Genomic DNA, 144,179 nt, shown 5'->3' on the forward strand with positions numbered 1-144,179 from the left:
ATAATAAGGCACTCCTATACCGATTCCAATGCTCACATTTTATGCATCTCACTCTTCAAATCAAAGGGATGGCCCGGGCTGAATTTTTTTTAAAGATTAAAAAGATTAGAATTCACGGAGCAAAATGCCGAAAATTTCATTAAAATCGGATAACAAATAACAAAGTTATTGAATTTTAAAGTTTAGCAATATTTTGTGGAAAAACAGTCGTCATAAATATTCATTAGGTGGGCTGATGATGTCACATCCCCACTTGTTATTTTGCATTTTATCATATGAAATTAGGTTTATTCAAAGATTTTCCTCCAAGAATTAGAAAATTGGAATGAAAACTGATTTAGTGCATTAGATAGTTATTACTGCAACTTATTTCATTAAAGGGAGACATGTTATTCTCACAAGTATGAAAAAATGAAAAAAAATATGATTTTATGTAATAACATAAGAAAACGGAATATTTTCAGCCCGGACCATCCCTTTAAAACCTCAACTACTCCCTACAGCACCTGCATCTGCATTGCACCCACTTGATCAATGTACTAGAAACATAATTATGTACGCCTCCCTTTTACAAGGCCGCCATCATTATCCAGCCTATAATCACTCTCGATGGTCTTCCGCATTTAAATTATGATATCGTTAACAATATGATATGTTATTTATTTTCATTGATTTATTAGGAACACGGCCGGATTTGTCCCTACCTGGGATCCGCCATTAACCAATGTCGGATCTCCCCCTCCCACCCCCGGGGACTCAAATATATTGCCGTTTACTCGTTAATGGTATCAAAAACACCGATTTTTATTTAAAGGGGTGGTTTTGAAAGACTGGTCAATGGTCAATAACGGGGTCAAACGTATTCAGGGAATGTTTTTTCCCAATCTTTTTCTCCCGAGGCCTTTTCCTCCTCGTTGAAGTGTTCGGGTTCTTCCCAATGTTTCACCCTAGCTGCTTTACCCATGGATATAATTTTGTTTATTTAAGCTTAATTATTGTTTAGCAATTAAGTAGTCAAAACTTGTTTAGGGGTCATATTCTGGCGATAATTTGTTTAGGGGCCAAAATGTGTACATGAAGTCCGCGAATAAAACATCTAGGGGTTATTTTGCACACAGAGAAAAACTCGTTGAGGGGGTGTTTGGAAATAATCTAGTAAGGCAGTGTACATCAATACATTTGACTGCCCCCTCTCTTCCGGTTGGAACTCAAACTACCACCCCCCCCCCCCCAAGCACGACAGTGGTTTACAGTGTGATATTGGAGAAAGTGCATTCCAGGTACAAACGTTCATTTTTAGGGGGCTAGGAGTGGGAATCTATATTTCGGTGAGAATTGTAAAAAATTCATGCACAGGTAAATATTGTTTTTATTTCCGTGAAAGCCAGGGGTTCAGTCTCTTGCCGTGACCAACTAATCGAGATTCTTCGCCATATCTTGCGTATCGGAGATCCTGGCATTATCGTAGTACTTAGGTATGATAATTCGGATAGCTCGGTGGTGAGACGAGAATCTGCCATCCTATTTCATTCGCCCTTTGCCTATACATGAATAAAAAGAAAGATCATAATCAAGTTATATATTATGCAAATATATCAGGCTGTGAGAAATCGGTAAAAGAAGTGGCTACTCTGCTACAATATAACGTTGTATCCGGACTTTTCTCATTTTCTACGCGGGAAACTCTACAAAGCACCAATTCCTTTGAAAATGTAAGTGAACTCACAATGGAAACCTAAGAGGCCTTTGTCGAAAGTTGGTGAAAAGGGACAGAAGCGGAATCTCTTGACTCTGGACAACGACACGCTTTTTTTTCGTTCGGTGCAAATCTTCGGATGATCTTCTGCCCCAGTCTAGTCCACCAACTTTCGGCAAAAGCCTCTCAGCTCTCCATTGTGATTTTAATTAAATTTTCAAAAGAATCGTTGCGTTGTAGACAGTTTCCCCGTAATTAATGTGAAAAGTCACAAATGACGATCTTACAAATTAATGTAAATCAACTTCCTGCCTACTTTGGCAATTTACCCCCTTGGAAATAGCAAACACGGCAGGGCTTGCATGTACTTTACCTGTAAGTATTTAGAGTATGAGTCAAATTGGAAAGGCTATCGATCTTAGATCTTCTGTCTTGCAACTCTGACCGGAACTGCAACTCCAAACCGTTCTCGACCTGGTTATTGTAGTAAGCCTCAGTTGTGTCGCAGAACCTGTTAATCAGAATGTTAGGCCCTATTATTTTAAAGTTAACAATATTGTTCTTTTAAATAAAAATGTTGTTACTTTCTACTCCAGCTTCTGTGACGTTCTTTGAACTTAAAACTTTGACCCCCTTCAAAAGCCAATGTTGCACTAAATAATATGAGAGGTGAATGGTTATATTTCCTTTCTTTCATTATGTAAACCAACGAACGAAGAGGGCTGCACCACTGCCGTGTGTTGCTGCCCTCTACGTTCATTGATGTAAACTAAAATTACGTAGACGTCCAAGTAATAATGTCAAGAACTAAAAGTCTAGGTTAATAACTTTATCAATTTGTTATTTGCATTTGAAAAACTTGCTAGATTAAACATAAAATGACCAGTTAAAACGGACCTCACTGCAGAACATTTCTACAAAGGAACCACTTTATTAAAGCTTTTTACTTGAAGCCCGGACTTGAAGTTTTCGAGGATGTTCTTATGAATTTTCATTTGTGATGATGGTTGTAGACAAAAAATTTGTAATGAAAAACTTACCAAAAGTCTTAAAAAATAAGGCTGATCAGAAAATGTATTTGTCTCGTATTTGAAATCTTTTAGGGTTCTTTCGAAAAATGTTCTAGTGAAGAGCTTACGCTATTAAGAACCCAATAAGTCGTATTAAGAACAATATAGTTTTAACTGTTTAAAAGGGTTTATTGTAAAATCAAGAAAAGATTCAAAATGACTGTTTCGAACCCTTTTCTGCTTTTTATGAGCTTTAACAGGTTCCAAATGAGGGAAAAAGTAAGATAAAGAAAAAAATTGGGGGGGGGGGGTGGAATGTTTAAAATTGTAACGCCTCACCAATCTACTAATCTACTTAGGCAGTCACTGAGCCGTCAATCTTCTTTATTATATCTATATCTACGTAAAGTTGCAAGGAAACAAACATCTTCAATTTTAATGGAGATAATCTAAAGGCAGCGACAGGTTTCTTCGAGGTATGGGTGTCTTCTCCAATTGCAAATAATTGCTAACAAACCGCGACTCCTTATTACGACTTAAATTATGTCTTCTTAGAGTAGCTATAATTGAAAAAAAATACTCTAGTTGAGACATTGTCGAAGATGCTACCGGGTGTCCACGACATACAAGGGACTTAACCAAACCTCAACCGATGTGGCAGTAGCCGGGATGCACCCGCTACTGAGGTGTGATTTGTAACTGCGTTTTGTATCGTGCTTCATGCTGCCGTTTATCAACCATGCATACACCACTAGTCATTGCAGTATACACTTACTCTTCGATGGCTCTTCTGCAGGACTCTTTGATGCCAACAAGACAAGAACTGCCCTCTTTCTCAAATTTCTTCATTAGTTTGTCCTCGAATGCTCCCCACAGCCATTTTCGTACCCGAAGAAACCTGACGCCGGCACCCGCAGCCATTCGCTGCCTTTCTCTGAAAACACTTTGTTCCTGAACGTTAGCTAGGATAGAAAGAGCATGGTCCATTGAAAGAGTAAGATACGTTGTAGCAATAAACACAATAGGTATTTTCGCTCAGCGACGCAGAACGAATCCTTCAAATCCATTTAATGGGATGGTCTTGGCTGAAAATATTTATTTGAAAATAGAGTACAATTCACAGAGCAAAATGCTAGAAATTTCATCAAAATCGGATAACAAATAACGAAGTTATTGAATTTAAAGTTCATCAATATTTTGTGAAAACAGTTATATGCACATCATCATGAATATTCATTTAGTGGGCTGGTGATGCCATATCCCCACTTTCCTTTTTCTTATGTTATTTCATGAAATCATAATTGTTTCATTTTTCATACATGTGTAAATGAAATGTCTCCATTATGATTAAATAAGTTGCGGTAATATTACTAATGCTCTTACCCAAAATTAATCAGTTGTCAATCCAATTGTTTTATTTCTTGGTAGAAAAAATTATAGAAGAAACCTAATTTCATAAAATTAAAATGAAAAAGAACAAGTGGGGATATGACATCATCACCTAATGAATATTCACGAAGACATGCCTAGAACTGTTTTACCGGAATAATGCAAATTTTAAAAATCAATAACTTCGTTATTTGTTATCCAATTATGAATCAAATTTTCAGGGTTTCGCTTTGTGAATTTGCTTTATTTATTGAGATATAAATATCTCCAGCCTGGACCACCTCTTTGAAATGCAAGTCAAATCACAATGAGGTCATTGTCGAGGGTCGATGAATAGGAACAGCAGTTTAGTCCGACGATTCAGGGGAGAGTTCATCAACATTTTCATCATACAAGGTGTCAGATATAACAACTTTCCCTGATGTTGATTGACGTAGAGGCATTGTTCCTATGGTAATTGTCGAATAAAATGGGACTTGTCGAATAAAACGACCCACAAGTCGTTTCATGAAACGCTCTCTTTGCAAATATTTCGTTTGTCCAGAGGCGCGGACGAAACTGTTGTTTCGATTCACTCACCATCGACAAAGACTTCGTTGTCAGGAAGGGCATTTGACAATCATGACAATAGCGCTATGAATTAAAGCGCCTGCGTTGCTGTCGCGAAAACTTTCTAATATTGTCATTTGTGCTATATCAAAAATTATAATTAAATTACAATCAAAGATGCATTTCATCCGCAAACAAACATCCTCAGATCCTCTTAACATATTAGTCAGTTAAAATCATGTACTAGAAATGATTGAAAATTTCTACAAAGACACTTGCCCCTCGATGCAGTTTGTGGGAAATGAAATGAAACGGAAGATGCATTGACTGGGCAGTCAAAGTAGCCCATTATAATTATTTCAATATAATCTGCTCGGTGAAAATGTATGTACTCTGTTCTGATGTAGGAAAATGAATCGCAATTTCTTTCAAACTCATGTTGAGCACCTATTTTTCACTCCTTCAATTATAAAAGACAACCTCCAAGCCAATGTCCATTGAGACACTTCCCAATATGTGGTAAAGAATAGAGCGCCCATGAACTAAATCATTCGCATTTGATATTCCTTCAGTTTAAAGGTTTCTCTTTTTTCTGATTGAAAACGTGAAAAGATCATCTAATACTTCAGAGGAATCTTGATTTCTTACCTCTTGGTTTACTCGCGTATTTTTAATTCTTACCTGTTTGATGGTGTTTTCTTGATGTTCCAAGCAAACCAATTATTCCTCTATCAGTGATGCCTTTCAGGAGGAAATCAACGGCGGTTTCGTCTATTTTCTCGTTGCCGACTTTCTGGAAGATTTCTTCGTGGAGAGCTTTGACGTAGGCTCTTGGATGATCATGAGGAAACTCCCGGAAGCATTTTCTGTACTCGTCTGTTTACAAGAGAAAGGAGTGATCATAGCAAAGAAAATTCTATTTGTACGTGTGCTGAATTGATTATACACTTCAATCAATAAACTTCGGAAAGAACCTAGTACATTTGCAGGCTTATACGGTGCAATGCGTGAACAGTCATGCATTCTTTTGAAAAGTATGCTAACATGTCAAAACTCATTTTATATTATGGGATACAAAGCATGAGCAAGCTAAAACAAGCTTTTGTATTTTTCCAATTAGTTTATTGAAAAAATAACATTATAAGGTTTCTTACCTAAGAGATTTATGGAGTAATCTTCACAGGCATCTCTTGTTGCGCGATTAGTTCTCTTGGTAATCCTTTTGTACCAGTCCTGAATAATAGCCTGGAAAGGGTTTTATTATATATTATTTGTTTTATTTTCGAGATAGCTCAATCGGTAGAGTGGGGGATTCGTATTCCGGTGACCCGGGTTCGATTCCCACTTGGTGCGCTAGTGCCCTTTGGTAAGGCATTAATCCTCAGTACCAGGTCCTTCGGAGAGGACCTTAAGCCGTCGGTCCTCTGGTTGCTTGCTTTCTTGCTTTCTTAGCAGTCAGGTAGAAAAAAATCACCACCACTAAATTTCAACTATATGCAGAAAGTATCTAATGATAAAATTATTAATGATGTAATACAACAAATTAATCAATAACCCCCCCCCCCGACATATTTGACCTACTTATTGTAGGTAGACGCTTAAACATGTTAAATGTGGATTTATTTTGATTTTTTTTCTAATAATTTTTTTTTCAAAAAATAAAGTGCATTGCCAAAGATAAAACAGTCAGCAAAAACAAAATATTCCAAAAAATATATAAACAATGTACAAAAGGGACTCGTGTCTTTATCAGTGCCCTCGAGAAAATATAATGTGTTTACTTCCTCTTGGTTTGATAAAGATACAGGCCTGACAGTCATAAAACATGATTTGACGTCACTGTATGTCACCAGGACCTCGACATAGAGGAGCATAAGATCTTGCTTCCAGAATTGAACCTTATGTAACCTTATGTATGTCAAATGATTGTAGGCCTAATTGTTTTGCTCCAATTCCTCTCGAACAAAAATAAAGATCTAAACGTGGAATGGAATATACAAATATTATACCTCCCCGTGCTCATGGAGATAAGAGTCTAGAGCCTTCTTGTTTCTTTCGCTACCAAGTTTCTTTTCCATCCGATTATTGACATCATCCAAGCATTCCATTACCTAATAGAGAGTGATATAAAAATCATAATGTGTTCAATTTTGCCGTTAGGCCTACACTAAAAATAAAAGAAAATCATGATAGGAGATTCCATTGCTTTCCTCCCCACCACCCCTCCCCCTTGATCAATTGAGGTACAGGACATCCCCTCGATCGCTTCGCTCCCTCGCCGGAGTTTTTCAGTCTAACCCTTTGAAAAATTTCCATACGCGCCTTATACAAGGCCGTCACAAGTCATGTGAGACGTGATATTCGGTGCGCTTCATCGACTTTCACGTATGTAAATCTATCCAAAGTGTGTTGCAGATTCAACACGGAAATCATAAAACCATCAAGTATTATTTATACTATTATTATTATTATTTGTTTTGGCGTCACCTGTGCCTGGGAGGCGAAAAGCGAACTGAATCACTATGACCCACAGGTCTCTCCTCCCAATGTAACTGATTGGGGGAATGCAGGTGAACCACTACACCGGGGTTTCCCCCTACTGTTATACGAATAGTGGAGTGGGTTCTTAACGTGCAAAGGTGGTGACTCTCATTTACACGGGGCATCCATTTAACGTCCTATCCGAGGGACGGAGTGTTTTCCATTGTAACATAGCCTACATCTATGAAACATGGAAGAGACGTTTACAAACAACGCACTGGCTTCAGTCATCCGCCCGGGGTGCGCGTTTCCGTTTTACACCCTGGCGAAGGCATTATCCGGAAAAGTAGCAAAAAAGCGACTAGTGAAGAGTCTACGTCTTCGTTTGTTTATCAGCTGGGCGCGCGATCCAAAGTCCTCACCGAAGTTATCCGCAGAACATATACTTGCAAATGCAGCTGAGCTTATATACTTTCCAGGTTCAATACGAATGTATGCCTTGATCATTTGCCTTGCCGATTTGCTGATGTCTGTCTTTCTCTCTATCTTTCTATATATCTATCTCTCAAATTCTATCTCTATCTATCTATATGTAACTGCAGTATCTATCTAATAAACTTCTGTCTCTCTCATTCTTTATCTAACATCTATCTATCTCAAATTCTCTATCTCTATCTATCCATCCATCTGTCTGTCTTTCTCTATTTCTCTCTCTCTACCTACCTATGTAACTACAGTATCTATCTGTTAATCTGTCGCTCTTCTCTCTCATTCTTGATCTATCTGACATCTATCTATCTCTCAAATTCTCCAACTCTCTCTTTCTCTAGCCATCTGTCTGTCTTCCTTCTATCTTATTTATCTATCTATATGAAACTACAATATCGGTTTGATTTCTTCTCTGTTTCTCTCATTCTTTATCTATCTAACATCTATTTATCTCTCTATCTCTCTATCCATCTGTCTGTCTTTCTCTCATTCTCTCTATCTATATCTATTTATTTTTTTAACTAGAGTATCTATCTATCTGTTAATTTGTTGATATTATTTGTCTCTCTCCCTCTTTATCTATCTAACATCTATCTCTCATCTATCTATCTCTCAAATCCTCTATCTATCCATCTGTCTGTCTTTCTATATTTCTCTCTATCTATATATCTATCTATGTATCTATCTGCTAATTTCTCTCTGGCCTGTCTCTCTCATTCTTTATCTTTCTATCTATCTAACATCTATGTATCTGTCTCTCAAATTCTCTATCTCCATCTCTCCCTCTTTCTCTCTCTTTCTATCTATCTATCCAACTCTCTCCCTCTCTCTATTTCTATATATCTGTCTATCTTGTCTCTATCTATTTATCAGTCTAGTATCTATCTTTCGGCAGCTTCTAAGTGTATCAATCCATCGAATTTCAATTTGTCTTTCCATTATAAGTATCTGTCTATTTTGATTTTGTCTGTCATTCTATTTATTTTAATTTATTTTTAGAAAAAAAAAACTATCATAAACAACGCGACTGCAAAAGCATGTTCGGATTTCACTCATAGAGATGTATATTGATTTCACTCCTGACTGCCGCTCTCTCTGTACATGAAGTGCCGAGGAACTCTGTGCTCTGATCAGAATAACTGTGCAAATTGCATGCGGTGGTGGACTCGCCTGTGTCGCACGCTGCATGCATGCAACCAGCGACGTGTGTAGACTCTTCACTAGTCGCTTTTTGGCTACTTTTCCGGAAAATGCCTTCGCCAGGGTGTAAAACGGAAACGCGCGCCCGGGGTGGACTCGAACCCACGATCTTTGGTTGGACGGGCAGACGCGTACCGACTGATGCAACACCGCTCTCATGTGTAAATGGAAGTTTCTCATTGCCCTCGAAAGGTATATCCTACGAACGCGTTTAATTTTCGAATCATTATTATTTCTATGATTGACGATGGTGTGATGTCGGTTTTTAAATAACGGCTAGTAGCCCAGTCATTTTAGCCCAAATTTTGACCAAACTTGGAACAAATTGCAACAGAATTTTTTTATCACAATGCATTTCTGTAAGGTCCCTAGTACAACATACTAAAAGTCCCAAACTTTCCGAATAGGGGAAAGGCATCTAATTTGCATAAATCCAAGATGGCTGCCAAAATTAATTGATATGCCTTATCCTTAATATTTTTTGTACGGATAATGGAAAAATCTTGAAATGAAATACGCAATTCACTATGATTAAGATATCATAAATCGGTTGCAATCGTTTCCGGGACTGTCCGGTTCATATTTTTCGAAAAATGTGAGAAATTATGCCAAAATTTTCGTATTTTCGGTCAAAAAATTGCATGTGCATTGAAATATTTCTGTTTTAACATTAGCATCAACAACTAATGTAAAATATCAGCATTCGACAAGAACGGGGATATATCAACGAAAAAATTGATATGCTTCATATCAGTATTAATGTCTTAACTTGCTTAGATTAAGGGCAAATACATCCGAATGTATTATGCCATATTGCGATAAAGTGACACCAAAAACCAACCTCCGTGTCCAGTCACTCTTTTATATCGACAACAACGCGATCGCTTGGATGCCTTTGAAGATAGTACAGCATAGTCCCGCAATAGCTTGTCAAAGTTACCCCCTTATCCGTAGCTCAACTATTAAAAATATCGTGCTTTTTGGAGCCCCCAATGTGACAACGCGGTGTTTTGCTACAAAGAAAAAAACTTTTATTGTCTAGAAATCACTTGGAGGCAAAAGAGCAGGCTTTTCTCTTTGAATTACATATAAAGAAGTGATGGCACATCAAAGCCTACCCTTTCAGGGGTCTTCTTAAGTCACCAACCCCTCTTTGTATTTTGCTCATTTCTTGGAAAATTCGCACAATTTTTAGCTCCATTGAGGCAATAGGCGTTTCCCCTTCGCAGTAAACCGATTTAATTGTTTTGTAAGCACTTGGGGATGAAAAAGAGATTTTCTTCTGTCAGCTAAATTTAAAGAAGTGCTGGCACAGCAAAGTCTATCCCCTACGGGGTTCGCTAAAGTCAATCACCCCTTTTCCATATTTTGCCAATTTATGAAAAATTCTATAAATCCGGAGCCCTCATTGAGGCAAAAAGATGTTTCTGCTACAGTGTAAGCCACTTTTATTGTTTAAAACCACTTGGAAACAAAAGAGTATCCTTTTGTCTATGTGCTACGTATAAATAAGTGCTGGCACATCAAAGCGTACATCCTTTAAGGAGCTGCTGAAATCACCCCACCCCTTAAGCGTATTTTACCCATTTCTTGTAAAATTTTGGAGCCCCAATGAGGTAAAATGCGTTTCCCCCTGTGCAGTAGACTACTTTTATTCTTTGGAACCACTTGGAGATAACAAAATTAGATTTTCCTCCATCAGCTACATACAAAGAAGTGCTGGCACAGCAAACCCTCAGGGGTTTTCCGAAGTCAACAATCCCTTTTCCATATTTTGCCCATTTATGGAAAAATCTATAAATTCGGAGCCCTCATTGATGCAAAAATGTTATATATATATATATATATATATATATATATGTATATATAGCAAACCACTTTCATTGTTTCGTAACCACTTGGAGATTAAAAAAATCCTTTATATCAGCTACATATAGAGAAGTTCTGGCTCAGCAAAGCCTACCCCCTCAGGGGTTCCCTAAGTCTCCCCACCCTTTTTGCCTATTTTCCCCTCCTTATTTTATTTATAATTTATGGGGAAAATCTGCCAATTTGGAGCCCCTATTAAGGCAAAACGTTGTTTCTGCTCTATATCAAACTTCTTTCTTGTTTCGTAACCACTTGGAGTAACCACTTGGAGATAAAAAAGTTGATTTTCCTCTATCAACTACAATAAAGAAGTGCTGGCTCAGCAAAGCCTACCTCCCTTAGGGGTTCCCGAAGTCTCAAAAATGCAGTTTTTGACCCCCCCCCCCATTCGGGCAAAAGGCATTTGTGCTATATGGTTAAGTCACTTTTATTATTTGAAACTTAAAGATGAGTAGGTTTAGTCTATCAGCGCATCGACACTTCCCTCTTCAGGGACTCCAAATTGACATACATGTAATAAAATTGGCAAAATATGGCGCATCGACCCCTTCCCTCTTCTGGGGCTCCAAATTGACAGATTTTTCCCATATATTGGTAAAATACGGAAAAAGTGCTACTTTGGTATACAGTTAAATAGTAGTATAATAGGATGTGGCAGGTCTAATAGCTATACATCTTATTTTTCTCTTGAACTTTGAGATCGAGCAAGCAGAAAATGTCATTATTTTGGTGTACAATGTCACGTGACTAGCATATGATAGTTTCCGTGCCTAGACCCTTTCATGATAAACAATTAATACAGTCCAAACAGAATCGAATTTATGTATTTAATGTTAATAGTAACAATGTTCTTGTGGTATAAATCTTTGCTTACTGATATTTATGATACAGCGATAGTTTGAGGAAGTCAATGTTTGTAGTATATCGAGGCCGGAATTGATATGATTTGTAATCGGGTCTGAGTACATAGTATACACTGGCGTCGTCTGCTACGTAAACTTAATGAGCGAATATGACCAAAATTAACCACTATGTTTATGCAAATTAGAACACTTTCCCCTATTCGGATTTTCTGGGACTTTTAGTATGGTCTTCTATGGACCTCAAAAAAACGTTCTGCATTGGAATAAATTCTGTTGCAATTTGTTCCAAGTGAAAATTTAAAATGACTGGACTATAGTTATCGCCTTGCTACGTACGGGGCTTTCAGCATTTAGGGTACCACGGGAAATTGCGTCCATGGTGCTTGAATAATAGGCAACTTTCGCAAAGCTCTACAACGCGAGATTAGAGTCGGGTAACTCAAAAGTTGACGATTAATCATAGACTCGAATTTCTAGATTGATTATACATTACAGTCAATACAATCAAAAGTAGAAAACTGTTTTACAATCATTGCCAAGCTTTGTGTTACAGGCCCTATAGATCTTGCTTTTCGTGTGCAAAGCTCTTTCATACGATACCAGCATGCCATGCCATGTCATTTGCCTGCCGAAGTTCGCGGCGGGACTGTACCTGTATCATGCATGGCTATGACTCCAGCTGGCTGGAGACATGCGAAATGTAGATTATGACATGGATAAGAAAGTGGTTTTTCAAACAAATCGAGTACATATTGAGTACGTAAAAACTTACCGAATAAAGGTTTAGATATAGATCATTACAGTCCATCGAATCGATATTGCATTTAATGCGCATTATTTGTGGATCACTGGCAATTGATTCCATGATTCAGATCACCTCTCAGGCCGAATCATTTCCCATGTGTTGACATGTACACATCATGCAACAGGCCATAAACCGTCTAAATTTGCGGAGTTTTTTTCTTTTGCCTGCCTCTCCTACATAAACGATATGCCTCTAGCACACGATGTAATGGGCAGTATGTTTTACTTTTCCGCGGAAATGGGGGGTTTGCCGGGGGGGGGGGGTACACTTCCATTGATGAGTGGGTACCAGGCGCGACCATGGGGTTTCGAAAAGTACCCTAAACAAGGGAAGGTCTTTTCCAGATTATGAAAATGCATCTCTCAACGAGTTGTGACACCCTACAAGTAGTGGAAACATATCCCTTTTCAGTATTTTAATTATTGTTTCTCACACCCTCATAACGCTACATAGGCCTATACGTATACCCACTCTTTCCCTTTTTACGTATGGTCGCGCCTGGTATCCACCATTCAATGGAAGTGGGTCCCCCGGGCGGCCTCTCACGCTCTGGGAGGAAGCAAATTTGGATTTGGAAAGTCGTCCTAAATCAGATATATCGCTGTTACCATAGTAGCAACCAGAATTTTGCACACGAAACGCAAATTGAATGTTTCCGTTCCAGATGCGAAACGAAAAAAAAATCCCATGTCACACAATTTGCATTACAGGACGGAGTTTTACGACCATGACGACCGGCCCAAAAGTCTCTCCCAAAATGAACTACCGTTCTAAATAAGCGTACGCGTCCTCAAACGAAAGGTCGGGAATTATGAACAGCTACGCGAATTCAGTCAAGCCAGCAATTACAAGCAAACTTCAATGAAAGTGCCAAAGCATTGTTTACCTCACTGAGCATGCTGAGAGCACGTTGATTTGCTGTTTTTTCACGGAGCCATGACACTGCCATAGCCTTTTATGGATTTTACCCATACACTTAGGCGTCAACCTCTTCAAACACACCGCGCGCCGCCGTGAAAAGCCGCAAAAATGTGCCATTTCCCCCCTTTTTTCAACCACATATTTTGATCCGATTGGCTTAGTTCACCACCGGAAAAAGCATTAAAAACTTTAACTCTTCTTCGTGATGGTGATGTAAAATCACGTTTTTTTGTTGTGTCATCGCACCGTCATTTATTGTTCATTTTCCATCAATTTGGTCAAAATTTCTGTGGTAATAAACTTTTTGACTGAACGCTTCCGGCTAGATCTGGCGGTTTCTTGCCGGGAGTGGGTTATTTTTTACCACCGGAAAAAGATTCATCAAGTCATTCTGAACATTTTGATATATAAATGATTCTCATTGGTTGAAAAAACCCGCGTCAAAAGATTAAACCTGTCCAATTGGAGCCTCCGTCTGATTTGGGGAATTTTGCTACATTTGTGCATTTCATTTCTCCACGAGGGAGGGGAAGAGAAACCCGACACCGGGTATCAATGAGATTGAATGAGAAAAAGATGAAGAAGAGAGGCGACATTTGTACTTATCTTCAGTAAATAATCACGTAGGCAGAGAGCGATGAGACAGCTAATGAATTGCATCTCACATTCCTTGACAAGAAAATGACATGCAAGAAACAATGCCTGCTAAAAATAAACACTCTCAATAAATCGCCGTATGTGTCCCTCCCACCATGCCCACCTCCGTGTCACCCTTGCTCTAAATAGAACTGTCGCGACCCTAGCGTGATCCAATCAGATTCAACCGCACAGCTGAGCGACAATTGTACGCTTAGTCGGTTCTGTGTGTGCGCGCAGCTGACCCGGGCTGATTAAAAGCTTCAAATTAGTTGAAGGAAATCGGGGTCACAAATTCATATGGTGTGCATCTGGTCAGGCAGGTTACATTTTTCAGTGAAAATATCTGTCAGATCGCTATCACAGCGTCTCAATTTTTGCACAAGGAATTATTCGCAAGTGATCCGCGTTGACATTTCGAAAACTCACTAGTTGGAAATTTCTGCAAAATTATGTAAATCTTATTAGCGTACCTCATCATCAACTTCGGAGATGATCCTCTCCCTGTGCTCTCTCTTACTTTCCAAGAACTTTTCCTTCTGAACGTGCAATCTTGTAGTGGTTTGCTCAATGGATCCAATCTCATCTTGCAATTCGATTCTACGAAATACAAAATTGTTATATTTCCATTGCTATTTTGCATTGTCACCCAATGGTGCCAATGCCTTGTTCTTGTTCATTTTTCATATTCCACAATCTTCTTTTTATTCTGCCAAAATCCCATTCATTTTTTTTAACACTAAAGAGTTTGTTCTCCCTGCCCAGGCCACGTCCCTCATCAAAATTTACCAAAATCTGGCAGACATGGTCTCCCGCACCCTTTGTTGTGCACCTGACATTCAGTTTTCAAAATTCACTCATGCATGTCGATCCAGGCGCCATTTTGTAAATTTCACGTCCATTTGCATACCATTTTTAATCCTATCATATCTCCCTTATCTTGCATGCTTCAAACGTCTAACAAATTGCTTAGATTTTTTAAGAGTTGATTTATTTTATGAAAATATGACTTGCCGTTCAAAAGGCCATCTTCATGCCCTAAATTCAAATTTAAAATAGTCTTCCTTCAAAACTTCATATCTATTGAATTTCAAAGTCAGAAAATAGTAAAATAGCCATAACTTCCTTGTTTTCATTCATTTCGGTCTCGTATTTCTATCAAGTTTGATTATGGTATAATTCGTCAAAATTCAATAGTGCTTCACTCATCAGTGTCCATTATAGTCAAGTACTTTTAGAAATAGTGCCCTCTGTTTTGAAATGTTTATCTTTAAATAGATTGCCGTAACGTTATTTTTTCGTGTAATTAAAATCTCATATTTTCAGGGATTTTTTAAATGGGATCATTGCGCATAAGTAATCATCTGTTATGGATAGCACCCTCTACTATTTCGAAATTACTTATCTATATGTACATTGCTATAACTTTGTTGTTTCTGTTCATCAGTTAATTCAAACCTAAAGGTGAATGCTGGTTTTGGTAACAATATAAAAAATAAAAAATATATAAAAATCAAATATAAAAAAATATAAAAAAATATAAAAAAATCAATATAAAAAATCAAATCAAATCAAATCAAAATCAAAAAATAATTATAGATTGTCCCACGTGCGGTTATCTGTGTTGGTGATCTTCAGTCTGAACATTTTTCAGCGTAGATTTCAAGATTTCACAAAGTTCAGTTTATGTAAATGTACCAGATCTAGATCCTCGATGATATACCGACACTTAAGCCTTGTTTTAGAGACTTTCTCATGAAATCAGTATTTACTGCAACTACTGGAATTTCTCTTTAAAAATTGCTAATTGTATCGTATTCCAATATGAGCGCCCTCTAATGTTTCAATATTGCTTATCTCTACATAAATTACCATAGCTCTCTTGTTTCTGTTCATTCGCCTCTCATATCTTCAGGGATTTCTTACGGCATACAATAATTGCTTAAATATGAGTATAATTTTACGCATCAGTAATTATCTGTTATGTGGATAGCGCCCTCTAATGTTTCAAAATTGCTTATCTTTATAAAATACTCATAACGTACCTGTTTCTATTCATTCAAATCCCGTATTTTCAAGTACTGCTATATTGCTTATTTTTATTGATTGCGAAACCCCAAAATCAAGCGCATTAAATGTGCATATCGTTTGCATATGATTACAGTTCTAGGTTTTTTTCCCCATTATTTTCTTTCTTTGAATATAACCCCTTAATGACACTGGCCTTCTCTCCGTTTGCCATAATTTATTTCTCAATTTCTTATTAAGTTCTTCACATACAATGTAACTATCTACTTATGTGATTTTTACCTATAGATATATAAACAGACATAGAAAACAACCCGTTTTCAATATAATTGTCCCAATATCTGAACTTTACATTGTATTTTACTGAAAAAGTACACCGGAAAGGATTATTGTCTTTTCATAAAATTATGTTACGGTCACAAATACCTTTAAGAACACCGTACAAATGATTTCATACCATTATTACTGTGCATAAAAAGAAAATTGTTTGTACGGTGCTCGTAAAAGACCGTAGCATAAAAAGAAATGTAGGGCTCCGTCTAACAAACAGTTTCGATTCATCCGACGAATATGAATGGCCAGCAACTAAACGTCAACATCAAAAATGCAAAAGCGTATTCTACATTACTTGTTCTCTTGAAGATTCAGTGTGATATTTTTCGTTTACGGAGAGATTTTCTGGAGAAAAACATATGGTATGGATGGATACAGTTGAGATTGATTGGATCAATCGTAACTCTTTGTAAAATGGGGGCCTGTTCTAATATTACAGAGCATGCGATTTCTTTGAAGCTATGTAACAAACAAAAGGTTATACATTTTATTATTTTATATAGACAGAGACTATTATGTTTGTTCTTGCACTCATAGAGACTTCTTTTTCTCAGGTTGCATAACAGGAGTTGCGGAACAGTTTTGAAAGGGCGCACCATCCCCCTCAATAAAAAATAAATGAAATAAAATAATAAATGAATAAAAAAATCCTATAGCCATTAATCATTTTCGTATACGTTTATTGAAAAGTGGGGTAGGATTGGGCTGTTCCCGTTTCCTTTTGCATTTCCATGTTCATTCTTAAGTGAACTAATTTCACATAATTATGTACCTTTTTTCTTCGATCCACATTATCATAGTGTCGATGATTGATCGATTGAACTTCCTGATGATTTCCCTGCATGCATCGCGGTTGGTATCCAGTTTGTCTTTCTTTCCAGCAATAGATGCTCGCTCCTGTTATAAAAAATTGTTAAAGTTATTTCTCATATTCTATAAAAATTGCATTTGATGGTAGTTATATTACCGCTGTTGAATATTGTATAAATGTCAATTTTGTACAATTTTTAATTTAGATTTTCTTAAGTGCTATATACATACATACTTACAGTGAGTCCCTCATTTACGTAAATGATTATTAAGAACGGCAACAAAAATTAAAAAACTAAAATTTCTAAACATTTCAATAACTGCTTTTTAATATGGTACCTCAATCAAAAAAAATTATTGAGATCACAAGTCATGATACAACCTTCCAACATAAATTTGATAGAGCTTTCTTCAGCTTGCAACATTACTATGTAAAAAGAAAATTCTAAGTTCATTTAGGTAAACATTTATCGAATTCTAGTTTAGGAATGTTTTTTCTGTTGGATGATTAAAAGCCATGATCTATATATAGTTTTACACAATACGTATCAATCAAATCGAAGAAAATAGCAAAGTGCATAATTCCAAGGATAAGTTATTATTAACTGTAATTCCTATTGCTTCTTAATTTCAATGTCGTGTTCTCTCTTTCCTAAGTCATTCCAATTTATACCATTGATTCAAGCTATAACCCTGCGTGTACAAGTTTTGCTTCTGTGTAATTCAACAATTCCGCAATTCATTATACTATATTTTCGTTATCCAGCCATTTGATATATTGAATTGCTGTACATACATAATTAGTTCGATTATTATTTTTTTAACTATTAAATCATATATAATTATCTATTTCCTAATCATTTTGCAATGTAAAATACATTTGCGGCAATTTTGAAAATGAATTGAAGTGAAGTAGAATGAAATGAAATATAGACATTAAAAATATATAAAGCACATTTACAATGATTCTCCCGGGTAGGGTAAAAGACTTCTTACCTCTATCTTTTGCAAGAAGTCTTGAAACGATTTTGATCTTTCCTCTTGTCCTTTCGTGTACTTCACTGTTACAAACGAATAACAAGAGTGTCGCTTAAGCGAGTACCTATGCGCCGCCAGCCAATAACGCGGAAATGGAGTTATCGGTCAAGCTAGAAAAGTGGAAGATTCAACTTAGACCCTGTGACCTCAAAACCAATAGAATCCATGGGATCTATGCTATTCTCAAATTATATGAGCCTATAGCCAGGCTGACACTTTTGGCCACGATTTTGTCGTGTCAAGTCGTGCCATTTTGGGGCACGAACTGGGAGGCTCCCGCACTGTTTACGACTTGTTCGCGCATAGTTCACGACAAGTTCACGACGAGTTCACGAATAGTTCACGAATGCGTGCTCGTCAGTGTCCACATTGACACGAGCTGGCACGACGAGTTCACGCATAGCATACGCACTTCCCGCATTGGCACTTCGGACGGTGTCGTGCTGAACTATTCGTGAACACGACGTGAGCTGTTCGTGAACTATTCGTGACAGTCGTGGCATGGCGCGCACTGCCACGCACTGGCACGCATCGTTCTGACGAGTTCACGAACAATTTGCGCATATAGTTCACGGCCCGGTCGCTAAATTTTGTCGTGACCAAAATTTTGAACATTTCAAAATTCTCGTCCCGACATGGCACGCAGTCACGACGTGTCACGACGTGTTTAGCACACTTCACGCCAGTTCACGACAAGTTTGCGCACTGGCACGACTTGAGTCGTGCCAATGCGTGACACAAAATCGTGCTAGTGTCAGGCTGGCTTTAGTTACGTTAAACTGAAGTTATCGCGTTCACAAGGAAAGGTAAGCAGACGGACGGACGGACACCAAGCGTGATAGCCATATACCATAATACGTCCCGTAGGACGGGCGTATAAAAATCTTCTAAGCATATTGAAAAAATAGATATATATATTTATTAGATGGTCTGGCGATTCTTTATACAATTCACGATTAGTGGCTATAAAGTCAAACACATGGACGACTGTAGGAAACAGGGGATGATTCTAGACATCGGTAGATATGACACCGGGCTGGATCTAGTTAAGGTCTGCAGTTCGAATCCATCAGCCCAGCTGTACGACCTGGGGCCCGTTTCATAAAGAGCTACAACTGTTAAAACTTTGCCACTATGACAACTACCAAGGCAAAGTTACAACAGCTGTAGCTCGTTATGAAATTGGCCCCTGGTGGGTGTGTCATAAAGCTGTTCGTAAGTTGAGAGCGACTATAAGAACGATTGGTGATTCTTATGGTAAATGGTATACACCAAGATGTAATATCGGCGGTAGTTTGGTGCGTAAGAAAGGTTCACCAATCGTTCTTATAATTGCTAAGATCAGTTCTCTCAACTTAGGAACAGCTTTATGAAACAAACATGATAATTTGGCAAAGTCCAAATCTAGTATCCCCAAAACAGTAGATTTGGCAACGAAGGGATTGACAGCAAGAACATCATAATTATGGAAAGCACACGGAAGTCCTTACATGCATTCTAAATTGATGTTAGTTGAAACAATGCTAATTTGGATTTATTATAAATATATATAATTATATATATATAGAGAGAGAGAGAGAGCCAATATATATTTTTGTATTCGGTAGATATTCCACGTGTTGGAGTAATATTAAGAGAAACAAGGATGAAACTTCCATGCTTTAATCCAACAAAATTTATTGAAGTCCACAAATTTTCGGACGAGTACATACCGTCTTGATCAAGTGAATGACAAAAGTACCATTGTCATTCATTTGATAAAGACGGTATGTACTCGTTGAAAATTTGTGGACTTCAATCAATTTTGCTGGATTAAAGCAGGAAAGTGTCAACCTTGTTTTTCTCTCTCTCTCTCTCTCTCTCTCTCTCTCTATATATATATATATACACACACACACACCCTCACTCCCTACTTTTACTCCTACTTTTGGTAAAATGTACTTATACCTACTTTGTTCTCCCAAAGCTTCACCTAGTGCCTCGCTTCCAGATATAAAGAAACATCTTTCCCTCGATTCTTCCATCGTGGAGACAGTTCCGGTTGAACTCAGAAGATCGAACGCCGATTTCAAATGTTGATTTTTTACCTAGAAATATCAGAATAATGGATAAACACAGCACTTATTAAGCCCCACTTATCTATATTTAATCAAAATATTGTGTGACACGGGAAGATAAAGAGTTAAAAGAGAAAGGAATTGCAGATAATTTAGAATATGTGTATATGTGAAGGCGCATGGAAACCTGAAATTAGTCATCGATGTTTTACAAAAATTTAAAAAGAAATGAATTCTTTATCAATGAGAAAACAAGATAAAAACAAGGTTTTAAATAAGATCGTATAATTGCAACCAGTCGTTTTGTCGAACTAAGTAAATTTTCAAAGAATAAGACGGGTAAAATGATCATACTGCTTTCCTCCCTTCCCCCTCCCTAATTGTCTTCCCTTTTTATGCTTCTTAAAAAACAAGGTGGTTCATGAACCACTAGTCTTGCCTGACTTCGTGATCAGTAAAATATGCAATATGACCTTTTCATCCCTAGTTGACCTTTGACCCAATCATTTTCATGGGCACACATGCGGTATTAACTATTACCCAAGGATCGTTTGATTCAAGGATTGAGGAAGAAACAAAGAAATGAGAGTAAATTGATACAAAACATCAAAAAGGATAGACATTGCCGCGTATTATGCCGGTGACATTTTGACCCTTGATGACTTTTGACCCCATCATCCTCGCTAGCACACATATGGTATTACCAACGGCTCATATGTACCAAGCCTGAACATAATTGATGCGGAAATAAAGAAGCGATAGCAAATCAAATAAAATTTTAACGGGAAAAGTATAGGTCTCTGCTAAACTTCGCTCAGGTGAGACAAAAATCAGGCTGCTTTTGCTTCACTGCACCTGTAACTGCACTTCTCTTGTTTTAAGCTTATGTATAATGTAACACGCTTAATAGATACATGAAATGGTAAAAATATTACCAATTTTACGGAAATTTCTTTATGGATCAGAAAAGAAAAAGGGTGACTTAGGGGGGAAAATATCGTTTTGATGATGATTATGCAGGTGATGAAAGTGATTAATGATGTGATATTTATACTTCTGCTCATTATGATCACAATGATGACGTCAATGAACATTGGGATATTGTGTTGCTAATCATTTTCCGTTTGACATTCACTCGATTTCGTTATTTGTGGGCCTGATGAAAAGACCGATATGATCGAAAGCTTGCTTGTGTAATATTTATCTATTTGTTTATTTCGTTTTGTTTACCCAGAGTAACCCCGTCAGTAGACTAAGCACTGTCTTTAACGGGGGGGGGGGCTGTCAGCAAGTAAAAAATACATAATAAACACAATGAACAAATAAACACAGAAGAGAAATATATTCATAGAGACAAGCGACCTCCAGGGTATTAGAGAGAGAGAGGGGGGGGGTTCACTCTAAAAACAAATCAGTCAAAAATGATAAGTTCATAGGGTCAGCTGGGTGCGACTGTTATTCTAGTCATATTTGTCTATTTTCTAGTCATATTTTACTCTAACAGAGTTATTTCTGACTAGAATATATTTCACAAATGTGAATATCAGTGATTGCCATATCAGTTGCTCCCAGCTGACTACTGGTCAAGTCAATTTGACTGATTTGTTTTAAGAGTGTATGTGCGTGTGTTTGCAGGGATGTGTTAACGCATGTATACATACCCTTTCTTTTCTCTCTGGTTTATCGTTGGCTGCTAGATCCCACTGAGTGAAGCCAATGATGATGTCAGGATGTGGGAGACGTTCCTTCACTTTCAAGAAGTGTTCTTTCGTCTGGTATAAAATAATACAAAAAAATGCAAAGAGTAAATGTCTTTGACAGCAGTGTGTTCCTTGAAGACAATCAAGTCTACCCAACTTGTGAGGTTATTTGTCCATAAAATAACGATAACAAAATGTGAGAGCAAACATAATAAAAGTTTTGATCGACAAAGAGATGAAAAATTATATATCATTCTGATTTTTTTTTGCATCGTTGTGATTACTTCTTACTTGGTGTCTTAAAAATCGATTATAAGTTTGAATTTAGGCCTATGTCTTATACTGCTCATATCATTATATCAATTACTCTATGTGATTACAGGTAGACATAAACAGTACCTGCTATTGAACAAACCCAGCAGCTAAGGCCTTTGTACGGGGTACAATGTAAATAATTAGTGGCGGACCGTGACCCCGAGGAGACAAAGCATTAGGGGGGCACGGCATTGTTCACAAACAATGCAGTGCCCCCCCATGCTTTGTCTCCTCCGGGTCACGGTCCGCTACTGTAAATAATAATTTTTTTCTGTAATATCTAGCATTCCTAACTTACAAACACTCTTGAAATGTTGGGCAAAATACTGCCCACACATCAGTTATGCTAGGTTCACACCAACGCCGCTTTGATGGCGCTTTAAAGCGGCGTGCAAAGCGGCGGCAAAGCGTAACAAAGCTTAATTAAAGCGTAAAGACCGTAATAGAGCATGAGAAAGCTTTGAGCAATTCGGGACATTCGGCAAGAGCGCCAAATTTTTTTAAACAGTTTAAAAATTTGAGGCGATCTGTCACGGATTGAGAAAAGCGGGGAGAGCGTATTAAAGCTTATCAAACCGTCACAAAGCTTATCAGAGTCGTAGGAAAGCATAACAAAGTTTAAGAAAGCTTGGTTCCAAGCGGTGACCCCACTTTTGATACTTTGCCCATAGGCCCTACAGTTAAGGATTCGTTCAGCCTGATTTTACCACTTACAGACCATTGCAAGAAGTAATTATAACCCCAAAACCACTGAATGTGATTTTGATATTTTTGGATCAGCTACTAAATGAAGAGTTGGTCTTTTCAATGAAACAAAAAATAAAAAAAAACCCGACCAGAAGTGTACCGGGCATTTTTTTATGGGACACCCTGTATAAAACATAATAAAATGGAAAAGGCAATAGAATAAAAAAAATAAATGAATAGAAAAACTCCAAGTTTTCCACAAAGTTTTTTTTTCTATCTATTTTTTTATTATATTTAATTTTTTAATTCTATAATGTTTTATATTTTATTTCCTTTGTTTTATTTTCTCTTTTAATAAGGGTTATTTATCTCACATATAAAATTGATTTTCTTACTAATTTTTAAATTAGTAAGAAAATCAATTTGTAATTATTTGTAATAATCAATTTAACAAAAAAATGCGTATTTAAAAAATCTTCAATCGCACATGTCTAAATTTCGAATTCTGCAACTTGATTCCTTTAAATTTTCACTCCTCATTTACAATAGTAGTATTATCTGATTTTTCATTGGTAAAAAATCAATAGAGTCTGTATTCATAATTTTTAGAAGCAGATGAAATACATAACAACAATAACATCAATAATAATGATAATAATAACATATTCTCAAGAACACATAATACAACAATTATTTCAAACTTATATTAAAAATAAACATAGTCTGCACATAGGAGTATATTCTTATTTCCAGACACAAAAGTCTTTATCTTCATCATATGCTTCTGAAAATATCTGAGCCACGTCTTTCTTGACTCAATCAGGAAGTGCCACCCCAGCCATTCTTTGTCGCCAGTCAACAGCACCCACTGGAAAGTATTCTCAGAGATGATCTCTCTGATGTCTGGCATCCATTGGCGAGGTTTCCCCCTTACAGGTGGTTGCGGAACATCTTCCCAGTGAGGTCCACCTCTCCTGGCCCCTAGTGCGAAGCTGTGCTCTTCATCTTCGTGGTCCACCGCATTGGCTGCCAGCGCCACCCTCTTCCGCAGCAGGTTGTGGAGCACCACAGCAGTCTCCACCAACGCTGTGACGTTATCTACCTTCTGTTCCAGTATTCCCAACAGGCACCGGAACCTGTTGGTCATGATGCCAAATGCATTCTCCACCACTCTTTTCCCCCTTGAGATCCTGTAGTTGCAGATCCTCTGTTCATCTGTCTTCCCTCTTCTGCTGTATGGCTTCATCATGTAGCTCATCAGGGCAAAAGCATCGTCACCTAGGATGAAGTAGGGAATATCAAGCTGATTTTCTCAAGGGAGAGGGCATGATGGGGGCAGCCCTATGGACCCATCTTCTAGGCATTCGAAACGCGTGTCATTTACCTCACACCTCAATCCAGATGAACTTGTACTCTGCATCTACCAATGCCAGCAGTGGTATAGAGAAGAAGCCCTTATAGTTGTGGTAGAGACTGTCTGTGATTGCTGGATTCTTAATGGCTGTGTGCTTTCCATCCAAGGTACCAATTGCATGGGGGATATTCCATCTCTGTTCAAACTGCTGGGCAAGGGTGCTCCATGCTTCAGGGGTGGTAGGTATGTTGAAGACCTCATCTTTATACGCCTCTACAATGGCCCTGCACACTCCTGGAATCAACTCTGATATGGAGATACCACATCTGAAACCATATGCCAGTGATCTGTAGTTGTCCCCAGTGGCCAGATGTCTCAAGGTGATTGCTAGGCCAGCGGACAAAGGGTGCATTGCTTCTGGATGACTGGTGCAACTCTCGCAAGGATCTCATCGAATACCCCAGGGGTTACTCTGGTGAACATTGTGAAGGCAACAGGGTCCTCTAACCGCGGTTGTTTGTTAAAGAGGATAGTGTACTGGCCATACTGCTGTCTTCTTTCTTCAGTGAGCCATGGCCTGGTCCAGCAGCACCTGATGAATGGTCTTCTCCCTCCTGCTGGTAGTTCAATCTCCTCTTGTCTTTGCTGTTCTTTCTCTCTCCTCTGCCTCGAGGGCTATGAAGTAGTTATATAGCAGAGAGACAAAGATCATGTCTACATCATAAGATGGTTCAAAGTCTGGTAAATATTGAACTTCCATATCTTGTTCTTCTGCCAATGATGTAATGATTTCGTGTATCTGCTGCATCTTTATATACTCTGGATCAGTGGCGGGATGCAATCATAATCTCGAATTTTGTCATTTCGTAACAGAGCTTGACAGACCCTATCAATGCACAAGAGATCTTGATAATCGTATCAGAGCGTTATTTAAAGCGTGATAAGCCCATCAAAGCTTATCAAAGAGTAATAAAGCATATCAAAGCGTGATTTAAAGCGTGATAAATCCTCATCAATCGGCATCATAGCGTGAGAAGCCGTAGCGATTCGGGAAATAATTTGTCGCACAAGCGGGAACGAACTTCGTATCAGAGCGTATCAGAGCTTATCAGAGCATAACATATCTTATGAGATCGTGAGATTTTTTTAAAAGTAAAAAAAAATGACGCCGAATTGATCGCCGATTTAAAGCGCGGCATTCGCCGTTGGTGTGAACTTAGCATTAGTAAAAAGTGTATCCAACTCTGGGTAATTTTCAACCAATACTGCGTAGTGTTCACCCAAAGCACACATTATAGGGTTTAAAACTGCCCAGAATTGAAAAAAATGTTCTAACCAATAATTTGTTGGGTGGACGGTGGACTTATGTTGCCCAACAGTGAAGGTGTTGTAAGTTTAGAGTGACTGTTGAATCAATTCCTACTACACTGTTAGAAAATTTATCCTTAAACTAAAAGAAGTTCCTGCAGCAGAGTCTCGAGAACACCTGTAATCTTACCAGATTGCGTAATCTTACAGGAAATTGGAATTTGGTGTGTGTAATCTTACAAATTTCCTTAAATAAAACACTCTTTTCCCCTTTTTATAACAGACCTGTTCTGTTAAATTGCAGAAAAATTCCTGTTTCATGAATTTAAAGAATGATTCTGGTATTGCTTTTTGCAAAATCTTCTTTTATTTTTCTGTAAAATCAGGGTTTTTTAACAGTGTAGGCCAATAAGTATGAGTGTACCTACTAACACACAAGACGAAGGGTTATTTTTTCTTCTAAAAAAATGAATTGCTCATCCGAAAAGGTAGCCTGCACTACCCAGTGCGTTTCCCCCCTCTTATTTTTGACAGATTAGGGCGCCATCTTGTAGGAGTGGCAAAAAAACATCTCGCACTGTTAGTTTATTTTGATTGATTTCATCTTTTGATGGTCGTTGAGTGATAGACAAAGAACCAACGACAAGTCATCCTAACTAACATCAAATTAAGAAATAAATGAAATGAAATCAAGTATTCGAATTAAGACCTTACCTCAGCCGTTATTCCAGCGATGGTGCTGATAACGAGGACGTGCAAATCAGCATCTCCGCAGAAAGCTTTGACTTTATCGCCTATGTCTCTGCAAGTGCTGATACCAGGGCTAGTTTAAGCAAAATAAAATGGAAACAGATAATTATTTAAAGCATGGGTTATTGTAATGGCATGAGCAAAAGTCACTTTACCTTTCACGGAAAGGATACCACGGATTTTTTTATCTTATGAATATGTACATTCTTAATCCCAGGTAATTTCCCGAGTAAAGCGACATGCACAGTCACTTTGCAAGCAGCTGAGAGTCGCTATACAAAGATTATGATTTACTCCATAAGGACTGGATTATAGGCTTACTTTTGTGTTGGTAAGTGTCCGAATTTAGCTATGTTGCATATATAGAGTAATATGATCCCCGTCCCATCCCCTCCTACTCAGTCAAGATTTATACCGCTGGTACAATAAATGTCCATTGGAAGCGGGGTTTCTGGAGGAGCTGAAGCACCCACAAGATTTTTCTAGCACCCCTTGGAATGTGGTTGGTATTAAATAATGTAGAGGTTTGACCCAAATTAATTTTTATTTGGGAGTGACCCCCTTTCTTTTCCTTGTCAATTTTTTCTTTACAACCTAGCAACCCCTGGCACAGTCATTCCATTTCAATATTGTACAAAACTTACCAATCCAAAATCTGAAGAAAATGTCTCAGCAAACTGCATTTGTGGTCGTTTTTCGCCAAAAAAATCTCGATGTAACGAGAAATATCGAGGCTTGTCTCTGATGTTGCGTCAGACAAATCATGAAGTTGCTAAAAATTCGAATCCACATACAAAGGTTAAATCCACTCACCAAAATATATTAAATTCTGTAATACACATTTGATAAAGAAGAATTTAAAGTAACAAACTAATTATGATGATGATGATGAAAAAGAAGAAGAGAAAAAGAGCAAGAAAATGAGAAAGTAAAGAAAGGTTATGATAATAATAAGAAGAAGAAAAAGAAGAAGAAGAGGAAGAAGAAGAAGGAGCAGAAGAAGGAGGAGGAGGAGAAGAAGTAGAAGAAGAAGGAGAAAAAAAGAAGAAGGGAAGGAGAAGGAGAAGTAGAAGAAGAGGAAGATGAGAAAGAAAAAGGAGGAGGAGGAGATGAAGGAAACTGAGGTCTTCAGTCATTAGTGACAGAAGTGCACGAAATGGAGAAGCATGTGTTGCAGTAGGAGAATACTTGCATTTGTATATTGAATGATTAATTTAGAAAAGCGGAATTGGAATGAGGTAAAGATAAATGTCAAATGGGAAATTTACCAACCTGGATGTCGAGAGGATTGCTGAAGTTCTCCATAGTCGAGTTGGACCTTCCGCTTGTTGACTCTGAAGCAAACTGACTTCTCCGGATAATAAAATGTGAAGCGACGTCGGAATAGCTGGGCAGCCGACTGCGGCCATCAGGGGAGCGAGGGGCAACATATCCCTGATCATCCTCATCGTCGTCGTCATCGCGCACTTGCTCGATTTGGAGGAAACAATTGGTGGTATGTCCCATGCCACACGCTAAAAGCTCCTTACCCAAAATGGCGTTGACCAAAGTACTTTTGCCACTGCTTGTCCTAACGGATTAAGAAAAGAAAAAAATATTGAATACAGGGAACAAACTGATGGAAAGTATACTATCAAAGAAATTGAAAAGAAAACAACACATCTCAAATCAAATATAACAATAATTTGAATAAATATGTAGTGGAATAATAAAGACCCGGTCTCGGACCCGATGGAGACAAAACGTGTGCATAAAGGACACGCGGACGAGCAAATTTCGGAGGTGGCTCCATGTTTATTTTACTACATGTTTATCAAGTATTATCTGTTGATAAGCTGTACTCTTTCTAATGTAAACTAATAATGAGTATGCTGCTCTTTTCCTTCTCTTATTTATTTATGATGTTATATTTTAAATTACTTGTATTAATCATATGTGATTTGTTATACAAAATTATGAAAACCCAATAAAACCTTTTTTTAATGGATGGCTCCATCCGTTTTCATCCGCTCCAGAAATGGACGAAATTGGCGGAACAGAACACGGAAAAGAAAAGACGGATGAAATATGTACAGTATATAATGAGTGCATAATGGATGCATAACATTTTCCAATGGATGGTATTTTTCTTTTCTTTTTTATGTTTTGCATCCTCTTTGCATCCGTAAATGCACTGGGACCGGGCCTTAGACTATTAGAGCAATAAAACTGTTTTTCATCAATCCAACCAAATGGGTTCCATCTTCGTTTGAATATTTTTATCAGTGTATCAAGATTCGACGATATCCTTCATTTTCATAGGAAGGTAGGCATTGAAGGGGGGATGTTGCCTCCCCGGGCTATTTTGAATTTTAAAAAAATGCCGAGAGAAGACGCTAGATGCCGAATTCACAATCTAACGGATAAAATGTCATATTTAGATTCTGACGTTCCAAAAAATATTCTATGACTGCTTATGACTTTTTGTATTATTGGAATGTTGGTTGGTACTCCAGACCTCTTTGTATTATCAACCCTTTACCAAATAATTTAACATGCTTTATGAGGTCCTTTTAGTATGTAAGATACGTGTTGTTACTATGTTATAACGAACGTCAATAAACCACTGGCATAGTTGGCATTTTATAAAACAAATCATGTTGACTACTCAAAATGCATCCCGCAGTAGAAAATAATATCTAAGTAGACACCGACCCCCCCCCCCCCCGAAAAGAAAATAACAGCAGACAATTGACAATCTAATGCTACAAATTTTCGCATACAGTATTTACATTGAGTTACCTTAATCTAAATTATTGAAATGTAAGGGAGAGGGCGTTGCACACAAATTATCACCCCTGCACAAACTGTTGCCTCGCGAAAATTTGTGCGACACGTGTCGGCTCCAGTTTTTAAGCATTATTCCCGACCTTTCGTTTGAGGACGCGCACGCTTATTTACGACGGTAGTTGATTTTGGAAGAGACTTTTTGGGCCAGTCATCATGGTCCTAAAACTCGGTCCTGCAATGCAAATTGTGTGACATGAGATTTTTTTTTCGTTTCGCATCTGAGACGGAAACATTCAATATGCGTTTCGTGAGCAAAATTATGGTTGCTATGGTAACAGCGATATATCCGATTGATTGATATCCGATTGATCCCATTGATTAGTGGATACCAGGAGCGACCACGCGTAAAAGGGGACAGAGTGGGCAGGTACGTTACGTATAGGCCGATGTAACGTTATTAGGTTGTCAAAACGATGTTTAAAATGCTGAAAAAAGGGATATGTATCCAATACTTGTAGGGTTTCACAAACCAAACACTTGTTAACACTTGTTTCGCATCTGAGACGGAAACATTTACGTGGGTTTCGTGTGCAAAATTCTGGTTGCTACTATGGTAACAGCGATATTGAGGACGACTTTCCAAAGATACATTTGAGTCCTCCTAGAGCTCGAGAAGCCGCCTGGGGGCCCACTTCCATTGATTAGTGGATACCACGAGCGACCACGCTGCGCAGGTATGTTACGTATAGGCCTATGTAACGTTATAAGGGTGTCAAAACGATGTTTAAAATGCTGAAAAAAGGAATATATATCCAATACTTGTAGGTTTTCACAAACCAAACACTTGTTAAGAGATGCATTTTCATAATCTGGAAAAGAATTGCTTCCCTTGTTTAAGGTTCTTTTCGAAACCCCATGGTCGTGCCTGGTATCCACTCATCAATGGGAGTGGTACCCCCGGAATTCGAATCTAATCCCCCATTTACGGGTAAAGTAAAACATAATGCCCATTACGTCGTGTGCGAGAGGCATATCGTTTGTGTAGAAGGAGTAAACAAAAGAAACAAAAGGAAACGAGTTCAAACGTATTGCATATGCTGTGTATATATCAACGCATGCGAAATGTTCGGCTGGAGGGGTTGATCTGACCCATGAAATCAATTGCCAGTGATCCACAAATAATCCACATTAAATGTGATATCGATTCGATGGACTGTAATGATCTATATCTATGCCTTCATTCAGTAAGTTTTTTCCTCACTCAATATGTACTAGATTTTATTGAAAAACCACTTTCTTATCCATGTCATAATCTATACACAACAAAAAAGTAAGCCCCCCTAAATCAATTGCTTTAACTTTTGAACGAAATTATTTTGAGAAATGATATTTCGTAGGTAGTTTTCTACACTCGTTAAGCAACTACTGGCGAAAATAAGACTGATCGGTTGAGTCATGCATGAATAATTAAAGATTGAATTAAAAATGACAATTTTTGAAAATTACAAGAGTCGTTTTTCAGATTGTGCAAATACAAAGTTGGGCAAAAGTTGTTTTTAGGTGAATTTTATGGTGTTATTGCTGTATTACCATAATTTGGCCACCCCACACACATTTTTGATATCGTTTGTTCATGGTTGAGTGAGCACAGTATTGCAGGGGCCGCAGAAGCGGGGGGGGGGGCTGGGGCCCCCACTTTTTTCCAAAAGCATGTACAAAAATGTAGAATTGACCATACGATTGTGATTTTTTGCATGGTCAGCCCCCCACTTTTGGCTCAGCCCCTCCCCACACTTTGAAAACCGTTTCGCGGCCCCTGTATTGTGACGTATCATCATAGGAAGTAGTATCCTCTACAACTTGATAGGTCTTATTAAAATTTGAAAATGTTGGTGGCTACCCCGATTATAGGCCCCTCCCCCATTTGAAATTCTGGATTCACCCCTGATTTGTCCATAAATTAAACTGATCATGAGAAATTGTTAGGAAAAGAATACATTTATGCAGTATAAAGAGTATTCATTCCTAAGTTTTTGAATGTGCTCGCTCAACTATGAAAATGTTAAAAGTTCGGAAAGTGTGTGGTGATAGAAATGATGGATGATAAAAACAACAGCAATTAAAGTCACATCTGAAACCGAATTTGCCCTCAATATTCACCTTGTTACCCTTTAAAATGAGTCTGTGACATTAAAAATACCTATTTTCCCACTTTGATGCGTGCTCACTCATCCATGAATAAACAAATCGATTTCATTTTTGCACAGAATTCTGCCCATAGGTTGATAAACATTACTGCCAAATTGCATTGCTAAAGACAGCCTTGAAAAAAAGTTCCACCACATTTGATAAGGGGTTACTTTGATTCTTAAACATATGCACCCAAAATTTACTCAAGTCTATGAGAGAGGAAGTCAAAATTTTAACAAATATGAAATAAGGGTTTGTTTCATGGACGGTTTTTGTTACTTCTGCCAACAGTTATTTCATGAAACTTTGCACATTGCTTCAGAGTAACACTATCCAAAAGGCGCGCACACCAAAATAACAATTCAATGCTGCACAGAGTGGGGCCAAGGCCTTGAAATTTCTTCCCATTTGCATAATTTTGCATAATGCTCACTGATGCATTAAGCATCGGGATTTTCGTGAAAATCAAATCAGATGAACCATGCAAGGAGGCTTGTGACAGATATCCATAGTTACAAATTGCATTTTTTCCAATAACGTAAAAAAGAGCTAATCACATTCCACATGTTTATTCAAGCATGAATTTTTAAATAAACGCCTTTGATTCATCGAAGCATGTTAATTGCTCATGAACATAACGAAAAAAAATGATAGAAGATCAGTTTCAGTTACCAAAATGACACAATACTTGCCTATGATATTTGAAAATCGTATTTTGTGTTTTCAATAAATGTTCATTGAACCGTGAAACGATGAATATTGTTGAAAATACTCTTCCCAAAAATGAATATCATCATATTCGATCATTTTTATTGATAAAATGTGTAACAGATCCAATTATAGCAAATTTGGACTTGTATTTATTCAACCGTGAAATTTAGCCAAAAAAGTTGTATCGTCTTTTAGAAAGTACCTTTTACAAGCCTTCTGACTATTTTTTCATGAGAATGTGGAATCAGTTCCTACGAAATGGAATCAAAGTGCTCACTGAAGCATGACGTAAAATACGTCCATAGCATTTATTCAGAGGGTAGCTTATAAAATTACCTACACGCTCATGTAACAAAAAAAAACTCGCATTGGGTCGGAAATCGTTGATGTTTGTTCAAGGGGGAATTTCTTTTTTTGGTATGGTATGTAAGGATTTTGCGCACGAAAAGCAGATCTGTAGGGCCTGTAACCCCCTGTAACACAAAGGTACGTTTGATTCTATTGACTATAATGCACAATCAATCTTGAAAATGAAGTGTATAATTAAGCGTTAACTTTTGTGTAAGGGGACCCAAACACTAGCGTCCGTGAGGATTGCGAAAGGTCCAAATTGTGCCAATTTGTGTCGGCAAAGGAAACCTAGAACCACATATTGTCGCCCATTACATTAATTGTCTTCAACCACCATGGGTGTGAGTCATTGTTTGTGTGCGTTGTGTTAGAGGTGAGTGTTGTGTTGGTTTGTGTGTATGTGTGGGAGTGCGTGAGGGTTGAATATGTGAGTGTTATTATTATTGTATTATCTTTTTGGGTGGTTATATCCACTTGGTCAAGCAGTAACAGTTGGTCAAACTCTGATCGTCAAATACCATATGAGCTAAATCCATTTGGTGTATTGTACAGAACTGATAGATACATAGAAACATAGATGCATCTAATGTAGAGGTTTAATTATTGGTTGGTCTCATGTCCACTTGGTATAATTGCCGTATTGTCGAATAGCCAAATAGTCTAATAGCCTTATCGTCTAAATCCCACATGAATATTTCCAGTCGTTACAGGAATTGACCAAGTGGTGTTAGATCAATTAGGTATTAGACCAAGTAGAAACTAGACCAAATGAAAATTAGACAGAATGGTTAATAGGCCAAATGACAATTAGACCAGAAGTTAAACTGACTGTAGACGAAATGGAATTAGACCATGTATAGGATGAAGCTAAGCGGTCATAGTCAAATGGCAATTTACCTGGCGAAGCTAATATAGAGATGAGCAGTAGAGCCCGTGGAAAATTCCTTTTTTTATTTACTTGGTCTAACAACAGTTGGACTAATTTGTCTAATGAAACATGGGCTTATCCCGTTTGGTCTACTAATAATTTGGCCTAATTTCCAATTATCTAATATATACTTGGTAAAATTTTCATTTGGTCTAATATAATGACCAATTCGTCTAATAGCCAAATGGTCTAATTGCATTTTCATGTAATGGCCAAATGAGTCTAATACCAGTTTGTTACTGAAAGCTACCGAGGGGTCATATACGTCTCTGCGACGCAAAAAGGTATCTTATTCCCGATGAAAAAATAAATATTATAGACGTCACTGAGACCATGGAGACGGATTTGGTACTATTTTTAGACGATTTTTAGATTTCCGAGACTCGTGAAACGTCATGTGGGTTCAGGGGATGTCTCAACGACATCGTCTCAAGACCGTCTCAAAGGAGTCCCAAATCCGTCTCAAAGACGTCTTCGTGACGGAAAAAATAATCTGCGACGGGAAACGAAAAGTATCGTATTCATGACGGGGAAAAAGTATTGGACGCGTCTATGAGACGGATTTGGGACTATTTTGAGACGGTTTTGAGATTCCAGAAACTAATGAAACATCGTGGGGCCTCAAAAGACGTCTCTGTAACAAGTTTCAAAATCGTCTCAAAACCGTTTAAAAGTAGCCCAAATATGTTTCAACGTGAGATACCACCATCAATCTCTCTCAAAGTGTTGCTAATCAACACGCACCTTCACACACACCCTCACACCCAAATAAACATGCACAGTGTCTTATGAACTCTACATGGCCTATTTTTGTTGTGTATGTGTGTTTGTGTGTGTGTGTGTGTTCATGGGAGACAAGTAAGTTAAGTGTTAAATGAAATGGGGCGACAAATTTTCGCCTAAATTAGGTGACAATTTGTGCAGGGGTGACAATTTGTGTCGAGGGGTGAAAATTTGTGTCGTGGTGCAACAGCGCACAGTAGGTCAGGAGAGAGCAAAAGTGCGCCAAAACTTGTTTTTGGTCTTGAAACAAATTTAGTTTTTTCATGTTCTAAGCAAAGATAAGAACCTGTATGATGTCTCCATACAATATTTCTCCTCGAAATTAATTACTAGATGCCCATTTTATTCAATATTACCGGAAAATGACCCTTTACCCCTACCGCATGTGAAAATGACACGTTTTTAGATATTTCACTGTTTTAACAAAACGGATTGCTTAATTTATGTCTAATTCACGGTACTTTTTTGATGAATGATTGTTTTAAGTGATCAAAAGTTTTCAAGATAAAATGATAATCCCTTCAGAGGTAAATTTGGACGAAACCATTTGACAATGGGGGGGGGGGGTTCTAGCAATTTTTTTTTTCATGAGTATTTCTTTTACAAATTGCTGCCGATTGCTGCGCTGTAAATACCATTTTTTTGTTTTTTTTTGTTATAGTCCATGCTTTACAATGATACCAAATTTAGCTGCATATACGTGCATTTTCTGGAGATATAACCAATTTTCCAACCACATGTTCGCCGTATTTATCACCCGGGGGGGCCACTTCCATTCACGAGTGGATACCATGCGCGACCATGGGGTCTCGAAAAGCACCCTAAACACGTAATTTTCATATTCTTAAAATGCACCCCTTAACAAGTATTGGTGTGTGAAACCCATCCCTTAACAAGTATTGGAAACAAAACTCTTGGCAAATATTCCCTGAAATAAACCCCTAAACAAGTACAGGAATGTTTTATTGTTTATACGGGTCCTTTGGTCGTCGGCTTTATCCTATTTAGTTTAGTACGACCCAACCGTCTACACCTCGCGCAAATCGGACTCTAAACACGAAGTGTTGAGGCAAAAAGGACATCCTTTATAAAACATTTTAATTTTGTTTTATCATCCCCGCAAATTCGACCCTAAACACGTAATTTTCCTGGCGAAATAGATACCCTTTTTTCATTATTTTTGTGTTTTTGACACCCTTATCACGTTACGTACGTAACGTGCCCTATCGTGAAAAAGACATCCTTTTTACGTGTTTTTTTGGTCGCGCATGGTATCCACTCGTCAATGTAAGTGGCCCCCCCGGGATTTATCACAAAAATCGTTCCAAGTTTTTGTCTCATTATGCGCGTGCCGAACGTTGCGGGACCGTATAAGACCGTATCTCTGTGAAACTCACAGTCACGTGGTGGGAGAGAGAGAGAGGGGGGGGGGGGGGTGTCTGGCTCAAGTGCCTGGTTCTTTTGACTGGTATCTTCCTAAAATATTTTCGTTAAACATACGTAAAGACAAGCTTTCATTTCCACTTCCACTAACTATATAATAATACATGTAAAACAACTTCATTTTGATGTCAAACTGTTCCATCCCGTGTTGCATATCTGATATGCTGTCATTCTTAGAAGATTAATTCTTAAGGTAAGATTCCCGGGTAAGATTATTAATTTGTTTTGTTGTTCATAAACCAAGTCATACTGTATATCGCTATAACACACATGACTAGGGATGTGATTGGTCTCACTCAGTTTTCTGCCAAAATATGAAAATGTGTAAAGGACAGATACGTGGGATCTATACATGTATAAGTTGCATTATCATTATTAGTATTTATCCCCCCCCCCCCCCCAAAAAAAGAGAAAAAATGAAGGGTTTGTAACTTCACATACACGTATGAATTCGTTTATCGCTTGGCTCATTCTAAATTTGCTATAAATTATTGTTAAAATCAATCAAGAAGGAAGTGCATATTATCATTTCAAGGATTGTTTGGTTTATGACTCTTATTGACTTTATATGTATTCCACAGACTAATGGTAACAAGTGACATTGTGATTAGTAGCAAATTTTTAAGAGTACAACAAGCACAGCCTCTATCTCCTGATGTTCAAAGTATGCTAAAATCCTCTCACCAAAGACATAATGGTTGGTGAGATAGCAGAGAGAGACTCTGTTTCAGAATTAATTTTGTATACGCTGTTCTTGGTGAAATAGGTAGGCCTTGTACCGATTAACCTGCAGAGGACCCGGCCTCTATTATTTATCATTGGGATAATTATTTTAAAGATTTCACTGTCCACTTCTGGTATCAATCCATTTTAATTCATGTAGGTGTGGTTAATCATTGTATCCAGGGAATGAAAATACTCCTTTGCATTTTTTTACAATTTCACTTTGAATTTTACAATTTCGTTTGTTTTTGTTTGTTTGCCTGTTTATGTGTTTGCTGTTTGCTAATATGCTTCCTTATTGCTGAAATTTCTCTAAAACTAGTTTCTGAAAATTTGAAACTTATTGTAGAATTAGAAACATGTAATTTCTTCTCAAATGTTAACAGCCAATCAGAAAACAGTATTTTAACGACGTCATCAATATTTGAAAATACTTTTATTGAATTCAACGGGTGAAATTACCCCTACCCACCAAATTTAACCGTACAAATATGTGAATAAAGGGTTTTGGCGCACTTTGGGTTCATTCTGGCCCACTGTGCAGCGGCTATATTTTTATTTTTCATTATTGTATTTGAATTTGACTTTGTTGTAATGCTGATTGAAATCTAGACGAATTAACGTTATTCCCTGAATTGTAGTTATGTACCATCATGTTTTTTTCAATGTATTTACTTAAGATTATTTTGGATGTTCTGTTTGTTATTTCCTTATGTTATGTGTTTGTTAATATGTTGTAAAATATTTGTTTATAGGGCCACCTGGAAAACAGTGCGAGACTACTGACGGGGCTACCCTGTCTGTATAAATGAAATGAAATAAATGAATAATTTAAATAACAAATAAATAAGCATATAAATAAATTAACAGTCACACCAACGAGACCAACTCGAAACCGACCGATAACACGTCACTGAAAATATTAGGTAGGGATCAGTATCTTCAGTGTGACTGAGTATACGCCAATTCCATTTCCATCTACTTGTATATAGGGAAGAACGGAGGTTGCCAACTTACGGACCAAAGATGGTAACTTTCATCTTCTTTCTGAAGATACACGTTTTGAGGGACTCTATTTTTGCTTTCTCCATGTTAAGACAATCAGTGAAAGAGAGGATCATTCCGGGCTTCATACCTGAAACATTACAAACAAAAAAATCAAAAGCTGAAAACCACCATTAATCTAACATTAAGGGTCAAGTCCAACTCTAAAAAAATGTTGATTTGAATCAATAGAGAAAAATAAACATAACCCTAAAATTTTCATCGAAATCGGATGAAAAATAAAAAAGGCCGTGATATTTTGAAGTTTCGTTTATTTTTCACAAAACAGATATATACACATCTATGTGCCTTTTCACACGTGAATCTTGAATCGTCATTGTAATGATGATTGCAATTCGTATTTAGAATCATCGGACCTTTTACACGCTCACTCGCAAACTGTGATTTGAATTCGAATTCCTGAGCGAAGGCGGTATGTGTCCTTGGTGACTTGTCAATCAAAGCAATGCATCGCAAATACAAATTACGATAGTACATGACAATATCTACGGAAATGTTTGAAAGGTCACGTAAGCTCCGCCCCAAATATGCTTTGGAAGTCAAGCCTTTCACACGCTGTGAAAAAAAAGAGTAAATTTACGTTGGTCATTTTTTGTTGGGTAATATATACGTTGGTTATTGTTTTGTTGGGCATTATGTGCCCAATACTTAGGCAAATTTTTACTCTGCCGCTGCCAAAATACAGATGTCCAATTGTTGGGCTAGTAATTGCCCTGCTGAGTGGTAAATGTTGCGAAACTTTACGATCACGAGTTGCGCTTGCAGCATGCTACACACGGTCGATAAGATATGGAGGAGCTTCTAGATGACTGGGGGCTGGGGAGCCTCGCTGAATCTTTCATAGATGAGTTGCTTAAACGTTTTTTTAATTTTTTAATTTTGGACTTTACGTTAAGCAAAATTTGTAAGGAATTTGTCAGAATAGGCCTACATACATGACATATATCTGACGCTGTTTTGTTTTTGCTTCACTCACTTGAGATATGCACTTGCACTTGTATGCAGCGTTATTGTGCATGCAAAGCACTTTCGGATAAGGTCTCCGGATCGACACGGACCAGGTACACGAAGTGAGTGTAGGCCTTGCCCAGATGTTGGGTTAATAACTTTATTAAAAAGTTGGGCAAATTAATGTCCCCCAAAATGTAGTTCAAAATATTACCCAACAGTTGGGCACATTAATGCCCCAACAACGTTGGGTAAAATATTGCCCAGTAGTTGGTAGGGTTGACTATCGGCCCAACGTTGGGCAAAATATTGGGTAAAATATTGCCCAATTTTTTCACAGTGCACGTAAAATTCGTACCATAATTTGAGTGAAACTTATAGTGGAATTCACCTCCGGAGTACAATTTGAATTTGTGACTGTGATTAGCGTTCGTGATTCTAATCAAGTTCTAGTTTGGTTTCACACGTGCATAAAATTCGTCATTAGCCTTATTTTTCAGGGGAATTATCATTCACAATGCGATTTTTACCGTGTGGAAAGGGCGGTTAGTGACATGCAATGAGAGAGACAATGCCTCTCACCATTTCTTTCGTGTTTTGCATATGGACAAGGATGTGTGTATATGTATAACTCAATGTATATCTCAATATCACTATTAGGCCATATAAAATGAAGTTATAAAAGTAACGTAGATTCGTATCAGTGATAGGCCAATATGCCGTCAAGTGACCATAGCTGGCGACAAGGATACAAACCCAACTAAGGGTTATTGAGTGTAACTCTATTGTTACCAAGAGCGTGCATGATTGAGTATTCTTTACTATTTATTTGAATATAAAAATGATTACCATTAGGAGTAAACTAAAATATATCAAACGAACCTACCTAATTGTTCAAGTGTTGACATCATGTCCAACACGTTGGTAATTAGGCAGTTTATGACGTCATACGTGCGTTGTTGATTTTCTCTTTCCTCCATGAATGAGTTCGCAGTCGCTGCGTTGGCGGCCATTTTAAATTATTTCCGACAGGTTTCTGTTTTGATTCTTGATCTTGGTCAAATGAACATCTCACTGTAAGGGCAAGATTTTATGAGGTACAATGGATAAATATTTAAAGAAAATTTGAACTACAAATCGAAGAAATGAAAAGGGAGGTACAGGACAGTACAAACTAGACGTTTGCGGTGTGTCCAATCCATCTACCCCTTTTAAAATTAATAGAACTTGCCCCCAAAATGTGGGAATCTCGACAGTTTTCTTTATTGTTTTTTATTCTACATGTATATTGATTAATTGTTTTTGCATGCTTTGTTTGCTTGACACATTTTGGATGAGGCAAGCATTGACTTATTCTACCTCCACAGACAATGAGCGAGCATTTGTGTCAACAAGTTCAACCCTCTTAAACAAACAAATATATATATATAATATATATATATATATATATATATATATATATATATAATAAGAGGGGCGTGGATATATGTACCAATCGCTTTGATCATTGTGTGTGAACAGTAGAGTAGAATCAAGGATGAAGCAAAGTATACACTATGTTGTAAAGCTTTCGGCCCTGGCCTTCTTCAGTTTTTATTTGCTAAACAAAACAATAAAGCAAATCATAGAATAAGCAACAGAACAAACATAATGTAAATAATAGCAAATTGAATCAAAACCAAAACAAAAGAATAAGAGAAATCATATGGTAATACATGGAATAACAAAGGATGATACTCAACAGAAACAAAAAGTAAGGTGAAAAATACCTGACATGGATCATATCAAATTCTCCTGAATTAGGGTTGTGTTGTGTACCGTGCGTGTGTTATTTACAAAGTAAAACGTATTAAAGGCGAAGAGGGCGTACTCAGAAAAATGTATGTATTTGAGCAGAACTAATGAACAATACAAGTTGGAAAGGAGTGACTTTCCGTGGGACATATAGGATATAAGGTAAAAAAATATTACTCTCTATTCATATTCCGATGTATTTACAAAATTTACAAATGTATTTATATATATATATATATACATATAGACGTAAATGACTCAATCATTGATGCAAGACGTAGCTTCATGTATCTCTTTAATTGGGCTAGCTTTCGGCCAGAATTAGGGCCTTCATCAGGCCTATAATGCATTGAAACAAAGTGGAACAAAACTATACAAATAAAATCGTAATACCAACAAAGTAAATAATGTGTAATCAAGGGTACAGAACAGAATGATTACACTAGGATAACTAAATAGCAAAAATAACAACAGAAGGGGTTGAGTACAGAACAGAAGGATTACAATAAGATAACAAAAAAATAACAACAGAGGGGGTAATGGCTTAAACGAGACGGTGGAATATAATAGAAATGATTGGGAGGACAAGGTAACGAATTGTCATTTTACTTGAAACATTATCCTCCTTTTCACAGTATTACCTACACAAGATCTACCACTACCTCAGATGAACAGAATCCACAGTTAATCTCAATGCCGGTAAATACTTTGTCCTCCCAATCATTTCTATTGTAGACAGATAGACAGATTTTCGACACCATACCAATTATAATTTCCTTTGTCGGGTGAAGTTGGGTTTTGAACAATGACAAGCCGCCATGCCTCAGCTGGATCAAACCTATTGCTTTGATACAAACCCAACTTCACCCGACAAAGGAAATTATAATTGGTATGGTGTCGAAAATCTGTCTATCTGACGGACAATTGGATCAGGGTCGCCGACCCACTAACCCGTCTCTGTGGTCTAGTGGTTAAGGCACCGGCTTTCAAAGTTGGGGGGCCCGGGTTCGATAACCCGGGCGAGACATTTTTTCGGCATCACCAATTTTTCCAAAGGGTAGATAGCTCTGGGGAACCTTGATTTAAGCTACGCCTACCATTGTTCTCTTGAATTTTGAATACGTAAATGTGGTGTCACACCTTGGCGTTTTAGACAGCGTATGCCCGAGTATCATAATTTCTCTAAAACGTCGGCATACGCTGAACTTTGATTTTTTTTCAACTCTGGGCGTATACTTAGCGTATTCATAACGAGTTGGACGTATACATAACGTATTAGTAACTTATATCGAACGCTTCGTTAACTTATAAGTAACGTATTCCAACGAATGCTTAGCGTATTGCTGGCGTACACAACTTATGCCCTACGATAGCCTAACTTACGCATAGCGCGCGGCAGCGTATTGCTGACGAACACGTGTCGTAGCATATAAAAAGGCTGCCGCTCGACTATTCAAATCATAACCGCACGATATATCACCTATCAACACCACCGCCATGCCGAAGAAAACTCCTGTGAACCCCACCTTTATATACCAATTCCTATAAACATGATAAACGTTGTCAATACGCCATTATACGGTAGCTGTAAGTTATAAACACGTTCAGTAAGTTTTGTGGTCGTCCGGAGCACGTCTTCATACGTCAATATACGTTGGAGTTAAGTTACACATTCGTTCAAAGCACGTTACTCATAGGTTAGAAGTAAGTTTTAGGGTACGCTGGACATTATCTCGACGTACATCGACTTATGAGTAACTTACGAGTAACGTGTGTCAACGTGTATCAACGATCGCGTAACTTGCCTACAACTTATGGCCCGCGTATGCGGGACGGGACGTATGAGCCATACGCTGGCATACGGCGAGGTCGTCGAAAAATTTTGTGCAAGCACATAATTTTTCGACGACCTCGCCGTATGACGACGTATACCAGAGTGTTTTAGCGTACTCTTAACGTATGCAAAACTTACCCGTAACGTATTCGACGTACGCCAGCGTATTCGCCAAATTCCTCATACGTCGGGCATACGCTGTCTAAAACGCCAAGGTGTGACAGCGCCTTAAATAAGTTGTCAAATTTATTATCGACACCTCCGATATATATGCCTTTACAAGTGCGAGAAATGGATCATTAAAGGTCAAGTCCACCTCAGATAAATGTTGATTTGAATCAATAGAGAAAAGCACAATGCTGAAAATTTCATCGTGTATTTTGAGTTTTTGACAGACGTGTATCAATCAGGTATGATTATTTACGTCTGGGACCGACCTTTAACGTCACCATCCGAAAGACGTGATCAGGGCTCGAACCTCTGCATCAATTTGTAACTTCCCCACAGCTTGGATTACAGGCGCACGCCACAACGCCCAGTTGTCGGATGTAAAATAAGAAAGTAATGACATAAAGTTGTCGGATGTAAAATAAGAAAGTAATGACATTTCAAAGTTTCGCTTATTTTTAACAAAGTAGTTATATGAACGACACAGTTACATCCAAATAAGAGAGTCGATGATGTAACTCACTCACTCAATATGTCTTTTGTTTTTTATTGTCTGAAATTATACAATTTTTACGAATTAGAAGATTAGGACCTCCTTGCCTGAGGCACAAAATGTTAAAATGTTGGAATTCCACATGTTCAGGGAGGAATGAAACTTCATTTCGCATGACAATGACGAGAAAATAAAAATATTTCATATAATAAAATACAAAAGAAATAGTGGGTGATGTCATCAATTCCTCATTTGCATACCGACCGAGAAGTGCATATAACTGTTTTGTGAAAAGAAGCGAAACTTAAAATGCCATAACTTTCTTATTTTACATCCGATTTTGATGAAATTTTCAGTGTTATGCTTGTTGAATTTTTCTCTTTCAATTCAAATCAAGTTTTTGTTGGGGTGGACTTGTCCTTTAATAATATTGTATTTACTAAATTTGCATACACCTGTGAGTCCAATTTTGTAAAATATCTCAAATTTGAAATTTTTAGAAAGAAAGTTTTTTAAATGACTACTGAAAGATACTAGATTTTGTGATTTAAATGGCAAATGTACTCGATTTGAATTCGATATGAACTAAATATGGACATATTAATAGGTATATGCTTTTAAACCAGAATGACATAATGAAAACGTTATTCATATTATTATGAGCGAGGTAGAATTGTTGACCTAATCATAAAATATGGCCCCCAAAGGATATACAAATTCTACCCCGAATATGATTTTGATTAACAAGTTTCTAAAATACGAAGATGTAGAAACTTTTAGAATGTTGATACAATGCATGGCTATTATAGTGTGGTGATCAGATGGGTGGGACAATACAACACTTGTTTTTCTTGGGGGCGCTTGCTTGTGACTCTAGTAAGCAACAAGAAATACTGAATTAGCACTATTCATAGCATTCATTTCTGTTTTTATCTTCTCCTACCATGTCTCACTCAAAACTACTGTCCTTCCTTCAGGACGTGCTACAGAACCAACTGGTTCATTACGATGGTGAATGCGTCGTGGTCTAGTGATTCTGACTCTCGCCTTTGAAACAGAGGGTCGCGTGTTCGAATCGGAGCCATGGCGTATTTTCCTTCAGCGAAAAATTTATCCACACTGTGCTGCACTCGACCAAGGTGAGGTGAAAGAGTACCCGGCAGAAGTAATTCCTTGCATGCACTGAGAGCCGGTGATGGTAGCTCGTGCTAAAGCCGGGTAATAATAGCAGCTCTTTGTATCCTCTGGCAAAAAGCGCTTTAGAAATCCAGCTTATTATTATTATTATTATTATAAATATCATTTTTTTTCTTATTTAAATTGTACATTTTCTTAATAATATCCTAGACTTTCCATTATTTTTAAGTTCTCCTCTGAGACCTGTATAACTCACAAGCTATGCTTTCAACTAAGGCCCCTCCATTCTTCACTGGTTTCAATTATTATTGTGTATAAACTCCATTTTGTTTCAAGAAACATTTATTTTATTTCATGATATGTTATATGTCAACCAATATGGATGTTTGTATATATATATATATATATGTGTGTGTGTGTGTGTGTGTGTGCGTGTGTGTGTGGGTGGGTGCGAGAGGGTGCGTGTGTGTTGTGAATGATGGAAATAAATTGAACTGAATTAGACGCGACTCAACCAAACGTGACAGGTGTGCAGTCCACAAGAATTCGCTGTTATTGTTGATAACAAAGGGGTGATCCGAAAACATTCCGAAGAAAAATGCATTTCTGTATCATTTTTTTATTATTTGGTAAGCAAAAGTAGACTGGGATTCTGAAGGGGGTTCCCCTCATTGAAAGTGCAATTAGAAATATGTGACCTTAACCTGAATAAACATACTCTGGCAATAAAGTTGTCATAAATTATTCCAAATGGATTATTCCAAAGTATGCTCCTATTGTGTTGGATGCTTTGAATTCAGTTTTTATTCTCGAATACCTACATTAAATCAGATAAGGGAAATGTTTAAAGGACAAGTCCACCCAATCAAAAAGTTGATTAAGGTTAATCATGTCAATATTCTAATGCAATTGGCACCAGATGTATATAATGATGGCAACCCTTTCATGTTATCTCAAAATTAATCAAAACCTTCTTCATGCAAGAACAATTTATCAATATGATACTAACCCCCGGGATTGTATTGCACAGTCACAAACCTTTAAAGTCCACTCTAGGAAAAGTTAATTTGAATAAAAAGAGAAAAATCCAACAAGCATAACACTGAAAATTTCATCAAAATCAGATCTAAGATAAAAAAAAGTTATGATATTTTCAAGTTTTGCTTAATTTCACAAAACAGTTATATGCACATCCTGGTTGTTATGTAAATGAGGAGATTATGATGTCATCCTTTCACTATTTCTTTTGTATTTTATTATATAAAAATATGAAATTTTATAATTTTATCCCCATTGTTAAGTAAGCCAACGATTACTTCCTCCCTCAACATGTGGAATTAGCATTGTTTAATACTACATGATTATGTCAAGTTGTTCCTCATTGTCAAATCTATAAAAAAATGAAATATTGTATAATTCAAACAATAAAAAAACAAAAGGATAGTGAGTTAGGGACATCATCGACTCACTTAGTTGTGCATATCACTGTTTTGTGAAAAATAAGCGAAACTTTAAAATGTCATAACTTTCTTATTGTACATCCGATTTTGATGACATTTTCAGCACTATGGTAGTTTGATTTTCTCTATTTATTCAAGTCAGCATTTACCTGGGGTGGACTTGACCTTTAAAGGTTTGTGACTGTGCAATACAATCCCGGTGGTTAGTATCATAATTGTTCTTGCATGTATAAGGTTTTGATAACTCTAATGGTTTTAACCCTTATATTCAAATTTTCTATAAATTCTGAGATAACATGAAAGGGTTGCCATCATTATATACGTCTGGTGCCATTTTCATTAGAATAGTGACATGATTAACCCCATCTCAACTGGGGTATTTCAGAACAACATATACTGGGGGGGGGGTCAATTAGACCCCCTCACCTAAGATCTGATTGTGCGATCGTCGCGAAAATTTGCACGCGCCTATACCCTAATGTAAACTGCAAGAGTGTATAGTGACATTTTCACAAAATTAATTGCTGTTTTTTTTATTAATTATGCAAATAAGCATATGAAATTTGCTCTAATTTGGGGGGTTTTGTGTATGTTTTTGCATTTTACTCATTTTTCATAGCTAGCAGAATGGTAATTTTGGGTGAACATATATACATATTTTAATGATAAATAATAATAAATCCATCTAAGCCAACAAAAGTAAAAATAATCAATACAATTATGATTTTGGTTGAAAACCACAATTTGCATTGACTTTGTACACATAATGACGTTTTCAAGCAATTTTGGGACCGACATGCTCTTACAAAATATCGCGTAATTTTGGAACCGCGTACCCAAGCGTTGCAGTGTCTTACGAACTCCTCATGGACTATGTTTTGTTGTTTATGTGTGTTCATGGGAGACAAGTAAGTTAAGTGTTAAATGAAATGGGGCGACAAATTTTCGCCTAAATTAGGTGACAATTTGTGCAGGGGTGACAATTTGTGTGGAGGGGGTGAAAATTTGTGCCGTGGTGACAATTTGTGGTGCCACAGCGGGTAAATTTTTATTTTTCATTATTGTATTTGAATTTCAATTTGTTGTAATGCATTGAAATCTAGACGAATTAACGTTATTCCCTAAATTGTACTTATGTACCATCATGTTTTTTTCAATGTATTTACTTACGATTATTTTGGATGTTTGTTATTTCCTTATGTTATGTCTTTGTTATATTGTAAAATATTTGTTTATAGGGCCACCTGGAAAACAGTGAAAGATTACTGACGGAGCTACCCTGTCTCTATAAATACAATGAAATAAATGAACATCTCACTGTAAGGGCAAGTTTTTATGAGGTACAATCGATAAATATTTAAAGAAAATTTGAACTAAAAATCGACGAAATAAATAGGGAAGTACAGAACTGTACAAACTAGAGGTTTGCAGTGTGTCCAATCCATCTACCCCCTTTAAGAATAAAAAGAGCTTGCCCCCCAAAATAGGGGAATCTCGACAGTTTTCTGCTTTTTTTATTCTACATGTATATTGATGAATTGTTTTTGCATGCTTTGTTTGCTTGACACATTTTTGATGAGGCAAGCATTGACTTATTCTAACTCCACAGACAATGAGCTAGCATTTGTAAGAGGTGAAATGAATTCAGTATCAGATAGCAGAATAGACCAATAAACGAAAACTTAATTTTTTTTGTTATGCAATCATATTCACGATGTCTGCATATACACTAAAAGCCTGGATATTCGATACGCCTGATTATCGCATTTACATATTACAACATCTATCTGAAATGACAAAAAAAAAATGAAAAAAAATCTTGTGAATAATAAAAACATTGTTCATCAAATTTTGAAAATGACAAATTTGAAATATGAAACGTGTTCCGACTCCTCCCCCTCCCCCTATCCCGATCTATATGCATATAATCTCCTAATATAAACATTAACTAATTTGGTTCAATTTATTATTAAGCAATTTTGACCACAGTTAATAATACTTCAATGTAAAACATTAAGAAATAAGAAATAAATTCCCGCTAGATCCTTATTTACCTCCCCTTTATTAGGTTCAACATAACACAGATCAAAATTTACTCTCCTGAAAATAAGCGGTTCGTGTAGAATTCGAACCAAAGTCCCACGTTATAAGAGAAGTCATCATATCCTCTAAATCATGACACTTCCAAATAAATAAATAAATATATGAATAATAATATTAATAATAATATAGGGTATCTATATTGCGCACACATCCACCTTGTTAGGTGCTCAAGGCGCTCCTATATTACCCGGCTAAGCTAGGCGTTCATAGCGCACACAGCTTTTTAAGGAATAATTTCCTACCGGTAACCATTTACCTCATCTGGGTTGAGTGCAGCACATTGTGGATCAGTTTCTTGCTGAAGGAAATAACGCCAAATAACTATACCTTTTGTATGAATTTCAATTGTGCTCAAATGAAAGGAAGGTTATTTTGTGATAACAGTTACTACACCGGGTAACTGATCATTATTGAAATAATGACATTCAGAATACCACTTTTGATCCTACCAAGCCTGGAGATGCAGCCTGCGCGTATTTTTGGATTTCAAATTGTTTGTCTGACATTCAATCGTGGCTTGTTGATAATAAATTGAAATCAAATTCTACTTGTTCTAACCTATAAATCTCTGTCAACTACACTACCTTCTTACATTTCTTCATTATTTCAGCAACAAAATTCTACATACTCTCTTCGTTCTGCAGCTGCTCCTTCCTATGTCATTCCAAAATCCAGAAAACTGGCCGGTTTCAACTCCTTTCAATCTCTTACCCCCGTCTTTGGAACAAACTCCCTCCATCTCTTCGAAACCTCTCTTCTCTTGACCTCTTCAAAAACATCTCAAAACATACTTATTAACCATAAACATGATAAACCTTAACTTGTCCTATGCAATCAACAGCGCTTTGTATCCTATGGAAAAAGCGCTTTATAAATCCAATTATCATTATTAATAAAATTATTATAGATGTTTAATCCTGCAATATCTTACCTTTTTAAGCTCCTTCCTCTTTCTCGAGACTCACCCTAAATGATACAGATTTATTTGTTCGTATTGTTCCTCTTCCTATTTTAACAAACAATGGGGGATTTTACGCAAGCAACGAATGATCATGATGATTTCGCAAGACATGTACGAGGTAGTAAACAAATAGATTTGTCACGTTCATTGAAATTTCCAGCGACTTTTGCTCGCCCATTCAAGAAGATTCAAATTCTCTCCCCTTCTCTCCCTTCAATTGTGTCGCTCAAAATTTTAGGGATTTTCCAACAATGAAATCATAAATTCGAAGGGGAAATTTCACTTTGCCATTACCGTTTTTACCAAAATCTTTGTTGATTTTGTTCTTGTTTTTAGTTGCCTTTATTACATCCATTCAATGCAACTATATAGTACCAATGCATTTCTGGTAACGCATAGCAAATAAAATAGACGTAATTATTCCAACATTCTCATTTGCCTTAATGAAAGACATATGTTGAAATGTGACTTATTCATTATGAAGAATATATTTAGTTAAAATCAAATCGTTTCGTTGTATGAATCCACTGTCTATTTTCTGCAATGTCACCTAATGAATGAATAAATAAATCAAATAACTGAAATAAATGAACGTATGTTCAATAGAATGAATAAGGGGACCTTACTCCCCTCAACACCCAAACCCATAGAACAATCTACGAACAATGAAATAAACAGAACAAGCAAACAACATTCATATTGCGCTGTTTAAAGACGTTGACCAATCCATTTAGTTTCATCTAATGTACACCATGCAGATTGAGAAAACATTCTGTCACTCTTTGCCGAATCCACAAACTATGAGAGTCATGACCCTGGTTTCATAGAAAGCACTGTTTTTGAACTTCATTGTTCCGTTTTTATATAGACCTGTTATAATAATAACAAATGCACAATTTCTGTCAGAGGTCTACATTCAGTCAATCAAATCGAACGATTTCTGTAGCTTTATACTATTATTGCATTTTACTGCATTTCTAACTTTAAACTATTATGAAACGGGTAACTATGTCGATTTGTAATAGTAGACTTTGCCCCCTTGTAGAGCCCTATATATAGAAACAGTTTGATCATGATGGTCTAACCAAATCAGCCAAACGTCAGAATTGAGCAAATTGACGATTTTCTTTTCACTCAGATGTTCCTTACCCCTCACTCCCGTCCATTCAGAAATTTAGAAATTTATAAATTAATTATTGATTATTCATGCATAGCACGAAAAAGTGGAATTTATTCACCAAAGACGATGAAGGAGGCAATGACCCCACCTCTCCAATGTCAGACATTTTTTTTTGTTTTGAAGTAGTATTTATCAAAACATTCAGTTCAAAATCATACATACAATAGTAAATTAACAAAACATTGTTCACAAAGTCAAATAAACAATTATTCATAATACAAAAAAGAATTGTACAAAAAAAAATACAGAATATAACATTCGTGTCATCAGGAACAAAATAGTTATAACAAAATAATTCATAGTGACGCAATTGAACTGAATGAGTAAACAAAGTAAAGCCCTCCCATCCCAACTGCCCCTCCCCCCACATCCCATCCAAGCCCAGGAAGCGCGACCTGCTTCCCTCCCCTTAACCCTACCCTCCATTTCAGTCTAACTGTATGGTTGAACTTTCTTAGCCTCAGCATCCCTAGAAAATAAACTTGTCCCATTTTCTGAAATGGTTTGTTAATAGACCTCTCTGTTCAGCTAGTTTTCTTTCTTCAAGTCTATCTTCTTGTTTTTTTTCCTTAATATGGTTAAGGGTCGGTGGATCTTTTGTGTTTCTACTATTTTTTAAAATCATATACTTTATGAGGATTATTATGTGATTTAATAATTGAGCCTCTCCTTTAGTTGACCCTTCCACGCCTACGTGTACACCTTTTTTATCTATATTTGTAATGATAGGGAGTTGAAGCATGTTCCCACATTCTATCCATATAGTTTTTATTTTATCACATGAAAAGAATATATGATCATGTTTCTTCTTCTTTACTGCAGAATGAACATAAATCATCTGTTGTCATTTTAAATAAATATAAATATTTTTTTGTGTATAGTATATTGTGTAATATTTTAAATTGAAATTCTCTGAGTCTGCTGTTCAGAGTCGATTTTCGTGGTCTTAGAAAAATATCAGATATATCCTTTTTTGTTATATTATATTTTTTTTTTTCAGACATGATCTGTTATTATCGATATTGGTAATTGCATGCACATCCTTTTTTTGCAACAATATTGACTTGCCTAAAACAAAAATAAACTTAATGAATGCCTTAAATAACTCAGAAAATGTAGATCGGAAACAATGTTCGTTCAAATTCACTCCACATCATGCCCAATGATTTGGACCACGGAGGACAGATAAGTAAGGATGAAATTATTTCCACTGAGACTTTTAAAAGATAAGGAAATTATCTACATGAAAGCGATAAAATCTAACATGAATTTGGATGCATTCACTTTCGTTTGATATCGTACGCACAGAAGGATTCCCTCTTCTGCACGTTATCTATCGAAGGCATGTGCATCGGAAACCCTTGTCAACACGGAGTGAGCTGCATGGAAACAGGGTGTGAATCCTGCGAATGCATAATTATGTGCCCTACTGCACGGTACGTACGCCGGTGCACAATGTGGCGAAACAAGGTCATATCAAAATGAGCAAAGCTTTGGCCATACAAGATCTGTGGCCTGTAGCATAGACAGCCAAATACTCTCTTGCACTTATCCTCCATCCCTTAAGCATTCTGTAGGCTAGTACCCTCATCCACACATGGCAACTCTTGTTCTTTCTTTTAGTTCACTTAGGATAAAATCAACTCCAATAAAGTGTAGTAACTATAAATGATATAATGAGTAAATGATGTCTTAGTCTATGTCGATATTTATATGGTTATAGAAGAGATATTATTTTCAGATTGGTTAGATGAAACACCAAGTTTGAATCTGCAGGCACTTACAAAATGTTAAGTAATTTAAAAAACTGCGTACCCGGGGGTCACAATTTTGGTCTCAAAAGTTGCGCGAGACTTCAGTAAAAAGTCAGATTTAAAAATATTGTGCGGTGGATTTATCTCGAAATATTTCGAGGTGGGGCTGATTCAGCCCCCCCCCCGTCTTCTTAGGGTTAAAGAGGTAATGTAGCTTTGATTTTGACATGAGAGTGGTTTGTAGACTTCTTCATCCTGTCATCCATCTTCTCACTTCTAATCAAGTCTCTCTTCATTATACGTGGCTTTCTATTTTCTCGGTAATGGCCCCTTTATCAATGATGTAGAGTTTACCATGTTAAGGCGGATGGCTGCACGACTACTTTTTCTGCACAATGATGCATGTTGAAGTATTGTGTGTGTGTGCTAGCAGAAGATCACACTCTCAAAATTTAAACTGATATTGTTTTTTGCTATTACTTTCTACCGAAATCAGAATGAAGTCTTGATAGAGCGGAGTGTGTGGGAGATGGAAAGGTGTGTGAGCGTGTGTGTACGGTATGTATCAATGTTTTGGGGATATAAATTATTTCCATATTTTTACACTTCAGATAAATTTTATCCCCCACCCCTCTCTCTCGTTCTCTCTCCCTCTCTCTCAGTCACTCTCCCCTTCTGTCTCTATCACACACATACGCACTCTCTCTCGATCAATCCTTCTCCCCTTCTGTCTATCTTTTTCATCTCTACAACTCTATGGCAATAACCTCCCCTCTCTAATTTTCATCTTCTTACAATACTCATCCTCGTAAGCCCCGTTTCATAAAAGTTACAATCATATTGGTAACACTGCCACCCAACTACCATGGCAACAATGCTCATCAGCCAATCAAAATCAAGGACTCCATTAAAGATACCATTAGATGGCAAAGTCACCATAGTAGTAACGTTTATCAAACGGGGCCCTAGTATAGTTTCAAACGCTTTATCAATTCTATGTTGCAACAAGAAACATCTGTCCGATATTCACCAGGAGGTCTTTGCCTATCGAACTTCAACAAGAAGATAAACTTTTTGATCTACCTCTCCAATCCTTACCAAAATTGTATCTTTTGTGCCTTCAGCTAGAGCCGCTTCTAATTCGAGAAAAAACTACAACTACCAAGTGTCATAACACTAGAGTATTATTTTGCTGTTTATTTTACATACACAAACAATGTAACATCATATAAAATATATCGTTATAGCTTGGCTTACATAAATATATATAACTCAATTTACAAAATATATACAGTTCCTATACAAACACTTCAAAATACATCAAAAAGATGAACTTAGTTGATTTTGAATATGAAAAATAATGGCCTATCAATACAAAATACAACTCTCAGGTTAACCCCAAAATTTGCCTTTCTGCAAAGAACTAAGAAACTTAAGTTATTTGCTATTCTATAAGATTCACATTTCAAGGGGCGTTTTTCTATTTTTTTAATTTTCTTCTTTGTTCTTTGTTCTCTGTCTCTACCCCTCCTCAATGTTACGTTTGAACAATGTACAGCGGATCTTCTTCATCCAATGTAAAAATCCTACATTGTCATTAAACATACACAACATTAAGACTCACACACTTCACGATGCAATACTCTCTTGCATATTGGAGCAAAATTAAATGTTGACTAATAAGTTTCATAACCCCACGTACATGACAAAGTCATATTTTCGCTATTGGGGCAGACATTGCAAATTCAAAAATTATTCACCTCTTTGTATTTAACAGCCTACTCAATTGCGTGCTAGGAACGTCGCAAGCTTCAAGAATCGGCAGTGCAGCTGAAAAAAAAACTATGATTGTGATGACTGTTTAATATGACTAATTCACCAATATAAATATTGAATATGGATGGCTTTCATCTCCACAATAAGAATATTAGATTAAAAAAGAATATATGTGTGCGTTTATATATGACAATTTCTGATCAAAATTAGAATTGCTTTGCTAACCATTAGGTCGCAGCTGTTTTTCATTTTCATTTTTTTTTCTCTGTTGCCGTTTTGAATAAGAAAAAGAGTATCATTTCAATTGAGATAATAACAAACCCGTCCATTTCTGCCTATGGAAAGAATTGTAGAATACAATATCCAACATGGATATTTTCGTATACATTGCGTTGTCATGTTTTGTTATTGTTGTTGATTATTTTGTTATTGTTAAAATCATTGATATATTTTTTTTTGTTATATTGATTCAATAAAACACATTAAAAACAATGCAAGATACAAGATACAATACTTATAAACTGAAAAAGTCGACTACAAACTGCAATCCTGGTGCTTACAAAAAATCCTGAGAAATTTCACATGGATTGTTGAACGCTGTAGAGCAAGTGATGGACCTTTGGAGTCTCAGTCGATTCAGGTATTTCCTCAATAGCTTATATCAAATTACCTACTCGAGTGGTAACTATTTACACCCATTAACCTACTACAGAATTAAACACTGAAGAAACAGTGGTTTAGATTTAACACAACACTGCAAGGAGAATCAAATCGATTTTCACAGTCTGGTGTTGTTTAAATATATATTTGGTGTAGTACTGTAGTATCGCTTTGGTATGGTGTGGGTAAAGTCGATGTCGGACTAGATTTTACAGTGTATATTATTACTATATATTACATAGGTTATGTGGATTCGAATCACTAATAGATCAACACGCCATCACGTGACCATACTTGCGAGGATCGCATTTGTTATATTTTAGGTTTTGACGTCACCTCAGGGAATATACTGCGTTGTATTTTCAATTGCGGCGTTATTTTCACTAAGGTGACGTCACTCGCAGCATACAAGTTGCGTTTCAAGGTAGTTTATTTGATGTGCGCGCTAATATTAAGGACGTAAGGGTAAGGACGTGTTTTCTTTTTGCTCCAAGATTGACGTCATTTAATCATTAATCTTCGAAATCGTTAAAAAACTTGTGTATCAATGTTGAGATCTCGTTCTGAGGCTTCCGTTGGTGACACTGGTTTTTGGAGTTTTTAAAGGATTTAATCTTGAAAACACAGTTAATACCCATTTTTGAGGATTCTGTAAACGGACTGTGACCAAGAGAAGAGACAGTTGCATCCACATATCCTAGCAACGTAAAGCCAGGGTGCGTATCATACCAGCTCCATCTTCATCAGCGCATCAAATTGTGGATACAACGCAGACTGGTTGGCAACCGTTCCTGCTTGTAACTGTCTAGACGTCTTACACCTGTTGCACCTGTCGCGCACAACCACCCATCTTAACACTGACCTTATTGTGACGTCATAATGGCATCAGGAAATAGATTTGACGTGCTTGATGACGAAGTGGCTATGAAAGCACCGCCCCCAAATATAGAGGAGGCCGTCACCTATGCTGTAGCTGCCGCAACTAGTGGAAAGGAGAGGCCAAAGGGGAAATCTGATCTTTCTGATGGTGATATGCAAAATATAATCACGAAGGTTCTGATGGCCATACAACCGGTTATCATCCAGGCAGTGACTCAGGCTGTCAAGGTGGCTGTGACAACTGCGATAGAGCAGATGAGACCAACGCCGTTGCCATCTCACCCATCTCAACAAGTGAAGCTGGAAAATGATATCGATCGTCTAGAGCAATATGGTCGGCGGGAAAATGTACGAGTTTACGGCGTGCCGGAAACAGATGGAGAGAACACCACCGAGAAGGTAGTAGCTTTGGCGAGGAGGATCAATGTCAACATCACCGCAGACGACATCAGTGTGAGTCATCGTCTGCCCACATCAAAGCGGCGAGGACCCTCTACTCCCAGCAAGCAAGAACGACATAGGCCCATCATCGTGAAGTTTGTCAGACGGGAGCGGAAAGTTGAGCTAATGAGGAGTAAGCGACGCTTAAGAGAGAACGACCAACTCAGAGGGATCTACATCGAGGAAGACCTGACTGCCCAAAGAGCCAAGCTTTTCCACGCAATTCGAAGAGCAGAAAGCACCAAGAAAATCTGGACGATCGATGGCCGCATTCATTGCGTTGTTGCAAAGAATGGGAAGGAGGATAAATACATAGTGGAGACAGGTGATGATCTCTTCCGCCTTGGATGGACTGAAGATCAGTTAAAGAAATTCTCACTGTCAAAATAGGAATTAGCAGGTACCATTCTATCTGATGATTTGGATTTGGGTTTGAATAATAACTTCAAGATATTAGGGCTAAATGTATGTGGTCTAAAGAAAAAACTTGATCTTGGTATACTAGAGTGCTATATAAAAGATTTTGATTTTATATGTTTATCTGAAACTAGATCTCAATACATTGACCTGCCACTGATTGACTATACGATGATTTGTAAAGAGAATAATGACAAATCTTCCCCACGTCTTGGTGGACACCATGGCTTATGTATCATTTTCAAACAATGTTTGAGAAATTATGTTGAACAACTAGATGTAAATGTTTTCAAAAGTGATTCTGTCCTTTGGCTCAAAGTGAATAAAGGTGCTTATGGCTTTGCTTTTATAATTGGTGCGGTATATATGCCACATGAAAATTCTAAATACTACGATGATGATTTATTTGAAGATATTATATATGATTTAATGAAAATTAATGGTACCCTGGGGTTGCCAGTTTGTTTGATAGGAGATTTCAATGCAAGATCAGGATCACTAATAGATTATATTGAAGATGATGACTCTACCTTTTCTGTTAATGTCATTTTGTCGGCAGATAATGCAGACATGCCCTCAACTTGTTCTTATCCACCAAGATCTAACGAAGACAAGTTTGTAAATGCTAACGGTCGCAAACTGATTAATCTATGTCAAGCTACTGACATGCACATTGTAAATGGCCGCTTTGGGCAAGATTTTGGTAAGGGTGCATTAACCTGCGCCGACGCAAGCACAGTTGACTATTGTATTGTCTCTGCAAATTTCATTGATCATATTGAAGACTTTACTGTTGATAACTTTGAAAAATGTCTGTCAGATAAACACAGTCCAATATTTGTTTCCATGAAATATGTTAAGAAAAAAATATTTCCAGAAGAGAAGAGTCATTACACCAATAACGATAATGATTCTCACTTGAAAAAGAAATATTATAAATGGAATTCAGAATTAACTCACACATTTGCAAACTCCTTAGATGAAGATGAAATAAACAAAATATTAGAAATGATAGAGGTTACTAGAAATATGCCCCAAACTAGTATTCAATCTGTCAATGATATAGTAAATCAAATAAAACAAGTATATTTTAAGGCTGCAACTCTATGTGGTATGTCACGGCAGAAAAAAACTGGCACGACTGTTACCACTGCATCTCCGAAAATGAAGCCTTGGTTTGATAAAGAATGTAAGAACTTGAGAAAGAATTTCTTAACATTAAGAAATAGAATTAAAAAATGTAGAAATGAAAATATGAAAATGGAAATGGAATTAGTTTTGAATACCTTACGCAAACAATACAAAACAGTTTTGAAGAAGAAAAAGTCAAAATATGTTTCTGACCTTCAGGACAATTTGAGGAAAGTAAAAAATAATAACATTGGCGACCTTTGGAAATATCTTAGCAAGGCGAATTCCAAGCCCAAGAATCGTGCAAATGTATCAATTGATTCTTTCAAAGATTTTTTTGAATTACTGAATAAAGGAGACGATGTTAAAAACAGACGCACTATAGATGAGGAATCAACACCTAATGAAGCAAATTGTTTCAGCCTTGAACTAAATTATCCAATTTTGGAAGAGGAGATAGAAAATCAATTAAAGAAGCTTAAAAATAACAAATCATCCGGTGATGATTTAGTATTAAATGAAATGATAAAGTATAGCAGCAAACCTATGATGAAACTGCTCACAAAGCTGTTTAACTTAATACTGGATTGTGGCAAAGTTCCCACAGACTGGACAATAGGTATCCTTTGCCCAATATACAAAAAGAAGGGTTCAGTGAATGAACCAGATAACTATCGTCCAATTACATTGTTAAGTTGCTTAGGTAAACTGTTCACATCTATTTTGAATAACCGAATTTCTTTATATTTTGATATTTGCAACCTGATGGGTGAAGAACAGGCAGGATTTCGTGAGGATTATTGTACTCTAGATCATATATTTACTCTTTACAGTCTGATAGATATTTATCTATCTCAAAAGAAAAGAATTTATTGCGCATTCATTGATTATAAGAAAGCATTCGATTCTGTAAAAAGACATTTATTGTGGTCTAAAATACTTAAGTATAACATCAATGGCAAAATTCTCAAGGTGATCCAAAATATGTATGAAAACGCAAAATCTTATGTTATGAGCAATGGACAACGGTCTGAGTTCTTTGAATGTAATATAGGAGTAAGACAGGGAGATAATCTATCTCCATTATTATTTGCAATCTTTATCAATGATTTTGACAATACATTGAGAAAAAATTGCAATGGTGTTAATTTACTTACGAATGGCCTGAAAGAAAAACTCCTCGAGAGAAATATATGTGTATATCTTAAGTTATTTACCCTATTATACGCTGATGACACCATTGTATTAGCAGAATCTGAAAATGATCTCCAAGAAGCATTAAATGCTGTCTACAAATACTGTGAAGATTGGTCGTTGAATGTAAATATACAAAAAACAAAAATTGTCGTATTCTCTCGTGGTAAGATCCGCAATTTACCCATCATTACTTTCAATACTCAACAGCTAGAGGTTGTTGATGAGTATACATATCTTGGAACAGTTTTGAATTATAATAACCGCTTTTCGAAAGCTCGGAAAAAACAAATAAGTCAAGCACAAAAAGCATTGTTCAGTTTACGTTCCAAATCAATAAAGTTGAGTTTACCAGTTGATATTGAATTAGAATTGTTTGAAAAATTGGTACTTCCGATTTTGTTATATGGAAGTGAGTTGTGGGGTCTTGAAAGTAATCTTCAAGATGTTGAAATGTTTCAAAGTCGTTATTATAAACGTCTTCTTCATGTGAGTAAATTTACTGCAAATTGCATGACATATGGAGAGGTCGGTAAACACAGTATCAAGAAACTAATTGAGTGCAGAATGTTAAACTTTTGGATTAAAATAATCGAGAGCAAAACATCAAAATTGTCCCATACTGTTTACGATATTCTGAAAATAATGTTTGATCTGAATATATATCGAAACCCGTGGCTAGTAAAAATACAAAATACATTGGATAAATTAGGCTTATCTTACCTTTGGTTTGATAATCAGACAATAAATCCACGGTGGTTCAAAGCAACAATTAAAACACGATTGGACGATATATACTCTCAAAATTGGCATGCTGAAATGTTTTCTAATTCACTGTGCTTAAACTATCGCATTTTCAAAGAAAATTGCAGTTGTGAATTATCTCTTCTAAAATTGCCTTTCAAATACAGAATTACTTTAACAAGATTCCGGTGTGGAAACCACCGTCTGCCAATAACATCTGGTAGATTTGCAAATATCGAGCGATCACAGAGAATATGCACTATATGTAATACATCAAAGCTGGGTGATGAATTTCATTATTTGTTCGAGTGCCCTGCATTTCTTACAGCAAGAAAGAAATATATTGATGGTTCCTATACAAGCCGTCCAAATGCATTGAAAATGTTTAAGCTTTTCAATTCTTCCAAAATGTCAACATTAATAAATTTATCAAAATTTTGTAGCATTATAATGGATAAGTTTAATAAATTAAACAAATAAAATATTTATGTTAACATTTTCTATTTGAAAACACGTTCATGTATATATGTAAATAAACAATAATTAGGTAAAGGATAAATTAAATTTTAATTCTCTCTAATTTCTTAAAATAAATTTTTATCAATTTTTATGCCAAAGTCCAATATAATTATATATATAACCACGTTAAATACACATATCGGTGCCTTTGCATTGCAGTTCCAACTTTTTCAATTCTATAACACGCATTCATTCGTATTTATTTATTATCATTGTTAGTACTGTTTCTTTTAAAAATTATTGTTATTACAATCATTTGTCTTTTTGTTCTTTTCTTTTTTCTCTCTCTCTTCCCCTTTTGTTTTTCCTTCTTTTCCTATTTTGTCTCTCCTCCTTCTCTCACCAATTGATTTAGAGACACATCATTCCTTTTACTTTTACGTCTCTAAAGTAATTTCATGTAGTATTTATTCAATTACTCTGTAACATGTGATTGTATATATTTGTACATACTTTGTAAATATAATTGAAATGATTTTGAATATGTTATGTTCTGTATGATAATATCCCCAATACCCGAATTAGGGTGACATGGGTAAATAAATCATTGTCATTGTCATTGTCATCATTGTCATTGTCATTGTCATTGTCATTGTCATTGTCATTGTCATTGTCATGAAAAACGCGCTTGATGTATTTTCCCCAATATAAATATATTATGACGTAGATGGATCAGAGCTGTAGCAAGAATTTCGGGTTTGAGCCAGATGATGAATGTAATTTCTGATGGCGAATCCACATATACTATATAATATAACAGATATTGCCTGGTCTATCGTTTTAATAAATAACATTTCAACTCCCCTCCGAAGATATATTTTCCCCTCTGGATAATATTTTCCCTTGGGAAAAATATAAATCCGTCGGGGAGAGGAAATGTTATATTCAAACTCTAGGTAGGCAATATCTGTATAATATTACATGGCTACTTATGAAAATAGGATTAGTTATGAGCAAACAACCAATAGACGGAACTTGTTTAAGAGAGTCTTTAGAGGGGTGTTTTTACCATGACAATCATAAAGACACGAAGTCAACTGAAGGGCATGATGGAATCTAATAAAGAAATTGTACCTTATCAACTTCATTGACTACTTACATAGTATCCTTCAACTAAGTCATTTTTGTATGATTTGCTCTAAATAAAAACACTGATTCAGAGAAAAGGGGTATTTTCAGAGTTTTAACAAATTGTATCATTTCATGATAATGGGTTTTTTTCTTCAGAAAGTACTTATTTTAATTGATGCATGTGCTTTAAACAAGTAAATATACATTACTGCATATGATTTAGAGAGACTCATTTTAAGACATAGATTTCGATAGAATTTTGACATGAGGCTTATTATAAGCCTTGTGGACTTTTCAACAAAAGGAAACAACCCTGTTCTAAAAAAACATCCTTAGAGGATAAATAATTTAGCAATGCCATGATCTTTATAAAATCACACTTTATAAAATATTAAAAAAATAACCTTGTACTAAAGTGTGCAATACATTTCATATTTCGGACACCCCAAGTAAAAGCTACGAAGGGCAATTTGATTTGTAATCACATATCAGTAGAATAGTTTAGTTTGACAATGTCTATGATTACCATGGGGATAGAAAATACATCATCCGGATTGGCAGATTATAGAGTGTGAAATACCTACGAAATTGTGGCAGTAGCGAACGTAGGCCTCCAGTAGGCCTATTATAAAACGAGACGCGAGGACATCAAGTTGGTTTCGAATCTATAGCCTGGCAGATGAGTAACCATCGTTCCATCAGGAAGCCTCCGAACTTTTGACCATAATCTACAGCCATCAGGATATTGCATATTAACTTAGATCAGTCCAAGGGTCGATGCCATGGCGGTTGTAGTAGTGTTCATGACAGGGATAGGAATCAGTTCACAGCTTCCAGGAACGGCATGCTGCAGGAACCCCATCAAACCTGAACTAAGCATCATGGTGGCAGGGAGGGTCACCACCCAGGCGAAGAAGATCCCTGAGAACAAAGGCCAATCAACAGCCTTTCGCGTCCTCAGCCAGCCAACACCACAGACAGAACCAACCTGGCAATGGGTAGTTGAGATAGGGATTCCGAGGTTCGATGCTAGTAGTACCGTGGAAGCTGACCCGAGCTCGACACAGAAGCCACTGAAAGGAGAAAGGGTTGATTGATGTTTCTTGAATTCCAGGCGTTGGAAATACAGTACATTTTATTCTATTCAGTCTCTCCTAACAACAAACTTTTATTTTTTTAAACAATACTCGTTCCACACACTTTTCATTTCTTTAGGACAGTCACCCCTCATACATACACACCCTCATGCACCAAGCGCACCCTCAAACACACCAAATTACTCACACACACCACACATACATCAGTTCCTCTCAATCTCACACTCCCTCCCAAACTGTTTTAGAAACATATTGTACAATCAGAAAGACAAAATAAGAAAACATATGTCGAGACCTTTGTCCAACAATTTCAGTGACAATTTTTCCCATGATATACAAAGTTACTTTTCAAATATTTGCAATATTATATATGTTCATGACGTAGTTGTGTTTTGAAAACAGGGAATTATACACTTGGCATATAACAACCTGTAATCAACTTACTTTGACGGGGTCATTGGAGTGAGGTCTTCACCGATTGTCTTGATGACGCGACGGCCGAATAGGAATAGACCGAGTGAGATGCCTGCACCTCCGTAAAGAAGAATCCATACAGGGGTTATTGTCTCCTGGTCCACGGAACCGGTGGTAAAAATGGTCCAGATGCTGATCAGGGGTCCGATGGCGTTACTGAAGAATAAAAAAGCAATAGAAAACCAGGAATGCAGTCTCTTCTTTGCTAAGCAATAAAGGAGGAGTGAAAATACGCTGATTTGTGCAGGATTGAAAATAATGAAAGTGCGAGAAATTTGAATGTTTCAAATAGTTTAACAGCATTATGATTTGTCTGAAAGAGCATGATACGCCAGCAATTCCTTAGATATCAAAATGTAATCACAAATGTTTGATGAAAAACGAATCATAGTGAATAGTGGGGATATGCTAAAAAACAACTATAAAACTATCAAAATTCTGCAGGCCTTTACCTATTAATCCTCTGATGCATCAAAGAAGCTTCGAACTATTGTTCAGCCTAAGTTTGCACAACTAATTTTGTGGATGGTTATCGAGATATTCCCAGAATGGCAGTTCTATTCAGGGATAGTTATTGTCTGGGGTATACTTTTCAACTGCTCGTGGCATACCTGACATCGTTGCCTCCATGTGAGAAAGCGGCGAAGCAGGCTGATACAACCTGCAGCGGGGAGCAAATGGCGCGAACTTCAATCGAATCTTTGACTGATTCCCACTCTTTAGAGCCCTTCTTAACGAGCCATTTATCGGAACTATCCTCATCTTCAGAGTTGATGTCCATCTCAACTGTTTCCGATGTCTTGTAAGCAGGATTAGCTGTAAAACACGCAATGATGAAACACAAAATGAAAGTCTCATCGTTGATGAGAGTGACAATAATGATGAATAGAAATATGATGTTGAATAACAGTATTGATGATAACAAGGATTACAATATCTTTGACGCAAACGATAAATACACCAGTAATGATTGGTTTAATGGTATTTATTCCTACCATGATGTATACTTCTTATTTCAATTTGGTCAGAGCAAGAACTTTGGGAGGATAAGAATGGCGAACGTATGACTGCGAGTGGCGCAATTAACGTCCAGATGATATCGGGAGGGTTGGCATCACTATCAAAGTTTCTCTGATATAGTTTTCTGAGATCACTACCTAGACAAGGACTGCGACCAATGCTACCTCTTCTACTAGAACTACTACTACAAATTAAAACAATTATCCAAAGCTTACAAACTTGAATTTATAAGCAACACAAATTTCAATGGAAGTAAATATTCCTTCTTTGTCATCGAACAAAGCAAGAATTCGAGATGATTTATCAAAGGTTTGATAATGTATACTTCTAAATATTGTGTAATCGGATGATAGTATAGGCCTATGCCTTACCCATTCCATTGGTGAATTCAGCAGACAAGCCGTTTGCTATCGGATGTTCTGGGACCAAAATGGCGTCAGGGTCGTCAGGATTTTTCTTTTCTAACGAGGTGGCGTCACCATCACAGTTTCCATTTGGCAAACCTTGTATTTGGTAAGAAAGGACGTCATTTCTATTAGTACAGTAACTTTATCATTATTCTTAGTATTACGATTATTATTATCGTCATCAACATTAATATCAACATTAATATCATTATCGAAGGAAACTATGAAGGAAACGATGATGATGGTGATCAATATTACTATTATAATTATATAATCATCATCACTATTACTATTTTCTTTTATTATCATTACTAATGTGATTTTTAGATATTAATTATCAGTATCATTATCATCAGACCTTTTTTCAATTATCATTAGCAATCAAGATATTACTTGTTATCAATAAATTGATTTGGTTGTTCATAGTCTATACCACTGATAATACTACCATTAGTGCATCCAATAATATCCATATCCTTGATTAATCATTGCACAATTTTCAATAGTTTCGATTTTGTTCCTCAGTGATACCAGGTACTCATAATATTAATCAAAATGAGAAAACAGCTTCACCTTCTTTTAATTCAGTCTCTTGTTCTTGATCATTCTGGGACTGACCTTCCTCAGCTAATTCTAGTTTCTCCTGTTCCTTCATTTCTGAAATGAAATCGGATACAGTAATCGCATTTCGCTCATTTTATGAAAGTGTGAATGGAACATATAATTTTATTTGAGGTTAAAATTAATTGAAAGAATACTAATATAACCATTTTCAAAGATTACAAGCCTTTATTTTGGAGTAAGATGTGGGATGGCCTCTAGGATTCTCGCATGCGCGCACACTCATTTCACTCCCTGTGGAGCATTCCTGCACGAGTTTCAAGACTCAATTGCTAAGCATACTACATAGGCTTTCGCATCTTACCGGATACCCATTTTTTTAATGGGTATCCGGTTGAGTGATATTTAATACCTAGGTGGAGAGTGGCAAAGTGTGGATTGACGCCTTGCAAAATAGGCCATATTGGGATTTGAACACAAGACCCTCTGATCACAAGGAAAGAGTAAACACGACGCTTCCAAGATTGAATTTGTAATGACGTTTCCATGAACTTACTTGTAACTCTATTTTTAATCCAGGGTATGATAAAGAAGTAACCAAATCCAGCAATAACCAATCCGCCTCCAATTGAGATCACCATAACGATCCATAACTCATCGAATCCGAACACTGGAATGACAAAAAAATAGAATACATTTGCTACTCAGTGGGAGGAATAGATTCGGAACGATTTTAGGGAACGTGATTAAAGAAAAAGAAGTATATTAGCGCAGTAGAGAGCGAATTTCTAGATTTTTTTTGAAAGAGGTTGCCCTCCTTTAAAGCAAGTTACCCAGATATTAAATTGGATGAGAAGAAGCACGAAGTGGTATAAGTAGAAGCAGCTATATTTGTGCTGCTGCTGTTGTAGAAGAAAAAAAAGAAGAGAAGGAAGAATTAACAAGAAAAAACGGCAATATTTTGGCAAATTCTTACCAAACCAAAGAAAGTATTGTCACATAATAATACGTTTTAGTTTCAAGGCATTTTTTTAAAAAAAGGGGGGCTCATGGCCAAGTGGTATAAGTAGAAGCAGCTATATTTGTGCTGCTGCTGTTGTAGAAGAAAAAAAATAAGAGAAGGAAGAATTAACAAGAAAAAACGGCAATATTTTGGCAAATTCTTACCAAACCAAAGAAAGTATTCTGTCACATAATAATACGTTTTAGTTTCAAGGCATTTTTTTTAAAAAGGGGGCTCATGGCCAACATATTATGTGACCTCAATTGGACAAGCGAGCTTATATAGTTTTATTTATTCTGAATCTCCTTTGTATATCGTTCTTTTATTGGTATCAATCATCTGTTCAATACTTGAAAAATGATACTAGGCCGACCGTCCCTTGCCCCCTGTGGGATTACCTGGTAAATCGGTTCCATAAACTTACATAGTGATGATCCGTAGAATATGGAAAAGAAGTTGACAAAGATGAGAATAAAGTACCAGACTGGAACAGTGTAAATACCCCAGTCCAAAGGATTGTCCTGCAAAAAAATCAAATATTGATTACACAATCAATCAAAATATTCCAACCACTTAGGCAAAACGTATGCTCATGACATTCTATCATCATTACTGTTTTTTCTTCTTCTCAATTCTTTATCCATAAATGTGCCGGAAAAACCTAGGCACGTGGAGGAGGGGTATTTACAAAAAACAGCCAAAAAATTGCGATTTTATAATGGACTAGGAAACATTTTAGGCTTGTCGAATTTTCAAGGAGGTGGATGTCGATCCACTCTTCCTTCATGGCCTTCTGTTATCTATCAATGAGACAAAATTTTCCGACAAGAGACACCCCCCCCCCCACGCCGCTTACACGGTCTTGCTTTATTTCACCCCATTGTGGTAACTGCTAATAATTCGTACTTTTATGTGTTTTCGTATACAGAGAGTGATTGTTTTGATTAATCATATTTCAAAGAACTTTGGATTTTTAATATGATATCTTACCCTTTTCAAGACGGTGACATAGAGAAGGCCATAGATACAAGACGAAATGATACCAGAGAGAACGGGCGAGAGAAACCAGGAGATAACTGCAAGATAATTCACAAAGAAGCACAACCTTCAATTATTACTCGCTGCTAAGAGCTTTGGGGCGTTCCGTCGATCAAAAGAATTTGTTGCCGCCCTAAATTGCTGGAATTAACTTAACATCGACCAATTGGTGTCAGGAAATTCTGCTCATCCATTACTACAGCTGATCAGTAATTACCAACAGTTTAATAAATCGAATTGATTTTGGGAAAGACTTACCTCATCATTAAATTCTTGTCAGGATTACTTAATCTTAATCAAACATGATCGCATGTTTATTAATTATTGATCAGTGAGAAACAACACATGTTGGGCAATTTCTATTTTCCCAAAACTTCTAGTGACAAACACACTTTAGGCAATAAGCATGATGTGAATTGAATTGAATTGAATTGATGTGTATATAACCCAACGTTGACTAAGGATCGATTGGTTAAAACTTCGACCAACTATCTTTACTTTAATCATGCTAATCAAAGGACTAGGCTATCACTTCCATTCTCCCCTTTCCTTTCATTTTTGGAAATGAAACAAAAGTGAAAATGAAACTCCTTAGAAGTGCATGCCTACTTAAATGATAATGGCCGAATAAAATCATCATTTCAAATATCATCCCAAATAATCAACATGATCATGATTATTAGGATTGTTCAAGAATGTAAATGTCCTAAATATTGTGTAAGGACGTACTTGAGAATTATCTTCATAGCAAAGTCTCTGGGTCAACATCATTGACTGAAGCATGTCAATAACACAAAACATTTGTTTTCTTGATGGGGTTTAATCATACCAGTGACTCTATTCTGAACTTATTTGTTCATGCAAATGTGAACGTCACACAGTCCGACTCTACCACGCTATCGATACTTGATAGTGGAAAATAGTGCATGTCAGCAATTTGAAAGACTATTATCGGTGTGGTAATCTTCTGTTGGTGAGACTGGATTGCTTATTTGCTTGTATCAAAACGCTCTTCAGCTTTTTTTTACAAGACCGGCATCACGTCTTTTTGTATCACGTGCAATTATTGGTAGGCCTGAACTTACCAATTAGCCTTAATATGGTTATACCATGTAAGTTCGTCTACCTTACACATCTTTCCCACCCCTCCATGCCCTAAAATGATTGAGGGTCGCTCATGTTATCAAACATACCCAAACTACCATACCACAAAATATGATATTATTTCCCATCTGTATTGATGTAAATGACAAATGTCTAGATTTTATATTAGACTTGCTTTGATGAAATTTATCACCTTAAAGAATATTGAGAATAATGTTTACTTAGTAAGCCTTATTTTCATTTATCAAATTCAATGAAATCTTCATATATATTTATTTGAATAGTGATATCGAGAAGAATTCTATATCCATAAAGGACAAGTCCTTCCCAACACAAAGTTTATTTGAATAAGTAGAGAAAAAAAACCCAACAAAACAAGCATAACACTGAAAATTTCAAACAATAACAAACAAAAGAAATAGTGAGTGACGGACATCATCAACTGTCTCACTTGCATGTCATATATCACTGTTTTGTGAAAAAATCAGCGAAAGCTTTGAATGTCAAAACTTTCTTGTTTTACATCCGATTTCGATGAAATATTCAGCATTATGCTAGTTTGATTTGTCTCTCTTTAAACAAGTAAACATTTCCGGGGTGGACTTGACCTTTAAGCAATGGAAAAAAGTACACGCATAAAATATGAATATTTGCATGGAATTTCTCTTTGCAAGCTACGTGTCATGACTACCACAGAACATAAAATGGAAATCGCAAGATTTTTCACATAGGTTTCAAGCCCTTTTTAATGCTTTTACCCCCCCCCCCCCATCAAAAAAAGTTTTAAAATGATAATGCCACCCTTGACCTTTTCCTTTCAACCATAGTCCATAGTCCTTTTTTTGGGGGGGGCTTGTCATGTTAAACAATTAAGTTGTATTTCTTACATCATGCCATTTTGAAAATCCATATAGCTATTGATCCCGCGGATTTGAAGAAAAAAAATAGTTCAAGCACAATGCAGATGCTTTTTATCAGTCTGATTAAACAAAACTTTGTTGGGTATTGACCTACTATAGACTCGCTTCGGAAGATTAATTACTGATTAACAGCAAGTAAACTAATGGGTTGATGGGTACTCAAGTCAACTGATAAAGATAAAAACGATGATTTTAACTTGCATGACAATCACATGCAAGTCAGATGGAGGTCATATCACGATATCTTGAACCACTGAATATCAGAAAAGACTGCGTTTGTCACGTAGGCCAATGTTAAGTATTATGTCCTCATTGATATGATGCGTGGAAGTTGAGATATTCCTAAATCCAAAATATTATTCATATTTTCACGCATTATTTTGAGAGCAAAGTGCTGTAAAAATGAATTATAGCAAAACGTTGTATGAAGTTTTGTTTCAATCTTCCATTTTTCAGACCTTAGCTTACATTTTGACATCTTTTTAATGCATTTGTGCGTGTGTATGGGAGTGAGTGTGTGTGTGATGGTGGGTGTGGAAGGGGTGTGTGCCAGAGGATGGCGGTAAGTTAATTAGAGAACAACGCTTTGTGGAATGCTCATGGTTTTTGGCAAAATTGTCACAAGTTGCTGAAGAAGACACAAAAAGCAAGTAGGCATACTCTGTGTAGGTCGTGTCAAAGGATTATTTTAAAAGTTTTCCTGGAATTTACGTCTGACTTTATGCACTTTTTGGGGGTATTTCATAAAAGAGAAGTTTTCACTAAAGACAATCTTGTTGTTAAAATAAAAATAGCAGAAAGGATATTCAAAAATATTGGTGAAGGTTTGAAGAAAAGCCATTTAATATCAAGAAAGCTAAAATGGATTTATGACCTCATTATCGAGACGCTGCGCCATATTTTATATAATATGAAATGCAAAAAAAAATATATTTTCAATAGTTCCTGATTACTTATTTTGGTTTTCTTTTTCAGAAACGGATGTGAAATTACGATAAGTAGGAGAGCTTCTCCCACATGACGTCACAATCAAATGATTAATATTCTAAAATCTTTTTTTACACGTCGGCAATACTTTTTTTTATTATTTTTCTAATATATTTTTACGAATAACTTTTGTCAGGGTAAGATTTCCCTTTCGTGATGAAATTTACATTTCAATTCATATGAATTAATTTCATGAAAAATGTAAATAAAATTTTATTTTGAAATGAGTAAATACTAATTTGCAGGGAAATTAAGCAGAAAGACTTAACAAAATAAGCTCACACAACAGCCTCAAGATGCAGACATACGCTGCTCGCACCTAGGAAGTTTATAATGATTTTAAGCCATATGGCATAAGTCACAAGTAACTTACGTAAAATATTTACGAGTAGAATATTTATGAATAGAAAGGCAAAAACAAATTAGTGTCTTACCAATGACGACAACGACATTCCAGTTGACCCCAACTCCTCCGAAGACTACCATATGGAAGCCCAAAGAAGCGCCAACAATGCTGTGTGTCGCCGAAACGGGAACACTGAAAATGGTGGCAGTAAAGAGCCATATACAGGAGCCTGTCGTTGGAAGTAAATGTAGATGATATTATGATTATTTTATTTATTTATTTTATTTCATTTCCAGGTGCACATACTCATAACAATAGTCGAATTCATTACATTGAAAATACTCATCATACAACCCCAATACACAATATATCAAATAAAAAAAAACACTAAAAAAAAGAGGAAAAAACACCAGCTAATGCCTGGGGATTATCAAAAGAAATCAAGTTTCTGTTAAAAGACTCTCCTCATTAGCTGGTGCTAAAAAAGAACACTTACATTAAAATACAGTTCAACAAATAACAAATAAAAATGACATTTGAAGACATAATTGGGCTAATGCAGGTTTAGAAGGGAAAAGAAAGAAAGAAAGAAAAGGAGAGGAAGAAAAGGAGAAAACAAGAAGGAAAGAAAAAAAGCAAAAGCGGGATAAAAGTGAAAAAGGAGAAATGGTGAAAGCAAGGTAAGAAGGCAGAATTACTGATATGCATTTTTTTTTTATTGATGGCTAGAATGAGGGAATGCAATGTTTGAATTAAAAAAAAATGTTTAAAATGCCTTTTCGATTGGTGGCATGCTACATAGGAGCTCTCGAAGAGCATTGAGAATTAAGTTAATATTTGGTTTCAGGCACAGGTCTCTCTCAGTCCTAGGAATTGTTTCCCAGAAGCGGGCAAAACTGTGAAAGCAAGTATATTTTAGAGCATTGCATCGGGCAAATTCATGAGTAAAAAATAATGTATCTAGTTTCCTTTTCCTTGGGCTAGGTAGTATATGTTGTGGCATATTATACAAACAAAATAGGCATTTAATCATAAAAGAAGTTGACAAGTAAATCAATCTATTGTATAACGGTGAGATGTTCAAAATTGTCAGACGTTCTGTGTATGTCAGATTTTTTGCATCATTGTATGAAAAACAAAAACGAGTAAAACGTATTTGGACAGCTTCAAGGGCATTGGTGTGATTCTTTTGATGAGGGAGCCAAATAGTCCAGGATAGAAGAGGCATAACCTTGTTTTTTTTATATATACAATATTTTTTTATGGTTTCTTGTCAATTCGAGGGTGCTGATTACGAATCTGAATGATGCCACTCGTGTAACCTTGAGCATTTTCCGCAAATTGGCAAAATCCAATATGGCCGCCAAAATATGCAAATTACCCATGAAAATCATAAAATTGTCCGCACATTGGCTGTGAAATGCGTGAAATTGTGTGGCAGGAGTGAAATACAATCTTAAAAAATAATTTTTGACAAAAAAATATTTTCCTGATATTCAAAATGGCCGCCATAGGCCATTGTATACACTATCATGTACAATATGAATAGGGAAAACTAATTTTCACAAAAATGAGCACTAAACTGAAAAAAATCGCGATGTATGAACGAAGTAATATATGCAAATCACCATTACTAACGAGATATAGCATTTGTAATGTCATATATGGGAAAATTGCAGTATTTTGATATCTAAAATAGCCGCCACTGGCCCAAACAGTATTGCGTACAATGGCAATGGGGGCCAAAAAATTCTCAAGAGTGATCACTAAAATGCTTATTATGAAGATTAAACAGTTGGAATACTGACTATAAACATAATTATTTACGGAATATTATTACTGATATGCCATGTATGTGGTGAATGTTGTATTCTGATATTCAAAATGGCTGCCAAATACCCTAAAAGTATTATACAGAAATGAGAAATGGGAGAAAAGAAATCACAAGAGTGAGCGCTAAAATGCATATATATGTGATAAATTAATTGGATACTGTCTAAAAACTCATTTTCTCACGAAATATATCATTCAGGTTTTAAGTTTGTGTTAAATATTGTATTTCGACTTTCAAAATGGCCGCCATCGACATTAACCGTATTATGTACAATGCAAAGTGGGAAACCAATATTCACAGGAGTGAGCACCATAAATGCACGTAATAGTGATCTATGAGTAAAATATTGTCTGAAAGCATAATTTCTATTAAGATATATCATTTATTCTGCCAGTTAGGTGATAAATACGGTTATTTTTAAGTTAAAATGGCCGCTACAGTCCCTTACGGTATTATACACAATATGAATGGGAACAAATCATTTGAACAGAATTTGGCTTTGCTTGGTCAAATAGTGATGTATGAGTGGAACGTTGTCTGAAAACATTATTTATAATATCATATCTTATGTATTTAGGTGATAAATACTGTATTTCAACATTCAAAATGGCTGCCATATGCCCTTTTTGTGAACATGATTTGTCTCCACCCAAAATGTATATTATACGATAAGTGCCTATGGTGGCCATTTTCAATTTAAAAATGCAACATTTATCACCTTAATTACACAACATTATGATATATCTAGTTAGAAACCATGGTTTTAGACAATTATTCACCTTTAAATCACAATTCACAATTATATGCAATATTTAGAGTCGAGCAAACCAAATTTTGTCAAAATTATATGTCCCATGTTACAATGTACACAATACTTTTAGGACCCATGGCAGCCATTTTGGATTTCAAAGTACACCATTTATTACCTCCACCATGTCCACGACCCATATGTGATGTATTTAGTTAGAAATAATGTTTAAGACAATATCTTTACCCATACATCACAGTTATATGCATTTTATGATTCTCACTCTTGTGAAAATTGGGTTCCCTGTTCGCATGTTACATAATTTAGTTAGGGCTTGTAGAGGTTATTTTGAATGTATCACTTATATGAAAGAAGAAATGCGATGACTAAAAAAATGTTTTCAAACAACGTTTTACTCATACAACAGGATTATATGGATGTCATAGTCAAGCAAATCCAAATTCGTACAAAATTATATGTCCCAATTCACATTGTAGATAATACTGTTAGGGCCTATAGGGGCCATTTTGAATTTCATAATACAGTATTTATCTCATGCATGACAAAAGAAATGATATGTCTTGCTATAAAACATGTTGTCAGACAATATTTTACTCATAGATCACAATTACATGCATTTTATGTTTCTTACTCGTGTGAAAATTAGTTTCTCTATTTGCATTGTACATGATGAAGATAGGGGCTATGGCGGCCATTTTGAATTTCAAAATACAGCATTTACCACATAAATGGCATAATTACAACTATGTTTTTAGTCAGTATTCCACTCGTTTATCTTAATAATATGCATTTTAATGCTCAATCTTCTCATTTTTTGGCCCCGGCCATTGCCATTGTACATAATACTCTTTGGGCCAGTGGCGGCTATTTTAGATATCGAAATACAGCAATGTTCCCATATTTGACATAACAAGTAATATATCTCATTAGTAATGATGATTTGCATATATTACTTCGTTCATACATCGCGATTTTTGCAATTTAGTGCTCATTTTTGTGAAAATTAGTTTTCCCTATTCATATTGTACATGATAGTGTATACAATGGCCTATGGCGGCCATTTTGAATATCAGGAAGATAAATATTTTGTTAAAAATTATTTTTTAAGATTGTATTTCACTCCTGCCACACAATTTCATGCATTTCAAAGCCAATGTGCGGACAATTTTATGAATTTCATGAGTAATTTGCATATTTTGGCGGCCATATTGGATTTTGCCAATTTGCGGAAAATGCTCAAGGTTACACGAGTGGCATCATTCAGATTCGTAATCAGCACCCTTGAATTGACAAAAAACCATCAAAAAATATTGTATATAGAAAAAAACAAGGTTTGGTCAATTTTCTATGGGGCCTATCCTGGACTAAAACTGGGATACCGTACTCTATGATTGGCCGACATAGAGCACAGAATAGACGCTTGAGTACGTTTTGGTTTCTGGAGTTAACTATTTTATAGGAATCTGTGATCGTAACAAGCCTCTGTGATTCTACATGCGGAAGAAAAAACTGGACGTTCATCGTGAATATTTAAAGTTAATTACTTCTGTTTAATAAAGACATTGGGAAACGTTTATTTCACTTTAAAACAAACTGAGTTGCAAGGTCTCATTTCTTACCTGCGTGTTGCAAACACGATGCCATGAAAGGTTTGCGCCGTAATTCATTAATAAGTGCTTAAAAAATGCAAAATAAAGTGGCTAGACACACCATCTCACTTTTATGTAACAAACCATGTCACAGTTAGACTTCCCATGAGATAGATTAGATGATTTTTCAGTCACAGATATCTTGAGAGTGACTGCACGAACTTGGTTGACTTTTTATTTTGGGGTGTGGTCTTTTTTCATGCACATAAACAAATACATCATATATCAAAGTTTGCGATTAACAAAAAGACCAATGCAATGTTACCTATGAATTCAGAGGAACTTTCGAGATATAATCTTCACAAGCAATCTTTTTCATTTATTGGTGGTCACATGGATCTGTATATCGATAAGTGTCATTCGTATTTTAGAAGAAAACGTCATAATCAAGGGGAAATTCACCATGCCCTTCCCAATAAAATATGTGGGTTTTCCTCTTTCTTTCTACCTCAGTGTGGTTAAATTCTTATAGACCAATAGATATTAGATTCCGGGGCTAGATTCTGTAAATGTCTATCAGGCCCAATGATTAGGCTAGGGGTAGTTTAGTGAGCGACAGCAGCGATAGTGCTTTCACCATCTTTTCCTTGAATCTGCGAGATATTCTTTATCATGATCGACTAGCTCTGGACATTCTTACCTGCCAAAGCACATAGATTTCCAACTAGGAGAAGCTCGTCTCTTCCATTGTAGAGTAGAGGGTCAAATATTCCCTTTCGAATTGTATCCGACACCCTGTAGCCAAGCAGTATGGCGCCGGCGGTTTCAAAGATGGCCGCCACCACGCACGCCTGGTAGAGCGTCAGTACCTTGGCGCCGACAGAGGTACCGAAGGAATTGGCGACGTCGTTGGCACCGAGACCCATGGCGAGCACGAATGAGATGATGAAACCGATTATGACAATCCATAATACCGTTGGATCCCCAGCGTAATAGTTAGCCATGATGTTTGAAGTGATTTATCTGTGTAATTAATAAGACCAAGTTATAGTCGTGGTGACGGTGTTGTTTTAATGTTCCATCTCCTTATAAAAAAACCATATCGATCTTTACTTTCATACCATACAAAATGACTTCATCTTCGGTAAGGAACTCCAGAAGTAGTGGACTTCTTCAATCAAAATTCAGAATTTATATGATTGACAAGAAACGGTTAGAAGGCTGGAAAATAAAGTGTTTTGAGGGCTTCTCTAAAAGGAGCATAACTTTATTAAAACCAAGTAAATTTAATCACATGGCGTCAATCCCGTTTGCATTTTTCGTTTGGGATACCAAACCACCGCAACTTGCTTAAGCCACCATGCATAGTTAATATACTAGCTAGTGAGAATTTTTTTTATGTTGTTAGTTCTAACCATATTTTATCATTAGAAAGATGTATAATTGATCATTCACTCAAAAAACACTGAGGAAAATTTTACCCGATATTGGGTAGAAAGAGTAGATGCATGTTTGCCATGTTTGCTGGGTAATTTTTTACACCATATTAACATGATTAAGAAGATTCAAAGCAACATTGCGTAAAAATTTACAATATATTCGGTATCTTTTTACCCAACCAGCATCCAGGTTCCCATTTTACCCAATATCGGGTAAACCTTTTTTTCTTGGGAGGGGGTGTTATTCAAAATTTCTTGTTTTTCTTGCATCAACAATTGCTGTGGTAGATGTGTTATATTTTATCATGAAAATGAGTAAAATACATTAAATCTCTCATTGTATGGCCAATTTTGCGCTATCATTGATATAATGCTCTGATTTCTCTGTTTTCTTTCAACTAACTCAATCCAAGGTTTTCTCCTTAAATAAGATTTTAATTTTGACTACATCTTTTCTATAGGTCGCGGTTAACTATGGAAGCTTAAAAGTGCCACCGACATGTTGAGATAATTATATCGGGATGTCGACATCTTGATAGCAAAGGATAAGATGACGAGATCCCAGATCTCATCATGTCGACATCTTTAAGAAGAGATGATGAGATGACAAGATCCTGGATCTCATCATGTCAACATCTTTAAGAAGAGATGATGAGATGACAGGATCCCGGATCTCATCGTGTTGACATCTTTTAGAAGAGATGATGAGATGACAAGATCCCGGATCTCATCATGTCAACATCTTTTGGAAGAGATGATGAGATGACAAGATCCCGGATCTCATCATGTTGACATCTTTTAGAAGAGATGTTGAGATGACAAGATCCCGGATCTCATCATGTCAACATCTTTTGGAAGAGATGATGAGATGACAAGATCCCGGATCTCATCATGTTGACATCTTTTAGAAGAGATGTTGAGATGACAAGATCCCGGGATCTCGTCATGTCGTCATCTTTTAGTAGAGATGATGAGATGACAAGATCTCGGATCTCGTCATGTCGACATCTTTTAGAAGAAATGGTCAGATGACAAGATCTTCGATCCATGATCATGTCATCTAATCATCTCTTCTACAAGATGTCGACATGACGAGATCCGAGATCTTGTCATCTCATCATCTCTACTAAAAGATGACGACATGACGAGATCCCGGGATCTTGTCATCTCAACATCTCTTCTTAAAGATGTAGACATGACGAGATCCAAGATCTTGTCATCTCATCATCTCTTCTAAAAGATGTTGACATGATGAGTTCCGGGATCTTGTCATTTCATCATCTCTTCTAAAAGATGTTGACATGATGAGATCCGGGATCTTGTCATCTCATCATCTCTTCTAAAAGATGTTGACATGATGAGATCCGGGATCTTGTCATCTCATCATCTCTTCTACAAGATGTTGACATGATGAGATCCGGGATCTTGTCATCTCATCATCTCTTCTACAAGATGTCAACATGATGAGATCCGGGATCTTGTCATCTCATCATCTCTTCTACAAGATGTTGACATGATGAGATCCGGGATCTTGTCATCTCATCATCTCTTCTACAAGATGTCAACATGATGAGATCCGGAATCTTGTCATCTCATCATCTCTTCTACAAGATGTCAACATGATGAGATCCGGGATCTTGTCATCTCATCATCTCTTCTACAAGATGTCAACATGATGAGATAATTATCTCAACATCTCGGTGGCACTTTTAAGCTTCCAAAGGTCGCGGTTAACATATTATACATATTAATGTAAAAATTGAATCAATGTGATACACTTATGAAATCTTTGGTTAAAAAACTACCCCTTTGAAAATTATTCATCACTATTTTTTCAATGGAAATAGCAGAAATACTCAAAGTACCATTAATGTTGCTCTTTACATTGGGAAAGGTCAAAGGTCACTTGGTCACGACCTTTGAATATTTGAAGGACAAGTCTATCCCCAAGTTGATTTTAATAGAAAGAGAAAAATCCAGCAAGCATGCCACTGCAAAATTCATTAAAATCAGATGTTAAATCAGAAAGTTATGGCATTTTTCAATTTCGCTTAATTTTGCAATACAGATATATTCACATCCTAGTCGGTATGCAAATGAGGGGAATGATGACACCACTCATCCACTAATTTTTTTGCATTATCATGAAACTTTTTTTTGACGAAATACTATTTTGTTTTTGTTTATCTGCTTATATTCCTTGCATTGTATATTTTGTTTTGTATCATTTCGTACTTCTTGTTTTGAAAAAAATGCTGGCAATTGCCAATGACGTTCTATAATAAATTTAATTCAATTCAATTCATGAAATATTCAAATTTTCTCCCTGTTAAACTGTGAAACAAAGTTTTATTCCTCCCTGAACATGCTGAACATGTGGTATTAAAATTTAAATATTTTAGAATTGAAACAGTAAACAAAAAAAACCATCGTCGACTTGCTCATTTATATGTAAGGGAGTTATACATATAACCATTTGTGAAAAAATAGGCAAAAACATAAAACTTTTGATTTGTAACTTTCTTATTGTACCTTTAATGCATTTTTAAACGCGTATATCGCCTAGCGCTATAGCCATGCATGGTAGCTGTGAGGTCTGCCGTGGCCTTGGCAAGGCCTTGCGCGGGGCCACTCTTCAGATCCATCCTATTCCACTAGCGATACACGTAGATCAGGCCCTCGTCTCACAAAGAATTATGATTAATCTGATGTCATATTTTTCTGTAGGAAATTTTGAATATATCTTTTCAAACAAATAGAATCATAATGTAAAGAGAACAGTGAAAGTAGGTATATATACATCATAATATCTGGAAAATATTTTAAAGAAACATGTATTTTAGATGTTGATGTTGCTGGCTTTCCATAGTTTTGGTTGGTGGATCAATCGCAATTCTTTGTAAGATGGGCGCACAGCTTTCCAGTTAAATCTAGGAGGAGAATGCAAGAGAGATATAAGCTCTGTATAGCACTATAAATTCGAATTTGACAATATAGACGATAGGCTTATGCACACAATAAGAAAAGAAAATGCAACTCTACGCCTTTTATATGCAAGACTATATCCTTGAGCACCATGATCTACATTTGCACATTTTTAGGCTGGTCGCATTTAAAACAAATTGAAAAAGAAATTGTTATCAGTGCAACGAATGGACAATCAGTTGAAGTCTTCTACAAAGATCTTGAAAGATCAGAGTGCATTGCTTGGACTTGAACCTTGACCAATCCAGAGTCCAATGCCATAGGACTTAGCTATATACGGGCTCTCATGCTTCAAGACTTTAAAATATTAATGATGAAATGTGGCGACCTTGTCGAACGAAGACCTAAAAAGCGTTTCATCAGCTTTTGTCAGACATGATGTCAGAAGGTAAGTCTTAGGACTAATTTCATACATTAGAATAGATTTCACCAGTTTATTAAAAGAACAATATTAATGCAACGTAGTGTATTCAATTTAAAGTTGAAAGCCAAATTCTATTTTTTGCAAGTATTGGATCAAATGATATATATGGTCCTCATGATGTATGTTTCACTTAAACAAAATTGGAATGGTATAATTTAAGGGAGAAAAGAACATAGAGTTATAAATGAATAAAGATGTCACAGGAAGCAAAATGCACAATTTGAAGATTTCAGTGAATATAAGATAGGAATTAATTCATCAGAGCATCTGTAAATCTGTTTTCAACTAAAAATGAAAAAATAGCAGCAATAAAAGAATAAAGAATAAAAACAAATAAAGGAGCAACATAAGATATAAAATCATTTACCTTGAACAATAAAATCTGATAGGAATGAATGTGATATTTGGAGTGACGTTTCAGCAAAGAAAGTTGCCTCAATGTAAGCAGAACCCAAGACACCTGAATTTGTCAATATCATCTGCAGAAATGTCAAAATTTGGAGACACCTACTATATAAAAATACTTATCAACATTAAGTTCTTGTAGCGATTGTCAACTCTAAGAATAATCTTACTTGTGATGTAATCAGTTTCAAACAGGCATTCCATTTCGAGGCCATGGGTAAAAGGGTATTTTTTCTTGTTCATGTAAAGGGTCCTTCCAGTATACTAGCTGAATAATCATTAAGATTATACTGCCGTTCTCCCCCGTCTATCTTTTGGAACAGCCCATGTGTAATTAGTGATAGGGAGTTTAACCTCTTTTAGCGCACAATTCGAGATATGCGTTTCGTATTTTGGTTCACATGCATGGTTAGAATTTAAACAGACTTCAGATAGATTTATTTGCACCAGCCTCTGATCGACTGTATTGTTTTAAGACGTTAATGAGACTGACAATCACTAAACAGCTTTGCCAAAGTCTAATTTCCTTATCATCATGTGAACAAAACATATCCCCACGTGAAAAATAAGTAAGGTCCCTCGTAAAACCATCTCACACAACGGCGCGCCGCGGCGCTCTCAGCATGATACAGTCACACAACTGAAACCGATTTCAAACCCAACCTATGGTCTGACATTGAAAAGTGTATTTAACATTGTTTGGTCTAGTGTCGGTCTCGTTGGTGTGACGTAACCATTGAGCACAATGAACTGTCAAAGACTAATTGACGATCCAAGGTACAATAATTATCTCAAAATAGCGGCTCTTGAAATGCGATGTAGTTGACATCCAAGAAAGTAGCATACAGCATACCTGTTAGTAATAATCTACAAATAAATCACTTCAAAGTGATCTTTATCGCTTTTAGACAACTTTGTCGAATACTTAGAGGAACACTTTGAGATGTCAATCAAAACGTTTCATAACAAGTCAAGTTTTTCATGTTTACAGCGGCAAACCACCGCAGTCAAAATGAAGTTTAAACATTTATAATTAATATGAGATCATAAATTTAAATTAATGTTTTATTATCATATGGATATCCTATGAATGTACGCCTTATACCCTCGAATCGATATATACGCCAATCACACTCTTAATTGATAAGTGCAGAAGGGCTTTTTATTTTATCAGACCAGATAAATCTATAATTCATTTATTCATAATTAACTATTTATACTTACGTATTCATTTGTTAATATGTTTGGTCATTTATTGTGGTATCATTTATCGAAATGTTTTTTAAGGCCAAAGGGCTGTGTATAGCATGCATTCTTTGAGTCACCGTACAGTAAAAACAATGTTTAAAACTTGATACAACGCTTTTTACTATACGAACCTTACAGTAGTAGCTTAAACAATTTGAATAGGTTTTTGAAATATTAAACAAGAAAGTTTAATTTTGATATGGTCACGGCCGGTGATAACAATGTAACACTGGTCTGCGATATGTGAGTGTGTGTTGTGCGTGTCAGTGAGGGTGTGTATACATATATAGGTATACTGTTCATAAACTCATAAAATGAAATTGAATTGAATTAAAATGAGGAGCGACAACTTTTCTAAATGTTGCATTTACCACTTAAAATTGTTCAACCCAACACTTAAAATGTTGGGTTTTGTTTTACGTAAGGTTGGATATTTGGACATTTGGAAAAGGTTGTCTCTTTCTTAACCTTTTAAATGATGATTTGATATTTCATTTTTCAGAGTGTATGAGAAATCACATTTATGCCAGCTTTTGGTTTTGGCAGCTATTTCTTTAAAAAAGCGTTGTGAAATAGATTAGACCAGAGAACAATGGTAGACGTATCTTTAATTCAAAAGGGGTGTTAGCACTAGGGAACCTAGCTTGATTAACAATTAAAGCTACGTCTAGTATTGTTCTCTACTCCCATTTATTTCACTATATTTTCGGGGGTTTTGTAATAATCATATAAGGAGAATGCTATAACTATCAAACCTGACAATTCACTGTCTTCTAATGATATGTTTTAATGAAATATGAATGCAAACTACATCTATATAAATATATTGTGAAATAAACGATATATATATAATTTATTATCTATTTTTCTATTCAATAATTTCTAAGATTGATTCACTCATTTGATCATTTGATCATTCGTTCATTTGTTGAATCATTTATTGTCACTCCACAGTTAACTCGTAGTTCATTTAATCTCAAAATTTCAATTTGGTAATATAGATTGAATTGCTTATTCGTATTCCATGGGACTAATTTTAGGCTTTGCCATTTATAGACGGTGGGAGGTAATCAAACTTAATTTGGGAAACCTCTTGAAATCAACAAACAAGTTTAATCCCCTGTGCATCTGTCTAGTTTCCTAGTTTCATTAATTTTTTTCAGATTTTAAGTGATATATCAAAGGTTTAAAAATTACTGGGGTAACCCTTCCCCTCCCCCCAAATATATATATATATTTGTAAAGAAATTGATGAAGAGAATAATGGTATAGGCGTAGCTTAAATGAAGGTTCCCAAGAGCTATCTACCCTTTGGAAAAATTGGTGATGCCTAAAAAATGTCTCGAATCGAACCCAGGCCCCCATTTTTGAACGCCGGTGCCTTAACCACTAGACCACAGAGACGGGTTAGTGGTAAGGGCGAGCCCAATCCGATTGACAGTCAGATAGACAAATTTTCGACACTATACCAATTATAATTTCCTTTGTCGGGTGAAGGTGGGCTTAGAACAATGACAAACCGATTCGATTCCCGGCAGAGACATTTTTCGGCATCACCAATTTTTCCAAATGGTATAGATAGCTCTGGGGAACCTTGATTTAAGCTACGCCTACCATTGCTCTCTTCATTCATTTCTTTACAATATTTAAATAAAAAAAGAGTTGCCAAAAGCTGTTGTACATGTATAACTTTACACACACACACACACACACACACATATAAATATATATATACACACACACATATATATTCACTGCAAAAACTCGGGTGTTGATTTAACACCAGCCCGGAATCTATTTATGTCCACACCAGAGAAGTATTGAAGCAACACCAGTTTGGAATCAAATCGATGCTGTTTTAATACTGATTTACGTTGTATAAACACCTATCTGGTATTAGATCAAAACCCACCTGGTGTTGTTCAGCACTTCTCTGGTGTGGACATACATGTATATAGATTCCGGGCTGGTGTTAAATCAACACCGGAGTTTTTGCATTGTGTGTGTGTCGGCTTGGAGTCAGTGAAATAGAATAAACTCAAAATTTGAGATCAAGAATAAATGGAGAGGGCAGTGGCAAGATTAATAACAGTCTTCATCAAACTTTCGGGCACATGCCCTTCATCAGGATCCAAACCAATATAATATTAATATTGATCTCGCTACGACCCTCTCCATATACTCTTGATCTCAAATATATGAAGGAGATCTGTACACGTACACCACCAAGATTGATCACACTTACATATTATACAGGTATATATTCATTATATATCACAAAAAATAATTTCAGATGCTAGAAGTTTACATCAAAATATCCCATTATTTTTTGGACGAAATGTTACTACTCTATTGAAAAATCCATCAATTTTCATCGAAATTTACAAATTTATGACAAAGAAATTATACGGTGAAACTGAAAAGGATCGAATAAATTGTTTTATGCTACCACTCGCTGTAGTCTTCTTTTAAATCTTCATGATAATTGTGATTTATGTTGGCTTATAAAATGTGCATTAGTAATCATGCAATAAATGCAATATTTCAAGAGTTTTCAAGTCTTTAATATGTGCAGTGTTTTTAAGTTTATGTATTCAGGGAAGTATTGGTGTTTGTGAATTGAAAGAAAATATTTTAAATCAATAACGATGATTACAAACATAATGTTTGTATGTGTACATTTTCTCGGAGAAATCTTTTTCTTTCAATGTAGATTCAGTAAACATATTCATGGTCGTATCTCATTCTTTCTGAACTTAATGAAATCAAAATTTGAAAATACCATTTAAAAAATAATGTATTATAACGCTTAAACAGCTTAAATAAATGCTTAAATGGAGAGCAGTTGGATTGATTTTTTGTATAGTAATTCTCAATTATTGTGAGTTTTGTTGTTGGATTCAAGTGCGTCAATATAGTTTTTTTTTAATTGTTTAATTTCTTAATCTATATGATAACGATTTGAAACTAATTTCACCTTTTGATGCGTGCACGGGTGGCAATTATAGGACGGGTAGCTTTTCTCATGTTTATGAAGAAAACGACCTAATCGAGACGTCATTTTCGTCAATTTGATAAAAAGGGCCATTTGGCCTCTCTCGTGGATTTTTAAAAAATCTCTCTTCTTTCATTATTGTTCTTGTCCTTTTTTACTTGAAAATCAAAGAGAGAGCTATTGCCACATTGAGGCAACGCAGTGTAACACATTGTGTTCACAGTGTGTTTATATTGTAGACTATGAGAAGATGTGATTCACACTGTTCAAATGCTTAATAGTGTGAATATATTTTCACCTCGACACTGTGACTGTTAACTGTGTGTTAACATGGTCGACTATGTTAATAATTATGCGATTCACACTGGTAATAGGTTCAAATATGACAGTGATAAGGTGATTTGACACTGTGTGTCACATTGTGAACACACTGTGAACACACTGTGCAATGTACTCGTGGAACGAACTGTGGAATGCACTGTGGAATGCCCTCGTGGCCCTCGTGATCTCCCCCGTAGGGGTCCCTGTGTCAGATATTCCACTAAATTAAGAAAAAGCAATGATTGTTCAGTTCAGCCAAGGAAGTTCCTTGGTTCAGCTCAACTCAGTCTAAGTCTACTTCAATAACAAAATCATATAAAGCAGCAAAAAACAATCAAGGTGTAATCTGATAATGAAAATTGGAGACTAAAATGAAAGTTAAAAACTTGTTAAATATAGTCCATAAAACATTCAAAATATCCACATTGCTGTACATATTACATTACAATACGCACACACACGCACATATACACAACTACAACCTCAAACACATGATATATAAGTACTTAAATAAATAATAAAAAAGAGTTAAAGGTCAAGTCCACCCCAGAAAAATGTTGATTTGAATCAATAAAGAAAAATCAGACAAGCACAATGCTGAAAGTTTCATCAAAATCGGATGTAAAATAAGAAAGTTATGACATTTCAAAGTTTTGCTTATTTCCAACAAAATAGTTATATGAACGAGCCAGTTACATCCAAATGAGAAAGTCGATGATGTCACTCACTCACTATTTCTTTTGTTTTTTATTGCTTGAATTATACATTATTTCAATTTTTACGAATTTGACGATTAGGACCTCCTTGCCTGAAGCACAAAATGTTAAAATAATGGTATTCCATGTGTTCAGGGAGGAATGAAACTTCATTCCACATGACAATGACGATAAAATGAAAATATTTCATATTTCGTATAATAAATTACAAAAGAAATAGTGAGTGAGTGATGTCATCAATTCTCTCATTTGGATGTAACTGGCTCGTTCATGTAACTATTTTGTTGAAAATAAGCGAAACTTTAAAATGCCATAACTTTCTTATTTTACATCCGATTTTGATGAAATTTTCAGTGTTATGCTTGTTGAATTTTTCTCTTTTTATTCAAATCAAGTTTTTGTTGGGGTGGACTTGTCCTTTAAGTGGAATAACAGGAGACATAAGAGACCTTCTCTTCATTAAAACTTATAAGATGACATAACAAGTATGACTGCTTGAATTATTTCTTTGTTCCCATTATTTCCTTTATATTCCAGGATTATTCAAAATTTAATAAAAGAGGGGCTTTTCAGTATGTTCAAGCCCATTACTCACGCCCTGTCCCAGCTCTGACTTTGTCGTTAACATGTGATCAATCCGTTGCAGTCATGTGATAAGAGTATTGTCTGTATCACGTTTAATTGATATCAGCGAGCTCTAAACACATTGAGCCCGTTGCTCATGGAACAACGATCAAACGCATCTCCCCTAAATCAAACGCAACTGGACTTTCCACCAATCAGAAACAAGCATATGCAAGTCGCGTATGATTTAATCGCGACACTTTTTTGCAAAGGACTTTAAGAAAGTCAGTGACGCTCCAATTAAGGTACAGTCGTTTTATCTAAATGGTCTGTTGTTTCTGTTAAAAGATAATCCATTAAATCTACATTTCTTTTTTTTTGCAGAAACACTTGTAAAAAGTTTGTTAATAGTGATGGTCATCAGTTATCCATATCGACCCAGGTGATGTAAATGGGAACCGGCAGGAAGTTATTCCTCAAAAAGCTATGTGCACCTGAATAGGTAGCCTATCTTAGCCGGGAAATAATAACAGCAGGGCCCGCTGGGAGAACAGTTTTCGGAACTGAAGTGGCTATCCTGGGTAAATATACCTCTATTATTATTATTATTATTATCATTAATTCCACGTAGTCTCCTTTGGAATTCATAAATGTAGCTTATGGAAGGCGAAATGAATTTGTATAGTATTTTGGCTTCGACAACATTTACGAAGAGAAAAGAAACCTATAAATGAAAAATCACGACAGAATATGAAACACAAAAATCCCCTTTGTGTTTTCATTCATAAACCGGTTTTATTAATGCAAAAAAATATATATTGCGAAACTCTGAAATATCTTGAAAGACACGCAATATATTTTTGCAAGCTTTTGTACATATTGCTGCATCCGCTGCACTTCAATTTCAAAAGGCCTACTTTTCCAAAATTTCAAGTTTATTTCATGACGTTATTTTCATAATCGATTTCAATTGCTTTAATTTCAAACATCTCACCGTTCTCTGTCTTGGTAGGCTTATATGTCAATTTACACACCAAAGGCCAAAATCAATTGTTTTACCAATTATGCGGCACTATATAAACGATACACGATTGTGTAATGGCGCGTGTAATGATTTTACGATATTTCCGTGTAGTGTGTGTGGATGTATGTACATGTCAAAAAATGAGATATGCCCACTGTAAACTTTTTTTCTTGAATTATCCGGCACGGGCGTCGATTCATTTTTCAGATTACAAGAATCTATTAATGTCCACACCAGAGAAGTATTGAAGCAACACCAGTTTGGAATTAAATTGATGCTGTCTTAATACTGATTTACGTTGTAAATCAGTATCTTAATCATAAATAGAATAGGCAAATGACCTACCAATTTAAAGCTTAGAATCTCTTCTTTCATCTGATATTACTTAGGTTATTTCTTATTCACGCATGAGTGAGCAAAAACCATTTGAAGAAAGGATACCAAAAACTCATTTGGCGGGGGTTGTCTGGGTTTCAAAAAGAAAACCACATTTCTAAAAAGTTCAATATCTGCTCTTTAATTTGGAACCAAAATTACAAAAAATGGTCAAGAAATAAAAAGTTCTGTTCATATGAAATAAGGCTTGTATTTCCATAATTTCATGAGATAAACGTGTTTTCACCGGTTTCCCACAGAAGCTTTCGCATGGTGAACAAAAGAGTTAATGCATGGCTGATCGTCAACAAAACAGAGTGTCGAGAGAGTTTGAAAGCCATCATGGAGAACCTCTTCATTTAATGAAATTATTGAAATTCAAGCCTTATTTCAAATGACCAGAACTTTGTATTTCGTGACCATTTTCTGTAATTTAGATATCAAATTAAAGAAGAGATATTGAACTTTTCAAAAATGTGGTTTTCTTTTTGAAACCCAGATACCCCCCCGCCAAATGAGTTTTTAATATCCTTTCTTCAAATTGCATTTGCTCACTCATGCGTGAATGAGAAATAATCTAAGTAATATCAGATGAAAGAGGAGATTCTAAGCTTTAAATTGGTAGGTCATTCGTCTATTTTATTTATGATTAAGTAATGATAAATGATCGCTAAATCTCGGTTTCGTTTTTTCTGGGACGCACTGTATATAGATTCTGGGCTGGTGTTAAATAAACACCGGAGTTTTTGCAGTGTGTGTGTGTGTGTGTCGGCTTGGAGTCAGTCAAATAGAATTAACTCAAAATTTGAGATCAAGATTAAATGGAGAGGGCTGTGGCAAGATTAATACCAGTCTTCATCAAACTTTCGGGCACATGCCCTTCATCAGGATCCAAACCAATATAATATTAATATTGATCTTGCTACGACCCTCTCCATATACTATTGATCTCAAATATAAGATGAAGGAGATCCGTACACGTACACCACCAAGATTGATCACACTTACATATTATACAGGTATATATTCATTATATATCACAAAAAATAATTTCAGATGCTAGAAGTTTACATCAAAATATCTCATTATTTCTTAGACGAAATGTTACTACTCTTTATTGAAAAATCCATCAAATTCATCGAAATTTACAAATTTATTACAAAGAAAGTATACGGTGAAACTGAAAAGGATCTAATAAATTGTTTTATGCTACCACTCGCTGCAGTCTTCTTTTAAATCTTCACGATAATTGTGATTTATGTTGGCTTATAAAATGTGCATTAGTAATCATGTAATAAATGCAATATTTCAAGTCTTTAATATGTGCAGTGTTTTTAGGTTTATGTATTTTAGGGAAGTATTGGTGTTTGTGAATTGAAAGAAAATATTTTAAATCAATAACGATGATTACAACATAATGTATGTACATACACATTTTCTCGGAGAAATCTTTTTCTTTCAATGTAGATTCAGTAAACATGTTCATGGTCGTATCCAATTCTTTCTGAACTTAATGAAATCAAAATTTGAAAATAACATTAAAAAATAATGTACTTTAACGCTTAAAAAAACGACCTAATCGGGATGTCATTTTCGTCAATTTGATAAAAAATGGCCTTTTGGCCTCTCTCGTGGATATTTCTTTTTTTGAATCTCTCTTTCTTCATTATTGTTCTTGTCCTTTTTTTACTTGAAAATTAGGGCAATTGGCAATTGCCACATTGAGGCAACGCAGTGCACTGTAAAAAATGAAGTGCTAATATAGCACTTACAGTGCTTTAGGGACTGCACTACTAGTGCTGATTTTCTAGTTCAAATTAGAAATTAAAAACTAGAAAATCAACACTCGTAGTGCAGTCACTAGACAAGCACTCTAACTGCTTAATTAGCACTTCATTTTTTTACAGTGTGTAACACATTGTGTTCACAATGTGTTTATATTGTAGACTATGAGAAGATGTGATTCACACTGTTCAAATGCTTAATAGTGTGAATATATTTTCACCTCGACACTGTGACTGTTAGCTGTGTGTTCACATGGTCGACTATGTTAATAATTATGCGATTCACACTGGTAATAGGTTCAAATATGACAGTGATAAGGTGATTTGACACTGTGTGTCACATTGTGAACACACTGTGCAATGCACTCGTGGAACGCACTGTGGAATGCCCTCGTGGAACGCACTGTGGAATGCACTCGTGGAACGCACTGTGGGATACTACGATCTCCCCCGTAGGGGTCCCTGTGTCAGATATTCCACTAAATTAAGAAAAACCAACGATTGTTCAGTTCTGCTCAACTGAGTTTATTTCAATAATAAAATTCATATAAAGTAGCATGAAACAATTAAGGTGTAATCTGATAATGAAAATTGGAGACTAAAATGAAAGTTAAGAACTTTTAAATATAGTGCATAAAACATTTTAAAAATCCACATTGCTGTACGTGCTACATTACAATACAAATATGCACACACACGCACATATACACAACTATAACCTCAAACACAAGATATATAAGTACTTAAATAAATAATAATAAAGAGTTAAGTGGAATAAGGGGAGACATAAGAGACCTTCTCTTCATTAAAATTTATAAGATGACATTACAAGTATGACTGTTTAAATTATTTCTTTGTTCCCAGTATTTCCTTCATATTCCAGGATTATTCACAATTTGATAAAAGAGGGGCTTTTCAGTATGTTCGAGCCCATTACTCACGCCCTGTCCCACCTCCGACTTTGCCGTTATCATGTGATCATTCCGTTGCAGTCATGTGATAAGAGTATTGTCTGTATCACGTTTAATTGATATGACCGAGCCCTAAACACCTTGAGCCCGTTGCTCATGGAACAACGATCAAACGCATCTCCCCTAAATCAAACGCAACTGGACTTTCCACCAATCAGAAATAAGCATGCAACTCGCGTATGATTTAATCGCGACCCTTTTTTGCAAAGGACTTTAAGAAAGTCAATGGCGCTCCAAGGTACAGTCGTTTTATCTAAATGGTCTGTTGTTTCTGTTAAAAGATAATCCATTAAATCTAAATTTTTTTGCAGAAACACTTGTGAAAGGTTTATTAATAGTGATGGATCATCAGTCATCCATTTCATTATTTCCACGTAGTCTCCTTTGGAATTAATAAATGAAGCTTATGGAAGGCGAAATAAATTTGTATAGTTACGAAGAGAAAAGCGGGTTTATTAATGCAAAAAATATATATATTGCGAAACTCTGAAATATCTTGAAAGACACGCAATATATTTTTGCAAACTTTTGTACATATTGCTGCATCCGCCGCACTTCAATTTCAAATGGCCTACTTTCCCAAAATTTTATGTTGATTTCATGACGTTATTGTCATAATCGATTTCAATTGCTTTAATTTCAAACATCTCAACGTTCTCTGCCTTGGTAGGCTTAAGTCAATTTACACACCAAAGGCCAAAATAAATTGTTTTACCGATTGTACGGCACTATATAAACGATACACGATTGTGTAATAGCGCGTGTAATTATATTACGATATTTCCGTGTGGTGTGTATGTCAAAAAATGATTCATTTTTCAGATGGGGGAGGGGTGCAAAATTATCATGAATCAACTTTCCAAAGGCGCTCGAGCACACGTAAAAAACCGCTGAGAAACTCAATCATCAACACGGAAAAAAGAAAAGTGACTTTCAATATTGTGCCATTTTGCAACTTTTGAATTTTGACCTTGCCCCCACATTTCAAGTCACTGCACCTCCTTGCGAGCCATAATCATGTCATGTAGGGTATAATTTTAAAGAGAATTACATGTTCTATTCATTACTATTAATTACATTGATATTTACTAAAACCGAAGGGGGATTATCGATCAAAGTCAGATATCCAAACTTTTTTGAGGAGTTTATATGTATACATATATATATATATATATATATATGACTCATGAGAAAGAGACACATATCTCACCAACAAATTAATGCGAGCGCGAAGCGCGAGCTGAAATTTTTTATTGAAAACAGATAAAAGGTACCTGTTTAGGACTGTTTGTAATAACACATGAGGAGGTTACATATCTCACTACACACATAAAGCGAGTGCCGAGAGCGAGCTGAAATTTCTTTATATTCTGACCTGAAAGCTTGATATTCTAAGCATTTTTGGTACCAATGATTAAGATGGGTATCTAAAAGAACAATATATGCCAGCGCGAAAATTTTGATATTTCGATCTGAAAAAATTGACAGTTTAATGGACGTTTTTAATAAAGAACAAAATATATATCCCACAAAAGATTATTGCAAATTTGAAACGGGTGTTCTTTTGAGGTTTTGAACTGAAATTGGGACATTCTTACATCTATTTAATCATGATAAGTATGGGCTTTGCTAAAGAAATGATGCGAACTGATAATCATATAGTGTTCCAATCTGAAAAGTGGACATATTGAGCACGATTTTAAATAAAAACCGAGTTGTTTATTTCAATCTCGCTTGCCGATTTTGGTGTAACATTACAATCTTATTTTATTTTTGCACATCAAGAGTTATTGGGGGGCAAAACGATATGTTTGCCTCCCCCCAATATTTCCATTGTTGGGGCGATCGACCCCCCCCCCCCGGATCGACGCCTCTGTTATCCAGAGATATTTTTGCTTGGTAGGCACTTATGATGACAAAGTACGCCGAGGGGCGAAGAAATGTGCAACTCCTACGTCACTCTCAGCGGGACGGTTCCCCGGAGGGGGGACATTTAAATTGACGTGGATACCATGTGCGACCAAAAAACACGTAAAATTGATGTCTTTTTCAAGATAGGGCACGTAACGTAATAAGGGTGTCCAAAACTAAAAAATAATGAAAAATGGGTATCTATTTCACTAGGAAAGCTGTGTGTTTAGGGTCAAATTTGACAGTCAACACTACGTCACGTGTATCTGCGAGAGGTGTGGGAGATGGGGCCGTAGTAAACCCACTGAGTGTGCATATACCATAGAGAGTTGTAAAACGGTGTGTGTATATAAAACCACGTAGGAGTGTATTTAACAGAGAGTGAATTACAGTGTAAATGATAGTTGAAATATATGTAGAGGACAATGAGCTGAGACAAGTGTACAGTGAGGTTTTAAAAACAATCAATAGTATAGAGGAAATACAATTAGACTATAAGCAAAACGGCTGTTAGACCAACTGGCTATTAGACGAGATGGTAATTAGACGAAATAGTTATTGGGCCATGCGATAGTGGGGGGGGGGGGGAAAGGCAGCAGACTAAATGGCAATAAACCATTTAATCCATACAAAGAGTAATCCCGATTTCCAAATCACCTTATTCTCTTTATCGTGTCTGAAAATACTTTGTGAAAGCATATTTTATAACTTATCTGTAACTCGAGTCCTGAAGAAAATACCGCTGTGACATTATGCGTTGCGACATGTGACGTCATATGCGTTAGAAAAGTTACGACATTATGCGTTGACTGCGACATTTTGCGTTGGCCGTTCTTGGCATATATTAGCGAGTTTTCGATTTGCACGTCGACTAGTGGACGGCGACAAAATTGCGTCATAATAGTCTGCTTTGTGTTTACGGTATACAGAACCGCTGGAGTAAATCACCACGTGGCTTCAATCAATGGGCAAGGATTTGATTGCTCGTTTACTACATTTCGAACGAGCGTGATCTGAGTGAAATCCACGGTCGTCATGAAGTTGACGTGTCAGGAATGTCTTGCACATGCTCAGTGTCTTCCAATCATGTCCTCGACTGACTTTGCATACCATCAACACAAAGCAGACTATTATGACGTACTTTCGTCGCAGTCCACTGGTCGACGTGCAAATCGAAAACTCCCTAATGTCTCAATTTGCGCCATTATGCGTTGCGTTATCGGTTGTAACAGGGCCGACCGGGCTAAAATCTCGAGATTGAGCAAACTCGGGTTGGTATGTAGATTTCAAATTAGCAACTGGGTAAGTAAATTACGACAAGAGGTAACGACAACTTTCCCATAGGCCGTGTACTTAATTATCAGGGATTTGTGGTTTTCTCCTAAAGTACTTATTCCCCTGCGACAGTAATTCAAATATAACCCAGGTAGTATATTGCTTTATGTCCTCATGAAAGAAATATCTAATATGAAGTAAAACTTTTGAAATAATTACATTCTAGCCATTTTATTAATGGAGCACATGGGAGAGAAATCCTTGACCTACATCACTATGACATTACATATGTAGCTAATTTGAAGTCTCCATGGGTATAGTGATTACCGTTTTACAACTTTAAAAATTAATAACTATGGTATAGTTTGTCCGATATTTTTCAAACTTTCACCTGTCTACTGGTCTTATTTTTCTCTTTCCTCTAAAACAAGTTTTTATTTGGGTTGGATTCCCCTTTAAAGAGAAAAGAAATTTTCCCTGTTAAAAAGAAAAGAAATTTTCTGGTAAATTATTCGAAAGGTTTCTACTTCAGCCTATCTTTCCTCTCCAATTTTATATATACACTCATACACCCTCTCCTCTGATATATTTCTATAGATTCTGATAAATTCTGACAACTTTTTTGAAGAAATAAAACAGATTTGAAATAAAAATGATCCCATTAGAATGCCTTAAATAATAACTTATTTTATTTATTTCCGTTCAATAGAATAAACGTAATACATTCCAAGTAACAATACATGTTCAAAATAACACAGACATTTCAATGATATTAAAAACATAAATTAAACGGGAAATAATCTGACCAATACAGTGCAATGGCTATCCTCCCTTCATGCCCTTCGAGATTAATTAAAATCTTCTGTCTCCCACTTCTTTTCGCTTCTTGTAATATCATGAAACATCGGTTACACTTCGTAATTCCGAAGGTTCGTAATTCCGAAGGTTCTTTATTCCGAAGGTTCGTAATTCCGAAACACGTATTAAACTGCCTATACCTCGATGTTCGTTAATCCGAAAACGAAAAAGGGTTCGTTAATCCGAACATTTGTGGCGTTATTCCGACAGTTCGTTATTCCGAAGGTTCGATAATCCGAAAACGAAATAAGGTTCGTTGTTCCGAAGGTTCGATAATCCGAAAACGAAATAGGGTTCGTTGTTCCGAAGGTTCGTTAATCCGAAAACGAAATAAGGTTCGTTAATCCGAAAACGAAATAAGGTTCGTTAATCCGAAAACGAAATAAGGTTCGTTAATCCGAAAACAAAATAAGGTTCGTTAATCCGAAAACAAAATAAGGTTCGTTAATCCGAAAAATGAAAACCGGGAAAGCAGAGGCAGAGGCAAGGGGGGGTGGACACTTGCCGTTCAATTGTTATGAGGATGGGAAGGCAAGGGCGGCCAAACGAATTTTCGTTTGGGGGTAAAGCCAAAAAATGAAACTCATACGTCAAAATGGGCACTTTGGTGATATTTTCACCTTAAGATTATCAAAAAAAACTTTTTTGAAATGACTTCTTATTATGGCAAAATGTATATTTAGCCTTTATTTTTCGGGAGAGAGTATAATGAGCGAGCGGCTTGGTAAAAAAAAAAAATGTGAAGTTGTAAAACTCGTTTTGGGGATCAATTATTCTTTAAATGGCATTATTGCGAGGTGTTGCGAGCGTGAATCACAAGCTAAAACTTAAGGGTATTTCAATAAAAATGGAAATAAGTTTTTAAAAATCCGAGCAGATTTCTGCTGTCACTGAAAATATGTACATCTAACTAAAGAATTAACACGAGCGCAATACGCGACCTTAAACATACTGACCAGAAAAGGAATCTTAAAGAAAGAATTTAGTGACCTCTTTAGGATACATATTTCACCAATCGAATAACTGAGAGTGCGAAGCGCAAGCTATAAATTTGCAATATTCCAGCCTGAAAATTTTACTTTAAAAAAAGTATTTTATTTCGAAAACATGAAAAACAGCATATTTATTTTTGAAAAAAGATCTTTCCCATTTTTAGAAAAATATGCATTTCCCTGTTTTTTATTTCATTTTTGGGGTGCAAGTGCCCCCTGCCTCCCTCCCGGTGGATCCAACTTTTGTCAAATGGGGGGGAGCAATTTTTTTCGGCCATATTTTCCTCGATCGGCAGCTTAAAGTTGATTTTTGTTTGTTTTTTGAAAGGGTAGTCCTAACAGTCAATAATTAGCTTTATACTTATGAAATAAAGTAAATATGTAATAACATGATAAACCCTTTTTGAATAATGCGAGCACGAGCTATATTTTTTTAAAAAAATGATGGGCAATATGTTTGTGATCTTCAAAACGAGATGCCTATGTAACTAGATAATAACTGCGAGCAAGAAGCGCGAACAGAAATTTTAAATATAAGCTCTGACCTGATCTAAAGGGGACATTTTAAGAACTTTTTGCAGTTAGCCATGAAGACGATGCGTGTTTCAACCAGTGGCGGCGGAACGTATTTTCCTTTTGGGGGGGAGCCAAAAAAGGGGCCAATAGGGGCATTTTGGTGCAAACGGATATTTTCGCAATAAGATTATTATCTGTGTAAAGAGGTTGTGTGTTTTGTAGTAATTAAGTTGAGCAAAAAAAATTAAGTGATCTCTGATCTCTGATATTATTTACCCAGGGAAGCCACTTCAGTTCTGAAAACTGTTCTCCCAGCTATTATTATTATTATCCGTGTTTGTTACCAAAATGAATAATTTTCATTTTCGGAAATACGAACCTTATTCAATTTTCGGATTAACGAACCTTATTTCGTTTTCGGATTAACGTACCTTCGGAATTACGAACCTTATTTCGTTTTCGGATTAACGAACCTTCGGAATTACGAACCTTATTTCGTTTTCGGATTAACGAACCTTCGGAATTACGAACCTTATTTCGTTTTCGTATTGACGAACCTTCGGAATTACGAACCTTCGGAAATACGAACCTTCGGAAATACGAACCTTCGGAATAACCGAACCTTCGGAATTACGAAGCTTTGGAATTACGAATGTATGCGAAAATTTCGACCTAAAACTGGACATTCTAAATACTTTCTGTAATCATGAACAGGAGAGGTATATAACTATACAATGGATGCCAGAAAAAAACAAAATTTAGATTCCAGGCCTAAAACGGGACATTCTATGCTCTTTTCTAATCACGAACAGGATAAGTATATAACTCTACAATGGATGCAAGCGCGAAGCGCGAGTTGAAATAAAATTTAGATTTCAGACCTAAACACGGGACATTTTAAGCACTCTTCCTATTATGAGCAGGATTGGTATATAACTATACACTGTTAGAAAAAATAAAAGAAGTTCCTGCAGCAGAGTCTCGAGAACACCTGTAATCTTACCGAATTGCGTAATAATCATTCTGTAAATTCATAAAACAAGAATTTTTCTGCAATTTAACAGAACAGGTCTGTTTAAAAAGGGGAAAAGGGTGTTTTATTCAAGGAAATTTGTAAGATTCCATACATCAAATACCAATTTCCTGTAAGATTACGCAATTCGGTAAGATTACAGGTGTTCTCGAGACTCTGCTGCAGGAACTTCTTTTATTTTTTCTAACAGTGTACAATGGATGCGAGGGCGAAGCGAGAGAAGAAGCAAAATTCAGACCTAAAAACTGGATATTCTAAGCACTTTTCTAATCACGAACAGGATAGATATATAAATATATAATTAATGCGAGCGCGAAGCGCGAGTAGAAACAAAATTGAGACTTCAGACCAAAAAACGGGACACTCTATTCATGTTTTGTATATCAGGAAATGGATGGGTAATTGGGTATCTTCTTACATTAATAATGTAAGCGCGAAGCGTGGCACAATTTTGTTTATATTCTAATCTGATTCTACGTATAAAAAAAATCTGAATAAACATGCGTGGGCGTGTTTAAATTAAAACTAGAATAGGGCATTCTAAATATATTGTTTTATTATGAAAACCAATAATGCGAGCCCGACGCGCGAGCTTAAAATATATCATAGTCCGATCTGGAAAAGGTGTGATTTGAAGCACTTTGTACATGGTATAGAAAAATTCTGAATGGAGGTGGGTCCCCAAAACATCTTTCATTTTCATTACATTTCTGTGATTCACCATACCTGCCAGATTTCCAGGGGGTGCTGCCTATGGAAACTAACACAAGCAGCAACCCCGAGGATTTTTTTTGGGGGGGTGCTTCATCACCCCTGCTTCCCAGGGCCATGGAAATTAATCATAATAGCACTCGTAATGATAACTACAATAGTGATATTGATATCAATTACGGCTACAAAACCTTTGCTCCTGCGACAATTGCTCCTGGCTATATCTCTTCTAAGATGTAGGGGTAGGGTCGCAATAGCTAAATAGCTAAAGCCGGGGTAATGATGATAATAACAACGCGCCTCGGAATAGAATATTTCTAGATAGAAGGCGCTATATAAATGCCTATTATTATTATTATTATTATCATTATTATTATTATTATTATAGCGATTTATGTCAGGTTTAAGGTTAGGTTTAGGGTTGAGTGTACATGTAGTGTTAAATTCAGGGGTTGACGCCCGGGATGAAGTTAATACTTCGATTATTGTGTGGAATTTATAGCGGAGCTAATAACTTTTAGAAGGTGTGGTAGGTTGCGATCTCCGATGATTTTTCAAATAGCGAATCGTAGGATTTCAATTATAATTGAGTATTACTATTCGCTATTTGAAAATCATATGGGAGGTCGCCTACGATTCGATATTTGAAAAATCATATGGAAGGGCGCAACCTGGCCTAAAACAAAAATAAAATTAATGAATGCCTTAAATTACTCAAAAAATGTAGATCGGAAACAATGTTCGTTCAAATTCACTCCACATCATGCCCAATGATTTGGACCACGGAGGATAGATAAGTAAGGATGAAATTATTTTCATTGAGATTTTTAAAAGATAAGGAAATTATCTACATGAAAGTGATAAAATCTAACATGAATTTGGATGCATTCACTTTTGTTAGATATCGTACGTACAGTGTATAAAATAAAGTGTAGTAACTGTAAATGAAATAATAAGTAAATGATGTCTCAGTCTATGTCTATATTTTTATGGTTATAGAAGAGATTTTTTTCGATTGGTTAGATAAAACACCAAGTTTAGGTCTGCAGGCACATACAAAATTTTAAGTAATTTCGAAACTCCTTACCCGGGCGTCACAATTTTGGTCTAAAACGTATAAAAAATATTGTGCGGCGGATTTATCTAAAAAAAAAATCGAGATTGGGACTGATTCAGCCCCCCCCCCCAGTCTTCTTAAGGTTAAAGAGGTAATGTAGCTTTGACTTTGACATAAGAGTGGTTTGTAGACCTCTTCATCCTGCCATCCATCTTCTCACTTCTCATCAAGTCTCTCTTCATTATACGTGGCTTTCTATCTTCCCCTAATTTCGGTAATGGCCCCTTTATCAATGATATAGAGTTTAACATGTTAAGTCGGATGGCTGCACGACTACTTTTTCTGCACAATGATCGTGTCAGTAAAGAAATGTAATCATAGTTGTGTTTCAGTTAGAGTTCAAACATGTGTTTAAAATATTTACTTGGTCCAGGTTAGGGTAGGCCTGCAGACAAGCATATGTTTTGAATATTTCATAAGTAAGCGTTGGAAACGTTTGATACACCCCCCCCCCCCCTTTTGAGTACAAGTGTACCTGGTTTATGTCATATTTTGTACAGGTGTTAGAAATATTTCTTATTGGGCGAAGCATTTCATACATTTGTAAATAATTCGTAAATAATCAAAAAGTACTCTAGCATTGATGAGTGTAGGTGTTCAGATACAGGAAGTGCTTTTTTCTTAATAAGAATGTGTTGCTTTATGCACCCATCTGTTATTGAAATTCTTTGAATTACTTAATAGAAAGTTTACAGGTTATCCTTGTAACGGTAGGATATATTAGGAGGTTAATTTCAGTAATTTTGGGAGAACCACCTAAGCTAGAATAGACCACAGATGTTCGTATAGGCAGTCTAAGTTAGAACTGAGGGGCTACGTCGGTGATGAGACAACGACCCCAGCTGCCACCGGTTCTCCACCGTCATGATTCGTCAAAACTCGTGTCATTATTGGGTGCTCGATCTCGTCCACTAATTCGTTGAAGCCACATCTCTGATCTGGGGGTTACTCATCAAGGGGCATCACAGTCTGCGGAGGCCGAGTGGAAGAGACATCGCAAGCTGCGGAGGCCAGGAACTGGACCCACCACCAGGGTCAAGTGGGGCATGTCAGGCCAGATGAGATGATGGGGGCTAGAGTCAACTACTATTATTAAGTTAAGTTATACTCTGTTATCCATATCCATGTATATTTTCATGTTCAATAATTGTACAACCATCAAAAGAGAACAACAAAAAGATTGAAGATTTGATTGAATCTTTTACTAACTGTAATCCTCAGTTTTACGTATTCCTTATTTGGTGTCAAGCAGCAGTAGGTAAATAATAAAAAAGTCACTTCCCACGTGACAGATCGCATGTTGAAGTATTGTGTGTGTGTGTGTGCTAGCAGACGTTCACACTCTCAAAATTTAAACTGATATTGTTTTTTGCTATTACTTTCTACCGAATTCAGAATGAAGTCTTGATAGAGGGGAGTGTGTGGGAGATGGAAAGGTGTGTGAGCGTGTGTGTACGATATGTTTCAATGTTTGGGGATATATATCATTTCCAAATTTTTATACTTCAGATAAATCTTATCTCTCCCAACCCCCGCCCCCTCCTCTCTTACCTTCACTCTCTCTCAGTCACTCTCCCCTTCTGTCTCTATCACACACATACACACCTTCTCTCTCTCTCGATCAATCCTTCTCCCCTTCTGTCTATCTTTTACTTTCTCTCGCTCACTATTTTTCTTCTTTCCCTCCCCTCCCCCTCTCCCCCTCCCTAAATCACTCTACCCCTTCTGTCTATATCTACCTATTACACACATACACTTTCTCTCCTGCTTTCGCTTTCCCACCTTTACTCCCTCTCTTCCTCCCTACAACTCTATGGCAGTCACCTCCCCTCTCTAATTTTCATCTTTTTACAGCACTCAACTTCCTAGGCCCCGTTTCATAAAAGTTACAATCATATTGGTAACACTGCCGCCCAACTACCATGGCAACAATGCTCATCAACCAATCAAAATCAAGGACTCCATGAAAGATACCATTAGATGGCAAAGTCGCCATAGTAGTAACTTTTATCAAACGGGGCCCTAGTATAGTTTCAAACGCTTTATCAATTCTATGTTGCAACAAGAAACATCTGTCTGATATTCACCAAAACAAAACAACTACCAAGTGTCATAGCACTAGAGTACTATTTTGCTGTTTATTTTACATACACAAACAATGTAACTTCATATAAAATATATCGTTATAGCTTGGCTTACATAAATATATATAACTCAATATACAAAATATATACAATTCCTATACAAACACTTCGAAATACATCTAAATGATGAACTTAGTTGATTTTGTATATGAAAAATAATGGTCTATCATTACAAAAAAGACAGATCTCGGGTCAACCCCAAAATTTGCCCTTCTGCAAAGAACTAAGAAAGTTATTTGTTACTTTATTAGATTCACATTTCAAGGAGCGTTTTTCTATTCTTTAATTTTCTCTGTCTCTACCCCCTCCTCAATGATACGTTTGGACAATATACAGTGGATCTTCTCCATCCAATGTAAAAATCCTACAATTGTCATAAAAAATACACAACATTAAGACTCACACACTTCATAATGCAACACTCTCTTGCAGATTGGACCAAACTTAAATGTTGACCAATACGTTTCATAAACTCAGGCAGTACAGCTGAAAAAGATATCACTATGATCGTCATGACTGTTTAATATGACAAATTGACCAAATTAATAACTGGAATATAATAATTGTGTGCGTTTTTATATGACATTTTATTGATCAAAATCAGAATTGCTTTGCTAACCATTAGGTCGCAGCTGTTTTTGTTCTTCATTTTCCTTTTTTCTCTCTCTGTTACCGTTTTGAATAAAAAAGAAGTATCATTTTAGTTGAGATAATAACAGACCCTGTCCATTTCTGTCTATGGAAGGAATTGTAGAATACAAGATACGATAGTTATAAACTGAAGAAGTCGACTACAAACTGTAATCCTCGTGCTTAAAGAAAAAACCTAAAAAAATTCACATGGACTGTTGAACGCTGTAGAGCAAGTGATGGACCTTTGAAGTCTCAGTCGTTTCAGGTATTTCCTCAATAGCTTATATCAAATTACCTACTCGAGTGGTAACTATTTACACCCATGGACCTACTACATAATTAAACACTAAAGATACAGTGGTGTAGATTTAACACAACACTGCAAGGAGAATCAAATCGATTTTCACAGTCTGGTGATGTTTAAATACATATTTGGTGTAGTACTGTAGTATCGCTTTGGTCTGGTGTGTGTAAAGTCGATGTCGAAATAGTTTTTACAGTGTAGGTCTATATATTACCTGGTTGCTTGTGAAAGTAGGATTAATTATGAGTAAACAACCAATAGACGGAACTTGTTTAAGACAGTCTTTAGAGAGGGTGTTTTTACCATGACAATTATGACACGAAGTAAACTGAAGGGCATGATGGAATCTAATAAAGAAATTGTACCTTGTCAACTTCATTGACTACTTACATAGTATAATTCAACTAAGTCCATTTTCGCATGATTTGCTCTAAATAAAGGTATTTTCAGAGTTTTAGCAAATCGTATCATTTCATGACAATTGGGGTATCTTCTTCAGAAAGTACTTATTTTAATTGATGCATGTATTTCAAACAAGTGAATATACATTACTGCATATGATTTAGAGAGACTCATTTTAAAACATAAATTTCGATAGAATTTTGACATGAGGCGCAATATAAGCCTTGAGGACTTTTCAATAAAAGGAAACAATCCTGTTCTAAAAACACCATTAGAGCAATGCCATGATCTTTGCAAAATCTCACTTTATAAAATACTAAAAAAATTACCTTATACTAAAGTGTGCAATATCTTTCATATTTCCGACACCCCAAGTTAAAGCTACGAATGGCAATTTGATTTGTAATCACATAACAGTAGAATAGTAAGTTTGACAATGTCTATAATTATCATAGGGATAGGAAATACATCATCGGAAATTGCCAGATTATAGAGTGTGAAATACCTACGAAATTGTGGCAGGATAGCGAACGAATAGCCTCCAGTAGGCCTATTGTAAAACGAGACTTGAGGACAACAAATTGGTTTCGAATCTAGCCTGGCAGATGAAGAACCATCGTTCCACCAGGAAGCCTCCGAACATTGACAGATTGGTCCTTCTGACCATAGTCTACAGTCATTAGGATAATGTGTATAAACTTAGATCAATCCAAGGGTCGATGCCATGGCGGTTGTAGTAGTGTTCATGACAGGGATAGGAATAAGTTCACAGCTTCCAGGAACGGCATGCTGCAGGAACCCCATCAAACCAGAACTAAGCATCATGGTGGCAGGGAGGGTCACCACCCAGGCAAAGAAGATCCCTGAGAACAGAGGCCAATCAACAGCCTTTCGCGTCCTCAGCCAGCCAACACCACAGACGGAACCAACTTGACAATGGGTAGTTGAGATAGGGATACCGAGGTTTGATGCTAGAAGTACCGTGGAAGCTGACCCGAGCTCGACACAGAAGCCACTGAAAGGAGAAAGGGTTGATTGATGTTTCTTCAATTCCAGGCGTTGGAAATACAGTACATATTATTCTATTCAGTCTCTCCTATCAACAAACTTTGATAAAAAAAAACAATACTCGTCCACACTCTGTTAATTTCTTTATGACAGTCACCCCTCATACATACACACCCTCATGCACCAGGCACACCCTCAAACACACCAAATTACTCACACACACCACACATACACCAGTTCCTCACAATCTCACGCTCATACTCCCTCCCAAACTTTTTTTTTTGGAAACATATTGTACAATCAGAAAGACAAAAAAGAAAACATATGTCAAGACCTTGGTCCAACAGTGCTAGTGACAATTTTTCCCATGATATACTAGTACAAAGTTATTATTCAAATATTTGCAATAATATATATGTTCATGACGTAGTTGTGTTTTGAAAACAGAGAATTTAAGTATACACTTGCCATATAACAACCCGTGATAAACTTACTTTGACGGGGTCATTGGAGTGAGGTCTTCGCCGATAGTCTTGATGACGCGACGGCCGAGTAGGAAGAGACCGAGTGAGATGCCTGCACCACCGTAAAAAAGGATCCATACAGGGGTTAAGGTCTCCTGGTCCACGGAACCGGTGGTAAAGATGGTCCAGATGCTGATCAGGGGTCCGATGGCGTTACTGAAGAATTAAAATGCAAGAGAAAACCGGAAATAGAGTTTCTTCTTTGCCAAGCAATAAAGGAATAGTGAAAATATGCTGATCTACAACGATAGAGACAGTGGCGGGCCGTGACCCGGAGGAGACAATTCATTGGAGGGGCACTGTATTGTTTGTGAACAATGCTGTGCCCCTCCAATGCTTTGTCTCCTCCAGGTCACGGTCCGCCACTGAATAGAGATATGTGTAGGATTGAAAATGATGAGAGTGGGAGGAATTTGAATGTTTAAAATACAGCATTATGATTTGGATGAAAGGGCATGATATGCCAACATATTCTTTTGATATCAAGAGGACATAATGTATAATCAACAATGTTTGATTAAAAAAAACGAATCATAGTGAATAATGTGAGAGGATATGGTAAATATAACAACTATAAAACTATATAAATTGCTGCAGACCTTTACCTTTCAATCCTCTAAAGCATATCGTTCAGCCTAACTTGTGCAACAAATTTTTGTGAATGATTAGCGAGATATTCCCAGGATGGCAGTTCGATTAAGGGATAGACATTGCCTGCGGTCTACGCTTCCAACTGCTCTTGGCTTACCTGACATCGTTGCCTCCATGTGTGAAAGCGGCGAAGCAGGCTGATACAACCTGCAGCGGGGAGCAAATGGCGCGAACTTCAATCGAATCTTTGACTGATTCCCACTCTTTAGAGCCCTTCTTTACGAGCCATTTATCGGAACTGTCCTCATCTTCAGAGTTGATGTCCATCTCAACTGTTTCCGATGACGTGTAAGCAGGTTTAGCTGTAGGAAATGCAATGATAAAGCACAAAATGAAAGTCGCATCGTTGATGTGACAATAATGATGAATAGAAATATGATATTGAATAACAATATTGACGATAACAAGGATAGCAATATCTTTGACGCAAACGATACCAGTTATGATAGGTTTAATGGTATTTATTCCTACAATGACGTATACTTCTCATTTCAATTTGGTCAGAGCATGAACGTTGGGAGGGTAAAAAGTGCGATCGTATGACCGCGAGTGGCGCAATTAACGTCCAGATGATATCGGGAGGGTTGGCATCACTATCAAAGTTTCTCTGGTATAGTTATCCGAGATCACTACCTCCACTAGGACTGCGACCAATGCTACTTCTTCTACTAGAACTACTACTCCAAATAAAACAATTATCCAAAGCTTATATATAAACTTGACTCTATAAGCAACACAAATTTCAATGGAAGTAAATATTTCTTCTTTGCCATCGATCAAAGATGATATATTACATGTTTGATAATGTTTTCTTCTAAATATTGTGTAATCGGATGACAGTATAGTCCTATGACTTACCCATTCCGTTTGTGAATTCGGCAGACAAGCCGCTGGCTATCGGATGTTCTGGGACCAAAATAGCATCAGGGTCGTCAGGATTTTTCTTTTCTAGCGAGGCTGCGTCACCATCGCAGTTTCCATTTGGCAAACCTTGCATATGGTAAGAAAGGACGTCATTTCTATTAGTATAGTAACTTTATCCTTATTCTTAGTATTACGATTATTATTGTCGTCATCAACATTATTCTCAAGATCATAACTACTATGAAGGAAATGATGAGGATGATGATGATCGATATTACTATTATAATTATATAATCATCATCACTACCATTATTTTATTTTATTTTCATTACTTATGTAATTTTTAGATATTAATTATCAGTATTATTATCATCAAATCTTTTTTCAATTATCATTAACAATCAAGATATCACTAGTTATCAACATATTGATTTGATTGTTCATAGTCCTAGAAATACTACCATTAGTGCATCCAATACTATCTATATCCTTGATTAATCATTGCACAATTTTTCCAACAGTTTTGATTTTTGATCCTCATTCTCAGTGATACAGGATACTCATAATATTCATGATATTAAGTAAAATGAGTAAACACGACAGCCTCACCTTTTAATTCAGTCTCTTGTTCTTGATCATTCCGGGACTGACCTTCCTCAGCTAATTCTAGTTTCTCCTGTTCCTTCATTTCTGAAATGAAATCGGATACAGTTATCGCATTTTGTTATTTTCTGTAAATGTGAATGGAACATATAATTTTATTTAAGGTTAAAATTAATTGAAAGAATACTAATATTTTTGAAAGATTGCAAGCCTTTATTTTGGAGTAAGGTGTGGGATGGTCTTTAGGATCCTCACGTCCGAGCACACTCATTCCACTCCCTGGGAGCATTCCTGCACGAGTTTCAAGACTCAATTGCTAGGCATACTACAAAGACTTTCGCATGTTACCGGATACCCATTTTTCAAATGGGTATCCGGTAGAATGATATTTAATACCTAGGTGGAGAGTGGCAAAGTGTGGATTGACGCCTTGCAAAATAGGCCGTATAGGGATATAAACACAAGACCCTCTGATCACAAGGAAAGAGTTAACACGACGCTTCCAATATTGAATTCGTAATGACGAGTTTCCATGAACTTACTTGTAACTCTATTTTTAATCCAGGGTATGATAAAGAAGTAACCAAATCCAGCAATAACCAATCCGCTTCCAATTGAGATCACCATAACGATCCATATCTCATCGAATCCGAACACTGGAATGACAAAAAAATGGAATACATTGCTACTCAATGGGAGGAACAGATTCGGAACGATTTTAGGGAATGTGATTACAGAAAAAGAAGTATTAGCGCAGTAGAAAGCGAATTTCTAAACCAGTTAAATTTTTTGAAAGAAGTTGCCCTCCTTTAAAGCAAGTGATCCACATATTAAACAGGGATTAGAAGAAGCACGGAGTGGTATAAGTAGAAGCAGCTGTTATTGGTGTTGCTGCTGTTGGTTTATGAGACAAAACATAGAAGGAAAAACTAAAAAGAAAAACGGCAATATTTTGGCAAATTCTTACCAATCAATATAACAAAAATGAGAAGAAAGTATCCCGTCACATAATGATACGTTTTATACCCCTTTCATATTGCGCTTTTCACCGGTGAAGTTCGCTAGTGAAGGGGAAAGTGTCCAGTATGAAAGGTACACAGGAGAACTTCACCGGTGAAGTTCGCCGGCGAACTTCTCCACCTCTAAAGGTGGAGAACTTCACTGGGAAAACTTTTCACCGGTGAAGTTCGCAGGTGAAACAGCCAGTATGAACGCAAACCAGAGAACTTCTATTCAATGTCATCAGAGGTCAATTTGTTTCTCTCCCGAAGTCCCCTGTACCGAGATTCCGCGCGTGATAGTTGCAAGCTCAGCTGAATGCTATGGTCAAGTAGATACCCTGGAACATATTTTTTTAGTAACAATATTTATCAAAAAGCACTTTTTACATGTATAAAATGCGCTAAAATGTAAAAATGGGGATATTGTTTGTTTTTCTCGTAATACTTCCAAAATATGTTGTTTTTCCTTCTATGTTTTGTCTCATAAATATGTTGTAAGTACGTTTTTATACCTTTTTGTAATAGGTAAGAAGTAATGTTTACAATTTTCTTTCGTTTTGTTCTGCAATCGCCCGTTGACTTTCGCCGGGGAAGAAATGTCAGAGCGAAAGGGTAGGGGAAAGCGAGGTAAGTTGAGCATAGAGACAAGTTGAGCCACCACCCCCAGGCTAATAATGAATGAGTCAGACATTGTTGTGGTGTCATGTATTGATGAACCATTGCATAACCCTTAACCCCACCACTTTGTTTCAAGACAAAAATTACTTTTTTAGAAGGAAAAATACAAATATCAGCCAAAAAAGTAAAAAAGGGTGTAAAATAGATAAGTGCTTTTTACCCACACATGTCTTTAAATATATTATAGAAATAACAACAATATTGTTTGTCCAGATATGAATTCTCATTCTTGTCATACATGATGAATGCATAAGAAATGTGTGGCTGTGAAAATATCGCAATAAGTTTGGACTGGGGTAATTTAAGCCAAATCAACACGGGGCAAGTTCAGCCATGGTAATTCGTATGGTGATGTATAATAAAAATATTAAGAAATGTAAAAAGCCATTGATATGCATGCAGAAATGAGCAAATTCACATGACACTTCTTTTACTTTTCGAAGATGTTAGTATTTGTAGAGAATTAGCAAATGAAAAGACTTTATATGAAAAATTGTCATCCTGGTTCTTCCCGCATACATTTTGTACATAGCTTTTGTGGCACAACTTACCCCAGACGGTGGCACAACTTACCCCACAGATGGGGCAAGTTGAGCCATTTGACATCCCTTTTTTTCGAAAGTCACGATGACTTTCAGTGTGGGGGTAGAAAGTTATATATTGGTAAAAAGATTTCCCAAGAATCAAATTTAAAGGCAAGGTACTTATTTCTACAATATTACTAGTCATATCAGTTCTAACATGCAAAATGCAAAAAGTGTCACAACTTACCCCGCCTTCCCCTACATGTTTTTCTTCCCCGGGGAAGTGAGGAATGCGAGTCGGAGAAGTTCGCCGGTGAAAAATGAAGAGGGCAATATGAAAGGGGTATAAGTTTCAAGGCATTTGTGTGGGTCAGTCCATGGCGTTGTGCCAGTGTAATTTAAAAAGGGGGGGGCTCATGGCCAACATATTACGTCACTGTGACCTCACCTGGACAAGAGCGCTGATATAAATGTATTTATTCTGAATCTCCTTTTTTATATCATTCTTTTATTTTCATTAATCATCTTTTCAATACTTGAAAAATAATACTAGGCCAACCGTCCCTTGCCCCCTATGGATCATCCTGGTAAATCGCTTCCATAAACTTACATATTGATGATCCGTAGAATATGGAAAAGAAGTTGACAAAGATGAGAATAAAGTACCAGACTGGAACAGTGTAAATACCCCAATCCAAAGGATTGTCCTGCAAAAAAGGTCAAATACTGATTACAGTATCAATTAAAATATTCCAACTACTTAAGCAAAAGGTATGCTCATGACATCATCATTACTGCTTTTTCTTCTCCTCAATTCTATATCCATAAATGTGCCGGAAAAACCAAGGCACGTGGAGGAGGAGTTTTTACAAAAAACAGCAAAAAAATGAGATTTCATAATGGACTTGGAAACATATTAGGCTTGTCGAATTTTCAAGGAGGTGGATGTCGATCCACTCTTCTTTCATGGCCTTCTGTTATCTATCAATGAGACAAAATTTTCCGACAAGAGACCCCCCCCCCCCCGCCGCCGCTTACACGGTCTTGCTTTATTTCACTCCATTGTGGTATCTGATAATAATTCGTACTTTTATTTGCTTTCGTATACAGAGAGTGATTGTTTTGATTAATCATATTTCAAAGAACTTTGGATTTTTTATTATGATATCTTACCCTTTTCAAGACGGTGAAATAGAGAAGGCCATATATACAAGACGAGATGATACCAGAGAAGACGGGCGAGAGAAACCAAGAGATAACTGCAAGATAATTCACAAAGAAGCACAACTTTCAATTATTACTCTCTGCTAAAAGCTTTGTGGCGTTCCGTCGATCAAAACAATTTGTTGCCGCACTAAATTGCTGGAATTTACTAAACATCCACCAATTCGTGTCAAGAAATTCTGCTCATCCATTACTACAGTTGATCAATAATTACCAACAGTTTAATAAATCGAATTGATTTGGGGAAAGACTTACCTCTTCATTAAATTCCTGTCAGGATTACTTAATCTTATTCAAACATAATCTCATGTGCATTGATTATTGATCAGTGAGAAACAACACAATTTCTACTTTCCCAAACTCAAGTGACAAACACACTTTAGGCAATAAGCATGATGGGTATATAACCCAACGTTGGTTAAGAAAACTTCGATCAACCAACTTTATTTTAATCATGCTAATTAAAGGACTAGGCTATCACTTCCATTCTCCCCTTTCCTTCCATTTTTGGAAATGAAACAAAACAAAAGTGAAAATGAACCTCCTTAGAAGTTCATGCATACTTGATGATGATGGCCGAATAAAATCATCATTTCAAATATCATCCCAAATAATCAACATGATCATGATGATTACGATTGTTCAAGAATGTAAATGTCCTAAATATTGTGTAAGGAGGTACTTGAGAATTATCTTGAAAGCAAAGTCTCATGGGTCAACATCATTGACTGAAGCATGTCAGTAACATAAACATTTGCTTTCTTGATGGGGTTTGATCATACCAGTGACTCCATTCTGAACTTACTTGTTCATGCAAATGTGAACGTCACACAATCCAACTCTACCACGCTATCGATACTTGATAGTGGAAAATAGTGCTTGTCAGCAATTTTAAAGACTATTATTGGTGTGGTAATCTTCTGTTGGTGAGACTAGATTGCTTATTTGCTTGTATCAAAATGCTCTTAAGCTTTTTTCTTACAAGACCGGCATCACGCCTTTTTGTATCACGTGCAATAATTGGTAGGCCTGAACTAACCAATTAGCCTTAATAAAGTTACAACATGTAAGTTCGTCTACCGTGAACATCTTTCCCACCCCTCCATGTCCTAAAATGATTGAGGGTCGCTCATGCTATCAAACATACCCAAACTACCATACCACAAAATATGATATCATTTTCCATCTGTATTGATGTAAATAACAAATGCCTAGATCTTACATTAGACTTGTTTTGATGAAATTCATCACCTTAAAGAATATCGAGAATAATTTTTATTTTGTAAGCCTTATTTTCATTTATTTAATTCAATAAAATCTTCATATATATTTATTTGAATAGTGATATCGAGAAGAATTATCTATCCTTAAAGGACAAGTCCATCCAAACACAAAGTTTATTTGAATAAGTGGAGAAAAAACCAACAAGACAAGCATAACACTTAAAATTTCAAACAATAAAAACAAAAGAAATAGTGAGCGACGGATATCATCTACTGTATCATTTGCACGTCATATATCACTGTTTTGTGAAAAAAATAAGCGAAATTTTTGAATGTCATAACTTTCTTATTTTATATCAGATTTTGATGAATTATTCAGCATTATGTTCGTTTGATTTGTCTCTCTTTATACAAATCAACATTTCTGGAGTGGACTTGACCTTCAAGCAATGGAAAAAGGTACACGCATAAAATATTAATATTTGTATGGAATTTCTGTTTGCACGCTACGTGTCATAACTACCACAGAACATAAAATGGAGATCGCAAGATTTTTCACATAGGTTTCAAGCCCTTTTCAATGCTTATCATCCCCCCCCCCAAAAAAAAAAAAGTTTTAAAATGATAATGCCACCCTTGACCTTTTCCTTTCAACTATAGTCCAAAGTCCTTTCTGGTGGGATGCTTGTCATGTTAAACAATTTAGTTGTATTTTTTTGCCATTTTTGAAAACCCATAGCTATTGATCCCGCTGACCTGAAGAAATGAATTTAGTTCAAGCACAATGCAATAGATGCTTTTTATCAGTCTGATTAAACATAACCCTCTTGGGTATTGGCCTACTACACTCGCTTCGGAAGATTAATTACTAATTAACAGCAAGCAAACTAATACTTAATGCAACTGATAAAGATCAAAATAATGATTTATCTTTTTACTTGCATGACAATCACATGCGAGGGAGATGGAGGTCATATAGTTGATTTGACAGTCTCATAGGCTCAATACACCAACCTAGAAATGTTCTTTCCGATGAAGTTTTTTTCCTGATTCGTGTTCCTATGGGGTCCTAGAACAAATTCAGCTTGGTTGCCAAAAGTTGCCGTTTGGGCAATTTTGTTAATTTGCATAAATCCAAAATGGCCGCCAGATGTCATCTTGAAAACCTAACTTTTGAACCCCTGTCCACAAAATGATGAGTAATAACTCGTTTTAGGGGTTTAGAGATGTGTAGAACCGATTTCTGTAATCATTTTTGCAATATAAGGTCATCTTCAGGTCAAATCCAAGATGGCCGCCAGATTCCATCTTGAAAAATTGACTTTTGATCCCCTTGCCCAAGAATGACGAGTATACTTCTGTTTAGGGGTTTTGGGTTGTGCAGAATCTCTTTCTGCTTTCTATTTTTCAATATAATGTTATCTTCAGGTCAAATCCAAGATGGCCGCCATATGACGCCATCTTGAAATATCAACTTTTGAACTCTTTGCCCCATAATCATGAATAATAACTCTATTCGTAAGTCATTTGGTATGTTGATTCAATTCATGCTGTAATTTTGCATAATGGATAATCTTCAGATCAAATCCAAGATGGCCGCCACCCGCCATCTTGAAAAATTACTTTCCGAGGCTTATTCGTGTTAGAACTAATGTAAAGGGATATCAATAAGAATACTCATTTCTTTTATTAATTCTCATGTTTTTGTCCCAGAATCATGAATAATCCCTCTTTTCGTGATTTATTTTGTATGTTGATTCCATTTCTGTTAATAATTTTGCAATATAGGATCATCTCCAGGTCAAAATAATCCAACATGACCACTAAACGCCATCACTAAACGCCATATTAAGAAAAAAAAAACTACTTCCGAGACTATTGAACCTTGAAGAAGTGCTCTCCCTAATAAGGTTGTTGTTATGTATTGGAGCTCATGTAAGGGGATTTCAGTGAGAATGATTCATTTCTTTTAATCACTCAATTTTTAGTTCGAGGTCAAGTCATGTCTAAGATGGTCAGATGGTTGATAGATTTCGACATCAACCGCTTACTTTAGAATGAAACCATTCAAGGTTTGGGCTATGATTTCGGGAGTTTTGATCCTTTTTTTATTTCTGTGCAACCATATTTTTCCAGTGAAATGACTTTAAAGTATTATTTGAATTAAAAAGTGATTTCTCCTTAATTTTTTGTCAAAAAAATTAGTTAACTTATTAACTTCCTTTATAATTATTATTGGAATTTTCCTCCTGACAAGAGCCATTGACTTGGTCAGCTGGAGTGCACTCTTTAGCCTCCTGCAGAAGATAGGCTCCCCCAAGACTGTTCCACGGTCAGGATTGTTCTCAATCGTGAAATGTTTCACAGAAACGATGTCGCCCCTGCCTCTCAAGAGGAATATACATAACAGCTGCCTGTCCTGTGCATGTAAAGGGTTTGGATCATCCATCAGCCTGTGAGACAGTCAGAAATCCTGATAGACTCTAGACACCGACTGTCCTCCAGATGTGTATATCAACAGCACACACTTGTCTGGTTGTGGTGGACTCCTCACCTACCTTGGACCGACTATATGTCTCTTGCCCCCTTTCAGAGGACCAGCATATAAGCATCAGGATTGTAAAATCTGTCACAGTCATGGCCAAGCTCCTGCACGGAAGTAAGTCCTGGAAAAAGCACGCCGACCAAGAAAAGTGGCTAAACACCTTCCATGTCAGCTGCCTCGGACGTATCAAGCACGTTAAATGGCAGGACAAAGTGAAATATATAGAGGCCCTTCAGCGTACCTGCTGAACAGTTTATTCTCGCTCCTTAGTCAAAGGCACCTCAGGTGGTTGGGGCATGTTTGCCGCATGAAACCTTGGCGAATCCCTTCTTGGATTCGCCAAGGTAAGGTGAGCTGTGTGATTGGTCTCACCCCATCGGTAGATCACACCTCCGTTATAAAGACCCCTGCAAACGTGACATAAAACTTGCCGGCATAGACACTAACACTTTTGAAGGTGTAGATGATAGTCGCCATTCTATGGAGAGCTACTAAGTACAGGGGTAAAGACGTCAGAAAATAAACGGAATGCTAAATTGGCAGACCAAAGGCCTAGAAGGAAGGCTAGGATAGCATCTCTATATAAACGTGTCTCAGCGCCATCCTCCTTCATCTGTAAAAATTTGCTCTAGAGACTAGTATGGATGGACCTTAAAAAATAAAAATACACTCGAAATGGACCATAGCCCAAACCTAAAGAGGATTCATTCTAAGTTGAGCAATAAATGTTGAAATCTGACATCTATGATGGAACTTCACCTTGACCTTGAACTTGATAATTATTTAAAAAAAGATTCAGTATTCTTACTGAAATCCTTTTACATTAGTTCTAACACGTATAAGCCTTGGACAGTAATTTTTCAAGATGGCGGTCGGCGGCCATCTTGGATTTGATCTGAAGATTATCCTTTGTGCAAAATAACTGCATGAATTGAATCAACATACCAAATGACTCATGAATAGAGTTATTATTCATGTTTTGGGGCAAAGGGTTCAACAATTGATATTTCAAGATGGCGGCCATCTTGGATTTGACCTGAAGATGACATTATATTGCAAAATAGAAAGCAGAAATGGATTCTACACCCCCCAAAACCCCTAAATAAAGATATTACTGGTCATTTTGGGGCAAGGGGAACAAAAGTCAATTTTTCAAGATGGCATCTGGCGGCCATCTTGAATTTGACCTGAAGATGACCTTATATTCCAAAATTGATTACAGAAATCGGTTCTACACATCTCTAAACCCCCAAAACAAGTCATTACCCATCATTTTGTGGACAGGGTTCAAAAGTTAGGTTTTCAAGATGGCATCTGGCGGCCATTTTGGATTTATGCAAATTAGCAAAATTGCCCAAACGGCAACTTTTGGCAACCAAGCTGAATTTGTTCTAGGACCCCATAGGAACACGAATCAAGAAAAAAGCTTCATCGGAAAGAACATTTCTAGGTTCGGAAAATGTCAAATCGAGTAATATCACGATATCTTGAACCACTGAAAAAGACTGCGTTTGTCACGTCGGCCAATGTTAATTGTTATGTCCACATTGATATGATGCGCGAAAATTGAGATATTCCTAAATCAAACATATTATTCATGTTCTTACGCATTTGAGAGCAAGGTGCTGTAAAAATGAATGATAGCATAACGTTGTATGGAGTTTTGTTTCAATCTCCTTTTTTCAAACCTTAGCTTACATTTTGACATCTTTTTATGCATTTGTGTGTACGTGGGTGTGAGTGTATATGTGATAGGTGGGCGTGTGAGGGTTTGTACCAGAGGATGGCGGTTAGTTAATTAGAGAACAACGCTTTGTGGAATGCTCATGGTTTTGGGCATGGAGTTGCTCAAGAAAGAACAAAAAGAAAATAGGCATACTCTGCAGGTCGTGTCAAACGATTATTTTAAAAATTCTCCTCGAATTTACGTATGACTTTATGCATTTTTTTAAAAATATAGCTAAATGACAAAAAATCTAAACAAAATTACATAAGATTAAAGACTCACTGAGAAACTTTAATTGCTTTTCGAATTCAGGCCTTTTGCAATCAATGCCATTCGAAAATGTAAGAAATTGGGGTACTTAATTAAAGAGTTGTTAAAATAAAAATAGCAGAAAGTATATTAAAAAATATTGGTGAAGGTTTGAAGAAAGGCCATTTAATATTATAAGAAAGCTATTAGAATTTAAAATGGATTTATGATCTCATTAACGAGACGCTGTGCCATATGTTATGTAATATAAAATGCAAAAAAACTATTTTCAATGGTTCCTGATTACTTATTTTGGTTTTCTTTTCCAAGTTGATTTTAATAGAAAGAGAAAAATCCAACAATTATGCCACTGCAAACTTCATTAACAGATGTAAAATAAGAAAATTATGGCATTTTTCAATTTCGCTTAATTTCGCAATACAGATATATTCACATCCTAGTCGGTATGCAAATGAGGGGACTGATGACACCACTCAATCACTAATTCTTGTGCATTATTGTGAAACATGGTGTGTTTTTTTTTGACAAAATATTATTTTGTTTTTGTATATCTGCTTATATTCCTTGCATTGTATATTTGTTTTGTATCATTTTGTACTTCTTGTTTTGAACAAAAAGCTGGCAATTGCCAGTGACGTTCTATAATAAATTTAATTCAATTCAATTCATGAAATATTCCAATTTTCTCCCTGTTAAACTGTGAAACAAAGTTTTATTCCTCCCTGAACATGTGGTACTAAAATTGAATTATATTAGAATTGAAACAGTAAACAAAAAAGTACATCGTCGACTTGCTCATTTGCATGTAAGTGAGTTATAGATATAACCATTTGTGAAAAATAGGCAAAAAATTAAACTTTTAATTTGTAACTTTCTTATTGTACCTTTAATGCATTTTTAAACGCGTATATCGCCTAGCGCTATAGCCATGCATGGTAGCTGTGAGGTCTGCCGTGGCCTTGGCAAGGCCTTGCGCGGGGCCACTCTTGAGATCCATCCTATTCCACCAGCGATACACGTAGATCAGGCCCTCGTCTCACAAAGAATTATGATTAATCTGATCAACATCAATTATATGGAAATCCATCAATGTCACGTTTTTTTTCTTTAGGAAATTTCAAATATATCTTTTCAAAACAAATAGAAGCATAATGTAAAGAGAACAGTGATAGTAGGAATATATACATCATAATATCTGGAAAATATTTTGAAGAAACATGTATTGATGTTGCTGGCTTTCCATAGTTTTTGTCGGTGAATCAATCGTAATTTTTTGTAAGATGGGGCGCAGCTTCCAGTTAAATCTAGGAGATTGCAAGAGAGATATAAGCTCTGTAAAGCACTATAAATTCGAATTTGACAATATAGACGATTGGCTTATGCACACAATAAGAAAAGAAAATGCAACTCTACGCCATTTATATGCAAGACTATATCCTTGAGCACCATGATGTATATTTGCACATTTTTAGGCTGGTCGCATTTAAAACAAATTGAAAAAAAAACTTATCATTGTAACGAATGGACAATCAGTTGAAGTCTTCTACAAAGATCTTGAAAGAACAGTGAGTGCATTGCTTGGACTTGAGCCTTGACCCATCCAGAGTCCAATGCCATAGGACTTAGCTATATACGGGCTCTCATGCTTCAAGACATCAATAAAATATTAATGATGAAATGTGGCGACCTTGTCGAACAAAGACCTAGAAAGCGTTTCATCAGCTTTTTTTTTAAATATAGCTAAATGACAAAAAATCTACACAAAATTACATAAGATTAAAGACTCACTGAGAAACTTTAATTGCTTTTCGAATTCAGGCCTTTTGCAATCAATGCCATTCGAAAATGTAAGAAATTGGGGTACTTCATTAAAGAGTTGTTAAAATAAAAATAGCAGAAAGTATATTAAAAAATATTGGTGAAGGTTTGAAGAAAGGCCATTTAATATTATAAGAAAGCTATTAGAATTTAAAATGGATTTATGACCTCATTAACGAGACGCTGCGCCATATGTTATATAATATGAAATGCAAAAAAACTATTTTCAATGGTTCCTGATTACTTATTTTTGTTTTCTTTTTCAGAAACGGATGTGAAATTACGATAAGTAGGAGAGCTTCTCCCACATGACGTCACAATCAAATGATTAATATTCTAAAATCTTTTTTACACGTCGGCAATACTTTTAAAATATTTTTCTGATATTTACTTTTTGTCAGGGTAAGATTTCCCTTTCATGATGAAATTTTACATTTCAATTCAAATGAATTGATTTCATGAACAATGTAAAAACATTTTATTTTGAAATGAGTAAATACTTATTTGCAGGGAAATTAAGTAGAAAGACTTACAAAATAATCTCACACAACAGCCTCAAGATGCAGACATACGCTGCTCGCACCTAGGAAGTTTAAAATGATTTTAAGCCATGGCATAAGTCACAAGTAACTTTCGTAAAATATAAACGAGTAGAATATTTATGAATAGAAAGGCAAAAACAAATTAGTGTCTTACCAATGACGACAACGACATTCCAGTTGACCCCAACTCCTCCGAAGACTACCATATGGAAGCCCAAAGAAGCGCCAACAATGCTGTGTGTCGCCGAAACGGGAACACTGAAAATGGTGGCAGTAAAGAGCCATATACAGGAGCCTGTCGTTAGAAGTAAAGGTGGATGATATTATGATTATTTTAAAGGATTCTGTGATCGTAACAAGCCTCTGTGATTCTACATGCGGAAGGATAAACTGGACGAATATTTAAAGTTAATTACTTCTGTTTAATAAAGAAATTTGAAAAAGTTTATTTCACTTTAAAACAAACTGAGTTGCAAGGTCTCATTTGTTACCTGCGTGTTGCAAACACGATGCCATGAAAGGTTTGCACCGTAACTCATTAATAAGTGCTTAAAAAAACAAAATAAAGTGGCTAGACACACCATCTCACATTTATATAACAAACCATGTCACAGTTAGACTTCCCATGAGATAGATTAGATGATTTTTCAGTCACAGATATCGTGAGAGTGTCTGCACGAACTTGATTGACTTTTTATTTTGGGGTGTGGTCTTTTTTCATGCAAATAAACAAATACATCATACATCAAAGTTCGCGATTAACAAAAAGACCAATGCAATGTTACCTATGAATTCAGAGGAACTTTCGAGATATAATCTTCACAAGCAATCTTTTTCATTTATTGGTTGTCACATGGATCTGTATATCGATAAGCGTCATTCGTATTTTAGAAGAAAATGTCATAATCAAGGGGAATTTCACCATCCCCATCATCACAAAATATGTGGGTTTTCCTCTTTCTTTCTACCTCAGTGTGGTTAAATTCTTATAGACCAATCGAGATGTTAGATTCCGGGGTTAGATTCTTTAAAATGTCTATCAGGCCCAATGATTAGGCTAGGGGTAGTTTAGTGAGCGACAGCAGCGATAGTGCTTTCACCATCTTTTCCTTGAATCTGCGAGCTATTCTTTATCATCGACTAGCTCTGGACATTCTTACCTGCCAAAGCACATAGATTTCCAACTAGGAGAAGCTCCTCTCTTCCATTGTAGAGTAGAGGGTCAAAGATTCCCTTTCGAATGGTATCCGACACCCTGTAGCCAAGCAGAATGGCGCCGGCGGTTTCAAAGATGGCCGCCACCACGCACGCCTGGTAGAGCGTCAGTACCTTGGCGCCGACAGAGGTACCGAAGGAATTGGCGACGTCGTTGGCACCGAGACCCATGGCGAGCACGAATGAGATGATGAAACCGAGTATGACAATCCATAATACCGTTGGATCCCCAGCGTAATAGTTAGCCATGATGTTTGAAGTGATTTATCTGTGTAATTAATAAGACCAAGTTATAGTCGTGGTGACGGTGTTGTTTTAATGTTCCATCTCCTTATAAAAACCCATATCGATCTTTACTTTCATACCATACAAAATGACTTCATCTTCGGTAAGGAACTCCAGAAGTAGTGGACTTCTTCAATCGAAATTCAGAATTTATATGATTGACAACAAACAGTTAGATGGCTGAAAATAAAGTGTTTTAAGGGCTTCTCCAAAAGGAGCATAACTTTATTAGAACCAAGTAAATTTAATCACATGGCGTCAATCCCGTTTGCATTTTTCTTCCGGGATACCAAACCATGGCAACTTGCTTAAGCCACCATGTATAGTTAATGTATTAGCGAGCGAGAATTTTTTTTTTTTTGATGTTGTTGGTTTTAACCATATTTTATCATTAGAAATATGTATAATTGATCATTTACTCAAAAAACACTGAGGAAAATTTTACCCAATATTGGGTAGAAAGAGAAGATGCATGTTTGCTGTGTTTTTTGTTTTACCCCATATCAACATGATTAAAAAGATTCAAAGCAACATTGCGTAAAACTTTACAAAATATTCGGTATCTTTTTACGCAACCAGCATCCAGGTTCCCATTTTACCCAATATCGGGTAAACTTTTTTTAGGGGGGGGATGTTATTCAAAATTTCTTGTTTTTTGCAATCAACCATTGCTGTGGTAGATGTGTTATATTTTATCATGAAAATGAGTAATATACATTTTCATAAATCTCTCATTGCATGGCCAATCATTGATATAATGCTCTGATTTCTCTGTTTTCTTTCAACTAACTCAATCCAAGGTTTTCTCCTTAAATAAGATTTTAATTTTGACTACATCTTTTCTATTGGTCGCGGTTAAAAGATTATACATATTAAAGTAAAAATTGAATCAAAGTGATACACTTATGAAATCTTTTGTTCAAAAACTAACCCTTTGAAAATTATTCATCACTATTTTTTTCAATGGAAATAGCAGAAATACTCAAAGTACCATTAATGTAGCTCTTTACATTGGGAAAGGTCAAAGGTCACTTGGTCATGACCTTTGAATATTTAAAGGACAAGTCTATCCCCAAGTTGATTTTAATAGAAAGAGAAAAATCCAACAAGCATGCCACTGCAAAATTCATTAAAATCAGATGTAAAATAAGAAAGTTATGGCATTTTTCAATTTCGCTTAATTTCGCAATACAGATATATTCACATCCTAGTCGGTATGCAAATGAGGGGACTGATGACACCACTCAATCACTAATTCTTGTGCATTATTATGAAACATGTTTTTTTGACGAAATACTATTTTGTTTTTGTATATCTGCTTATATTCCTTGCATTGTATATTTTGTTTTGTATCATTTTGTACTTCTTGTTTTGAACAAAAAGCTGGCAATTGCCAGTGACGTTCTATAATAAATTTAATTCAATTCAATTCATGAAATATTCCAATTTTCTCCCTGTTAAACTGTGAAACAAAGTTTTATTCCTCCCTGAACATGTGGTACTAGAATTGAATTATATTAGAATTGAAACAGTAAACAAAAAAAAAGGACATCGTCGACTTGCTCATTTGCATGTAAGTGAGTTATACATATAACCATCTGTGAAAAATAGGCAAAAAATTAAACTTTTAATTTGTAACTTTCTTATTGTACCTTTAATGCATTTTTAAACGCGTATATCGCCTAGCGCTATAGTCATGCATGGTAGCTGCAGAGGTCTGCCGTGACCTTGGCAAGGCCCTGCGCGGGGCCACTCTTGAGATCCATCCTATTCCACCAGTGATACACGTAAATCAGGGCCTCGTCTCACAAAGAATTATGACTAATCTGATCAACATCAATTATATGAAAATCCATCAATGTCACGTTTTTCTTCTTTAGGAAATTTTAAAAATATCTTTTCAAAACAAATAGATCTATAGAAGCATAATGTAAAGAGAACAGTGAAAGCAAGGAATATATACATCATAATATCTGGACAATATTTTGAAGAAACATGTATTTTAGATGTTGATGTTGCTGGCTTTCCATAGTTTTTGTCGGTGAATCAATCGTAATTCTTTGTAAGATGGGGCGCAGCTTTCCAGTTAAATCTAGGAGGAGATTGCAAGAGAGATATAAGCTCTGTAAAGCAATATAAATTCGAATATGACAATATAGACGATTGGCTTATGCACACATTAAGAAAAGAAAATGCAACTCTACGCCATTTATATGCAAGACTATATCCTTGAGCACCATGATGTATATTTGCACATTTTTAGGCTGGTCGCATTTAAAACAAATTGAAAAAAAATCTTATCAGTGCAACGAATGGACAATCAGTTGAAGTCTTCTACAAAGATCTTGAAAGAACAGTGAGTGCATTGCTTGGACTTGAGCCTTGACCCATCCAGAGTCCAATGCCATAGGACTTAGCTATATACGGGCTCTCATGCTTCAAGACATCATTAAAATATTAATGATGATATGTGGCGACCTTGTCGAACGAAGACCAAGAAAGCGTTTCATCAGCTTTTGTCTGACATGATGTCAGAAGGTAAGGCTTAGAACTAATTTCATACATCAGAATAGATTTCACCAGTTTATTAAGAGAACAATATTAATGCAAATATAGTGTATTCAATTTAAAGTTGAAAGCCAATTTCTATTTTTTGCAAGTATTGGGATCAAATGATATATTTGGTCCTCATGATGTATGTTTCACTTAAACAAAATTGGAATAATCTAATTTAAGGGAGAACAGAACATAGAGTTATAAATGAATAAATATGTCACAGAAAGCAAAATGAACAATTTGAAGATTTCAGTGAATATAAGATAGGAATTAATTCATCAGAGCATCTGTAAATCTGTTTTCAAATAAAAATGAAAAAATAGCAGCAATAAAAGAGTAAAAAATAAAAACAAATAAAGGAGCAACATAAGATATAAAATTATTTACCTTGAACAATAAAATCTGATAGGAATGAATGTGATATTTGGAGTGACGTTTCAGCAAAGAAAGTTGCCTCTTTGTCAGCAGAACCCAAGACACCTGAATTTGTCAATATCATCTGAAGAAATGTTGTCAAAATTTGGAGACACCTACTATATAAAAAATACTTATCAACATTAAGTTCTTGTAGCGATTGTCAACTCTAGGAATAATCTTATTTGTGATGTAATCAGTTTCAAACAGGGCATTCCATTTCGAATCGATGGGTAAAAGGGTCTTTTTTCTTGTCCCTGTAAAGGGTCCTTCCAGTATACTAGTTAAATGATCATGAAGATTATACTGCCGTTCTCCCCCGTCTATCTTTTGGAACAGCCCATGTGTAATTAGTGATAGGTAGTTGAACCTCTTTTAGCGCACAATTCGAGAAATGCCTTTCGTATTTTGGTTCACATGCATGGTTAGAATTTAAACAGACTTCAGATAGATTTATTTGCACCAGCCTCTGATCGACTGTATTGTTTTAAGACGTTAATGAGACTGATAATCACTAAACAGCTTTGCCAAAGTCTAACTTCACTATCATCATGTGAACAAAACATATCCCCACGTGAAAAATAAGTTAGGTCCCTCGTAAAACCATCTCACACAACGATGCTCTCAGCATGATACAGTCACACAATTGAAACCGATTTCAAACCCGACCTATGGTCTGACATTGAAAAGTGTATTTAACATTGTTTGGTCTAGTGTCGGTCTCGTTGGTGTGACATAACCATTGAGCACAATGAACTGTCAAGACTAATTGACGATCCAAGGTACAATAATCATCTCAAAATAGCGGCTCTTGAAATACGATGTAGTTGACATCCATCGAATCCGTCTCTTAAGAAAGTAGCATACAGCATACCTGTTAGTAATATTCTACAAATAAATCACTTCAAAGTGATCTTTATCGCTTTTAGACAACTTTGTCGAATACTTAGAGGAAAACTTTGAAACGTCAATCAAAACGTTTCATAACAAGTCAAGTTTTTCATGTTTACAGCGGCAAACCACCGCAGTCAAAATGAAGTTTAAACGTTTTTAATTAATATATCATAAATTTAAATTAATGTTTTATTATCACATGGATATCCTATGAATGTACGCCTTATACGTCCGAATCGATATATACGCCAATCACAGTCATAATTGATAAGTGCAGAAGGACTTTTTATTTTATCAAACCAGGAAAATCTAATTCATTTATTCATTATTAACTATTTATTATATATATTTCATTTTGTTAATATGTTTGGTCATTTATTGTGCTATCATTTATCGAAATGTTTTTTTAAGGCCAAAGGGCTATGTATAGCATGCATTCTTTGAGTCACCGTACAGTAAAAACTATGTTTAAAACTTGATACAACGCTTTTTACTATATGAACCTTATAGTAGTAGCTTAATCAATTTGAATAAGTTTATAAAATATTAAACAAAATTTAATTTTGATATGGTCACCGCCGGTGATAACAATGTAACACTGGTCTGCGATATGTGTGTGTGTGTTGTGCGTGTCAGTGAGGGTGTGTATACATATATAGGTATACTGTTCATACACTCTTAATATAAAATGAAATTGAATTGAAATTGAAATGAGGAGCGACAACTTTTCTAAATGTTGCATTTACCACTTAAAATTGTTCGACCCATCACTTAAAATGTTGGATTCAGTTTTATGTAAAGTTGGATATTTGGACATTTGGAAAAGGTTGTCTCTCCCCTTACCTTTTAAATGATGATTTGATTTTTCATTTTTCAAAGTGTATACTATGAGAGACATTTACACCAGTTTTCGGCTTTGGCAGCTATTTCTTTAAAAAAGCGTTATGAAATAGATTAGACAAGAGAACAATGGTAGACTTATCTTTAATTCAAAAGGGGTGTTAGCACTAGGGAACCTAGCTTGATTAACAATTAAAGCTACGTCTAGTATTGTTCTCTACTCCCATTTATTTCACTATATTTTCGGGGTTTGTAATAATCATATAAGGAGAATGCTATAACTATCAAACCTGGCAATTCACTGTCTTGTAATGATATGTTTAAATGATAAATGAATGCAAACTAAATTTGTATAAATATATTGTGAAATAAACGAAATATATCATTTATATATATTTTTCTATTCAATAATTTATAAGATTGGTTCACTCATTTGATCACTCGTTCTTTTGTTGAATCATTTATTGACACTCCACAGTTAACTTGAAGTTCATTTAATCTTAAAATTTCAGTACGGTAATATAGATTGAATTGCTTATTCGTATTCCATAGGACTAGTCTTAGGTTTCGCCATTGATAGATGGTGGGAAGTAATTAAACTAAATTTGTTAAACTTCTTGAAATCAACAAAAAACTTTAACCCCCTGTGCATCTGTCCAGTTTCATTAAATTTTTCAGATTTTAAGTGATATATCAAAGGTGGAAAAATCACTGGGGTAACCCCACCCGCCCCCCCCCCCTCTTCCAAAAAAAAAACGATATATAAAATTTGGAAATCCGAGTTTAAAAAATAAAATTGATATCATTCAAATAATAATTTCTCTTTAAAATTGTACCATACTTGTTATGATCATGCCATCACGCAAAAAAGCAGGATTAAAAATTGGTGGATGAGATCTGAATTGCAAAGGTACAAAACGAGCAGAAATGATCATGAAGGGTCAATAAAGAACACGATTCCTTTGTCTTTGTCAATAGAGATGAAAATCCATTCAAATCAAGCCCATGCTTCTTCAATTGTGATTTTTTTCTTGTGGTTTATGTAGTGATATGGTGAAACTGAAAAGGATCGGAGAAATCGTTTTATGCAACCACCCGTTGGAGTCTTCTTTTAAATCTTCATGATAATTGTGATTTATGTAGGCTTAAAAAGTGTGCATTTCTGATCATGCAATAAATGCAATATTTCAAGAGATTTCAAGTCTTTAATGTGTGCAGTGTTTTAAAGTTTATGTATTTCAGCGAAGCATTGGTGTTTGTGAATTGAAAGAAAATATTTTAATTCAATAAAGATGTTTACAAACATGTTTGTATATGTACATTTTCTCGGAGAAATCTTTTTCTTTCAATGTAGATTCAGTAAACATGTTCATGGTCGTATCCCATTCTTTCTGAACTTAATGAAATCAAAATTTGAAAATAACATTTAAAAATAATGTATTTTAACGCTTAAATAAATGCTTGAATGGAGAGCAGTTGGATTGATTTTTTGTTAAGTAATTCTCATTTATTGTGAGTTTTGTTGTTGGAGTCAAGTGCATCAATATAGTCTTTGAAAGATTTCTGTTTAATTTCTTAATCTATATGATAACGATTTGAAACTAAATTCACTTTTTGATGCGTGCACAGGTGGCAATTATAGGAAGGGTAGCTTTCTCATGTTTATGGAGAAAAAGACCTAATCGGGACGTCATTTTCGTCAATTTGATAAAAAGGGCCTTTTAGCCTCTCTCGTGGATATTTTTTTAATCTCTTTTCCTTCATTATTGTTCTTGTCCTTTTTTACTTAAAAATCAAAGAGAGGGCTATTGCCACATTGAGGCAACGCAGTGCACTGTAAAAAAATGAAGTGCTAATATAGCACTTACAGTGCTTGTACAGGGACTGCACTACTAGTGCTGATTTTCTAGTTCAAATTTAAACTAGAAAATCAACACTCGTAGTGCAGTCACTATACAAGCACTCTAACTGCTAAAATAGCACTTTAATTTTTTACAGTGTGTAACACATTGTGTTTACAGTGTGTTTATATTGTATACTATGTGAAGATGTGATTCACACTTTTCATATGCTTGATAGTGTGAATATATTTTCACCTCGACACTGTGACTGTTAACTGTGTGTTCACATGGTCGACTATGTGAATAATTATGCGTTTCACACTGGTAATAGGTTCAAATATAACAGTGATAAGGTGATTTGACACTGTGTGTCACATTGTGAACACACTGTGGAATGCAATCATGGAACGCACTGTGGAATGCACTGTGGAATGCACTCGTGGAACGCACTGTGGAACGCACTGTCGGATACTACGATCTCCCCCGTAGGGGTCCCTTTGTCAGATATTCCACAAAATTAAGAAAAAACAATGATTGTTCAGTTCAGCTCAACTCAGTTTATTTCAATAATAAAATTCATATAAAGTAGCATGAAACAATCAATGTTTAATCTGATAATGAAAATTCGAGACTAAAATGAAAGTTAAAAACTTGTTAAATATAGTCCATAAAACATTTTAAAAATCCACATTGCTGTGCAAATTACATTACAATACAAATACGCACACACACGCACATATACACAACTACAACCTCAAACACATGATATATAATGATAAAGATTTAAGTGGAATAACAGGAGACATAAGAGACCGTTTCTTCATTAAAACTTAAAAGATGGCATAACAAGTATGACTGCTTAAATTGTTTCTTTGTTCCCAGTATTTCCTTTATATTCCAGGATTATTCAAAATTTGATAAAAGAGGGGCTTTTCAGTATGTTCGAGCCCATTACTCACGCCCTGTCCCACCTCCGACTTTGCCGTTAACATGTGATCAATACGTTGCAGTCATGTGATAAGAGTATTGTCTGTATCACGTTTAATTGATATGACCGAGCCCTAAACATCTTGAGCCCGTTGCTCATGGAACAACGATCAAACGCATCTCCCTTACATCAAACGCAACTGGACTTTCCACCAATCAGAAACAAGCGTATGCAACTCGAGAATGATTTAATCGCGACTCTTTTTTTGCAAAGGACTTTAAGAAAGTCAATGACGCTCCAAGGTACAGTCGTTTTATCTAAATGGTCTGTTGTTTCTGTTAAAAGATAATCCATTATATCTACATTTCTTTTTTTTGCAGAAACACTTGTGAAAGGTTTGTTAATAGTGATGGATCATCAGTCATCCATATCATTATTTCCACGTAGTCTCCTTTGGAATTAATAAATGTAGCTTATGGAAGGCGAAATAAATTTGTATAGTATTTTGGCTACAACAACATTTACGAAGAGAAAAAGAAAACTAATGAAAAGTCACGACAGAAGATGAAACACGAAAACCCGCTTTGTGTTTTCATTCATAAACCGTCTTTATTAATGAAAAAAATATATATATATATTGCGAAACTATGAAATATCTTGAAATACACGCAATATATTTTTGAAAACTTTTGTACATATTGCTGCATCCGCTGCACTTCAATTTCAAATGGCCTACTTTCCAAAAAATTTCATGTATATTTCATGACGTTATTGTCATAATTGATTTCAACTGCTTTAATTTCAAACATCTCACCGTTCTCTGTCTTGGTAGGCTTATATGTCAATTTACACACCAAAGGCCAAAATCAATTGTTTTACCAATTATACGGCAATATATAAACGATACACGATTGTGTAATGGCGCGTGTAATGATATCACGATATTTCCGTGTGGTGTGTGTGGATGTATGTACATGTAAAAAAATGAGATATGCCCACTGTAAACTTTCTTTCTTGAATTATCCGGCACGGGCGTCGATTCATTTTTCAGATTTTAAGAATCTATTAATGTCCACACCAGAGAAGTATTGAAGCAACACCAATTTGGAATCAAATCGATGCTGTTTTAATACTGATTTGCGTTGTATGAACACCTATCTGGTGTTAGATCAAAGCTCACTTGGTGTTGTTCAGCACTTCTCTGGTGTGGACATACATGTATATAGATTCCGGGCTGGTGTTAAATCAACACCGGAGTTTTTGCAGTGTGTGTGTGTGTGTATCGGCTTGGAGTCAGTCAAATAGAATGAACTCAAAATTTGAGATCAAGAATAAATGGAGAGGGCTGTGGCAAGATTAATACCAGTCTTCATCAAACTTTCGGGTAAATGCCCTTTATTAGGATCTAAACCAATATACTATTCATATTGATCTTGCTACGACCCTCTCCATATACTCTTGATCTCAAATATAATTAAGAAGTAGATCCGTACACGTACACCACCAAGATTGATCACACTTACATATTATACAGGTATATATTCATTATATATCATAAAAATAATTTCATATGCTAGAAGTTTACATCAAAATATCTCATTAATTTTGGACGAAATGTTACTACTCTTTATTGAAAAAATCCATCAACATTCATCGAAATTTTCAAATTTATTACAAAGAAAGTATACGGTGAAACTGAAACGGATCGAATAAATTGTTTTATGCTACCACCCGCTGCAGTCTTCTTTTAAATCTTCATGATAATTGTGATTTATGTTGGCTCACAAAATTTGCATTTGTATTCGTGCAATAAATGCAATATTTCAAGAGTTTTTAAGTCTTTAATGTGTGCATTGTTTTTAAGTTTATGTATTTCAGGGAAGTATTGGTGTTTGTGAATTGAAAGAAAATATTTTAAATCAATAACGATGATTACAAACATAATGTTTGTATATGTACATTTTCTCGGAGAAATCTTTTTCTTTCAATGTAGATTCAGTAAACATGTTCATGGTCGTATCCCATTCTTTCTGAACTTAATGAAATCAAAATTTGAAAATAACATTTAAAAATAATGTATTTTAACGCTTAAATAAATGCTTGAATGGAGAGCAGTTGGATTGATTTTTTGTTTAGTAATTCTCATTTATTGTGAGTTTTGTTGTTGGAGTCAAGTGCATGTATATAATCTTTGAAAGATTTTTGTTTAATTTCTTAATCTATATGTTAACGGATTGAAACTAAATTCACTTTTTGATGCGTGCACAGGCGGCAATTATAGGAAGGGTAGCTTTGTCATGTTTATGGAGAAAACGACCTAATCGGGACGTCATTTTCGTCAATTTGATAAAAGGGGCCAAGGGGCTCATCGGCCTCTCTCGTGGATATTTTTGTATGTCTCTTTCTTTATTATCATTTCCTTTTTTCTGTTTTACTTGAAAATCAAAGAGAGAGCTATTGCCACATTGAGGCACCGCAGTGTAGCACATAGTGTTTACAGTGTGTTTATATTGTAGAGTATGTGATTCGCACTGTTCAAATGTTCAACTATACAGTATGAAGATATTTTCACACTATGGACACCTCGACAGTGTGTTCACCTGATCGACTATGTGATTCACACTGGAGATAGGTGATAGGGTGATTTGACACTGTGTTCTACATTGTGAACACACGGTGGAACGCACTGTGGGATACCACGATCTCCCCCGTAGGGTTCCCTGTGACAGGTATTCCACTAAATTAAAAAAGAAAAAAACAATGATTGTTCAGTTCAGCTCAACTCAGTTTATTTCAATAATAAAGTCATATAAAGTAGCATGAAACAATCAAGGTGTAATCTGATACTGAAAATTGGAGAGTAAAATGAAAATTAAAAACTTGTTAAATATAGTCCATAAACATTTTAAAAATACACATAGCTGTACATGTATTACATTACAATACAAATACGCACATATACACAACTACAACCTCAAACACATGATAAATAAGTACTTAAATAAGTAATGATAAAGAGTTAAGTGGAATAAGAAGAGACATTAAGAGACCGTCTCTTCATTAAAACTTATAAGATGACATAACAAGTATGACTGCTTAAATTATTTCTTTGTTCCCAGTATTTCCTCTATGATATTCCAGGATTATTCAAAATTTGATGAAAGAGGGGCTTTTTAGTATCTTTGAGCCCACTACTCACGCCCTGTCCCACCTCCGACTTTGTTGTTAACATGTGATCAATCCATTGCAGTCATGTGATAAGGGTATTGTCTGTATCTCGTTTAATTAATATGACCGAGTCCTAAACATCTTGAACCCGTTGCAGATAGAGTAACGATCAAACGTATCCCCCCCCCATCGATTGTGTCTTTGAGTTCCCACCAATCACAAACAAGTATTTATGGTTTGTGTAAAATTTGCGTTCTATCGCAACTCTTTTGGAAAAGACTCCAAGAAAGTCATTGACGCTCCAAGGTCGATGCGTTTTATCTAAATTGTATATTGTTTCCTTTAAAATGTATCCAATATATTTACTTTTTTCGGAAACACTTTTGAAATGCTTCTTAATGACATCAATCATTAAGATCATCATTTCCACCCAGTCTCCTTTGGAATTTAATGTAGCATATGGAAGGCAAAAAAAATTGTAAAGTATTTTGGCTTAGATGACATTTACGATGAGAAGACAAACCTAATGACAAATGACGACAGGATATGAAACAAAAAAGCCGCTTTGCGTTTTCATTGATAAACCGGTTTTACATTAATGCAAAATATATATATATAAACTCCTTAAAAAAAGTTTGATCGATAACCCCTCCTCGGTTTTATTAGATGTCAATGTGTAATTAATATCAGTAAAAAGATCATTTAATTTTCTTTAAAATGATACCCTACATGATATAATCTTGTGTTACATGGAGGTGCAGTGCCTTGAAATGTGGGGCAAGGTTAAGATTCAAAAGTTGCAAATTGACACAACATTGACAGTCACTGTTCTTTTTTCCGTCTTGATGAGTGAGTTTCTCAGCGGTTTCTTTTGTTTTCATGCACCTTTTCTATCATTATTAACATGGAATCAAACACATCTCTGCACAGCAAACGCATATAACAAACATGCATGGGTGTTTCAAACCACGACTTAAACCAGAACGATCACTGCATAAACCACAACAAAACGTCAAAAATTAAGAAGCAAGGGCTTGATTTGAATGGAATTTTTAATCTCTATTGACGTAGACAAAAGAATCGTGTTCTGTATTGACCCTTCATGACTATTATTGCTCGTTTTGCAGCTTTTCAATTCAGACCTCATCAAACACTTTTGAATCCTGCTCTTTTTGTGATGGCATGATCATAAGAAGCAGAGTATCATTTTAAAGATATTTAAATGATCCTTTGAATGATATCAAGTATGCATTGTGTAAAATTGAGAGTTGGGAGAAATAAATGGCCAAACTCAGATTTTCAAACTTCCTTATACTCGATTAGCAGCTTTTCGATTCAAACATCATCCAACACTTTTGAATCCTGCTCTTTTCGTGATGGCATGCTCATAACAAGCATGGTATCTTTTTAAAGAAAATGAAATGATCTTTTGAATGATGTCAAATATGCATTGTGAAAAAATTGAGAGTTGGGAGAAATTAATGGCCAAACTCAGATTTTCCAAACTTTTTTTGATGGGTTTATATTGCGAAACTCTGAAATATCTTGAAAGACACGCAACATATTCTTGCAAACTTTTGTTCATATTGCTGCATCCGCTGCACTTCAATTTCAAATGGCCTATTTTCACAAAATTTTATGTTTATTTCACGACGTCATTGTCGTAATCGATTTTAACTGCTTTAATTTCAAATACCTCACCGTTCTCTGTCTTGATAGGCTTATGTAAATTTACACACCGAAGGCCAAAATAAACTGTTTTTACCGACTATGCGGCACTATTGGCATTTTGGCATTTTATTGTGCAAAGTATTTCTATCTCTACTTCCTTTATACTTCATTTTCCTTTTTTTAACCGCTTAGAAGCAATTTTGCGAATTTGCGGGATATAATTTTTTTTTAAAGATATTACGATATTTCCGTGTGGTGTGTGTGGATGTACATGTCAAAAAATTAGATATGCACACTATATATTCCTGGATCAAAATCTCATTGGGGCCCTATTTAAGGAGTTCGTACAACCCACACCACAGAAAAGATTTGACATCATGGACCCTCTAGATTACTGTTGGGTAGGTAGTTGTCTCTAATTGTGGTATCACTTTATTTCTACATGTACAGTCGAATTTAAGAGCAATGTAAAATAGCAAAACATTGAAAAATCAATAACCTTTAAGGGTAAATTGCCATATCTCCGCTTGTATTTGACATAAATACGTCATTTATGTATCAAAGTGATGCTTGATGACAGCTCTAACGTTACAGTAACTTTTAAAAGTTAGATTTAGATATCAAACCTTCAAAATAAAAATACACTCCATCTCACATAGATATGAAAAATTTGATACGTTAAAGTGATTTTGTGTTGTTAAACATGAGGCGCTCTATATAACTACGGTGCATGGGAAAAAATATGCGTTTTTCCTAACAAAATGAAGATTTTGGCAATATTTCTACAGATTTCAGATAATGTTTTAATTACCAGAAATGGGCTACTTTTCACAATCTTGTAGAGCCGTTAGTTTGAGATCAAACGCTGCATGAATCAATTTGCAGATATAATCTGATCCCAAACATATTCCATTTTCTTTCTTCAAACTCATTTTTTTTCGAATTTCTCAAAGTGAAAATTCTTTTAACGGGTTCATTGATCAAAAAGCATCCCAATGGGGGGGGCTGCCAAATTCACCCCATTCTTTTTCTGAAGTTTGTCTATTTCTTGGAAAATTTGCCAATTTGAACTCTCTATGATTGGGGCAGATAGCATTTCTATTATGTACCAAACCCTCTTTTATATATGAAACCACTTTATGACTCTTAATTATCTATTTGTTAGAAATAGAGAGGTGCTGGCAACCTTCTCGCTCAAGGGGGCTGCCAAAGTCACGCAACCATTTTTAGTATGTTGTCTACTTTTGTAAAAATCTGGCATCATGAGGCCCATTAAGGCAAAAAGAACATTTCTGCTATGTAGAAAAGTCACTTTTATTGTCATGAAATCACTTAGGGACAAAATAGTAGGCTTCTCTTTATCAGCTACATTATAAAGAAGTGCTGGGACATCGAAGCCTCTACCACACTGAGGGGCTACCGAAGTTACACACCCCCTTTTCCGTATTTTGCCTATTTATGGGAAAATCTGCCATTTTGTAGCCCCCGTTGAGGCAAAAAGCTGTTTCCGCTCTAAAGCAAGCCACTTAAAGGGGAATCCAACCCAAATAAAAACTTGTTTTTATAAGGAAAAGAAAAATCAGACAAGTTGATTGGTGGAAGTTTGAACAATATTGGACAAACAACAAGAAAATTATGAATTTTTAAAAGTTGTAAATATTGGGAATCACTATACCCATGGAGACTTCAAATTGGCCGCATATGGGATGTGGTAGTGATGTAAGGCAAGGACTACTCTTCCATGTACTCCAATACACATTATGGCTAAAATGTCATTTTTCCCAAAAGTTTTATTTCAAATTATATTTTTCTTTCACGAGGACATGAAACAATATACTCCCTGGGTTATATTTAGATTACTGCCACAGGGGAATGGGTACTTAGGAGAAAACCACAAATCCCTGATAATAAAGTACATGGCCTATGGGAAAGTTGTCCTTGCCCCTTGTCATAATTTACTTACTCAGTTGCCAATTTGAAATCTACATAGTATTAGTGATCTCAATTTTAAAGCAGCTATAACTTCCTTATTACTTGTCCGATTTCTTTCAAACTTTCACCATTCTGTTTAATTGATTTTTCTCCTTCCCAACACAACTTTTATGACCAAGGCTGGATTCCCCTTTAAATCGTCTTAAAACTACGTTGAGTCAAAAGAGTATACTTCTTTCTCTATCACTCAGCTGCATATAAAGATATGCTAGGAAATTGGAGCCTAACCTCCTGGGAGCTGCCGAAATTACTTACCCCTTTTCCATATTTTGCCAAATTATGGGAAATCTGTCATTTTGAAGCCCCCATTGAGACAAAAACCTGTTTCCGCTGTTAAGCAAGCCACATAAAGCGTCTTTTTCAATGATATTAAAAAAAAACAGGGAATAATCTGACCAGTACAGTGCAATGGCTATCCTCCCTTCATGCACTTCGAGATTAATTCAGAATTTTGTCTCCCTCTCTTTTCGCTTCTTGTAATATTATTAAACATCAATGAAAAAGTGATATCTCTCTAAAGGAAAATTAGTTTCTCATTAAGGGTTGTTTTACAACCAGGGTTTATCCAGCTCTCTCATTTAACTAAATGAAAGTTGTGTGTTTTATCCTCAATTTCCTATGTGTGTTTTAAATAAGTAAAATTAGATTTTCTTCTCTATTTGCCATGGCTAAGAACAAATCACCAGGTAACGACGGAATAAACGTCGAATTTTATTGTCATTTTTGGAGCAAAATTGGACCGTTGGTCGTAGATACTCTTAATTATAGTTTTGAACGAGGAATGGCGTCTACGTCACAGAGGCAAGGCATAATTACACTAATAGCAAAAAAAGGGAAGGATAACATGTTAATTGAACATTATAGGCCCGTAGCTCTCTTAACATGTTTTGGATTGTTTTGGTTTTAGCCTGTTTGCCGAAGTAAGTTGAATACTTATAATCGATTACTAGCTCTTTTAAATTTACCAACGAAATTTACATCAATATAGTGATAAAAAAGTACCAACTTATTTTTGTAATGTTGTCATGCATGGGTTTCGACTTATGGTGAATTTCTCAACCATTTTGTATTGAATGGACAACATTTTTTCATTCATTAAAGTACATAATGATTCAAAATATGTAATGGCTGAAGAAATACTTACAATCGATTGCTGGAATTCACAATTGAGAAAATAACTTTCAAGATTAATGGCTTACTATTCGATTACCAGCAATCGATTGCTGCCAAGTTCACCATTACATACACTCTTTGCATTCTGGACGGCTTGATGCCTGCTTTATTTTTGCCTTTTTATTTTTTTATTTTTGCCTTTGGTGATATTGCAATCTTTTAAATTGATACATAACAAAATTTAACATTACAACACAGGTGAAATCAATCGAATTTGTACAACCGATTACAGGTAGTTACATGTACTTTGCTTTGTTTATAATAATGGATACTAAATTTAATAAAAAAAAAATCAATGTTAAAGTGTCAATGACCTTACGTCATTATGATATTTTTGTGCACGTAATCGCTGAATGATCTATGTAGCTATACTTGTTAGGTATCGTATATAGCTAATTATTGTAATGTTGTAGGAAAAAACAGTTTGTCTAATTTATTTTCAATATACGAAGGAGCCTTTAAATACTTTTTTGCTGTCAATATTCTTGCAAGTACATGCTCAGTGGTATTTATTTTAAATCACTTTAGCATATAACTGTCTCTGAATTCATTTTTCTCAAAGGCATTGTACTAGCCTTGCTTCGCACCACATGTTTGCTGAATTTCGTTAATTGTAATCCAACAAGAAATACTCTTTAATACCTGTACTGAAATTAATCGATCTGTTACCCGCAATTTTACACTGCATGTATTCCGATTTTTACTATTCTTTTTAATTTATGTTTGGTTCTTTGACTAATCGATAGATTTTTATAGAATTATTTAGACAGGTTTCATTTCTTTATTCACTTTTGTGATTACAACAATTCTGGTTCTACTTTCTGTTAACGTAAAGGTGGCCAGATGCTCGCAGGTTATGACTTCATTGACCTCCCGTATGATTTGCTATCATTGTCATCATCATCACCACCACGACCTTCATCATCATCATCATCATCATCACCATCATCATCATCATCATCACCACCACCATTATCATCACCATTACCACCGTCATCATACTGTTCCGGCACAGAAAGTTTACATACAAACCAGTTATCATATCTTCGATCTTAAAATCTTGGTAATATCGTTTTTTCTTCACGAGTAATGACATAGAATTTTTTTTCTATTTTCAATACAAACAATGCATCATGTAATAAATATTACTCAACTGAGGATTTTACTTCTAAATTTAGAGACACAGAACACAAATTCAGTTTGCTTCACGTTAATGCCCGAAGTTTGAACAAAAACTTTGAATCATTGGAATCATTACTCTTTACTCTAAATAATTTGAAATTCTCCATTATTGGTGTCACGGAAACTTGGCTTCGTAATAATTTACCTAACATATTTAACTTGCAAAACTATAATCTTATAAGGCGAGATCGTGAAGATCAAAGAGGAGGTGGTGTAGCATTATACATCAATGAACATTTGCAGTTTAAAATAAGAAAAGAAATATCATTAAAACAAAGTGAAACTTTATTCTTAGAACTCATGAAGCCGAAAGGCAAAATATAATTATTGGATTAGTTTACAGACCCCCTCATGGCAATGCAAATTTATTTTGCGAAGAGCTTGAAATATGCCTTCATACCATAACAAAAGAAGATAAACAAATATATATTAATGGGTGATTTTAACATTGACCTGTTATCCCAAAATAATGAAAACGATTTATTCCTACACACTATGCATTTATTTGGTTATTATCCCCACATAGATCAACCGACCAGAATTGATAGCCATTCATCAACACTTATCGACAACATATTTTCAAACATACTAAACAGAGATTCTTCCAGCGGATTAATAATATCTGATATAGCTGATCATTTACCGTTTTTTTTTATTATGTAATAATGATATTTCAAAAGAAAATTCACCTAAATCTACAATGTATAGTAAAGAATCACCAATCAATATTGAATCGTTTAAAAGTGATCTTGCGATTGAGGAATGGTTATATGTATTTAATGAGTCAAATTCAGATATTGCTTACACAAATTTTAACCAAAAATTGCAGAAATATTACGATAAAAATTGCAGAAATATTACGATAAAAATTTTCCTCTATCACCTATCAAAAAAAGGAAAGCAAAAATGCAATGGATTACTAAAGCTATTCTACGATCCATACATACCCGAAATAAACTATACAAGACATTTTCAAAGAACCCTTCTATTCAAAACAAAAATAAATATAAAATTTATAGAAATAGACCAACCAATATAATTCGGGCTTCTCGCAAATTGTTTTATTCCGAGAAACTTAACAAAGTTAAATCAAACATGAAAGCTACATGGGAGATCATCAATGATTTGATTGGCAAGAAACCCAAAGTATTACCTAAAGACAATTTCACAGTTCATGCTGCTGCAATAAATTCAGATGATGTAGCTGATACCTTTAATTCCTTTTTCGTTAACATAGGACCCTCTTTGGCAAACAACCTTGCCAGACCAAACCAAAGTTTTGCAAAATTTCTTCCCACACCCATCAATTCTTCCCTATTCTTTAACCCCACAAATGTTCAGGAAATAATTGAAATAACAAAAAATCTCAAATCCAGCAAATCACAGGGATATGATAGAATTAGTACTTTCCTTCTTAAGCAGATCATACATTATATTGTCTCTCCATTGTGTCATATTTTTAATCTGTCGATCAGCAACGGTAAATGTCCAGACTCCCTAAAAATTGCAAAGGTAAATCCTGTTTTAAGAAAAGACAATCCACATGAAATAACAAATTATAGGCCTATTTCTATTCTCCCCAGCATATCCAAAATATTAGAGAAGATTATTTACAAAAGACTTTATAAGTTCCTAGATTCTTTTCAGTTTCTAAATTCAAACCAATATGAATTCAGGAAAGGGCATTCAACTGATCAGGCTTTAATACAAATATACGATAAAATTACAAATGCAATGACAAATAAAGAACACATAATAGGAGTATTCATGGACCTAAGCAAAGCATTCGACACTCTTGACCACCAGATTCTACTTAAAAAACTTGAAAATTATGGAATTCGGGGAATCACACTATCATGGTTTGAGTTATTTGTCTGATAGAAAACAATATGTCACTCACAATAATATTTCTTCTAATTTCAGACAATAAAATGCGGAGTTCCACAAGAATCGATCCTTGGCCCCCTACTTTTCCTTATATATATTAATGATTTGACTACTGTAACGCCTTTATTATCATTTGTATTATTTGCCGATGACACAAACATTTTTTGTTCAAACACTAGCTTCGAAACTTTAGTAGATACATTTAATCGTGAATTACCTAAACTATCTTTATGGTTTAAATGTAATAGGCTCTCACTTAATATAGACAAAACAAACTTTATGTATTTTAAGCATACAAGTTCACATATTACTGAGTTTCCATACGACATAAGCATAGATAATATTCCACTCAAAAGGAAAAAAGAAACAAAGTTTTTAGGTGTCATAATAGATGAAAATTTAAATTGGAATGAACATATACGTTGTATAACTACTAACATCTCCAGAAACGTAGGTGCACTTTACAAAATGAAAAACATAATTCCTCATACTACACTCGTTTTACTATACAATTCATTGATATTGCCGTATATATCGTACTGCAATATAGTTTGGGCAACGTGTGCAAAAACTAAAATTAATACAATATACTTATTACAGAAAAAAGCAATTCGAATTTGTACTAATTCGCAATATTTATCACACACAAATCCATTATTCCATAAACTAAAGACTCTAACTATTTTTGACATAAATTCATTTCAAAGCTTACTGCTTATGTTCAAATACGTAAATAACATGCTCCCACCTTCATTTCACAATTTTTATACTATGAACACATCTATCCATTCATACCCTACGCGGAACTCTTCTAATTTCCATTTAATCAACCACAAATTGCTTATTGCGCAGAGATCCATAAGACACCATGGTCCTGATTTGTGGAACTCTCTACCAGAATCTATAAAAAGATCCACGTCTCTTTACTCATTTAAGGCAAACGTTAAATCTATGTTGATATCAGAATATTTGAAGTAAAATTTCTGTGTCGATGTGTCATCATTAAAGCATCATCACCATCATCATCCTCTCTATCGCCTTCATCTTCACCATTTCACCGTCATCTTTATCCTTATCATCTCCATCTTCATTGCTCAAATTACATTACTGCTGTTTTTCATAAAATGTACTGTATATCGATTCTGCTGTGTTAATGTATTATATTAATTAATGAGTTTTAACCTGTATCTAATACTATACCTTATTCACTACTATACCTTATTCATTTATTCATAAGTCGAACACATTACTGTATGAATTCATTTGGGGTGGTCCTGATAGAGTAAAACGTGAAGTGTTGGTTAAAGAATACGATGACGGGGGGGTTAAAGATGACTTGCATCAAATCAATTATTCAAGCTCAGAAAATGAAATGGGTTTCGAGACTTTTCCATTCAACTTCGAAGGGCTGGAAAGATATATGGATAAAATTGTTGTCACCTGTCGGTGGAGAATACATTTTTATTGTGATTTTGTTATGAAATATCTGAATATTGAAGTGTCAAATTGGTTGATGGACATTTTACAAACATGGTGTTTATTGGAAAGGAAAATAATTACCAATGAGTTTATATCATGTATATGGACAATCAATATATCACATTTAAAGGAAAATCTATCTATAGACCAAACATGAAAGAAAAGGGATTCACTAAAATTACTGATATGTTAGATGAATTTGGACGCCCACTACGCTGGAGGGAAGCGAAGGGAAAGGGGTTAAAGTTTACTGAGTATTTTGAATTGTTAGATTGCTATAAAATAATGCCAGGGAAATGGAAAGTTTTCTTTTTACAACAAAACTACCATCATCTTGTAAAAGAACCTGGGGATTTCCCTTCTCATTTTTGTGAATCTGCATTTAGACAAATTCAGAATATATCGACAAAGGAATTTTATCGCACTTTTTTAAACATTGATAACTCTGAAACCTCCAAGGTGTTTACTGACTTTAATCAACTTTACAACATCGATAGGCAACAGACTTCCAAATTGTTCACTCTTCCATTACGAATCACTATTGACACCAGACTCCGAATCACACACTGTAACATTTTAAATACCTTAATACCTACAAATGAATGGCTCACAAGAATAGGAAAGAAAACCAACGCATTATGCTCTTTTTGCAATGCGACACCCGAGACATTGGATTATTTGTTCTTTGCATGTCCTAAAATAGCATCCTTTTGGAATGCGTTGCGTATGAGAGTGACTGACTTTAATCCTAATTATTTCCCTTTCACGAGATACTATTTTATTTGGATTACTAGAACCACTTACTCCATCCACCTTAGCATTTAATTTTCTAATTTTACTTGGTAAACAATTCATTTTGCGATGGAAATACCAAGAGACTCGCCCTAGTTGAAAACAATTTAATTATCTTTTATCTTATAAAGTTACTGAAGAAATAATTGCAAAAACGAAAAACAAACTCAATAAACACAATGTAAAAAGGCAAAATATAAACAAGTATTTTTCCATTGCATAAATTGTAATCACTATATATTAATATTTTGTGTTAATCGTCTTTTTGTGACTTTGTTTTATCTTCTGTTCATGTTGTAGTGGTGCTGTTTACTTTCGGTCATGTTAATACATGAAAATGTCATTTTTGGGTTGCGCTATACCCCGGTGATGCCGCCAGGACGACAATGGACCGTTGGGTATTACCGTACCCCTTTTCTTATTCGGTTAAAGGTCAAGTCCACCTCAGAAAATGTTGATTTGAATCAATAGAGAAAAATCAGACAAGCACAATGCTGAAAATTTCATCAAAATCAGATGTAAAATAAGAAAGTTATGACATTTCAAAGTTTCGCTTATTTTCAACAAAATAGTTATATGAACTAGCCAGTTACATCCAAATGAGAGAGTCGATGATGTCACTCACTCACTATTTCTTTTGTTTTTTATTGTTTGAATTATACAATATTTCCATTTTTAAGAATTTGACGATTAGGACCTCCTTGCCTGAAGCACAAAATGTTAAAATAATGGAATTCCACGTGTTCAGGGAGGAATAAAACTTCATTTCACATGACAATGACGAGAAAATAAAAATATTTTATATTTCATATAATAAAAAAGAAAAGAAATAGTGAGTGAGTGATGTCATCAACTTTCTCATTTGGATGTAACTGGCTCGTTCATATAACTATTTTGTTGAAAATAAGCGAAACTTTAAGATGCCATAACTTTCTTATTTTACATCCGATTTTGATAATTTTTTAGTGTTATGCTTGTTGAAGTTTTCTCTTTTTATTCAAATCAAGTTTTTTGGGGGTGGACTTGTCCTTTAATGGATCGTCCTGTCGGCAGCGCCAGGGTACAATTTGCTTGTAAATTAAGATTATGTTGTATGTACTTAAACAATGTTCTGTTTGATTGAAGTGCAACGATATGTTTTGTATACTTTGATTGTTTTTGTGACGAATAAAAAACTACCAAGATAAAAAAAAAGTTAGATTTCTTTTGAACTGTGAGGTAACAAGGTCACCTACTTATTTTTTTTCTTTACAAGGGATTAATCTTTCAATTATATGTCTAGTTCACTCTATTGCTTTATTTTTCAGAGAGGTCACTTTTGAACATAAATGGCTTTAGCAACATTAAAATGTGAAATGTCTGAAAATAAGTAAACATGGGCAAGATCAACATTCTTTAAATTTCGTTGCATAAAAAAACAGTTATGATCAAGTAATGTCTTACTATGCGAAAAAAGGGACCAAATTCGGAGTGGACAGATTTGGAGAGAATGGACATCCCTTGTTTGGTTATTGGTCACATAGAATAAAAAACTCTAGCTTTGCTTTTGTATTAAATGAACAATCGCAGCTCGATAATAAATTGTGATTGGTAAAAGAAAATCCCCCTTTTATGTACCCTAGTTATAAGACAACCCTTAAGAAAAGCACCAATTGCCTGTATCATAATCATATGCCGATATTAAAGGACAAGTCCACCCCAACAAAAACTTGATTTGAATAAAAAGAGAAAAATTCAACAAGCATAAGATTTCATCAAAATCGGATGTAAAATAAGAAATTTATAGGATTTTAAAGTTTCGCTTCATTTCACAAAACAGTTATATGCACATCTCGGCCGGTATGCAAATGAGGAACTGATAACATCACTCACTATTTCTTTTGTATTTTATTAGGCCTATAGGAAATATGAAATTTTTTATTTTCTTGTCATTGTCATGTGAAACGAAGTTTCATTCCTCCCTGAACACGTGGAATTCCATCATTTTAACATTTTGTGCTTCAGGCAAGGAGGTCCTAATCGCCAAATTCATAAAAATTGAAATATTGTATGATTTAAACAATAAAAAACAAAAGAAATAGTGAGTGAGTGACATCATCGACTCTCTCATTTGGATGTAACTGGCTCGACTTTTTAATGTCATAACTTTCTTATTTTACATCCGATTTTGATGAAATGCTCAGCATTGCGCTTGTCTGATTTTTGTCTATTGATTGAAATCAACATTTTTCTGAGGTGGACTTGATCTTTAATTCTAAGATGGTATGAGCGTGATGAGCGATGCATGTATCCCGATAGGAGGGGATTGACTGGACCAGGTAGGCATACGAAAAGTGCGGTGAATGTGGCGGATACTATAACCTGGCGGAATGGATCACCCGTTCCAGGGACAAATCTGCTGATGCAGAAATGATATACTTATAATACTGATGGCGTGTTCGAAACAGCTAGAAATGATCGCGGAAGATCATTTATGATCATTTTTGTCAATTCCTCTATCTACATTTGTGTACTGTTTCGCACTGGAAAAAGTTGAATATAACTTTTGACAAGCAGCTGGGATGAGAATTATTATGATGGCTGCAATATCGATGAGTCCAGCAACGATGAAGGCGAAATTATAAGACTGAAGTTTGTCGTAGAGTATACCTAGGTACGTATAAAAACAAATAAGATATTTAGAATTAATATTCATATAAAAATATATTTGATTTGATTTATTCATTTCCACATTCCAATAACAAAAGTATCTACAAATGTTATCATTTTGTCTCAGCATAACATAAGCAAATGACATAAAGAGTAACATAATACATACATACATTCTAACAATGTACTTGAAGTATATCTGTACCTAATCATTTTTTTTCTAAATTATCACATCAAATATCAGAAAAAATACATATATGAACATAGCACATTTTGGAATGTGGGAGACCTCCATCTTAAGCTTAGAGCTTCAAATTGATAAAGGTCTCGAAAAGAAAGGGGAAGGAAAACCCTTATAAAAACAGACAAGTATATATAGTTCCTTATTTTTTAGTACCAAGTAAATGTTCATTTGGTTATGGTGATGAAATAAATAAAGATGATGGTAATTGAATTATCATGGCTATTTCTGTTAATACTATCATTATTATAATTGTTATTATTATCATTATCATTATTATTATCATTATCATTATTAATTATCATTTTTATTATGATCATTATTATTATTATTATTATTATCATTACTTTTATTATTATTATCATCATTATTATTATCATTATTACTAAGTATTATTATTATTATCACCATCATCAGAAACCTTGAATAAATCAATAATTCATTTTGATTGAATGCCACAATTTATTAAAACTTTACATCAGTATCGTCGAAAACGATCAAACAATAATTACATCAATACATTCACCTGTATAAACATTAATACCCAGTATATTAACATCAACCATCATACAACAACAACAATGATAAAAATATCGATGATATTCAGATTAAAAAATAAGATAATAATCGTAATAAAGATGAAACATTATAACATTCAGAGGGTCAGATCCAGCTTTCTTCAATGGCTAAAAGCTTTTTTTTGTAAATGGGGGGGGGGCTGTTAAGGGAAGTCCTTTACAAAAGACGGAAGTTCTAAATTCATCGTAAGTTTATTCGTATTAACAAGATAAAATTTCTCATGGCCTGAAATAATGTAAACGTGATTCCAAAGCTGAAAATTTTGGATATTTCATGTAGGCCTATTCAGACCTGAGAATTGAATATTTTTAGCAGTTTGTGTTTTCATTTACATGATGGACATATCAATAAATGATGCGAGTGCGAAGCACGTGCTTACTTTTTCTGGCGATATAGACATAAAAAAATTAAGAACGAAACATAGTAAGCACTATCATGATATGATGCGTTTCTAACTAAAGTAATTCGTGCGAATGCAAAACGCGGGCTGAAGATATTTTACACACTGACTTTAAAAGAGAATATTTAAAGGAGCGTTATTATTTCCCTTCCCTTTTTTATTTAATTTTCTTCCTCTTATCTTTTTTTCATATTTTCTCCTCTCCTATATCTTTTTATTTCCTTTTATATTTTTCAATTTTCCATTTTTTCCGCCCCTCCCCGATCCGTCTATGATTATAAAAATGACGAATGCAACACTTACCGACAACAGCCCCTCCTCCGACCTCCCCAATACCAATCAGGTAATGAAGGGACAATGCTACAACAGCCAGATCAGGTGGAACTGAAGACTGCGGCAGGCAGGCATTGGTTACTATCAGACCACCAAATAAGAAGCCACTTGCAAACGAAAGGAAAGCGAGCGCAGGAAAGGAGTGGGCAACCGTGTTGAGGAAGAAGACCACGGCGGTGACGAAGTGCAGGAGACAGAAGGTCACCCAGTCTTCCAGGAGTTTCCTCGAGGAGAAGAAACCAAGGGAAAACCGCCCGAGGATGTTCGCTGCTCCCCCGATGGTAGCGAAGAAGACGGCATCGCTGGATGGGAAACCTTTTTCCTCGGCGTTGGGGATGACGAAGATGACCCAGGCTGAGTAGCTTGTGCCGGTGATAACGACAGAGGTAACGATGGCTAGGTAAAGAGGGTGCCTTTGGAATAGCTCGGTGAATGAGGAGTGTTGTTCTATCACGTTGCTCGAAGACGTGTCCATGGTGCCATGGGAGTTGAGGAGATGAGAAGTACTCGAGGCATGATCGTCTTCACTCTCGTTAGCGTCTCCTTCGTGGATACTCTGAGATTTAAATACGGATGTAATCGCTCAATGTACAAGTAGTGCTTAATAACAGAAGGAACAGAAGTCATCCTAATTCGTCAGTATTGGCTCATACACAATGATTTTCAGGCAAAGGCGTCGATCCTGGGGGGCAGGATGGGGCAAACACTACCGGATATGTAAAAATAAAATAAAATTGGAATTTTACACAGAAATCTACAAGCGAAATTGAAATGCTAATTCGTTCTTTATTTAAAATCGTGCTCAAAATGTCCGTTTTTTCAGAGTGGAATATAAAAATTTTCAGCTCGCGCTTCGCTCTAACATCACTTCTTTAGCAATAAATCCATACTTTTCATGGTTAAAAATGTGAATAGATTGTCCCGTTTTCAGGTAAACCTCCAAAGAACTCCCGCTTCGATTTGCAATAATATTTAGTTGGATATACATCTTGTTCCCTATTAAAATCGTCCACTGAACTGTTTTTCAGATCGAAATATCAAAATTTTCAGCTCGAACGCTTCGCGCTTGCGTCTATTGTTCTTTCAGTTGCCCATCTTAATCACTGTTACCAAAAAGGCTTTGAATATTTAACTTTCAGGTCAGAATATTAAGAAATTTCAGCTCGCTCTCGGCACTTGCATTATTTGCGTATAGTAGTGAGATATGTATCCTCCTCTGAGCTATTCCAAACAGTTCTAAACAGGTACCTTTTTCATTTTTTCGGGTCAGTATACGAACAAATTTAAGCTCGCGCTTCGCGCTCGCATTATAATTTGTTGGTGAGACATGTGTCTCCTTCTCATGAGTCATATATATATGTACATATATAGGTCTCTGTGTGTGTGTGTTTGGATGAGTTGTGTGATCAAGCGCCTTTGGAACGTTGATTCATGATTTTGCCCCCCTCCCACCCCAATTTGAAAAATATAATTAGGTTGCTTTTTCAGTAACATTCGCAAATAGCACTTAGGATAGTTTTTTTTCTCACTCATCAGGTCATTCTGTGTTACTAATTGGAATCGCAAGTGTTTTAGTGAGTCTCTTATAAGTTATGTGTTGCACACATATTTTAGTTGATACGGACTGACACTTTAGTAACAGAAATTCGGAATACCAAGCTACTGCAGTAAAGACGATCTCCTCCGTTGACCATGCAGTTTAAGAAAGCCATTATTATATATCTATTTTCGTAAGATAACAATTATTTGCATGGCCTAAGCTGATGGGTTGAATTATTTCAGTTGGCCACATTTGGAGTAGTGTGTAAGCAGCGCTTTTTGACTAAAGGGAAAATGTGCTTCATCAAACTGACTTTTGTATTGAATTGGATGGATTTCATCATTCATGCCACGAAGATATGAAATAAGGGATTTCCGTATTCACGGCACTAAAATTATCAGAAATAGTGGATATCCACTGTCGCGCCACTAAGATCATGTCTTTTTATGCCATTAAAGGGGAAGTTCATCCTGACAAAAAGTTTATTGTAAAAATAGCAAAAAAATAATAAAAAATATTACCGAAGGTTTGAGAAAAATTCATCAAATAATTAAAAAGTTATTAGAATTTCAGTTATTTGATTTGTGACGTCATATGCGAGCAGCATTCCTACATAGCGAATGGTAATTTTTTTTTTTTTTTTTTTATTTCTGCATTCAATGAAATGTCAATGAAATGTCATTTTCTCAGAAAATTGAAAATGGTTTT

At 35.7% G+C, this 144,179-nt stretch overlaps 4 protein-coding genes across 7 annotated transcripts in view; all 4 read right to left on the reverse strand.

Moving 5' to 3' along the window:
• Positions 1–307: 307 nt before the first annotated feature.
• On the reverse strand, positions 308–48,230 carry LOC121415863 (transmembrane GTPase fzo-like). The gene is made up of 17 exons (XM_041609241.1): positions 48,120–48,230; positions 39,086–39,273; positions 37,204–37,321; positions 27,561–27,858; positions 26,933–27,060; positions 26,253–26,361; positions 21,836–21,946; positions 20,069–20,204; positions 18,076–18,140; positions 17,042–17,166; positions 14,382–14,508; positions 6,654–6,755; positions 5,799–5,889; positions 5,326–5,520; positions 3,482–3,668; positions 2,070–2,207; positions 308–1,541 (listed from the first exon to the last, which is right to left on the reverse strand). The coding sequence occupies exons 2-17, from the start codon at positions 39,210–39,212 to the stop codon at positions 1,472–1,474; spliced, it is 2,127 nt and encodes a 708-aa protein (XP_041465175.1). The 5' UTR covers positions 39,213–39,273; positions 48,120–48,230; the 3' UTR covers positions 308–1,471.
• Positions 48,231–59,570: 11,340 nt separating this feature from the next.
• On the reverse strand, positions 59,571–78,449 carry LOC121415873 (sodium-dependent phosphate transporter 2-like). Of its 3 annotated transcripts, XR_005970067.1 has the most exons (12): positions 78,280–78,449; positions 73,765–74,087; positions 68,961–69,101; positions 65,468–65,553; positions 64,902–64,998; positions 64,031–64,144; positions 63,487–63,570; positions 62,878–63,009; positions 62,098–62,302; positions 61,457–61,642; positions 59,766–60,988; positions 59,571–59,611 (listed from the first exon to the last, which is right to left on the reverse strand). XR_005970067.1 is itself a non-coding variant. In XM_041609251.1 (11 exons), the coding sequence occupies exons 2-11, from the start codon at positions 74,066–74,068 to the stop codon at positions 60,673–60,675; spliced, it is 1,665 nt and encodes a 554-aa protein (XP_041465185.1). In that variant the 5' UTR covers positions 74,069–74,087; positions 78,280–78,449; the 3' UTR covers positions 59,692–60,672. The 3 variants fall into 3 exon arrangements, 2 of the variants coding, with proteins under 2 accessions (XP_041465185.1, XP_041465197.1); XM_041609251.1 differs by lacking the exon at positions 59,571–59,611 and having other exon boundaries at positions 59,692–60,988; XM_041609263.1 differs by lacking the exons at positions 59,571–59,611; positions 78,280–78,449 and adding an exon at positions 77,036–77,207 and having other exon boundaries at positions 59,692–60,988.
• Positions 78,450–98,852: 20,403 nt separating this feature from the next.
• On the reverse strand, positions 98,853–120,007 carry LOC121415891 (sodium-dependent phosphate transporter 2-like). The gene is made up of 11 exons (XM_041609274.1): positions 119,856–120,007; positions 116,573–116,895; positions 115,567–115,707; positions 107,238–107,323; positions 106,675–106,771; positions 104,404–104,517; positions 103,868–103,948; positions 103,253–103,384; positions 102,492–102,696; positions 101,714–101,899; positions 98,853–101,226 (listed from the first exon to the last, which is right to left on the reverse strand). Exons 2-11 carry the CDS (start codon positions 116,874–116,876, stop codon positions 100,911–100,913), a joined length of 1,662 nt encoding a protein of 553 aa, XP_041465208.1. The 5' UTR covers positions 116,877–116,895; positions 119,856–120,007; the 3' UTR covers positions 98,853–100,910.
• A 19,902-nt stretch (positions 120,008–139,909) lies between these two features.
• The window catches only part of LOC121406467 (monocarboxylate transporter 12-like), a 10,699-nt gene continuing 6,429 nt past the window's right edge, over positions 139,910–144,179 (reverse strand). For both annotated transcript variants that reach the window (XM_041597477.1, XM_041597478.1), the window contains exons 4-5: positions 141,902–142,487; positions 139,910–140,378 (exon numbers count right to left, since the gene is read on the reverse strand). In XM_041597477.1, the coding sequence (XP_041453411.1) occupies positions 140,197–140,378; positions 141,902–142,487 (768 nt within the window). In that variant the 3' untranslated portion in view covers positions 139,910–140,196. The remainder of the gene's footprint in view (positions 140,379–141,901; positions 142,488–144,179) is intronic.

This window comes from Lytechinus variegatus, chromosome 1 (assembly GCF_018143015.1).
Source record: "Lytechinus variegatus isolate NC3 chromosome 1, Lvar_3.0, whole genome shotgun sequence".
In the NCBI taxonomy this organism is placed as follows: domain Eukaryota; kingdom Metazoa; phylum Echinodermata; class Echinoidea; order Temnopleuroida; family Toxopneustidae; genus Lytechinus; species Lytechinus variegatus.

Excerpts from the sequence above, each read along its gene's own strand:
- LOC121415863 (XM_041609241.1), bottom strand. The coding sequence starts at position 39,212 with ATGGCCGCCAACGCAGCGACTGCGAACTCATTCATGGAGGAAAGAGAA. Across the intron at positions 21,947-26,252 it reads TCGCTGGAATAACGGCTGAG|ACGAAAGAACACTTCTTGAA; the intron begins GTAAGGTCTTAA and ends ATTTTATACCAG. Across the intron at positions 6,756-14,381 it reads TCTCCGAAGTTGATGATGAG|GTAATGGAATGCTTGGATGA; the intron begins GTACGCTAATAA and ends ACTCTCTATTAG.
- LOC121415873 (XM_041609251.1), bottom strand. The coding sequence starts at position 74,068 with ATGGCTAACTATTACGCTGGGGATCCAACGGTATTATGGATTGTCATA. Across the intron at positions 64,145-64,901 it reads ATTCTACGGATCATCACTAT|TGTTCGGATTCGATGAGTTA; the intron begins GTAAGTTTATGG and ends TTGTCATTCCAG. Across the intron at positions 61,643-62,097 it reads CATGGAGGCAACGATGTCAG|TAACGCCATCGGACCCCTGA; the intron begins GTATGCCACGAG and ends TTTATTCTTCAG.
- LOC121415891 (XM_041609274.1), bottom strand. The coding sequence starts at position 116,876 with ATGGCTAACTATTACGCTGGGGATCCAACGGTATTATGGATTGTCATA. Across the intron at positions 103,949-104,403 it reads GATTAAAAATAGAGTTACAA|AAATGAAGGAACAGGAGAAA; the intron begins GTAAGTTCATGG and ends ATTTCATTTCAG. Across the intron at positions 101,900-102,491 it reads CATGGAGGCAACGATGTCAG|TAACGCCATCGGACCCCTGA; the intron begins GTAAGCCAAGAG and ends TTAATTCTTCAG.